This window comes from Ptychodera flava, chromosome 17 (genome assembly GCF_041260155.1).
Source record: "Ptychodera flava strain L36383 chromosome 17, AS_Pfla_20210202, whole genome shotgun sequence".
Taxonomy (NCBI): domain Eukaryota; kingdom Metazoa; phylum Hemichordata; class Enteropneusta; family Ptychoderidae; genus Ptychodera; species Ptychodera flava.
In genome coordinates, this window is record NC_091944.1 from 21,935,877 (window position 1) to 22,050,040 (window position 114,164).

Below are 114,164 nucleotides of genomic sequence, written 5' to 3' on the forward strand. Positions count from 1 at the left end.
TAAACAGTTTAGCTTTAAAGGATAAAATTAAAAACCGTGCATGGTGGTAAACAGTAATATCCGACACGGCCTCTAGGCCTGACAATGTTATAGATTCATTGTCATTGGCGGTGACGAGGCACAAAGCTGTCATGGATACCCGGCAAGAGAAGATAAAGCTCAAAATAGACTCCTTCGGTTGTCACGTCGCCTATCATTTTCGCTGCATATTTAAGCTTACACAGTTTTGGAAAAACAAGGAAAATGGTCTCATGTGTTCCTTGTAATGACGTTTGAAAACATGGTTAACCCCTGGTACACTGTTCTTGCAGACCTGCGAACTGTCACTTGATGTTACCGGCATATGCTGCTTGTTCCTTTTTCACAGGAAGCAGTGAGAATGTCATTCCGTCGTTGAACATTTCCATTGCCAAAGGAGACGTTTGTCAGAAGAGTACCGCGTAATTTTATATCCGACACGGATACACGCCAAGTATGACCATGTTGCAAAGGCCTACGCTTTTGTTCGAACGCATTGGATCCTTAAAACGACTCATAATCGGGTGTTTCTAGATAATTATTAAAATTGTAACTCTGTTTATTCTGATGTATTTACAGAGTGTTGAAACGGCCATTACGAATAAAGAGTGTTTCGACATTTTACATTATTTATTTTTTTCCTGTCGGGAGGTTCATCATTCGTCATATTCGTGCCCATCCGACGAAACAACGGACTCTTTACAGAAAGACGACCAAATGCTATTGGCGAATACAGCACCAAAAGGACATTGCGCATTAAACGGTGCCATAAGCTTAACCCTTTGTGCGCCAAAGTCAATATTTGCCGCCTGTCAATTTTTGTTCAGATTTTCAATTTTTGTTCAGATTTTTGCCAAAATTTTGATAAGAAAATGTAGCCGATGATATGTGATGTCCGTTTGGTCCAAAATTATCACAAAAATTACAGAAAAATTCATAAGAATTTATAAAATGTTACGCTAAAATTTTGGTTGGAAAAATTACAGCTCCCCAAGGATTACGTACGTTTCATCTCTGTGAAGTGTTATGCGTAACTTTGCTCCGGAAGAGGTAAGTTTACTTTCGCTTGCGAAGTGACACCTTTGACCTAAATATGTAGTGAGAACAAGCACCATATAAATAATAATAATAATAATAACAAGGCAGTATTGCTGAAGGCAATGAGTACTTGGGCCGTGATAGAGTAATTTTGAGGACAATATATACTACTATTCAAACATGGTCTTGAATTTCCTCCTGTCAATTAGGCATTTAATTAACTGGTTATTAAACGAAGCAATGGCATGACAACGGCAAAATATGTCTAGCAACTTTTGTGGAGTTTGAGGCAGGGGTTCTTTATTTATAGTGGAAATTGCTTAAACTCCTTAAATATTCAAATTACAGCAAATTTCTTTTGTTCTCGATGGTAGATGTCTAATAAATATTAGTATGTGCACAAATAACATGGTGTTTGTTTAACTATATTTTGGTGGAGATTTCAGAATCCGATCGTGACCACCCCCTCACAAAGTCTAATGGTGCGTCCCTAAGTGAATTGTTCTGGCATTGGGAAGCAAACTCAACATTACAGGATTTTATTAGAGCCAGTTAGAGGGCCCTGAGAGGTAACTGCAAAATATTCATTATCTATACAAGTTGAATAGTTGTTTGAATGGAATTGTCAGTGAAACATGGTTAATTTGCCATTCTATATGAACAATGAGAGGAACTGAAAAACACAAATAATTGGCTTTTAAGGTTATTTTTATTACAATAAGCAAAATGTCACCACAACAGACACTGCATTTTTACAATTGGTAGACTTGCTTTGTTTAACACTGCAGGATTACCGATTAATATACTGTCAAGAAAATGGCCGAGTTAGCACTAATTTGGTGTATCCAGACGCAGATTCTGAAGTGATTGCATGCATGTATGCAAGCAGTTGTAAAACGATTCACTGACAATGATATAGTCCCCACTTGTAATAGGAGTTAGTCTTGATGGGGCAGGGAAATGTGGTCATTAAGAAGTATCACTGAAGTGTACATGTTGAGATCTATGGGCACGTAGGTCTGTGTTGTTGTTCCCAATTTGAAAACATCAGGCATGTCTAAGTTCTGGTTCTAAATCGGGAAAAAAGATCAGACCTCTAGCTGTATTGGCCAGCCAAGAAATACATATGTGCATAATAAATGAGGTACAAGATGTGACATATTAGGGTCTAATATCTTATCAAAATTGAAGGGTATAGAACTTGTGGTTACTGAGTTATGCATATATATGTATAATCAAGGTCAAAGGTCATCAACACTGGACAAAATGCTTGATATGCGTTTAGCATATTTATGTATATTGACGTATATGGAACACAATACTAATTGCATATGCAGCGTATATATTTTTGTATATGGAACATTTCAATACGTTGATATGCGTATCGTATTTCTATGAAGATCATGAGTATACGTACGGTAATGCAGATCTTTGCACACTAAGTGTACACTGTAGTTTTGCATTTTATTAGCATACGTACTGTATACTTAATGTATTTAACACATGTACAGAATCAGTATTTGTGTATATATTGTTGTATATCAAGCATTTTGCCAAGTGCAAGGTCACGTGACATTTTGAAAAAAACATTGTATTGCTAATTAATCCCTATATGCCAAAAATCAGACTTCTAGCTCTATTCGCTTGCCCAGAATTAGATATGTGCATAATTAATGAGGTGAAGCGTGTGTTGGCATAAGGTCTCCCATCCTACTAAATATAAAGAACATAGCACTTGTGGTTACTTATTCATTGGCATAAACGTATATTTAAGGTAAAAGGTCATCGAGGTCACATGACATTTTGTCAAAAATTTCTACCCTATAGTTATCCCTATATACCAAAAATCGGACATCCAGCTCTATTGGCTTGCTCAGAATTAGATATGCGCATAATTACTGAGGTATAATATATGGTGTCATAAGGTGTCCCATCATACCAAATATGAAGGGTGTAGCACTTGTGGTTACTGAGTTGTGGACAAATATATATATTTGAGGTCAAAGGTCATTGAGGTCACGTGACATTTTGTCAAAATAATTGTATTGCTAAGTTATTCCTATATACCAAAAATCAGACCTCTAGCTCTATTGGCTCGCTCAAAATTGATATGTGCATAATTAATGAGGTACAATATGTGGTGTCATAAGGTGTCCCATCATACCAAATATGAAAGGTTTAGCACTTGTGGTTACTGAGTTATGGACAATAATGTATATTTGAGGTCAAAGGTCACCAAGGTCACATGATATTTTGTCAAAATGTCTGAGATATCTGCGTGAACCGATGGACTCACTGATGGACTCACGGACGGATATGACCCAATCTATAAGCCCCCTGGACTTTATCCGTGGGGACAAAAAACTGTGTCACTGCATCCTTTAGGCAATATGAATACGATGAGAAACTAAATTTTTATTTTTCTGGCCTTATACATGGGAATCTATGGAGAACTGCCTTATACATGGGAGTCTATGGAGGTTTAAACTAAAAAGTCCTCTAACACGGCCAAATTCGATCGCATTGTGAAACAAATCGACGCGCATCTGTATGGGGTTGGGTACTATTCTTGTGCAAAGTTTGAAAGAAATTGACCAGGGCATGTCTGAGATATCTGCGTGAACGGACGGACGGACGGACGGACTGACATGACCAAACCTATAACTCCCCCAGGACTTCGTCCGTGGGCACTAAAAACAACGCAACAGTTATTACAGCTACACCGGCGGTAGGTTCATATCCAGATCCCCGTACGGTCTGTCGCCGTCGCTTGAAAACAATCTCATAAACCTGGCCATATGGGCAATTGTGTATGGGCAGCTAGTTGCTGCGAATCCGTAGCCTCTGCCACTCGGGTAGTATAGCTTGGTCACTGGAGTGGTAGGCCCCACTCCCAGCAGAACACGTCAAGGAGTGGCAGGGCTCGATTTCGCAGCAAGGCAGCTGCATGCTTGACTTCCCGGAGAAGGCGAGCTGTCACGTTCAAGCTCAGGATTATTTGTCGATCAAATTTCAGTAAATTTACCTTACCTAGATGAAATTTTGTCTATAGGGTGAAATTTTGCCGAAGTTTGACAAAATTACATCGATTTTTAGGTTCATATCCGACATTTTTGAGTTTTGAGTGCAGACAGAAATAAGTTTTGAGGCAACATGGCTGCGACCCCATGTTGACCCCTAGCCCTGCGTACGATGCTATGTGCTACAGCTAACCACGGTCTACCAGGCGCCAAATGTAAAATAATTATTTTACACATTAGAAGAACATATTCATACGAAAGGGTGTATTTGCATGCATTTATCATAAAAAACTACTATAGCATAAGTATAAATAAATCAATACAGACATAAGTAAATACATATATGAGTGAAAAAACATACATATATGTGAACCAATTCACACAAGACCTATGAAGACAGACATATACATACATACGTGCATACGTACGTGCATACATACATACATACATACATACGTACGTGCATACATACATACATACATACATACATACATACATACATACATACATACATACATACATACATACATACATACATACATACATACATTCATACATACATACATACATGCACTCACGCACGCACGCACATACATACATACATACATACATACATACATACATACATACATACATACATACATACATACATACATACACAAGCCCATATGCACTCATGCACGCACGCACGCACATACATACATACATACATACATAGCCCATATGCACTCATGCACGCACGCACGCACATACACACAAACCCACACACTCATATACATACATACATACATACATACATACATACATACATACATACATATACATACATACATACATATATACATACATACATATACACACATACAGGATCGAAAAGTTTACATGAGGGGAACGAAGTACGCATGCGTATATCCACTCGCACACACACACACTGCTACTCGGAAAAGTTTACATGAGGGGGAACGAAATACGCATGCGTATATCTACTCGCACACACACACACACACACTGCTCTGAAAAGTTTACATGAGGGGGAACGAAATACGCATGCGTATATCTACTCGCAAACACACACACTGATCCACTGATCCACGCCGCCCTGGAAGATATCCTATAATGCATTGCTGTAAGCCCAACGCCTAAACCGGAAATAGGCTCATTTGGCGTCAAGACACCAAGGCGAGCGGACCGGCCTCGCTCATCCAATCTTGCCGCATATGGCAAGCAATTGCGATAATGACGAATGCTTTATTTCCAAAAATCAGTAAATGACATGCTTTATCCATCCGTACTTCAGTGAGACACGTTCCCCAGTCAGTAAATGACAATGGGGCCGGGTACCCCAGGCCTCCCACAAGTATCAGAGTGTTCACAGCCCCGTGGATAGCTGTGATATCGCAGCGGTACTCGTGGCGAACGCGATCGAGTCATTGGGGTCATCGCCACAGGGACTGTGGCGATGACCCCAAACCAATGACCCGAGCGCGTTCGACACGCCACAAGTACCGCTGCGATATCACAGCTACCCCGTGGATTGTTGTAGCGAAGCCAGCAGTTTTTCTCACAGAAACAAGTTGCATAATGTACTCAGTAAAACGTTGTCAGGTACATGTAACATGAAAACTGACTGAGTCGAAGTGACTAAGGCACCGGGATTGATTTGACCACAAACAACGACAAGAGGGTGTGAATTACTTGGGTCGAAACGGACAGGGGTCGAGGTGACCTGCTGCCCCGGTCCTCAACTGCAGGCCTGACGGCCTGGCTATGTTTACATAAGGCGTCCACATTTTAGAAAATCACTAAAAGTAGGCAGAAAGAAAGCCCCCATTACGTGAAAACGCTAGGGGTCGATAGGGGTCGGATGACAGTTTGACACATTTCGTACCATTAAGAGTCGAATGATACTACATTGACCGGGTTGACCGTATGACTTTCATCAAAAAACGTCCGGGGAAAAGTGAATACATTTGATGTTTGACCAAACTTTACAAAGCATCAATTTTTCGATCAAAAAATTCACGCGTAGAACTAATGAAAATTCGTAAAAAAATACCACTGCCTTGTACATCAGGCACTAAAATGTCGTAGGCGTGAAAATGAGTTTATTAGAAAATACACAGTGGCTCTTAATATTAGTTTGAAAATTCCAGTTCTCCGTACTCCGTTGCTGTCTAGTTCCAGTGGGCATACTTGGCATTCCAGACATTCATTCCCTGCTGAGTGGAGCTACGTACGATCCTGAGTAAAGTAAGCAGAGAGTTTAGAGAGCAGAGAGTTTAGCAGTAAAGCTGTTGCTTTAGTTCCAGTAAGCTGTTGCTGTAGTTCCTGTTGAATGCTGTATTTAACCATTAAAGAATATAAGCCGAATGGCAGAGAGCTGTAATACACGACTCCCAGTGTTTTATTGGCTGGGTTGGGCCGTTAACCCCAGCAGAACTTCGCCGGCATGGCAGGTACCATTAAGTCAGAAACCCTTACGGGGCCTCTAAGCAGTGTAGTATTACTCAGGCCGGCTACCACTTTACCACTGTGTAAAGCCCTGTACGAACCCGACTCACGACACAAAGGCAAGAAAGAGAAATAGTGTCGCACATCTTTGTCATCGTCACTAGCCTTCGACGCCGCGAGGAGTGAGCTCCCCGGTGTGGCACTTCCGGGCCTGCAGATCGTCGCGTCAGTGTGTGTATCTCAGAGAGAGTAGCAATGTGTGTGTTGTGTTTGTTGTGTGTGTGTTGTGTAAGTGTGTGTGTGCGAGTGGATATACGCATGCGTACTTCGTTCCCCCTCATGTAAACTTTTCAGAGCAGTGTGTGTGCGAGTAGATATACGCATGCGTATTTCGTTCCCCTCATGTAAATTTTTCCGAGTAGCAGTGTGTGTGTGTGTGTGAGTGTGTGTGTGTGTGCGACTGGATATACGCATGCGTACTTCGTTCCCCTCATGTAAACTTTTCGATCCTGTATGTGTGTATATGTATGTATGTATGTATGGTATGTATGTATGTATGTATGTATGTATGTATGTATGTATGTATGTGCGTGCGTGCGTGCGTGCGTGAGTGCATGCATGCATGTATGTATGTATGTATGTATGTATGTATGTATGTATGTATGTATGTATGTATGTATGCACGTACGTATGCACGTATGCACGTACGTATGCACGTATGTATGTGCGTGCGTGAGTGCATGTATGTATGTATGTATGTATGTATGTATGTATGTATGTATGTATGTATGAATGTATGTATGTATGTATGTATGTATGTATGTATGTATGTATGTATGTATGTATGTATGCACGTACGTATGTATGTATGTATGCACGTACGTATGCACGTATGTATGTATGTGTCTGTCTTCATGTCTTGTGTGAATTGGTTCACATATATGTATGTTTTTTCACTCATATATGTATTTACTTATGTCTGTATTGATTTATTTATACTTATGCTATAGTAGTTTATTTTATTGATAAATGCATGCAAATACACCCTTTTCGTATGAATATGTTCTTCTAACGTGTAAAATAATTATTTTACATTTGGCGCCTGGTAACGGTCCCTAGCGAGAGAGTTGCCGACATCGACGGTTATTTACGAGAAGTGAATAAAAGACTGTCATTTTTGGAAGCGATCGAGTAGCTGAGGTAGGCTGGGATACGACTTGGGCCCAAGAACGCTGAATTTCGGCAGTAATTTGGCTTTTTACGTCAAGTCCCAAAATGGATTTGAAGTCACCGACCCTACGTACGGGTCTTTGCAGGGCTGTGGTGAGCGGGGCGATTAGCTGTAGCGGAACACACAGCATCGTACGCAGGGCTAGTTGACCCCAAGTGAAAATGTGTTCGCGATCAAATCTTCCTATATTTTTTTCAGAATTTTCGACAAAATCATTGCTTCTTAAATCTTTTGTAAATATAAATACTAAAATAAAAATGCGATGTGCCATGTCTCCAGATTTCTAAAATATCGTTCGTTGACCGTTCGACGGAATACTCATTTCGCAAACTTGTGACACAGTTGAAATTCAATACTGACCGCCAAATAATCTTAATGAGACGAGATCCAAATTATCCAACCATTCGCGTTAGAGTTCAGCTTGCTTAGAGTATCATAACATTCTTCGGCCTTCGTTTAGATCGACCCTAATTCTCCAATTTAGGAAATAAATACACAAGCTACCTGACAAAACTTCGTGCACCATCCAGGACCAAACGCACTACAAATCTGTCTTGACGTCACATCTCCTTACATGGTAATCGGCATACCGTATTTTTTAGCAAAGGAGACACAGAATACGTCGGAGTATTCAGTTTCAAAACGTATTACACTGTGTGATGTTGTCAAAAAAAGGTAAAGATACTGCAGTGGTATAAATTACAAAACACAAAAGTTTTAATCAGTTTATTTTGGACTGGCTTTACCCAACATTTCATATTGTTTCTTATGTCAGATTTGACCACGTGCTTACTGGCGACCCCTTAACATGCAAATTTTGTGTCAAATGGTGTGTTCTCCTGAAAAAACAAACGTACGATTTCTAAATGAAGGAGGCGAAATTTGCCCTCAAATCTCGAACCACCCCATATGGGGTGTACCTAGCTATTTTGAACGAGCTTCTCGAATCTGCAGCTCTATTTCGAAATGATGGTCTGGTTTTCTCAGCTCAAGGATAAGTGTTCTCCATCGCTGTGGGCATTACTATTCTCAACTGGGGGTACAGTTTCTAGTCGTAATGTTTTTCATCGTGTCCGGGATATAAAACCTCTCCTTTTCACAATTTTACTTTGATTAACACTAGTCCACATCTTGTCAGCGATTAAACATGTTTCAAGTTGAAATGTTAAATTCTGGTCTCGAGCCCTCTTGTTCGACCAAACTGAAATTACCCCTCCCACTTTGGCTCGTCCAGTGGGTGTAGCAAGGGTCGTGCCATCGCCTAGGAAACGGAGGGTGCATTATTGTTGCATTTCGATGCACATTTTGATTATATTCAGAAGATTTTGTGGCAAAAACTCAGATAGAGAAGCATTAATATTCACATCTCACTTATTCAAGACTGGCTGAGAGCAGCACTTCCATTCAGTTAACATCATTACGCCATTTATTATGCCAAGAAAGATGAAGCCAAGACATTTTGCCCTCCCTGGTCTCAGCCAGAAATGGTTATACCTTACAGTTTTTTCCCACGGAATGAAAACAAATGTACTTGGGCTGAGGCCCAAGTACAATAATAATAATAATAACAAGGCAGTATTGCTGAAGGCAATGAGTACTTGGGCCGTGATAGAGTAATTTTGAGGACAGTATATACTACTATTCAAATATGGTCTTGAATTTCCTCCTGTCAATTAGGCATTTGATTAACTGGTTATTAAACGAAGCAATGGCATGACAACGGCAAAATATGTCTAGCAACTTTTGTGGAGTGTGAGGCAGGGGTTCTTTATTTATAGTGGAAATTGCTTAAACTCCTTAAATATTCAAATTACAGCAAATTTCTTTTGTTCTCGATGGTAGATGTACTGAGTTGTGGACAAATATGTATATTTGAGGTCAAAGGTCATTGAGGTCACGTAACGTTTTGTCAAACAAATTATATTGCTAAGTTATCCCTATATACCAAAAATCAGACCTCCAGCTCTATTGGCTCGCTCAAAATAAGATATGTGCATAATTAATGGAGTACAATATGTGGCATCATAAGGTGTCCCATCATACCAAATATGAAAGGTTTAGCACTTGTGGTTACTGAGTTATGGACAATAATGTATATTTGAGGTCAAAGGTCACCAAGGTCACATGATATTTTGTCAAAATGTCTGAGATATCTGCGTGAACCGATGGACTCACTGATGGACTCACGGACGGATATGACCCAATCTATAAGCCCCCTGGACTTTATCCGTGGGGACAAAAAACTGTGTCACTGCATCCTTTAGGCAATATGAATACGATGAGAAACTAAATTTTTATTTTTCTTGGCCTTATACATGGGACATTGGGAGTCTATGGAGGTGTAAACTAAAAAGTCCTCTAACACGGCCAAATTCGATCGCATTGTGAAACAAATCGACGTGCATCTGTATGGGGTTGGGTACTATTCTTGTGCAAAGTTTGAAAGACATTGACCAGGGCATGTCTGAGATATCTGCGTGAACGGACGGACGGACGGCCGACGGACTGACATGACCAAACCTATAACTCCAGGACTTCGTCCGTGGGCACTAAAAACAACGCAACAGTTATTACAGCTACACTGGCGGTAGGTTCATATCCAGAGCCCCGTACGGTCTGCCGCCGTCGCTTGAAAACAATCTCATAAACCTGGCCATATGGGCAACTGTATGTGCAGCTAGCTGGATGCTTGACTTCCCGGAGAAGGCGAGCTGTCACGTTCAAGCTCAGGATTATTTGTCGATCAAATTTCAGTAAATTTACCTTACCTGGATGAAATTTTGTCTATAGGCTGAAATTTCGCCGAAGTTTGACAAAATTGCATCGATTTTTCAGGTTCATATCCGACATTTTTGAGTTTTGAGTGCAGACAGAAATAAGTTTTGAGGCAACATGGCTGCGACCCCATGTTGACCCCTAGCCCTGCGTACGATGCTATGTGCTACAGCTAACACACAGCATCGTACGCAGGGCTAGCGAGAGAGTTGCCGACATCGACGGTTATTTACGAGAAGTGAATAAAAGACTGTCGTTTTTGGAAGCGATCGAGTAGCTGAGGTAGGGTGGGATACGACTTGGGCCCAAGAACGCTGAATTTCGGCAGTAATTTGGCTTTTACGTCAAGTCCCAAAATGGATTTGAAGTCACCGACCCTACGTACGGGTCTTTGCAGGGCTGTGGTGAGCGGGGCGATTAGCTGTAGCGGAACACACAGCATCGTACGCAGGGCTAGTTGACCCCAAGTGAAAATGTGTTCGCGATCAAATCTTCCTATATTTTTTTCAGAATTTTCGACAAAATCATTGCTTCTTAAATCTTTTGTAAAATATAAAATACTAAAATAAAAATGCGATGTGCCATGTCTCCAGATTTCTAAAATATCGTTCGTTGACCGTTCGACAGAATACTCATTTCGCAAACTTGTGACGCAGTTGAAATTCAATACTGACCGCTACATAATCTTAATGAGACGAGATCATTCTAGACATCCTCCAAATTATCCAACCATTCGCGTTAGAGTTCAGCTCGCTTAGAGTATCATAACATTCTTCGGCCTTCGTTTAGATCGACCCTAATCTCTCCCATTTAGGAAATAAATACACAAGCCACCTTGACAAAACTTCGTGCACCATCCAGGACCAAACGCACTGCAAATCTGTCTTGACGTCATCATCTCCTTACATGGTAATCGGCATACCGTTTTTTTTAGCAAAGGAGACACAGAATACGTCGGAGTATTCAGTTTCAAAACGTATTACATTGTGTGATGTTGTCAAAAAAAGGTAATGTTACTGCAGTGGTATAAATTACAAAACACAAAAGTTCAAATCAGTTTATTTTGGACTGGCTTTACCCAACATTTCATATTGTTTCTTATGCCAGATTTGACCACGTGCTTACTGGCGACCCCTTTACATGCAAATTTTGTGTCAAATGGTGTGTTCTCTGGAAAAATAAACGTACGATTTCTATATGAAGGAGGCGAAATTTGCCCTCAAAACTCGAAACCACCCCTTTATGGGGTGTACCTAGCTATTTTGAACGAGCTTCTCGAATCTGCAGCTCTATTTCGAAATGATGGTCTGGTTTTCTCAGCTCAAGGATAAGTGTTCTCCATCGCTGTGGGCATTACTATTCTTAACTGGGGGTACAGTTTCCAGTCGTAATGTTTTTCATTGTGTCCGGGATATAAAACCTTTCCTTTTCACTCTTTCACTTTGATTAAGACTAGTCCACATCTTGTCAGCGATTAAACATGTTTCAAGTTTAAATGTTAAATTCTGGTCTCGAGCCCTCCTGTTCAACCAAACTGAAATTACCCCTCCCACTTTGGCTCGTCCAGTGGGTGTAGCAAGGGTCGTGCCATCGCCTAGGAAACGGAGGGTGCATTAATTGTTGCATTTCGATGCACATTTTGATTATATTCAGAAGATTTTGTGGCAAAAACCCAGATAGAGAAGCATTAATATTCACATCTCACTTATTCAAGACTGGCTGAGAGCAGCACTTCCATTCAGTTAACATCATTACGCCATTTATTATGCCAAGAAAGATGAAGCCAAGACATTTTGCCCTCCCTGGTCTCAGCCAGAAATGGTTATACCTTACAGAGTTTTTTCCCACGGAATGAAAACAAATGTACTTGGGCTGAGGCCCAAGTACAATAATAATATATTTCTATAAAAACGCCTTTCATGTAAAAAAACATCTCAAGGCACCTTACACTGCAGTTATAAAAATAGAGTAAAAGAATACAGTTTATATCACAAAAAAAGTAACTCTCTATAAAAAGGTAAGTTTTTAAATGAGACTTAAAAACATTACAATTATCAAAACATCGGACTATAGACAGCAGCCTGTTCTACACCACATACAGAAAATGACCTATTTCCGTAAAAGACAGAGTTAGCGATGGGCTGAAAATGACCTATTTCCGTATAACAGACATGCATAAATAAAATACAATTACATTAAGCATTATGTACGAAAATAGAAAAAATTGTCACAGAGAAATTGGATATTCTTTGTTTAGAATAACAATCACTCGAAGGATCGTATATTTCACGCATGTCTGGAAGAATTCATGTGACTCACATCAGAATCACGATTTCGTACGCGTGACGAGGTTGTCCGATGAGGGAATGATCAAAGTCACGTGACTTGGTCGATTCAAAACCTCACATTCCGTGAAGCATTCATTGTTACCTCACGAGCAAGAGCGTCTTACACGTTTGACTGCAAATATCTTCCTGTGTGTTTATCTTTCAAACTTCTCGATTTTGTGCAAGTACTTGGCAGCACTGCGCATCATACTGCGGGTGACATTGAAAATGACACATGGAAGATCTGCGCAAGAAAGTACGAGCGAATCCCTTTCCCCTTGAATTTTGAGCGTCAAAAAGAACAATTTTCACCGACCAGAAAAAGAAGAACTGGGGCAAAGTACACAAAGTTTGATGCACTTTTTTGATAATAGATTATTCAAGGATTATAATCTGCATCAGTTGTTGCTGTGGGACTCTCATACAAATTACTCAAAACTCAAATTGATATTTTAATCAGCAATCTTCTTTGAAATATAATAGGCCAAATAACGTAATTTTTAATTTAGCCGACGCACGTGAATAAAATGTTAAATTTAATCATTTTTGTAACTTTATCCCAAACAATGAAGGTTTTTACATTAGGAATGAGTCATCGCCGCTCGAAATGATGTAGAGAATGTGTGTTTTGTAATAATATACTGTGGATTATTTTAATTATTCAATGAATGAATGTCACAAGAAGCTATTTCCAATTCAATGTCGTGTCAACACTTCAGTGTATGCTCAATATCCTTGGCGTTGTACGCTAGTTGACATAAGACAACCAACAAATGACACAAGAAATGTTGAATCTCCACATGAAAAATTAACACATCATACATAGCTTTTGCTGATTGTGCTACTGGTGAGCTACCATCAATAATCTGCTACATAAACACATAGATACATAGATACATATAACACGATTGGAATTAATTTGGGATAATTGGATGGTGAACTAATGTCGGTGTAATCTGCAAATGTACGCTCATCTGCGTTTCTTTTTAAGTTATACACCTGTTTTTTATGAGTAATTTGTAATACTGCAACATTCAGCCATAGGGCACCCAACACTTTTTAGAAATTTGAAAAACATGAAGACCCAATTATTCCAAATTAGTTCCAATCGTGTTATATATAGATACACAGATAGATAGATAGATAGATAGATACAGTATATAGATACATATATAGATAGATAGATAGATAGATAGATAGATAGATAGATAGATAGATAGATAGACAGACAGATACATACATATATAAACATATACGAGGCCATGATCATCAAATGGTCTTGATCACCACCTGCTCAGCCATCATCACCATTATCAACATTATTATCAACATCATCATCAACATCATCGTCATCATTATCATCATCACCATCACAATTCTAATCATCCCCTGTTTTGACTTGGTAAATAAAAATGATTGATTTACAAAGTACCGGAAACGAAGGTGGTGGACTCTATCAATTTATTTATCAGTCTGTAAGAGTCATTTAATCAAGAAGGCAATGAATATTTCCAGTTGTTTCATCCCAACTCAAGGCTATTCGATCGGCAATAAGATACCATTTTGAAGCAGGCACTTGCGTCTGATTACACCAATCTTGTAAAATTTCGTCAATGCTTGGTAAGATTCCTCCGACAAAAAATATCGCTTATCAGAGGAATTAAATTAATCTACTTTTGAGTCTGATCGGCACTTGTCTGCATAGTTTACATGTTTGAATTACGCGGAATTGATTACGCGGAAACATGATAAATTATTGCTCTGCCGTGGATGAACAATCGGTTTTAAATATTTAGCCTTTAAGATATGATGCGCCTCGCAGACAGATATTCGGACTCTAAATTTTTTACAATTCTTTTTTTATCTACCTCTTTTGGAGGCTAATTTTAAAGCTTTTGAAGTAAATGACAAATTTACCGTCTTAATTCGACATTTGAAAATGTTATTTTCCCCCATAGAGTTAGCACAGGGATGGCGGCCATTTTGAATTTCAAGCATCGGTAAACGGCTGACTCGCAGCGTGTTTGCAAGGTTATATCTGATTGGTCGATTGTCACTATTCACAGCAACGTAGGGAGTTTATTTGTATTATTTAATTGTAACGGTAAGATTCTGCCAACCAATTGGATAACAGCTTCGAAATCGCTGCAAGTCGGCCCTCGGTAAATGTTAGGTTATTTGTATCTCTATCTAGTATCAAACTTTGCACGGTGACCTCTGATTTTTATTCTCGATTTGGTAGGAGAATAGGTGAAAGTTTCATTTCGGAGGAAAGTTTGAGCAAAAGTTTAAGTCTTTCACTTTCGAGGCGCATACCACCTAAAATTAAACTTTCGTCCCTTATCAACCGCATACGCGGTGTGAAAGCTGAGTGTTTGTTGTGAGTACCGTCTACACGTGCATTTGGAAATGAAATCTATTAAAGGGCCAGTAATGCTAACTTTAGATGATCTTTTCATCGTTTTTATTTTGTATATCAATTGCAACTTTTTTTCTACTCCCAAAAGTGTTGAAACACCCACTAAAAATTTCATTTCAAATTTTGAATGAAAATTGAATTTTTTGCAAAGGATTACATCAGTCTAATGACTCCAATTTGGCTATGTGTCTGATCGGAATCCACTTTACTTTTCTTTCCTTCTCCGCCGATGGGAATAATTACCATGCAAGCGGAATGTGACCCAGGGACATCCTTCCCCAAAGCGCGAACATCTGATTATATCGAGGAAAATTAAAATTCAGCGCGCGTGTTGTTGTGAAAGAGTCGACAACCTTCCGGACAGCTACCTTTAGCATCGATTGATTTCGACTCCGGTAGCCTCAGGATATACAGACCGACTGATTGAATTTTCTTCGAGACGTTCGTGTCGATAATGGTTTTCTGTCAACAATTCGGGCGCGTCGACAGAAGGACGTTGTCGATGGTACATCCATTCTCAATCAGATGAAATTTTATATCATGGCACGAAGCACGCACAGTTTCCTTGCATTTCATAAAGGTTATTACTTGTCCAGCGGCAAGGCTTGTTAAGTTGCCAATTTACACTAAGGCCATATGGAATTTATCCTTGACTCTCGGATTATCACAAGACCAATACTATCACAGGTTCACGATAGCTGCCCTGATGAACTTCCACAGATCGTCACCTTCGAATAGTGGCTGCTGTTTGCTAGAAGGACATAAAAACACCTAAAGTTGCTTCAACTTTAAATCGCAATTCTCAAGATGTGTTTAACCTACCTCTTTCTCTTAGCTGAAAAACAGAGAGAGAGAGAGAGAGAGAGAGAGAGAGAGAGAGAGAGAGAGAGAGAGAGAGAGAGACAGACAGACAGACAGACAGACAGACAGACAGACAGACAGACAGAAAACACTTGAATTTCTACTCTATCACACATTCCATTACATTGACTCTCGCCATCGTAGTCAGGTGGACAAGTTCATATTACTGCTGCTGTCCTCTGCTAAAAGTATACGTTGCTTTCAAGAATAATGCTAAGTTTTTGATATTATCAATGCAAAGAACAAATGTGCTGATCTCCTTTTGTTGGCTTGTTAATACGAAATATACCTTTTTTAGGTTCAGGCGCTTTCGAGGAGGGAGTCGCCATGCGGACATGTTGACTAAGTTCATGACCGAATATTAACCCTTTGAGCGCCAAAGTCAATTTTTGTCACCTTCACAAAATATATACCCCAGTCAATTTTTTTTCAGATTTTTGCTATAATTTTGCTAAAATATTGTAGCCAATGAAATATGGTATCCATTTGGTCCAAAATTACCAAATAAATTACAGAAAACTTTATGAAAATTTGAAAAATGTTGCACATTAATTTTGATGGGAAAAATTACAGCGCTCAAAAGGTTAGATAAAATGTTTTGTATAGACTCACGGCTCGGGAAAAACCTGTTTCATCAAAAACGACGCTGTGTTACCGAGCCGAAGTTTGTGAAGGAGAGACTGGCGCCAAACTCTCAAAAAGGCGCGCGAAAGTGGCTTCTCAGGATTGAAGTAATCTCCGTAACGATTTTTCTCTCGTGGCGCTTTCTGCCGCACTGACTGTAAATTCGACACTCTGCCCACAAACTTTGGAAAAAATGATGTTTGTGTGATACAATACAACTGCCTTCAAGTCATTTGTTGAAAAAATCGATTTCCGAGACTCAACGTTTGATTACTAGTGATTATCTAGAGCTATGATGGAGTTACGAAAATTGACCTAGTGACCCAATTATAAACTGATACCGCAGCAATATTGTATATATGTAACATCAACAGCATATATATTCTTCTTTAATATAGAATTTGTCAAAAAGAAACAAATTATTGATATCTATACACCATGAGTTATCATAAATTAATCAAAATAATAATCAATATTTGACGTACATTCATATCAAAATTATGATCATTGTTTGTAAACCTTCCTGTATTTGACAATCTACATATAACTATATTTGCGGGGCTTAAACTTGATTGTCATTATCATGTCATCAAACGGACTCTATTTTTACGGTCTAATTCAGTATTAACGATGTAAGGTCTAATTCAATATTAACATGTTTTTTTCAATAATCTCTACTGTTTATGCCAAATGTAATTGTAAGCGTGCCGTGTACAGAGCGATCAGTCATCGAAAATGAAATAAATATAGATCGTAATATTCTATAGATGAGACTGTTTTGAGAAAAGCTTCTGGCTCCGGTAACACTATAATACAAGATTTGAATTAAAGATGTCCCGGCACAAGACTTCAAAACTCGTTTATTTGAGCTCAATGTATTATATGCGGCTAAAAATGCAATGCTTGAATGATGGCGATGAGCAACATCCGCGCTGTTTGACCTACTAACCTAATTTGGTGTGAGGTCGCGCCATCCTCTTCTTTCCGTGTTAAGTTAGCAGCTGTTTACTGATAGTGTAATCATGTGATTGTTTTTCATTGTGTAATAAGTTAATAAAGCTCACAAGAAAAACTTCTGAAATATATTACTTTCATGTATGTAAGCATGTATGTATGTATGTATGTATGTATGTATGTATGTATGTATGTATGTATGTATGTATGTATGTATGTATGTATGTATGTATGTATGTGTGTATGGTGTCTGTCTGTCTGTCTGTCTGTCTGTCTGTCTGTATGTATGTATGTATCTATCTATCTATTTATCTATCTATTTATCTATCTATCTATGAGTGTATGTGTGTATCTATGTACGTACGTATCTATGTTGTATTAAATTAAGGATGGATGGATGTACAAATGTATGTATGTGTTTGTCTTCTTTCTATATATTTTATTGAATATATCAATTTGGAAATGGAAATGGAATATGCTACATTATGAAGTACAGTAGAAACAAGGTTACTGAGTCAGTGTGGTGAACGCAAACTTCTTTTCTAGTTATACCCACAACTAGTAAGTACCTCAAACAAAATACCAAAACCTTTAAATCTTATTAATTCCAGAGTGCAATTTGCTTCGGATGTCTTATTCTGTCCAATGCTATTCTGGATTTGCAGTATTTAATGTGCATCACCGTATGACATTTGCGTGAAACTTACTGACAGCATCGCTAGAAAGATGCATTTTCGTGACAAGCTCTCGCCAAGGCTCAGATGTGAAATTCCCCGCCGTATTAGTGTTCCGCAGACTCTTGCCTAGTTTGAACCTGTGATTGTCGGACAGTCAGCATGACTTGGTTAAAATTCGGTTTCTTTTTTATACGCTTTTATGAGACAAAGAACTTTGTACAGCTCAGAGGGGAGCGTCGAGATATTAGAGTAAGGAGAAAATGGATGTGATCAGGCATGAACGTATTAAAGGATAGTCTCGTCGATTGGTCTGTATGTGTATGTGTGTTGACTTTGACACGGCAAAAAAGTAACGAGCGCGTCATTCAAATAAAAGAGATCTCTGCTGATCGGCAGCGGCTCGGAAGGTCGTGTCTGATTGGTTAATTTTAATTATTACAGCAACTTTGGGATCCGAAACTAAAGCTGATCGTCTGTTGCGAAATGATTGGATAATAAGAATGGTAGTCAGCCAATCAATAGGCTATAATCTTCCGAGACGCTGCACATTGCCCCAAGATATAAATCGAATATAAAATGTGTGCTAGTGGTGGTTTTATCTTTTAGAAGTTAAATTAGGCTTTACATGCATTCTTCACGGCAGTTTTTGGCTTCAATCGTTCCAGAATTGTGTGATTGCCAGCGGGCCAGATAGAAGCGCTGATCTGATACCGCTATAATCTCGAAATCAGTAATCAAGAAAATCATTTGACATGGAGAGACAATTTTACAAAATCTGTCACGCATGCGTGATCTCTCGGAAGATAGTTACTTTTCTATCGATATGAAAGTCACTGCAACACATAGCAGTGGTACGCGGAAAAGTTGGAGTACCGGTACACACAACCCATTTTGAGAAAGTCGTTGTTTGAATCCAAATACTGGTATTGTATAAATCATACAATAAAGAGGACAAGTCTTTCGGGATTTTTGCGACCTTGACATAGTTTTTGAATGAAGCGACTCTCAAATTTCGGCTACGTCAATAGGAGAATCGAACATAGTTCGATCACGTGGTTTTGTTACAATATTGATTGGAGGGGGTTATATTCTCAGACGGTTGGTTGTGAGAGAGTATCTGTAGGTCGCAACGGGAGACGTAGTGATGGTGGGGCGCATCGCCTAAGCCACAAGACCATGACCTACTTTACTGGAATATCGAATGCATTGAGATCTTAGCGGAGAAATTCCTCGTTATGCCTACAACAATCGTAAAGTCATTTGTATGTGTCATCTTGAAGGTGTGGACAGCATGGGCATAAATAGATCAATGAGCCATCGATGCGTAAGAAATGATGCCATGTATACAGGGCAAAAGGCGCCGCTGGGCGGTGGCGATACTTCAACGTACGTGGGAACCTGGAGCTACGATTTGCAATTAAATGAAATGAACAACGTGCTATTAAAATATAGCCACAGATATTCGACAGGATCGGAAGCCTGTGTGCATAATATAATTGACATGTTAGATTTGAGATTGCGGTCGGCGTATAATTATTCAAAAAATCATTGGCTCGACAGTGAAAAGATAGGCACTTAAACCTAGCCAAGCCTTCAATACCCTCTGTTTGGAACTGCTCTCCTTCTTTGCCTTCAAAATTTGTTCCTCCAGCTCAGAAAGTTATTTTCACCAACGGTAGAAGTGGTCACACATTGACGCCGGCGCTATCTCGGCGATTCGTAAAATTCGATCTTACATCCTGCATTTCGCCCTCTGTTGTTTGACGCCGGCGCTATCTTGGCGATTCGTAACATTCGATCTTACATCCTGCATTTCGCCTTCTGTTGTTCAGCGGGCTTTGTTCAGAACGACTCTTTACATATTCGCATTGCTACCAGTTTCGTTATTGTACGATGATTTGTCCAGTCTTTGCGGTGAATAGAGTCCGTTGGCGGAGAGACAACACGTGACCCCCGTCAAAAAATTAGCACTAACAAATTCGAAGCGCTGCAAAAAGCAAGGGACATGTGCAATGTACAGTTATTTTAGAACGGTAAATATAAGCGAGAACATAGAGTGAGTGCCCTTCGGCGATAGTGATGGGAAAGCGCGAGCCACGGATGTCATGATAGCGGTGAATGAACGCACTACTTCAGCAATGCGTTATTGTTTTCGTCTTATGAATTTCCCTTGCCTTGCCTTGCAAGCTTGATAATGGCATCATGCAGTGACACCCAACCTGCACTTCCCATTTCAGTTATAGGAGAGGATGTGAACAGCGGGCAGTGTGAAATATTTGTACTCTTTTTTCATTTAGCCAGTTAAACTTTGTCACATAGATGTATATTTTTGAGTTTTTAACTTCAAAAATCGCTGTGACCTCTTCGATACGACGTTCTATGTAACACATGGAATATAGCTAAGGTGTTCCGAAATCGTATAGATATTATTGGACAAACCGTTATTTTGCTTTTATGCTTACTGGCTGTAGGACTGAAGCCACGCCTTTGCAAACTTCATATGGCTGTAAACCACAACTGTGTCGCCTGGGGACAGGTATTCGTACACATATTTTCACAATATTCTTTATTTTAGAGCTTATGGAGTAGATAAATTTTCACTGGCTCAGTTTTGTGAAAATCGGCAATTCCATTTTCCCTCATACAGTTAAAACAGGGATGGCTGCCATTGTGGATTTCTAATCATCGGTAAATATTGGGTAATTTGTTTCTCTAGTACCAAAATTTACACGGTGTCACCCCCACCCGATTTTTATTCTTACACTTTCGAAAGAGAATGGTTGATAGTTTGCTTGAGAAAGGTTTGAGCAAAAGTTTGTCTTTCATTTTCGAAGCGCGAAGTATATCAGAAGATATATATAATATACTATATCAGAAGATTTAGTCTGATTCCGAACAAACTCATCGCCATATCCCACTCAACTTGACAAGCTTCTATGTAACATTAATGATGTTTACGGAAGGTGAAAGTGCCAATTTCTTACGTCGGACTGAGACGACGCAAAGCGAGACCTTGACACAGTCCGTCGACGTCGGTGACTGTGTATAAAGGTCAGTCTGCCCAAAGTGCCGCGATAATATTGCACGGCCCAATCAATAATTTTGAATAACAAACATCGTATCGAGGTAAGAAGGATGGCTTCGATAATAAAATTAGAACGTAAAACAAGGAGAAATGGCAGGTTTAAAGCCTATACAATACTTTCATCAAAGGAAACCCGGTATCCGTAACCCTCAGGGAGATCATTGCCAGTTTTAAAGCCTGCGTGATTCCTAAATGCATTGTTTCAAGAAATTGATGCACAAAGAGTTATGGTCCTATCATAGTGACAAAGATTTTACGATGATGAAAGCTTTTTGTCAAAAAATAAATCAATCGGCTTGTTAATATCAGCCAGTCCCACACTGTTAGGGAATTCTACACACTTAATGCTTGTCTGTGTATATGACATACATACAGACAGACAGACAGACATACATACATACACGTATACATACACACATAGATACATAGATATTACATACACACACACACACACACACACACACACACACATACATATATATATATATATATATATATATATATATATATATATATGCATGCATGCATACATACAATTTTATGTACATTACAGAGACACAAGAAATGAAAACTGTTTTCATTTTGCATTATTCAAAACACAGTTTTTTATTTAATAATAGTTTAGATACTAGGTGACATTAACTTTTACTATTGCACGAGACAGAACCATGAGGCAGCGATAAAAAGGGAAAAAACACGATAGCCTGTACATTCACTGTTAAGAACTGTCTTTAAAGCTAAAACGTGGTGCGTCAGCTCAACCAATCAAGAGATAAAAACTTTTGTTTTTATGCAAATCACTTCTGAACCGACACACTGCTTGCCTCTCTTCGGTACAATGTCTAAAAATAGGAAGTTACAATTTCATCGGGAGACACAAATAACTGAATTCTACTTTTGTGTGATCAAATATTCTGCATTTTTTTTCAAATTGTTTTCAAGTTCATTTTTAGAAAGAAACATAATTGTGAATTTCAGACATCCCTTTCGGATGGTGGCAGACTGTAAGTACTGCATTCTTTTGTCAGAAGTTCAAATCGAATTTCATCACACTCTCCTTGAAGCTGCCCAACTAATTACAGTGTGTAATCAGCGCTAGAGGTCAATGTCGAGAAAAAACGCTTACACTTCAAAACATATGCCTGTGAACAAATTATTTCCAGTGCAATTCTTTAAAAGTTTAGTAAAACCCCCTCAAAAAATCGCGAGATACAGACACAGACGAAATTCACTCACCTTGACTTAGATGTAGCAAAGTTTTTGTTAAGTTGGTTACAATGCATAACATTGAACAATCACCAACTTTTGTTTAGGTTTATATTACTATTGAGGGCCGGGCCACTAGGTCTTGACAGGGGTCGGTCAGAAAGACGACATGCAACTTCGTTTTATGGTTCTGAAGTTTGAAATATTTCCAAACACTTATCTTCAAATAAGAAAGGCATAAATTTGTCCGTGCTTCCCATAATGCCATCACATCTTGTTGTATTTTGTGGGAAAGCAGCAAGCATGCAAATATTTTTTTTTGGAATTCTCACCCTGAAAATTTTGCCTTTTCATGCTGTCCCCCCTTCAAGATCTAATGGGCAGTCCCTGAACGGCAGCTAATACATATAGGCTGCAGCCAGCGGGCTCTTCCTATACTCCAGCTTTTGAACTACTGTAGTGGTAAAGATACTGTAATATGGACATAATATACGACTGTATCTCACGAGCAAAAATACACAACGTTTGCCAAAATATATAACAATTACTACAATAAAATATTATACAATATCACAATTATTTCTTTGCAAAAAAGTAAATGAAAAAATAGTTATTTTTTTGAACTCTGACCACTGATCGAAAGATTAAAAATTTCTATAATAAACTTTGTATTTTTGAGGATTTTCTAAAATTGCTTTCATACAGCAGATCTACTGTGGTCATACGTCACTTGGCGTCAGACAACTGGGTCACAAGTAAGAGCGGTGCTGCCATGGCAACCACTCCCCGTCCTTGCTCGGAGGCGTTTCTAGGGTGACAGGCCAAAATGCACGGGCGGAGTCATTTTTGTGACATTTAATTAGTGCTACATCTATGAAAACTTATCAGACTCCGTCACTATTGTTACCATGGAAATTGCAATATGTGCTGGGGCATCCTACTCAGGGGTGGGGTGGGCACATGGTTTGTTTGTTTTTTATCCCCTTGTAATTGTTTCTTCACATCAAGAGGATTACCATGACAACAAAGGTCTCTGCACTAATGCCAGTAGATAGAGACTGGTATGTGACACAAACAGTTTCAGTGAAGGGACCCAGGACCTAAACCCACATGTTGGCATGCTTATACCTTGCAAGTTGGCTGATGAAAACGACTGAATTGTCGTCATCCGATTGGCAACACGGCTTCCCATTTTTGTACTTTGATGGCGACCGTGGGGAAAAAGTGTTCAAAAATTAGACGCACTAATCAAAGTAGCTCCAAAACAAAAGCAATAATAAGGGAAGACCCATTTAGATAAACCTGCTCCAATATTACAAATACCTACAAGTGGAAGCTTGAAGCCCTGCATCAACAATGAGAAGAAACTAGACTGCTTGTCATGTTGTAGAATTTGTTGCATCTTTCCCCATACGATAGCACAACTCAGTTTGTATGCAGATATACCGAACAATAGGCATGCATCATCATGTTGTATACCTTACACACTTGACTCACATATATCAAATGAATCCATCAGGTCTATTTCCAGAGTGTTGAGCAACAAAGATCATTGTCAATTGATGATCACACCTCACCTCTCATGCCCCTACCCCCTCCCCTCCCCCCCAAAAAAGTTAGCATGTCGGATACATGATACTGGCCAGTCAATTTGCTGGTTGAAATTAAGCTAATTTGATGCTCAGAATGCTAACACTCCTTTCTATATTACATCGAATCAGCTGTCCCACATGCTTCGGGGTGGGGGTGGGGGGTAGGGGTGGGGAGGGGGAACAGGAGGTCAGATTTTCTTGTCACCTGAAATGCCATGACTCTTTCCACAGCTTTGCTATCTTGGCTCTAGGATTAAAACATCTATTGCGTACGGGTGCCCATAAGTGCCATATAAAATGAACTGTAATAATGTGATCGCACTTCTAGTGTCGGTTTTTGTCTGAATGTGAAATCAGCTGCCATTTCAAAATCAAAACGGTCAAATTACAAAGTTTCTTGTCTGTTTAGATTTCCCTGTCTACATGAAAATATACCTAAACCTTTTGACTCTGCGATCGACAACCCATTCACCATCAAAGTTTGGTTACAGTTCTTTCGTTTCATGAGATAAGGTCATACATCGACATGGTGGGAAACAACGTAACAAAGAGTTGATTTTAAGAACCACTGTAACCCCTGGTGAATTTAATTTTTGTAACCTGTTCACCCCAAAAATTCCCTGTGAACAGGTCCACGCTCGCCATTGATGACAAGGGGTGTGGGCCAAACCATGGGGGTGAAAGGGATGTCAGATGTATCGAACAAGCAAATGTGAGGAAGCCACCGGTTATTCACACCCGTATCTAAGTGCGTTGGCTCAATGTTGAAAATTCTGGAGAACAGGACCATACCAACTTGACGGTTAATGTCTTGAAATTCTCTTCACTCCCGTCAAACGCCCTTCTCTGTCTGTGTGTCTATCACTACTAATGAAAATGATCTTTTCTATTCATTTTTGGAATTGTTCTTTGAAATATTCCATTTTTTCAACCAATTCAAGAGGCGCTGCAAAAGAGGGCCAGAAATTTATGTTTGTGTTGATACAAATACCACAAATAAACCCGCCAAAAAATTTGCAAAGTCTTGATACCAACAACACAATCTCACCTGACAACTCACAAGAGAGGTCAGAGGTCAGAGGTTAATGGAACAAAACAAAACCACTCAATCATAAAAGATGCCTTTCACAAATTTACATCTGCTTTCTTGACAACAGAGAGTAGATTAAGCTAAAACTCTCTGCTCCAAAAATCGTACCTGTGCAGCTTTATACAAATACAATATTGAGGAAACAGTCACGTGGACGCTCGCGTTTGTCCATGCTCTAGCAGTACAAGTTTTCAAAAGTCTATTGTGTATTCAATATTGAGCTACACGAAAAAACAATCCAGGGAAAGTGTCATTGTTCAAAAAAAAAACACAAGAAGAACAAGCCCAGTGAGCAATATTTCATTTTCAAAAAAATGTCACAAAAACTCAGAATCTTGCTCCCCCAACAAGGGTTCACAGGTACACTTTAACACTTTGCCCACACAATTTTGGTAAAACCCTATCGTTTTCTATTGCACAGCTGGGCCTCTCTACTTAGAAATAGGGGTGGAAGGGTTGGAAAAAAGCCAACATTGTACAAGAAGCATTCATTTTCCCCCTGGTAAAAGTCAACAGTATCAAAGGAACTCTTCAAGATACTTGAACCACCTTGAACGACCTCTGACCCTAAACACATAAAAGTACAAAGGTCACCGTTTCACAAGAGGTAAAAGGGTTGAGCAAACACAGGTAGAGTTTTACCAAGCAAGATTCATTTTTTAGATACTTATAAGAATGGTGAGACTGAGGTTGAGAAAATCCCATAAACCACATATACTTATTCTTTTTTACATTTGCAGTTTCTCAGGTGAGCAGGTTTTTTTTACTTTTTCGGAACATGCACTATTCAATAGACATTCTCCATTTTTTTTCCACATACATTTACATTACACCATCACAAAGCAGCAAAGTGCCGAAAACAAAAACCCATACACATGAAGACTATGAAATACAAAAGACAGATGACAGGCAAGGTCTGTCATGCAAAAATCGTATCACACCAATTCCGAATATACAATCATACCACAATAGTTTTCTAAGTAGTTAGTCGACAAAAGATTGAGAAATAGTGTTAAAGCAATAGATGAATATATGACATATTGACCTTACCATCACACAAGAAGTGGACTTCTTTTCATTTTGAGATGAAAAAGAAACACAAAAGTTGAGAGGAAGAAGATATATAAACTCCCCCTGGGTTCTCATGGTCCCATCTAGGACTCCGCTTGTGTACCTTTCATAGATACTGTAGTTAAGGCCACTAATGCTTTGGATGTTTTGTTTTTTTTGAGATTCAGATTCAGGTTGAAATACTGAATCCGCAACATAAAACTGCTCAGAATTTGTACAGCAATAATACTGATTGATTTGATTGAGTGTTCCCCTATGGGAGCAGAAAGTGATTAGAAATTTGATACGGAAACATGGCATGCTTCCTGATTGTTTGCGTCAAAATCTCATCCTTTACAAACTTGCTTGTTTATGAAATTGTTTTAATGAATTTCTTGTCGTGTGAATTCAGAATCTTTCCTCTCTAACTTTTGCAGATATATTCTTTAAAACTTCGGATTTGGTGAAATCAATGCTAGCGTAGTTGCTTTCCCCTTTCTCATCACTGTCTGACGCAACCCTGAGTGGCAAGCATGGCGATCTTGGAGATCGCGGCGAGCGGCTCTGGCCATTTTCGTCAGGCTCCTCGCTTGGACCAAGATCTACAGCGATATAGTTCAGTTTGGGTTCAGCAGCTGCGGCTGACTCTGACGCCGGATGCTGCAATGCCCGACGCTGTGGCTCGGGACTGGGTTTTGCCACAGCGCCCGCCATGGGAAACTGCAAGTTAAGATAATCACTGCCTACTGTTGCTGACTTCTGCGGCACAGCTTCCTCCCTCTCAGCTTTCTGTGATTTCAGTTGAGGCAGCAATCCCTGACTTGGACTAGCTGCTTTACCGGGCTGACTGCCCGGAACTTTATGCCTCGGAACGTCTTTGGTTCCTAGCTCTACGTTCATATATTCCTGGTATTGTGTAATTTTCTTGTCAGTTTTTGGCATTCTGGGAGATAGGCTTGGGGAGATTTTTGGTGAAACCTTTGGTGATTTCCTGTGCTTGACATCAGGTAGGGTAATATTCACATAAGACCTGTCATCAGGTGGAAGATGAAGTCTTTGTGGACGCGGAGAAGTGCTTCCACTCATGGGTGGGCTCTGAACTCTGCTCATGTCCATCTCAGCGTAATCGCCAGCGTTCTGATTTTTCTTCGAAAGGTTTATGTTTACATATTCATGTTCTGTACCCACTGTCTGAGGTATTTTTTGACCAAGGCTAGGTTTATTGTCTGATTTCTGCTGCCCTTGACCTTCGTAACTCATAGGCATGTACGTGTCAATGGCAGCTTTGGCAGTCTGTTGTGAAGTGCCGGTCGGGTACACTACTTTCGGTTTGACCTCCGTACTGGCGCTACCTGGCGTCGTTTTCAGCGCAGTTGACAACGGTTCTCCGCCTCCGCTTCCTGGCGTAAAACTCATGTAAGAGTCTACCTCCACTGAGCTTGTCTGTGTCACTGCTTGCGTGTCTGAAACATGGCCAAGAAAAGATTCACATTAAACAAAACAGCATATTGGGCCTGGACGATTTAAACACATGACTGTTCGAATATTTTTGGCTCAAAACATTAAGTTTGCCCAAGCTATAAAAATATTGAAGTCTGAAATGACATTCAGCAAAACAATTTGGATTCCTATTGGATTCCTATAGCCCTCACCCCCTCCCACTTATCACAAGGTTCATCCCTTAGTGTGTGTACTACCCTTGAGTGCTTACATTATCAGTACGTCTATTACTTTACTGATCAAAGTTCAGAACCACATGCGGTGTAGGAAAGGGACAAATGATCTTTGGACTGCAGTTACAACTGGACTGACATATGGAAGTTGATTAAAATGTTAGTGGGTGTAGATTAAAGGGACAAAATCGGCCATTTTTCATGAATTTTGTTTGATACGAGATACTACTTATATTGTTTGACATGTTTGAAGATACCGAATGAATGGGTGACCATGCGTATATTCGACCCCGGTTTTAGATATGATACATGAAACCTTAGCGAAAATGAATTAACGCTCACGACTATTAATCCAATGTCGCGGTGGTTTCATTTAATTTGTCTAAAACCCGGGTCGAATATATACATGGTCACCCCTTCATTCAGTATCTTTCAACATGTCCAACAATATACATAGTATCTTGCATCAAACAAAATTCATGAAAAATGGCCGACTTTGTCCCTTTAAAGACAAAGTGAGGCTCATTGAGAATCTAAAACTCTTGTACTACAGAACTAATAAATCTGCGAGAAATATGTGAATTTTCGTACTTCGATCTCTGAAGTCTGACCTTCACATGTGATGTTCCAATCCACATCACTGACAAGATATGATAGAATCCGACTTCAAATTCAAGAAGAACTCTTGAATTTGGGATTTACACTTTGCGGGGAAAAAAATCATCTGCAGTAAAAGGAATGGTATCCTTGACCCAAAAGAATTCTGACGGATCACGACTGAAGGAGAGAAATGATCATTACTGATAGGCCTTGCTTCGGAAACCACGAACAGGAGAGTATCAGCACTTACTAACACAGCACATTCAGGTAGCATACACAATTTCACATTATGTCCCACATAGATGGCTATCTTGTCGGGTCTATCATAAAGACCTAGATTAGACGAGACCGTACCCACCTACACACAGATTATGAATTTGGTCCAACACATCAGCCTGACATATTAAAAACCATCTAATCACAAGATCTCTCAGATTTTCGCAATTTTGAGTGCCTCAGTTTCACTCCACGCACACCCTATTTTGCAAATGTCAAAATTATTATTTTTAATATAAATTCCCCTGACTTTTTCCTCAGTAATGTACGTGATATTTATGAGAATAAATGAGCATTTTTTGGCTGTAAGTATCTTTCGAGGAAACAAAAAGGCGCGGATAGTTTTCTGAAAAATATACTTAATTTTGCTGGGACTGAATGGCAGGATTAGCCCTGGGCTGTAGATCAATTGGAACTTGATTACTGTCATATTACATGTCCTTTTTTTTTTTGAAGGATGAGATTTTCCTGTCTTTTGTCCTCAAATCCAACACAGTCGGAGACTGGAGAAATTGAAACCTACACAAAGAATTATCCGAGCATGATAACACACCTACTCAGCAAGCCATATGATGGCTACATGACGTGCAAACTATATTGGAACACACTGCTTGTGGACTATTTCTATCTGCAAATACAGATCTAAGAAATCATAATAGAATTTATCCAGTCTGCCAAGAAATGAAGGTGGAATTTTTCTGGTTGGCTACATGTATGAACTCATTTTTAAGTCTGTGGAGCACATGAAGTTTTCAACATTGAAAAAAAAATTATTTTTCGCTCACAGTGTTAAACATCTGTACGGCAGCCATTTTGAATTTCAAGTACCGATAACTTGTAGGTAATCAAAGTCACAATCCAAAAGTCTTTATAATGATCCCTGCTTTCAATTCTCAATCTGAGAATATTTTAAAGTTACAGGAACTAGAGTTTAAGGAAAAGTTTTAATTTTTTCTGTCTTGAGACACGTAACTAATACCTCACAATAATCGTGTTCAGAAATCCCAAACAAAAAAATTTAGCATTTATTTGATCCTGAGAACAAACAGAAACATAAAATCCTTTAAAAAGACAGGACTTGGACAGGAAATGAGTTAAGAACATTACTATCACAAATATTTTTCAGGATATTACACTCAATGATGCTGATAATTTATAGACTTTCAAGAGTTTTTCAACAATTTTCCAGGCCTTATGGAATAAAATATTTTCACAGTAACATGGTCAACACATTGTGGATAACTCCAGTTATCACACAAATATCTCCCAGCGACTAATATTTTATGACAGAGTTGATATTTTCACAAAACATAGATGGCAATCGAGTTTGAAGAAATTGCCAGGCATTGTTTAATGTTTCATGACTTTTTGAAAACCAACCAGAGTTTAAAATTTACTCACTGCTAGTTTGTCGTCAGCAGAAACAATACCCGAGCTGGATGCTTGGCATTTCAATAAAATGTATGAGAACGACATCATTGACTTACAGGGCAAAAACACTACAAAACTATAAAAATTTACAGCTAAGTGTCGATTTAGGTACAGGATGTCTAGATGGTTTGTCTCTGTGGGACCTTGTAGATTAATGCTTTTCAACTTGAGGTATTACAATCAGCAAGGCTGAACTTGTGGTAGACAGCAAAATTGCAGTCTCACTGCTCCAATCACAGTTATTTGCATGCATATGCTTGTATTTTTTTATCTATCTGAAAAAGACACTCTTTTGCTGTACTCCCACAATCATGTATTAAGCTCTTTTTACTCATCTTATATTGTTTTCTTACAAAGAACATGAACCATGTATGGAGCTAAATATGGGCCGAATCGCATGTGTAAAGACTTACAAGATAAAAGAAAATTGTTACACAGACCAAGTCTGGTTTGGTTTGGCCTGTTGAACAGGTGTTTTTTTATCTCTTGACTAAAATAAAAACTCTGTGACCAGTTACCTGTTTTTGGAACAGCACCTGTGACTGGGGCCATGTCCATATAACCTTCATCGCTGTTTCTTTTCGCTTTGTCTACTTTGCTTGACGCTTCTTTCTGATTGGCCGGTGAATCTTTGTTCTGAGTAGCTGTTGGGCTCATCGACATGTACGAGTCAAGTTCACCTGGGAACACAGAGATTCAAGATGAGATCACATACACTGATTCCCACCAGAGTCGAGGAGGAAAGTAGAGGGCGCCCTCAGGGTCTGTAAAATCAGCCTTTTGTTTATCATTCCACTTTGACACACAATGTAGCACCTATGTCTCAGGGAGATACACTGTAGTTATGAACTAATGTGACTCTGATATCAAATTTAGAAAGAAACCTAATCAAAACAGTATAGGTTCTAACTTTCTTTTACATAAAAGGCCAAATTAAATTTATTTTTGGCGACTAGACAAACTAAAAATTAACGTTGCACTCAATAATGGATGTGTAATTATGAGAATTCTGCTTCGTTATAGCCATTATGTAAACCGAGGTTTACTATTGCTTTTTGCAACCATTTGCTTACTAAAGGCATACATTTCTCAAATTTATCAATAACTATGGACCACCACACTAACAAAGTTAAAAGACCAGTAGCTGTACCATTTGATGATTTTTTCACCAGTTTTGTTTTTTTAATCTTCAACTACAGTTTCTTGTTCTACTCCCCAAAGCATGTTGATATACACAGTATTCAGCTTGTCAACTCACCCTGTACATGTGTAAACTGCATCGTTATTGTTGACAAGTGAATTCTAGTATAGAATTGAATTCAAATGTAAAGAATAATATTGCATTTTACGTGTATGGACGCAGTGTTGATGAACTAAATAGCTGGTATTTCAACATGCTTTAGTGAGAAGAACAAGAACTAGCAATTGACGTGAAAAACAAAAATAGTGAAAAAAGGCATCAAACATTACAGTTACTGGACTTTAATTTTGATAAAATGACCAAAAGATACAAGCCACACTTACTTAATGACGGTGTGTTGGCTGGTGACATGTTGACGTAACTTTCATTCACTGGTCTTGCTTTGGCATTTCTCACCATTTCCATGTAGCCTTCAGTGGAAACAACTTTAGGAATAGCTTGGCCTGGACACCAACAGTTCATGGGGGTTTGTGAAAAAAAAACACAGAAAAATACAATAATTATTATAAGATCTGATACTTAAACTGTAGCCAAATCAAAACAGTATAGGTTTTAACTTTCTTTTGGTAAGAGCTCTGCTTGTGTGTTTTTTATATTTTGTTGTCAAATGAAAGATGACGTCAAGCTCTACACACATTTATAACTTCATGTCCTGTGCCATCCAGAAGGTCAATACATCCCTCTTTTTCTTTTCTTTCTCAACTTCCTAAACCTATTTATTCTTACACTTGTTGCCATGGATATCTGTTTTGACTCTTCAACCTATAATTAATTCACACATTGATTTGTGTTCCCCAAGACCATAACAGTACAGTGAAATTTGTCTAAACCGAACCCTGTCTACACCGAACCCTGTCTAAACTGAAAACCTGTCTAAACTGAACCCTTTTCCATGTCCCATTCCACCAATAGAACTCTATGTTAAAAGGACCTCTATAAACCAAACACCTCTCCAAACCATACCATTTTCTCAGTCTCTGTAGGGTTTGGTTTCGACAGACTTTACTTTTATAATCATAGAAATCACAGATACAAAGTCAAAAAGAGGCTATATACTGATAACATCTTCCCCATCATCAATTAGTCATGTTGAAAGGAAATACTGCCCTCTAGAGGTCATAGTGTTGTCATTACTAATTAAGCTGTGAATGAAGTACTGTGCACTCCAGTAACCAAGGTGTAAACTAAATATGCTATGTTGATTCAAAAAAACTAAACTGTAAGTATTACATTTAACCATCATATACATATATAAATTGCATTCTTATATTTCAATGCACAAAAATAGAACATAATTCCTACACCAAAACAGAGCGGACAATTCTTCAGTAATACTTCATTTGCTTCATTGGTACTCACAAGTACAGCAATACATTAATGAATATATTATATTGGGACAGTAACTGTTTAACCCCCTTTGGGTATAAAATCAAGTACGCTACCAGAAAGTCTGGTCAGGAAGGGCTAAATTCATCATTTTTTGATACAGAAACGAGTAAATTTTCTTCTTCTTTTTCTTTCTGAGTTGTCTTGCACCATAGAGTAGCAGCCTAATTGCAAAACCAATGCTTCTTGTACAACATGTATCACATAACAGTCAATGAATGAATTCTATATTCAAGGTTAAATTCATTCATTGACTTTTACACCTGACATTACACAACATATAGGCCTTGTTGATCAAGTTTAACACTGGGCATTTTTGTATAAACTTGCTAGCAGAGTAAGCTAAAACACAGACAGAATAAACATTCTCAGCAAAGGGGGATTTTCTGCAAGGAATCTTCCACTGGTATGGCGCCCCCTATCAATAACAAACTGGACAGGCAAAATACCACAGCAGATGCATAACCAAGCCTCTGACCAACAAACCCTTTCCATTGATTGGGGAATTTCTGGAAACTTCTTTTGTGTCAGCCCTATCCAAGTACATGTAAAATGTGAAATTTGTTTTTCCATCACAGAGAACTGTTCAGAGTCAGATGGGCGTCTAGTTTAGCTTAGAGGGCCTGCTTTGCAGCAACTATGACATCAGAAAGTGCACAGAGAGGTAGCTGAACTACTGTTTAATTCCAAGAGCGGATGGAGTACTACCAGGGGGATTAATTAATGCCACTGAAAAGTCCAAGGAGGGCCTTTTGAATAATTGCAGACCTTAGTGATTTAGAACATCGGTCAGACAGCCCTCATTATCGCTAATTGTGTGATTTAACGCCTGCGGCATAAATTACAGTACCACTGCGGCAACCTCATCGGTGATAATGACAATGAAACTACATAAGCCTTTTCAGTGAAAACATTACCTGATAAGATACTACCGGTATCGGTAATCTGAAGGTATATATCTAAAGAATTCATGGAGAAAATTTCAAACCGTCGGCTCTCTCTCTAAAAAATTTTAGCAAAGAAATGATTAGCAATTGGCCACACCCAGAATTCAAATGGACAACGGTACAAATAAATCCCCACACACAAACATGCAAAGAAGTACATGCATTTCCATAGCCGTGTGTGCACATGGGTTTGTTTGTACCGCCAATCATGTGATCTCTTGGGTGTATTGAAACACCAGGTGCCCTGTTTATTCCGGAGTAGAACCATTGACCAGAATTCATGAACAAAACAAGTTGTATGAAATTTCATAAAAACAGGGGATAATCTCTTACCTAAACGATAATATGTAGAAAAGATTTGGAAAGGTTTGTTTATAACCCTTTGAGTGCTGTAATTTTCTCCGATCAAAATTTCAGTACAACATTTTACCAATTTTTATGAATTTTTCTCTGATTTTTCTGATAATTTTGGACCAAAGGAACATCAAATTTCATTGGCTAGAGCTTTTCATCAAAATTTTGGCAAAAATTTGAAAAAAATTTACTGGGGTATATTTTAAGGTGACAGAAATTGAATTTGGCGCTCAAAGGCTTAATGTCCTTTTCTAAAATGAAGTTGTGTCAGCATATGTCAGGTATTTACATAGTGGTTTACATGTATGGGATAAAAATATTCATGGGGACCATTCTAATATAGCAGTTTCCCCTGTAATTACTTTCTCAGAAACTGTAAACTATAACTGTAAACTGTAAATTGTAGGATGTTTTAATACAAAAGATTGAATAGAAAATATTTGATATGGGCTGTATCATCTCAAATCACAAATACTCTCTCACAGAATATCATACAGTCTCACTCAAAGATACAACTCTGCTTACTTCTGGATTATAAAACATGTATAATTTCTTAAAGAAGGGGGGCGGGGATACCCTTAAACATCTTATCCTAATTACCAAGATTGAATATTCCCTTATCTTCACTCACAAGTTTTCTGGCAGAATGATGCCTACATCATGTACAGTAAAACCTTCCCAATTATGCTGTTATAAATTCATCAAAATCTGCAAAATTTGTAGAGATTTCCTTCTGACATGAATCTAGTATATTAAAAGGAATGACAAACCATGAGAAAGCCGGTCTTCATCAAGTTCACACATTAACCCTTTCACCACCATGGTTTGGCCCAAACCCATTGTTATCAATGGTGAGTGTGGACCTGTTTACAGGGAAGTGGGGATGAACAGGTTAAATACTCAATAGCAGCGCCAAAGACCATAGAATTTGCATGGACATGGGTTTCATGTGATAATCACATGATCATCATGTGATCCTCTGTACTCATCCTTTACAGATACAGGGACATAAGCTGTCCAAAGATGCAGCCTAAATTTGCAGCCCCCATTAATTACCAGCGCTTTCACCAACGCCTCCACAAACTCTACTGTACAAAATGAATCTTGCATACAACACCGCTATGAATCCCGGAAATGCGGTCATTCTCCCCTCCTGAGGTCACATCTTACTTCTAGGAGATGAGACAACCAGGAAAGGGATAAGTCCGGCCAATGAACTACTTCTACAGAGGTACTAGACATAACTTGGAGCTATTCTTTACACACAGCTGAAAAGTCACAGCGGCAAGACTAGCCTCGATCCTTATCTCACGGATAATCATGTCTGGTGGATATATTGAATTCTTAAAAATGCCAATATTTAAATTTTGGGTCAGGTTGTCTTCGACTCCTCGCTGTGGGAATTACATTGAATATAAATAATTTACTGATAGCATAAATCTTATCTCAGAGCTTGAGTCTAAGTTATATCTGTTGTTATCTTTTTTGAAGTTTTGACCAGTGGCTGTCTACATTTTTCCTGATTCCAAAGGATCCTGATAGCGGGGTAATATTTTACCGATGAAGAAATTCATCTGAGGTATATTGGACTACATGTACCAGAAATTGTAGTCTGCTCATTTCAATCCCATTGACAGTTCTCGACAAATGAAAGTTTCGTAACTTTGAACTCCTGAAGTCAGAAAAGAGAAAACGTTTGCAGATCAAATGCATCAACTTTCTACAGTCTCCTTCATTACACATTTTTTTCAACTTTCTGAGTCAAGAATCATGAGTTTACTTCTTAAATTGTTTATCATATAATGTCAAAATCATGTTCTTCATTTTTTAATATATGGTATTGCTTTGATCATTATATTGAGAACCCTCCGTTAGAAAAGAAAATATACTCATGTCTAGGTGTCAATATACTCATACTCAGCGCATGTTGTTCAATAAAGGGAGTGTTTTTGCTGTTGCGGTAGAGTGAAAGTAAACATAACAAGCCTTCCCAACTCATTATGCATACTGAAAAGTTCTTCCTATTTCATTCCAGTGGCCATGTCAGAGAAAACAGACTGGTAAAGGCCTCAGAGAAGAAACAAGTTCACTTTACATGCTTAACTGTGGAACATCAAGTGATAAATTTCATCACAGAAACTAATATTACAGACTGTGTATTTTAATTCAGGCCACTCAGTGCACTTCATTTTCCCCGGCACACTTTGTAAAAGATGTTGGTTATAAGAGTTATCATAGAGTTATAAGAACATGGATGAGGGCCAGGCGAGTTAACACAGTCACGACTGGTGGCTTTAACCTGTGCAACCCTAATTCTGCATTATCAGGTCCACAATCACAATGGTTCTACTCCGGAATAAAAAGGACGCGATGCGTACGCCGTTCTACATACTCAGTACGCCCAAATAATCACGTGATGCCGGTACAAACAAACCCACATGTGTAGTGAACGCGTATGGAAATACACGTACGTCTGTGCGCGTTTGCGCACATGGCTTTGTTTGTACCGTGGTCGATTCGAATTCCGGGTTTGGCCTATTGACGACAATGGTTTGGGCTAAACCATGTTGGGAAAAGGGTTAACAATGTGCATACACTGCTTAAAAAGACACATTTTCTCCTTATGACTTTTTTACTCAGGTTAAAAATGATACTTGGTCCACACAAACATTCAAAGACAATAATCATATTTGCATTCCTTTTTTTCGTCTTCTTACCTTGCGACACAGCTGATGGGGACATTGGCATATAGTCATCCCCAGACTCTGTGCTCTCCTCTCGGATCGGTGTTCGACTTGGAGAATCAGGTGTTGACACTCTGCCGTACCTGAACACAAGTACCGTAAACAAGTTAATTTTCTCCTCAAAAATTAGATGTGGTCAAATTAAGGTAGAATGCACCTCGGGGACAGGTATTCAGATTCTTAAATTTTTACCATTCTTTTCTGATCAAACCCTTGTGGGGGCTCATTTTAACCCTTTCACCCCCAGTTCCCTGTGTACAGGTCCAACTTTACCATAGAAAACAATGGATTTGGGACAAACCATGGTGGTGAAAGGGTTGAAGCTTGAAGATGGAAAATGTTTCACCATCTTACTTTTTCAAAAATTGACAATTGCATTTTTTCCCATAGTGTTAACACAGGGATGGCGGCCATTTTTACTTTCAAACATTGGTAAATTTTTTGGTAATTTGTTGATCTCATACTGAACTTTGCACAGTGACCCCTGTTTTGTATTCTGCCTTTGGCAAAAGCATGGTTGAAAGTTTCATTGAGGAAAATTTGAGCAAAGGTTTAAGTCTTTCACTTTGGAGGCACCTGCTACCTTAATATAATTTTAATGGTAGGTCTAATACAGCACTACTTGGCTTAAATAACTACGTCAAAACTTGTACTTGTGATTGGACTAGAAAGAAGAACAATGTAGACTCCTTTCCCACCTGTGGAAGTGTTGATCAGCCGGACTGGATCCGTATTCCTCTGGAGTTCTGTTCCCTTCCACTGACATGCCTTTGACAGTGCTGAGATGGCGGAAGAAGTGTTCATCCGGAAAACTTGAACTCTGCTGGGGACTCTCACTGCAAGATAAAAAGCAAAAAATTCCAAACAGAATTAGAGAAAAATTTCAAAAAAAGGTGTAAAATGAGCAACACAAAATCGGACAGAAAGATTGACACAAAACTCAGATTGAATTCAAAGAAAAAACTTAGGAACTTTAGAGGGATGTGACATATATCGCAACCAAGCTATGACAAAAACCGTCACGGAAAATATTTTTTGTGGTTGCAAATCAATATACTTTACAAATGTTGTCTTCATCTTAAAAAGTGACGAATTATCCTTTAAGACAGACAAAATGTCTGACATAAAAAGTGTCACCAGTGTTACGTTACAGAGCCATTCACTGGTAAAACAAGATTATCCTATTTTTCTTGAAAATATTCAGTTGCACTGATACAGCAGAAACAGAAGACAAGGAGCCAACCTCTCAGATTAAATTTACCTGATTCTGAGTTTACAAAAAATTGAAAAAAATACAAATGCAGATTAGAAATGTTTAATACTTTCTTCCTGCAGCCTACTGTAATTCATCTGCAATTTTACAATACAATACAATATAATCTTTATTGTCCCAATTTGGCCAATTACAAACTGGAAATGTTCCTACACCAGAAGATTAAGTGGCATGTGACACAGAAGAAAGAGTGTAAAAAGTCGCGCAAGAAGATCATTTAGCCATCTTTATTTGCATGGCAAATGGTTGAATTCATATTTACAAGAGTACAAGAAGACTCAAATGACTAATTCTTTTGTTTTTATGTTTTTCAATGTAAAACACTGATTTAGATCTCGTAAAAAAAGAGCTTGTTGAACCAAATACAAATACAAATTTTTTGACTCACACCACGATTGAAAATACTTTGATTTGAAAAAAAAAAAACACGCTCATCATTTAGCGTTTCAATTCACACATCCACACATGTGAGAGGAAATGCACATTACTTAAAAGCAAGTGTACAATCAACGCCAGTGACTTCAGTATGTATATGGACATGTGCATCAATGCGCGTACTCAAAATAAAAGCTATCTTGACAGGAAAACAGGGCTATGAGGCGTGTCATGGAGTTTACAATACGTGATGACTGCATATTAAAGAAGGCAATTGTGTATATTTATGTGCTGCTTGTCATGAAAAAAAGACCTAATTTTTTTTTTTATTCAAAATTTTTACAGTGACTCATTTCTATAGACCTCGCCTGAAACAACAATTTCATACTGATTCTCAAGATGTTTACGCCTCCTGCCTAAGATTACGCGATGAGCATGAGATCCAATTTATTGAGATGTGTGCTACAAAATGTGGACAAAAACAAAAGTCAAATCTATAATAATGATGATAATTTCTGACCAAAATACGCACACATTTTAAGTAAATTATCCAATTTCCTTTATCCATAAACATTGAACATTTAGTCCACTGTGAATTCATTAATACAGAATGCATAATCATCTATATCCTGATATGTCTGTTTTTCCTCTGAGTGGGGGTACAGATAACAGCTAGACCTCCTGCGGTCTGATAGCAAGGCAAGTTGACACGAAAACATTTTACAACAAATTACCATGTTCAAGGTTTTACATTCCCCAGCAAAGATACACTTGGGGTTTATATCACATTAACATCAGTAACCCATCAACAGTAAACAATATGCAGTTGACAACATTAACATTTTGGGGGGTTTTTTGTCTGTAATCTTGATTGAGAAGTTGCTAACAATTTGTTTCTTTACAATTTCTGCAAAGCTTGAATCCAAAAAATGTACCCTTCTGTACTTTGGAGCAGACCACTTTCACTGCTTGTAACAGAAGGCAATGTTTTAGCAGGGTATAAAGATGTTTTGTTTGTCCATCTAAAGAGGAAAGTTACCTCACAAAATTAGCTTTTCTACCTAAAGAAAGAGTTAATGCTTCGGACAAATGGGCAAATAAAGCTTCTATGATGTCTCTCGCTATGACAATGAAAGGTTATAAACACATAAGAAAAGGGCCATTTACTCGACCGTTCACCTTTCAATTGTATCTATTTTTCTCTCATGCAACTAGTAAACATCCCTTTTCCACTTCATCGTGTTGCAACAAAATCAAGGAGGATGACATCATAGTGCCTACCAACCAATGACATGGCCACATCCTTCAACAAATCCTTTGATTGGCTGGCAGCAAAATTAGGACATCATCAAGCATGACAACAATGACAACACCAGAGACAGTTAGTGAAAGACATCAGAGAGAAGGGCAGTGAATGACATCCATCATTGTGACAGACAACCAATGACAATCCTTGTTACATGCTGCCAATGACAATCACTGCTGCATACAGCCAATGAAAATCGCTGTTGCAGACAGCTGATGAAAATCACTGTTGCATGCAGCCAATGAAAATCACTGTTGCAGACAGCCAATGACAATCACTGCTGCATACAGCCAATGAAAATCGCTGTTGCAGACAGCTGATGAAAATCACTGTTGCATGCAGCCAATGAAAATCACTGTTGCAGACAGCCAATGACAATCACTGTGCCTTGGAGTGTATAGAATCACTGTTCTCTGTAAGCAAATTAAATCACAGTATACCCAAGCAATCGACATCACAAATTAGGCCACCAGCCAATTATACACCTAGTAGAACTGCCAATCACAGCAACAGGACATCTTAGAAAAGCTATCATCAAAACACTAAAATTTAGAGACAGTGACAAACCTATCTGCTTGAAGCACTGAAATTTGAAAGTTGCTTAGAATTTTCAACAAGGCTGATGATGGCATCAAACTATATAATTATGTGGAAATTACTGAAACACAGCATGGTAAATTGTGCTTCAATTAGAAATTATTTTCCATCTTTTAGCATTTATGAAGCTGTTGGATGTTCCTAGATCCTGGACGAATATATTCATTATAAAACCAAGCATGAGGTTTATAATCTTTGACTTGCATATTGTTCATCAATGTTGATGGGTTACCGTGTGAACAGCCTAAGTAAAACTTACAGTATGGTTGCTTTTTCAAAAAAATCCCCACAAATACTTGCGTTTAATATAAGAGTGAAATTATGTAAGTAAGAATGCGGTAAGCATTCATAATAAAATAAATTACATAAAGTATTGCTGAAACACTCAAGATTTCCAGAGCTTTTATTGAAATTCAGGCACACTTTAACTATCATGATTTGAAGAAGAATATTTACACGATTAAAAAACAGAATGGAATAATGTCAGTTCAGCCAGTAGCCATATTGAGTTTCTGTGTCAGGGATTTTAAAGATTTTACTCCCTTGAAAGGAAATTACAAAATACCAAATAAAAATAAAACAAATATTGGTCAAAAACTATATGCTGATACAAAAAATCTCCACTTCAAATTGGTCCGATCACTGTAGATCTATTTCCGACCAGTGAGTTCTTGTCCCTTAGAAATTTGACCTTTAGAGGCTGGGTTGGTCAGACTTGTCGTCTCCTCAAAAATCAAGATGGCTTTATGATGTGAAAAGTGAAGCTATCAGTCTGAAAGCACACTGCAGTTGATGCAAATTAGTATGGAAAAAAAATGGTGTCAAAGTTTTGAATCCGCACACTGATCAGAAAACAAGACATCCCGTATCGAAATTTTGAATCCACAAACAGATCAGAAAAAAAGACATCCCATGTACATTAATCTTTGATGTCGTGACTTTTCTTATCATAGTTTTTAAACTGAATTTTCCATCATGTAAAAGATTCTCGGTCAGGAATTTCATACGAAACGCATTCCCGAGCAACATTGTTTTCTTGAGTCCTAATTTGCATAAAGCTACCATCTGCATCTGTCTTGAATATGAAATACAGTTATTACATTCAAAGGCCAGATTTTTCCAATGAAATCTCAGAATCCTACTCGTTGAAGATACAGCAGATAATAATTCCCTTTTAGTTTTTATATTCTATGGTACTGCTACACGGTCAAGTATCATAGTCTGTATTTCCCTGACTAAAACTGTCACTGTTGATGAGTTCAACAATTCTATGCAATCCTTGGTATAAGGAAACCCCCTCCCCCCCAAAAAACAGAAAGAGAGAGAGTGGGACAAAACTTTGACACCATGGGCAAACAGCAAAAGCACAGATACTGGAAAGCGGTCTACCTCTAAGGTTAGTGAGTTAGAGGGTCACAACACTGCAACACTGCCACTCTCTTGCCATGATTGGTTCTTCAAGGAACCATGTGATGAGTGGTCCCTCTAGCTACCTATAAATTACATCTCACCTTAGAGGACTGTTTGAAACGGGTGGAGAGTGTGACATGGGCTGAGATACAGACCGTGATATGATGGTGTGAGGGCGCAGTCTGCCGGTGTTCGGGCTGGTCCTCTGCTGGCTTCCAATCGTTCTTGATCTTGACTTGCTGGGGCTGCCAAGAGAACAGAAAAAACAACACAAGAATTTAGACTACATATCACATATCAGCAAAAGCAAGTTCTGGCAGATTTTATCCATGGTGCAACAGAAACTGCAACTCAGCTGTGTAAACACCATCAAGTCGAACAAATCACTTTCCAAAAAGCTGCGAGAGAAAGAAAGCAACAAGAAGACTCTAAAATGCATAAAAGATATTCTTTTAACAATCAAGTTTGTTACAGGAGATCAATATCAAATACTATTGCAGCAAAAGAAAAAAAATTATTCTTTCTTTGCAGATATTCTGCTTCACTAGATTAAAGAATATGGAGAAATATAAAGAGGTATGTTAGCTGTTTCGAGAAGCAGGGATTTTGTTAGTATAATGCAAATGGATCTGCTGCAAAATAAGTCTGGTTTTTTAAAACTTAAATTTTCATTCCGCTAACAGAATCTTGATGCGATACTCGCATCCAACGAGTATCAACTACAGGAAACTGACTAATTGACAGCTTGTCAGCACTTCCCTGTCCCTTCAACAATTAATAATTTAAAACAACACTAAAGAACATGAGCAAAGTAATTTGGCCAGGCTAAGGCCCATTATCATACACACACACAAACGCCAAACATTTTTTTTGGCCACATCGTATATATTCACAAACACAACAAACATATATATTTTCTAGATATAAGTACTTACTACATGATAATATGCATGTATGCATGCAATGAGAATGTTAAACATTTTAAAATATTGTTGGTATTGTTATTGAGTTGCAATTAATATTCCACAACAATTTTCTGAGGGATGTATTACTAAAATGACTTTAACTGGAACTAGTACGTAGTTGACTTGCAATTTTTCAAGAGCCATTGAAAGTGAAAATGTTAACTGATTCACTTGCATGAAATATTGGTTGCCATTGACAACAGCCTTCTATCACCATTGGGGGAGATTTACAAGCTTTAGGTCAAAGGTGAAAGGTTAAAGGTAAACAGGGTAAAGGCAACAGCCAACAGGAGTTCATTGTAGTGATATATTCACTTCCAGGTCTGCTTTAGCCTGTTCACCCCCATGCCCTGTAAACAGGTCCACACTCATCATTGATAACAATGGGTTTGGGCCAAACCATGGTGGTGAAAGGGTTAACCTGGGTTTAACTACTTTGTCTCACACTTGGTGAGTTCTGCCATTTCTAGCTCCACTGAGAGACCATGGGTAATTACCGGTAAAACATACACATGACAAACAAAACTCATCGAATTTTATCTCCAACCCCTTCCCTTTCAAAACATAAGTTGGGATGTACTTTGCAGAAGATGATCAAATCGACCTAAACCCCCTCTCCCCTGAATGGAATGAGTTTTTTTTGTCATGTACATGTTGTAATTATCCATACATGCCCCTTTCATACATCCAACTACAATCTATGCGTGAAGTGGATTATACCAAATCCTTTACATAAGGGGGTGTTAATGTTTGGCATGCATACATTTTTGAGGGTGGCTGATGAGGGGATGGAGTCTACGGAATGTTCTCGTAACTACATCAAGCGTTACATATATGGGGCATACTACTTCGTTACATTAAATATTATGGAATTATATTGATGATCGAAATGAAATGGATGCAAATAACAACAGAACATCACAAACATCCAGATCAGCAACTGATCTATAAAAACACAACTGTTGGTTCAACATTGTAAACCAACTGGAAAGGAAACGACAAAACCAGAACACTGCACTCAAAACAGTACTATGAAAAGCTAAGAAAATATCTCTCATTAATTTTTGATTGTGCTTATTATAGAATGACTTTATATATAACGAGTTAAGAAAAAAAATTTATTGAGGATTTTAACACATTCAAGGAAGAAATAAACTACAAACAATGCCAAAATAAAACATGGCTTATATCAATAGTGGTTGGAAGGAGAGATCACACCATGACCAGTTGACTGCGTGCCATAGGTCATGTGATGGTCATGTGATGGTCATGTGGCTAAAAATGTAACAAACCTGTCTGGATGACTGCTGCGGAAATGTTTGTCACCCTCGCTGCTTGTCCTTGGTCGAAATCTATTCCCCAGTTTGAAAATACTGGATGAAAAGGAAGGAGGGATATTAAGATCCAGTCGTTAGGCATGCCGAGGATGTACTCAGGGCAGACCAAGTTGTGCTGCCTAGCAACTGTTGCTGCTAGGCAACACAGACCCACGTGATGCAGATGAAAAATCATGCAAATCAAACCACATCATTCTCCAACTCATGTTTATCATAGAACAGCGTTTACTACGACAAAAGCATGCAAGCATAGGGATGGTGACAATATTGGTGAAACGAAAGGGGTGGGAAAGAGAAAACGGTTAAAACCGTTGGATGTTAGTGGATTTTATTGATTAGTGTGAATAAAGTACAGCTTCATGTTGCCTAGCAACGATTCACAGAAACTGTTATGAACTTCATGTGTAGTAGTGAACAGAAAGCGGTAACTTTTCCCCATTTAGTTGAACTTGACTTGGTAGGACAATGAACGTAAAGCGAAAAAAAACATAGATTAAAAGAAAATGACTTTTAGAGGGAGTTTGGAACTTTAAATTTAAGAAAACAAAGTAATTTGGAATAACAGATAATGCTGAAATGAATAAGTCTGATGCAGCAATCAGAATTGCAAAATAAACCAACATAACTCGTATGACATAATCACCTTGAAGCGGCCATCTTGGCGCGGATTTGACCTTCACCTTCACTGCACGTCCGGGGCCTTAAGATTCCCGAGAACAAATTCCGGGGTAAACTGTTACAACTAGGTTTGTTACTATTGATGGTTAAGAGTGCAAAGAGTGCGGAATATCCAAGGAAAAGCAGATGACATCAGGGGAAAAATGAATTGACAAGAGTGCGATGGCCAATTATTGTGAGGTTATATATTAGAATGAAAGTTGTGAAGTGTAAATAGGATGGGATTCACATTTGAAGTGATAAATGTCACAAAAAATAGATGAGATCGTATAAACCGATTTCAATTGGTGTTAATAAATGTTACTCAATGCAGATAAGTGTGAGTCAATGAATCAATGGGTCAGGTAGTGTTCGTCAGGACGCAAACGATATCAAATAGAACATTTAGGTGTGAGGAAGCATAATTTTCAAGGCAATTTAGCGGTTTTAGGATGTATGGTACAAAAAATTGGAAAAAGAGAGGGAGAGAGAGAGATATATAGTTAATGGTGACAGATGAAGAAGATAGAGCTACTTTTCATGACATTAACAATGCTGCCATATAGCACCAACAGACAAAGCAAAACATGAACAAATACAACAAGAGAGGCATGCAGTCACAATGCCGTCTAACTAAACTACTGTATTTGCCTAACTCAGCTGACTTTGGAAGTTAGACTAATAAATGTTTCACTGGCATTTAATGAGATTAATGATGTTCACGTCAAAACTGTTTGAAATGAAATTTGGCAAACAATATGCGATTTGAGAGTCTAATTCAATTCAGATGCAAACTGCAAACGCACTTTACATGGGCAGAAGAAAAGATTTGAAAGTTCACGATGGGCCTGGAACAAACTACTAATAAATTTTGTTGCAAATTATGGTTTAACATTAATATTAAAATTTAGATTTTTCTTCCAATTAGAAATCACACTTTAAAAATGTAATTCCGCCGATGAAAGAAGCTAATATCATAATTACTTGTTTGTCGCTCATTCATTGGTAAATCTTTACAGATTCTACCGATCAAAACGCAACTTGTTAGCCATCTCGTGACAATTACATAATGTTAGGTGACAAACATGATTGAAGTAATATTTGTGTGAAAATTCTTTCGATCTTATCAGATATATCAACCCCAGCATGTTTCATTTCTTCATCTTTTCATTCTTTCTGAATGTGTCAAAATTACCACATTTCCATCTCTTGATGTATTTACGACAGCAGTCCGGGAGACGCACAGACACATACAGCCAAAGCATGACTACGATCACATAATAACATGCACATACATGTACAAAGTTATGACATACTGGATGACACTACAAACACAGAATAACATCCTTTGAACTTATGAATATGAGAAAACACAGTTTAGATAAAAACAACCTGATTATCGGACAACAGAACAATGATAACAAACGGCATTGAATAGAATATGTAATCCGGGGATCAGAAATATTTTAACAAAATGAGTACCATTTGCTATGTGAAACATACATAAAAACATGACAGTATCATGTGATGTGGCGTGTTGAAGCTTTATACTTATCAGAACAATTACAAACACCTTATACTACTGTTACACAAATTATCATGAAAATCTGTACAGTATTATGTGATGCAGGAATTCTGCCCATGTACCCCAGCACCAATATCGTGTGTTGTTTTGACTGAGCGAGAGACATGACAAACAGCCAATGACATGCCGCAAAGAGTGGTGTTAGAATGTGGAAGAATTGTGCAGCCTACAGTGTTTTGAGAGAACAACAGATGAATATCGCCATATTTCACTCAACAAGTGCTACACAACATACATTACAACTGTACTCTGAGACAACACACAAAATTGAAAGTTGTATAACCTCCCATCAATTCAGTGAATTAAAGCAGTATGTTCCTCAAAATCGAAAAATATAAAATTTTTGCCAAAACTTTCCTCAGTGAAATATTTAACCATTTTCTTTCAGAGTCAAGAATAAAATTGGGGGTCACTGTGCAAATTTTGGTACTACAGAAACAAATTACTTTAAATTTACTGATATTTGAAATTCAAAATGGCTGCCATCCCTGTGTTAACTCTATTGGGAAAAATTCAATTTTCAATTTTTTAAAAACTAAGCTGGTAAACCTTTTGCTTCTCAGTATGCTTCAAAATGAGCCCCCACAAAGCGGTAGACTAAAAATCATGTATTATAAAAGCTTGATGGTCCGAATATTTGTCCTCGAGACACATTCTACTTCAAAGCACATACATATACTGCTTGCATAGACGACATGACCAACACATAAAGGGCACAACAGACACCACTGAGGTGTGCATCTTGCGAAACAATGAATACACGTATGTGTGTGATTCCGGCACAGGGAGGCATGAGCATGGAAGCATTTTGTACGTAACATTAGAAACAGCACTTATTGTCGACATACAAATACAACATTTAAGGTTATGTGTTCAGAGGGTAATCAAAATTAGCCAAGGTGCGGAAAGTCAGGGGTGTAGTAAGTCATATTAGATATACAGTCACCTTCCTTTGTTTTGGAGATACAGCAGGGATCTCAAGTTTTTTTAAAGGTAGTAACAATATCTGTTTTAGTTCGCGCCTTTAAAGTCAAACACTTATAAAACTTTTGTTCAAACTTTCCTCAAGCAAACTTTCAAACACTGTCTTTCAAAATCAAGAATGAAAATCAGAGATCACCATAAAAATTTTGAAAATTTTGGTACTAGAGAAACAAATTACTCAATATTAACCAATATTTAAATCAAAATGGCCGCTATCCCTGTGCTATGAATATCAGGGAAAATAAAATTTGCCAAGTTTCACTAAAGTAAGCCAAGTGAAAACTTAAATTACTCCATAAGCTTCAAAATGAATCCCAACAACTGGTAGGTCTAACCGATACTGTAAAAGTTTAAGAGTCCAAATATCTGGCCAAAGGCACATTCCACCTTATGTATTACTGCAAATTTTTTATGCAATTTCTTGGAAAGGTTTTGGTGTGTTAAAGTTTGTCTTCTTTTCTGCTTTCTGTACAATGATCACTTGTATCCTAATCATTACTAATATTGGTCTCAAAAAACAGAATAGCTTTCCTCTGTTATCAATGACAGCATTCCATACAAAACTGTATATGCTACCTTTGAACTTTGAACTTTGACACCATCCACAGAAACACAAGTTGAATGCCTTCCTGGTTACATACCTCACCCTATTTTAACAGCAAGCATAAAAACAGAGAAAGATGTGATTTTCACCATATTTTGCCTGAAGATGCTTATGGGAGATGTAGGATGTACTACTGCCCTCTTTGGCATGAGATATAAGAATTATTGCCCTGGGCCCTCTATTTGATATATTATCCTGTCTTAATTGGCAACAGAAATCATCTTATTAAGAGCATCTATGACCTAAACTGGAAGACAATGCAGCCGGCAGTCAATATATGTTCATGTCTGTCATAAAAACTCGAAAGATTCCCTGAGTCATTATAATTTTGCATGATATCATACTGTCTGGCAATTTATAATGATTCAGAGAATTAGCAAACCTCAGAAAAGTTAGTTTTTTAAACTCCTCATTAAATTCTTACACAGTTACACGTTTTTCATGTAGCAATGTAATGTATGTACAGGTGGGTTACTTTTCTAAATAAGAGCCACGAATCTAGTAATTAATGAAGACAGATCGTTAAAAATATTTCTCCTCACGACTAAAGGAATTGCCACAAAATTTATGGTTTAGTCATGCTCGTTCATTGTATCAAAGTTAATTACATCAGCGCTGCCGTTTCATGACACTTTTATCGCCCAGGGTGACAGAAAATTTATTATTCTAACTAGCCAGTGAGTTCGTAATTTGATCATGTCATGTGTCATGGTGTGTTTTACGCACTGTGTTTGTTGTAGATGAGCGTGACTCATTAAACCAACACCACTAGGCTGATCTGGTTCAGGAATATGAAGGTTGCAAACAAACATTATCAAAACTGATGGAACTTGTCTCTCACATTTGACAAATGATTTGTCGAGAAATGATTAAAAAGGCTTCTCCTGTGTTGGTTGCTGCATTGTCTTAAAAGTATCACAGGGTATGTTTGGCACAACAACTTTTATCCTGAGGCTGAAGCAGTGCAATGTGGGTAATAAAATGATATCCCACATTCCGTAGTGTGCAATGTAGCAATCAGAGGAAAGTTCAATCACTTGCAATTTAAACTAGCTTGCTGAAGACAATCCTCATGAGGGTGTAAACGCAGAGTTTGACTGTTAAAAACTTTCAAAGAAGGGTTTACGAAAGTCTGAAATCTGCAATCATTGCGAGTTCACACTTCCACCTGGTACCCATCCACTGCAGTGTCTCACCACAATCTGCCAAAACTTTCTTATCAGTGAGCAGGTCATGACCTCTGACCTTAAAAGGGACTAGGTCATGTGACTCTTTTCCACCAATCATAAATGCACTTGACACTGTTTTGCATAATACTATGACATTGTGCAAAAACTCCAGCCTACCCAATGAACAGCGTGCCGTATTACTGACTGGTTGGTTGGGAGTTTGTGTAATGTGAATCACTAACACATTATGTGAATTATGATCAGAGCATCTATGTCAATACGCATATCATTGGTACAATAACAATAAGTCTGCGTGTCAGTCAAATTTACACCACACATTCTGGGCAAATCTAGTGATATTGGTTAAAATTGCTCAAATATCCCACGATAGGAGTCAAATATCCCACTATAGGAGTCAAATACCCCACTATAGGAGTCAAATATCCTACTATAGGAGTCAAATATCCCGCTATAGGAGTCAAATATCCCGCTATAGGAGTCAAATATCCCGCTATAGGAGTCAAATATCCCGCTATAGGAGTCAAATATCCCGCTATAGGAGTCAAATATCCCACTATAGGAGTCAAATATCCCGCTATAGGAGTCAAATATCCCACTATAGGGGTCAAATATCCCGCTATAGGGGTCAAATATCCCGCTATAGGAGTCAAATATCCCACTATAGGAGAAAAGACTAGATTTCTTGACACATTATTGCACTTCTTCCCCTTCCTGATTCCCTCCCCTTTGTGCTGGCTACCAAGACTTGTACATACTTCATTCAGTGTCTTTGGATTTATATTTTACAGAGATTACGGACATGGTATGGTGACGACAAAAAACATGAGTGGAAGAAAAAGTGCATCTAACAATAATGAATGAAGCCAACAACTTTTGCACATAGTTTTCTTGCTATGGTCGCCTTTTTTTGAGCTTAAGCCGCATAAATCATGCCAGATTTCATACATACGTGCTAAAGAAATAAACAAGTTTTGCAAATATGTATCGAAGCTAAGAAGGGAAAAATCAGCTCTTACAGAGCGATGGTTATTATGAACACTTATTGACTGCAACATCTTTTATACTTGCAAGCCTGTGCAGAACATGCATTCCTGACAACAACTACAACAGCAAGTCCGACAATGCGCTCACCTTCCTGGGCTTCGGTCACCTCTGACCTCCTCTCCCCGTCCTAACGTCCGTGAATGCGCCGGCATGCTGTCGCACCTCGTTCGACTCAGACGGCTTGCCATAGAGGGCATGCTTCCAGGAGTTCCTGGCCGCCTAGGTACTGAAATTGGGTTGGTCAGTTCGGGGTTTGATGCACCGGTACTGCGACTGCGAGGGCGCATGTCATCATCTAAATGGCTCATGTTCCTCATGGCACTGGAAAGAGAAAGTGAGAACAAGCATATTTTTTCCTTTAGAAAGTGTCATTTTACAGGCTGTAGGGCATGTCCTTGTTCAGTCTTGGGAAAATTTGAGCAAAATCACAGTGACGCGAAATTAAAAAACTTGGAGACAAAAATAACTCGTTTTATTTCCGAAACCATAAGAAGAGTGAAACATCGTGCGTAGGTTGTTAGTTGTAATTGTACACGAGTAAGGGTGACAACAAGAGAGGAAATAGGAGAGCGCCCTGAGGCCAAAACATACTGTACAAAACATGACAATAAGACTGGTTTTTCATAAGATAGGGAATATTGTGTTGCAGTCACGTTGGTTTAATAATGTCAAGGTAATTTGCCGGTCAATTTTCTCATCACATGACTGTGTGGGAGGGTGCAATTTTACAAATTATGGAACCGGTACTATGAGATGAAATTTTTTTTTTGAATAATTTCTCACAGTTGTATGAATTTATTTTGACAAAAAAATGCCAAATATAAGAGCATTCAGAATGTAGGGAAAAAATACACAGGTTGGATATTTCAGGGGGAATTTCCATAGACCGCAAGCTACTTATTCTAAACATTTTTAGCATGCTGAAACATTGGTTGAAATACTGAACGCCTTGCTTTACACACAGTGGCCACCAGTAACTCTCAAATACATTTCGCAGTTAATGAAAAACAGCACAAAGATCACAGGCTATGATCACTTAGGATAGCACTCTGCAGACACAACGTACTGCATAAAAATCTACAAGAACTTTATTTACGCTTTTATAAACTCAACGTAAAAAGGTCAGTGTGGCTAAACTATTAATATGATTTGCTATTAGGTACGGTGAACCCCCTGGCACTGTACTGTTATACATGAACAAGAAATATGCTACTTCTGAGAAGTGAACTGTGAAGTCGGACAAAGCACTTTAAGATTCGGGCAGAGAGGTTATTCACATTAGCTAGAGTGTTGCATGCCACACTGTGACTTTTGACTGTGATATTTTTGGTCATTTTTTTCAAAGATGACAGAATATTTTCTGTTTTTTAGGCAAAATGATTCTACACTTCGGTCACAACAAAGCATCTGATGCGCACAAAAACTACGAATGTATTGAAAAGGCCAGTAGCTGTCACCTTTGATGATCTTTTTTTCATTTTTTAAATTTTGTATATCAATTGCAAGTTCTTGTTCTTCTCCCTACGTATGTTGAAACACCCATGATTTGAACTATTAACACAACATCTATGTGTGTCAAATGCACTGTTATTGTTTACATTTGAATTCTAGTCCGGACCAGAATTCAATTGTCAACAATAACAATGCAGTTTACAGATGTACAGGCTGAGTTGACAAGCTCAATATTGTGTATCTCAACGTGCTTTGGAGAGTACAACAAGAAAATGTAGCTGACGGTAAAAAAACAAAAATACTGAAAAAATCATCAAAAGTTACAATTACTGCAGCCGGCCCTTTCAATCTGTTATATACTTGAGTGTACTTGCAATGTTCAACTAGAAATAATCGGCACTTTATCCAGAATGCAATAGTGTTAGGGACTGATCCCCAATGCTACAGTTTGAAGGAAGATTTTAAATTGTCACGAGGGTTTTGAAATCTGTGACTTTCCATCCTAAGTACAAACCTTCCCTTTGATGTTCCTTGAGTTTAACAATGTTTGCCACCATGAAAGTTAATATACAGCCCAATGCCAGTCTTCAAAACTATTCAATATTGTTTTACATGGGCAACATACGTTGGATAGGGGCTTCTTGTGAAGTTCAAATAAAATTAAGGTGCGTGCCAATTGATAAATGCCCTTTTAATTTTCAAAAGGGATGTTTAGCGTGATTGCAAAATGATTCTATGGAGTGATTGATAAAACCTGATGAACCAGTCTGCCATTAACCCTTTGAGTGCTGTAATTTTTCCCATCAAAATTTTAGAGCAACAATTTAACAATTTTTATGAATTTTTCAGTAAATTTTTTGATTATTTTGGACCAACCGGACCTCACATTTCATTGGCTACAGGTTGTCATCAAAATTTTGGCAAAAATCTGAAAAAAATTTGCTTGAGTGCATTTTATAAAGGCGACAAAAGTTGACTAAATTGGCACTCAAAGGGTTAATCAGACAAGTATGTATACTCCCTTCATGGCACTTATCATTGTACTGATATCGTATGGATTTCTTACTTGAGTATAGACTCATGCATGTTCTGCGCGATGATGGTATCCTCGACCAACATCCACAGCTCGCCAGCCCCTGTCACCGCCGAGCGACCGACTTCCATGAAGAAATAACAATCTGAATGTCCACAGCGTCGTATGCTACTCAACTGTAATGAAAAAACAAGCTCTGTCAATTACATTAAGTCAAAAATATTAACTTTTTTTACATGCTTCAAAATTTATATTTCTTAACTTTTGATTCTACTGACAACCAAATCGTTTAAGTTGGAAACACAACTCTAAACATAAACAGAAGCTGTTACAGCCAAACTCTTTCTAAATTTGAAAAAACTCTTAGAAAAAACAATGACTGATACACACTAATTTCTTGGAACATGGACTGTTTATGATGTAAAATCCATTTACACACTGACTCTGCGTTTAAATTTAGTTTATGGCTCAAACCCACATAAAATTCTACTTCCGGAAGGTAGTTTATAGTTACCAAGAGGAAGGCCAAAAATATTACACATATGCTCTTTATCTTAGGTCCCTTACTCGAATGATATGGAGACATGATTTTCTTGGTAGTCTTTTTTTATTTATTTTTGAGCACACATGATATCAACTACCGACCTGAAAATACTATCAACAGGAATGTTCTATGCGAGCAGAGGTAATTCTGATACAGAGCTTGGTGACGACGAAAAGTTCACTGTCAAAAAAATGCACAGTGGGTTCATGTGATCCTATAGATATTTACATGGCTCATGTATGTTGTGCAGAGTGCACTGTCTTTTCTTTTTTACATCTTTTTTATCAATGGACATGTAACAAGGGCTGACATGCCTAGAGGGGATCAACACAAATGGAGATGAGAGACAAAACCCTTTTCTCTTTTTACTGCAAAAGATGTGGTGGACTGGAATCTCTAATGAGGGGTATGTCAACTGCTTCCTGCAGGAAAACCCTGACCTCATGTTTATGGAGCTGTCAGGGAGACTAACCGACAGTCGCTGTCCAAGGTTCTGTAAATATTTTGAATTTTTTTCTAAATTTTATTATCTGACCGACTGATGAGGTCACAAGAAAAAGTTTACTCTGCCCCGATTTTAACACCAGGTACGCATGCATATGCAATAACGTTGGATTCTCTTGTTGACAGTGAATGAAGCAAAAAAATGCCAGACAAGGACCTTACGTGCTCTCATACCAGAATACACAGATCATCTGGGTATGTTTTCACTTTACAATTTCTTCCACACGAGCGCACCCTGCCAATCTCAGGCACAATTCTTTGAGCAGGAATCGAGTCTTTTTATACACTGATATGCACTAACATCTTATGACAATCTTCAAGCAGGAAGTACGCACCTTTAAACTAATCTATCTGTTGAATCCTATTTTTGACCAATGCACAGCATCTCAATTGTTAGTGAAAAGTCAACTACCATCTCATTTTTTCAAAGATACTGACAAACTGAAAAGAAAACAGGCCTGAAAAGGGCAGCGCAAATGTCAAATTAAAATCTCACCGGAAAAACCATATCTTCGTTTTCCACGTTCATCTTGACAAGGTTTAGTGTTGTCGACGTCAGGCATAACCTGTAAGATCCTGTCAGGTTTTTACTGCTTCCCAGTCCCCGGGCTTTGAGACTTACTTGCCAGACATGTTCTGAACAAAGAAAACAAAAAATACTGATTAATTCGTCATCACACTTTGTTTTTTCATCGATCCTCACCCACTCTTCACTCTTCCCAGCATGATTCTAAGTGTAGCAATCAAGAGTTACCGCTGAAAACATGTATAGTTGACACGACATATGCAATGGTTATTTGGTGTAGGCCCGAGCTGATATCTAGTTTGAGTAAATTACCGGCACAAATTCACTCCTGTCAGGGAAGCAACAGGACAGTTCACAAATGTAAGGTAACTACACATTTTGCAGCAACTGCACACTATGAGTATGAAAAATACGTATCACACCTGTGAAAATGTACATACAACATATTCAACAGTTTGAAATTATGGGCTATTAAAACTTAAATACTTGTTTCTGCACACACTCTGCACATCTTCCGGGTGCTTCATATATCAAGGTTATTTAACAAATTATCTTACTTTGAAATTTCAAGCAATAGTGAGACATTGCAAAGTACATACTATTCGTATAACAAACAAAGAAATATTATATCTCAGAAAGAATATTTAACCCGTTCTCCCCCAAATCCAGGTAAACAGGTCCAATATCACCATTGATAACAATGGATTTGGGCCAAACCATGGTGGTGAAAGGGTTAACCTTTCTTGTTACTATTAAAGTTTTCTGCTTAAAACAGGATATGTAATTAGTATTCATCTATGCAAAGTGCATGTATATGCAAATTAGCAGTCACTATGGTGACTAATTATGGAAATAAAGGTATGCCTTGGATTGTGCACCATGCACATACACTTCTGGAGCAGCCTGTATATGTAATTTGAATATTATGATGTATGTATCCAGACCACAATGAAATCACAACGGTATCTAACAAAAGCTGCTAACCTTTTTTGCTCTATTACAAGACAAGTAGAGCACACAGCTCCACACTGTCAGACTCTGGGGGACCAGCTCAGACAGGCAACTGCAGTTGATAAATCGAACCACTGCTAAAACACTTTGACGTGATCACTCATTTTAACACTTGGGATTAGTTGATTCACGTGAGGAAATTTTGATGAAAACGGGGGAAACGATTCATTCACCTATCACTTCCAACACAAATCGACGCGAACCGAAACTACAATCCAGAGATTCGATTACAAATATATACCCTAAAAGCATCTGACACACATAGCTGTATGCATGTAGATACAGGTATCTTTAATAAACCGTACATGTACAAAATTTGGCATAAAACTACCATTATAGTATGTCATTTTGAATTGTAAAACTGGCCTATACATGTATAGGCAGTACATTCAAGAAATGGCATTTCATTCTTCCGGCGTAATTGTGTGTTTCATTTTGCACAGTAGGAAAAGCATTTAATTAATTCTATATGTTATTTATCCCTTTAATACTCACCACTCGTTGTATCTCATTGTAAGTTTAATATCTCATAGAAAGGGAAAGAAAAGTAAGTTTCGAAAAGAGGAATTTATGGGAACAAAATCAAATGTATGGTCAGTTAACTGGAAAACGATTAACAGTTAGGTAACAGCGCTTGAAAAAATTGATGGTTGTCGAAAAAATCTTCTTTTGAAGAAATTACACAACATTGCGATCGCAAAGAGACACATAATATTACATACACAGATTGAGAAGATTGACGAGGACCAGTGGTTTGGCAACTGCTAAGTCCCCTGATACGCTCTTAAAACTACAACATCCCCAAAACTGCACAAGGTCGAGGACAGAAACATGTATGGCTAAAGGTCCTTGATTTATGTTATGGAATGTCTTCTGCTTTAAGGTAGTACACATCTTGAAAATGAAAGACTTCAACTTTTGCTTAAAGTTCCCATAAAGAAACTATAAACTGTTCCCTTTTGAAATTAAGAATAAAAATCTTGGTCTCTGGGTAAAATTTGGAACTACAGAAACAAATTATGAAAAATTTACCACACTTGAAATCTTAAATGGCCGCCATCCATTTGTTACTATATGGGAAGAAAGAAAACTTTCAATTTTCACAAAAAGTAGCTGGTGAAAAGATAACATACTGCATGAGCCTCAAAATGAGCCTCAACGAGTGACAGACCAAAACAGTATTGTAAAAGTTTTAAAGTATTCTACCTTAATTCTGTCAGAGGAACCTAAGCTCAACAAATACGGAACTTTACTTTTCCTGTTTAGTTCGAACTTACACGATAAAAGACCATTTTTGTTTTGAATTGTCAATTCTTCTCATTCTCAAATAGAAGGAGTTGAAAGACTGAGGTTCCAAAAGTGATTAAAATCATGATTGATAAACATGATTGAAATGACTCTTATTCTAGATGTAAGAAATTCATTGCCGAACAAAATTTTTACTTTGTTCTATAGTATTTAGAGAAAATTCCTCAAAATTTGACCCAGTCAGAGTGAAGTTAAATTTTTTTGAAATGATGAAAACAGGAGAAAAAAAGAAGCCAGAAAATCGGACAATTTTCATAAATTTGCATCAATTTACACTTCTTTCTCACCCAACTTATGAATGCTTGTCATGCTAAAAAGTGAACCCAACCGATATTTTAACTGTTGGTTGACAAATTAATAGAAATTAAGTGAATCTTCGCAAAACCATGTGACTATTTTTATCAAACCAATGAGTAAAGTTCAGAAAAAATGATATTCACAAAAAATCCTTGACTTGGCTTTTAAAGTAAAAATAGCATCAAGACATCAGAATTTTATGGATGCACAAACACAAAAAAAAGGTTTAACTTGGGAATTGAAGAATTATAAACAGAGCTGAAGGCGACGACATTGAAAAACAAATTTCAAAAGAAACTACAGCGACTGCATGCTGACCATGGCTATCCAAGTACATTGAAGAACATTACTCCTTTGGAATAAGCCGGAATATGTGGCTTCACTTTAATTGAAAGTCACGGAAAGCACACTATGATGACTGCAGGTGTGCAGTTAAATTAGATTTAATTTTTCACTATATTGCCAGAAGATAGTCCTGTCGTCTGGAGTTAATGAACCACACATCAAAACACCACATCCGCTCCCATGTGTACAGAGATAATTTAGACGGTGACATTCATTTGATCATCTGCTATTTTGATCTCCATCAGACCCAACGAGAGATACAAAAGCTTTCAAAAACAAAACAAAATAGAACTTCCTGACTTAAATTGATTTGATTTTTCAAATTTTAATGTATAATTTCATTTTTTGTTATAACTCTGAGGGATTTTGAAGAAATCCAAGGAAATGATAACGGGCAAGACAGCAAGATAGAAATCACAACATAAATGCAGATTTGTCACTTAAGCATTTTGCATGTGACATACACTTGTAGCTGAGATGAATTTGCAAATATTTTGTCTTTTTTTTGCACCTGTTTTTTATGTTCGTGATTGGCCAAGCGAACAAGAGAATTGTCATAGTGTTCTGTCACAACATGGTATGTAACAAAGTGTTAATTTTACAACTTCTGTATAAGTCGCAATTTCCAATTTCCATCAAAAATTCAAGATAGATATATATTTATGTCCATGTATCACTGACAGAAGAGTACACATCACTTCGGATATAGGCCCAGTCACACGTATCAAGAACAGGATGTGACTATGTGACGGCACCAACAACAAGGAACACTAGGGAATGCGTATTCTGTTCCCTGCAAACTGTACATGGATGAAGCATCTTAATATCAAAACTGATAACAGCAGCATTTCGCACTGCCATGATCAAGACACTAACATGCTTTGAGAATATTGCCACTGAGTTTCAGTTTGTGTACTCAAACACTGGTATCAGTTTCACACTTAAGACGTTTGGTTTTAAACATCTCCGCTTTTTCTCATAGTGTTGCTGATCTTCAAGAACCTTAAATACAACTTTTGCAATGACGTTGAAGGTCAAATAATGACAAGACATTTCGTATTCAAACTTCCGCTATACTATCCTACTGTATTGAAATAATGGGATTTACATGTATCTCTATTTCAAAACACTGTGTGATAATTTTTTTTGCTGTATCTGATACATGTACATCTGAAAACTTTTTTAAATCTTAGAAGTTATAATCTCATCTGAGTACAAGATCTCGCCAAATTCTCAAGATACATAATCACCGTGCATTATTCCTAAAAATTCTAATCCACCTGTTGCATCTCTTTGGTTTTATTAACAACGCGGTCTGGTGTTGTTTTGAAAGTTTTTTGATAGATCCTTGTTTCAATAAAAAAAATTTTCAGTATTTTTTGTTCTGGAAAGAAGAAATTGCACATAGATTTTGATAGAAGCAGCAGCAAAACAGCAAAAAAAGAAAAAGGAAAGAACATAAAATATTTACCGGTTATTTTACATCAAACGATTTACCTGTGAACAAATGGTAACAGATACAGGCAGCTGAAATGCAACATCGAACACCGCAAAATGGAAATAATTATTTTCTGCAAATATCCTCTGTACAAAGCACGTTAAAATTGGGTGAGGCCCAATAGGCTTGAATGTCAAAAACAGTTTTGAATATTTGAACGCACAATAGGGAATTTGACAGCTAGAATTACACGCCTATAGAAATATAACTAACACAATCCGTGATATTTTTTGTTAATTTCTCAGATAGGACAAAATAATGATAGGCCTATCCTATTGCATGCTGTTGTAGGAAATCCTTGAAAAGATCAGTGTGTACGGTCAGGACCTGTGCACATCTGATGTGCCATCAATTTCCTTGGTAAACAAAGTATTGGGCAGATAGGCCTGGGTTGACCTCTCACCTACAAAGCAGACTCGGCATATAAACTCTTCCATTGTGGACTAAATCGATCCTTGTGAAATCTGCTGAGGATTTATATTCTGTCGTGGATCAGACTTTAAGGTAAGGCATGGCCGCATAGGAAGATTGTGTTAAATACCATGATACTCTTTCAGAATTGTTCGGTTGTCATTCATAAATTTCATCAGCACACAAATTTCATCAGCACACGTAAACAATGACTGAAGACAACAGTGATCTGTCGTCAGCATTACATAACAACTACCAAAACAGGACAACCCATCCCTGATGTATTTTTTTTTTTCAAAGTCATTTCCAAGTTGAGATTGTGTCATGGTAAGCATCAGGGACTGAGCCCTGTGAGGGCAATACCTTTGTTTTGGAAATAAACCTGAGGCTCCCTGAGTATAGAGTCTGTGCTGTACGCAGCGTTGACGTTACTTATGTACTCCCTGTCTTCAGGGATCACCAGTGAGATGTCGCAGGACCACACACTTGTCGTTCGCGACTTGGCACTCACGGGACGTGACAGCAACGCCTGCGGGTAGCTGGCCCGGCGGTATTCCAGGTACTGCTCCAACACCGGGGACTGGGTCGGCATTTCAGGCTGTGAGTGCGGACGCCGGGACTGGGATCCAGCCCTGGATTTTCTCCTGATTTTGGACAACTTTTTCCACAGACTTTGCGTACACATGCCGCTGTCCTGGTGCAAAGAGGTATGACTACTCACGCAACTCTCCTGAATAGCTAATATCCATGTTTCATTTTGGAAAAAAATACAAATTTGACATCATGCTGTCAATGACTTGTTTTTCTCCTGAAAACACAACCCCTGTGCACAGCAACATTCTTGTTCAGCTGGCTGACTGTCACGACTGATTAGGGATTGAGAGAGATAGAAAGAGCATAGTCTGATAGATCTGGTTGTGATAACAATGTTTAGCCTCGCATCTCTGTTACACAGTAACCAACTAGGAATGCACTTCAGCGCACACACACAACACACACCACCACCTACACTGTCCCTCATCATCACTGGCAGCAACCACCTGCTTGAGTTTCCCAATATCTTTCCGTAAATCTTTCAAATCTTTCCACATCAGCTTTTTCAATCTCTCGCCTCATTTTCATGCCACAATAACAGAACATTGCTTGAAATGCTCTCTTTTTTCTAGATTTTGAAACTGTTTTACAGGCTTCAAGCAGCCTATACACTATGACTGAGAAAGCAATTTCTTCCCAATAGCTTGTCAAATATTTTATTGACACAGATTTTGAAAGCATTTAATTAGGTGTGGATGCCCTTTGACCTTTGCAATACCTATTTAATATGGCCTTTATTGTTTTCAAAGGACCAAGCAGACCTACGAACTGGCATTAAAATGGAGATGAAAATGTCAAATTCGATTTATACAAATACTTTTTCTCTGCTGTTGTTTCAACCCATGGCTAGTATCCTAGTACACGGGGAGATGAATTTAATTGCCAGATGTACCTAGTGTCTGTATAGTTTATTTACATTCTTTCCCACTTGGTTGTCTCCTTGCATATTTTTCCATATCCTTGTAATGGAGTAAATGGCTATTTGTAAACATTGTTCGTCTTTTTGTTGTTGTTGTTGTTGTTTTTTGTATCAGAACAAAAGTTATTTCATCAGTTGTCAGACGTCTCCTTGCGCCTCACTGACAGGTGTTTGATAAACTAATTTCTAAAATAATAGCATTGGAAATAATATCTTCACAATATACACATCTGCCGGCAAAGAGAAAACAAAGCTACTGACAATTATAGTTATCAAAAGAATAAAATTCATCTAAAAATCACTTTTACCATAAAAATATAACTCTCATAATATTCGACGACAGTGACTTTTCTTTCCGATAAACCAGGATTTTAAAACTCTGGAAATAGTCAATGGAAACAGAAAGCAATGATTACAAAAAAGTTGCAAATTAAAAATACGTATTTTTGCGAGGTATAAAATAATAAAGTAACATAAAGACCTTTCATTTTATGGTGGTTAACTTAAAAGTACTACAAAATCATAGGACTCATAAATTTGCTCAAACTTTTCTAAACGTAACTTCAAATCATTCCCTTTCCAAATCGAGAATAAAATCACCTGGGATAATTTGGTAAGAGAGAAATAAATTACCAAATATTTCCTCTCGAGCGAAATTCAAAATGGCCACCATCCCAGTGTCAATGCTATGGGGAAAATTAAATTTTTGATTTTGGGAAAATTAAATTTTCGATTTTCAAAAAGACAAATCTATGAACAGTTTATTTACTCTACAAGCATTAAAATGAGCCAACACAAGATGTAGAATAGGAAACTCTTGTGAAAATTTGAGTCTGAGAATATTTATCCTACTTTAGCCTCAGTCTCAATGTCATTCAAAAGAGAGATTCCGACAACATATTATTCATCCTTATTTACTGTCGTCTTATGCCATTCTTTGTTTTTCATCTCATCAAAACTGACAAGAAGATCATTTTTTAGGAATTTATTTGACATAGCCTTAATTTAATTCCTTGCGATCTTTGACCTGTGTTTCCATGGCTACTAAAAGGTTGGGGAAATTTTGGTACATTTCACATCACCGTGCACTTTTAGGTCTTTTAACCTCGAAAGGAAGTGTCTTTACGGATCTAAAGAAGTGTGCGTGATGGTGCAAGTGACTGTACAATTACTTGAACATTATTCTCAAGACGCTACAATGACAAAATGAGAAAGCAGTTTTGAGAAATAACTAAAAGTTGGTCAAATAAAAATTTCTGAACAATTTCTTCATCAAGGGGCTTTAAAAGTCGTCTGTACTTACAGGATATGCATATTCATCATGGTATTTTTATCTATTTTTGTCTTTTTTAGAAATTTTCTTGTACCAAAGAGAAAAATTTGAAGTTAGGTAACAGTGTAACTGTCAAACTTACACTTCACACCACATTAAACATCAAATTTGGTCCCATAAACATTAAATTTGGCAATCCCCATACATAAAAATACCATACAATACTCACTATATTTGGGCAATGACATCACTTTTTGCAAGCCACTTTTTCATCGGAGCTGGAACAAGATCTTTCTAATTTTACATCCATAGCTTTCTCTTTAGACTTTATTTTCATTGCTGTTGTTATTACTGTATTTTTACATTTATTTTAAGTTCTCATTTTATCTGAGGAAACCCCTGAATGCTATCACAACCCCTTTCACCCCTGTATACCTGTAGATGGATTCACCCATCCTATTGACAACAAGTCATCGTTGATGACACAGTCCCCACTTGTTAATGGGTACTTTGATTACATGTCCTCAGAGAGGATAGAGTCCTCTTCATTAATTAGGTCTGTGATAAAAATACTTTGATACAGATGGCGCTCAATGGCCAAGAATGAGTTCCATGGTGATGAAAACATAAAACCAATGTAGGCCACCATCCTAAAGTTCAGAAAATGAGTCAACTAGGAATTAATCAACAGGATGTTGCAAAACATTTTGCATACAATTCTAACACTTGACAGATTATCACTGGTACCATATTTGAGACATGCCCAAGTTTTGGCTAAGGACAGGAAACAATTGTAACAAAATGGCTGCCATGCAGCCATATTGGATCATATCATGAAACAAATTGACATACATATGTATGACATAGGTTAATGTCCTTGTACCAACTTTGAATAAAATCGGTTGAGATATGCCTGAGAGTATTATGGCTCTGTACATGAAAAATCGTAACAAAATGGCCGCAAGGCAGCCATATTGGATCGTATCACATAACAAATTGACATGCATATGTATGACATTAGTCCAGTGTTCTCCCCAGAAATTTCTGAAACTGGATTGGCTAATTTGCATAACAATAACTATGTAAATTGTATGTTAATTATACAATACAAAAGTCACTCCATAGCATCAGAAAAAATCCCACAATAGGTAAAGTAAGATCTTTCATACACTTTAAGCATTTCATATATTACATCCATATTTTCATTCAAAGTCTTCCAGTTCTTTCTAGATTAACATTCAAAATCAGACGTTTTATGTGATCCTCTGTTACTACCGGTACATGTTTGTCTCTACTAGCCAGATTGCTATGCTAAAACCATGGACGTCTTTTTTAAACGTCCATGGCAAAACGGTTACACGGACAAGTTCATAGGGGACTGAATCACGGTCCCGGGGACCGTGACTGAATATTGCACTTACAATTCAGAGTCAGAGGAACATGCCTGCAGAGAAATATGTTGACTTTAAAACTCAATTCATAATAAAGAGAAGCCCGAAATATTGATAACAGGTATTTTCAAGAACAAGATTTGAAATTGCATCGACTTCTACTTCGACAAACGTACGAAACTTTGACAACTGCGTAGCGTCGGCTGCGGCCATGCATTGTGTGGAACACACTTGAACACACGCGACCTTTGAACCTATACTGTATACCCTAACCGTACGTACATAGCTGCTGTATTCAGGTGCAGGTGATCACACGAATGATTATTTTAGCTCATGTAGTTCCTTTTTATTTCATTTCATGGTGCCTTGAATATTGTAAAACGGGTCATGGGTTCTGAAACTGGATCCAGTGCAACTGTTTCATAAAGTCAATCGAACAAATCCATGCAAGTTACGAATGCGTGACACGAGGTGACACACATGGCTTCAACGTCATGTTGACGTACTGCTACACAGATCTCGAAATGGCTGACTCGGGGACACGATCTGAACACGCGGCAGTGCCATACATTTTTGCATCTGATTTTTGTCTCAATCAATCGTATGATTTCAGCCACTTCTGATCGAAATCACTTTTCCTGACCTTCAGATTCTTACCAGTGCAAGACATTGGTGGCAACGGCAGTTCAACCAGTTGCCTATAGTATATAGATGCTTTGACCATCGAACTACCTCCATGCTTTGACTGAGTGCCCGCTGGCAAAGATGCAACACCGAGCCTTTCGTTGAGTATACTCCATGTCCGTTGTATAAAATGGCCGTTATCTGTACGATCGGCAGCGTAACACATTTCATGCTTTTTGAATTTAAGTTTCATCTGTCTTAGCCGATGTTCATTTGCAATACGGCCGGCCTATTTATTCTCCTCACAGACAAGCGGACAAGCGCGACTTTGGGTGCTTTGCACCCGATAACCCTGCCTCAGTGCCTCATTGTGTGTAAAACACCTAAAGCATCGACATGAAAGGAGAAAAGTCTAACCATTTCACACATTTTGGCGATGGAATAAACCTTTTAATCATCTGGCACGTCATGTTATCGCCACATTAGAACCGTTTCACACTTGATACGCTTGCTGAAATAAAAGTGACAAAATCGCCGCCGAGAAACAATAGGTCTTCAGCCACATTTAAAGAGAATCAGCGGACGTGAAACAGGGTCGGCATGAAAAATAAAGGATCGGGCGAAAAAATAAAGGATCGGGCGAAAAAAATAAAGGATCGGGGCCGATCCTGTTAAACGGCCTAGGGAGAACACTGCATTAGTCAATCTCCTTGTACCAACTTTGAATAAAATCGGTTGAAACATATCTGAGTTATGGCTCTGTACATGAAAACATCGTAATAAAATGGCTGCCTAGCGGCCATATTGGATCGTATCACATAACAAATTGACGTATATATCTATGACATAGGTCAAAGTCCTTGTACCAACTTTGAATAAAATCGGTTGAAACATGTCTGAGTTATGGCTCTGTATATGAACAAATTGTAATAAAATGGCCACACAGCAGCCATATTGGATCGTATCACAAAACAAATTGTCGTGCATATCTATGACATTGGTCAATGTCCTTGTACCACTTTGAATAAAATCGGTTAAAACATGTCTGAATTATGGCTCTGTATATGAAAAAATTGTAATAAAATGGCCGTCTGGCGGCCATATTGGATCGTATCACAAAACAAATTGACGTGCATATCTATGACATTGGTCATTGTCCTTGTACCAACTTTGAATAAAATCGGCTGAAACATGTCTGAGTTATGGCTCTGTACATGAAAAAATCGTAATAAAATGGCCACCTGGAGGCCATATTGGATCGTATCACAAAACAAATTGACGTGCATATCTATGACATTGGTCAATGTCCTTGTAGCAAGTTTGAATAAAATCGGTTGAAACATGTCTGAGTTATGGCTCTGTACATGAAAAAATCGTAATAAAATGGCCGCCTGGCGGCCATATTGGATCGTATCACAAAACAAATCGACGTGCATATCTATGACATTGGTCAATGTCCTTGTACCAACGTTGAATAAAATCGGTTGAATCATGTCTGAGTTATGGCTCTGTACATGAAAAAATCGTAATAAAATGGCCGTCTGGCGGCCATATTGGATCGTATCACAAAACAAATCGACGTGCATCTGTATGACATATGTAGTAATCCTTGTACCAAGTTTGAATGAAATCGCTTCTTGCATCTCTGAGATATCTGCGTGAACGGACGGACGCACGCACACACGCACGCACGCACGGACGCACGCACGGACGCACGCACGGACATGACCAAACCTATAAGTTCCTCCGGACAGTGTCCGTGGGGACTAATAAGCAAGGCTATACTAAAATCTGGTGCTAAAATGCCTCACAAGCATTGAGTTAGTGAAGCCACACACATACAAAACATGCCTTTGAAAAATGTACACTCTCTGGGCATAATGTATGCATATCTGTTGGAGAAGTGATCCCTAGTATGTATAACAATTGTAAGTAATGAGATTTTTTTGGGGTTCAGAAATGGCATTTTAATATGATATGTAAACAAGGTATTTATCCATTGTTGCGTCACGCTTGTTATTGCCTCACTCGATGCTGATGATACATCTCATAATCTGTGAAATTGTTTTTGAAAAACAAAAAACATGTACGCTGTTAGTTTTAAATACAGCATTCGTGACCACCAGATGTTAAAGGCACGACAGCTTAGTATGCAAAGTGTGTTTAATGAGTAGACAGTAGTTTCAGCGTGCTCATCCAGATATGATAAGTCATTACCAATGGCGCATATTCATGTACCTCAGACTGAACACCACATAATTCATTTCTTTTTCAACACCGCTTGCGCTGGTATCATTGCAAATGGAAGCAAACCCGATATCTTTAGCCCACTGACTGTAAAATGGGTGGTGCATTGTTGAGATGGCCCCTTTGAAACTGCATGCATGCCTTGGTCCACCATTTTCCTGGAATTTCAAGGCATAAACACTTCCGAGAATTTGACACTGTGGTATCTGGGATTGGTATGAGAACTTGGCTGTGCAGTTGACTGCATTATTACTGGTATACATACTATCAAACTTTCGGAAAATCCTGGTGTTACTTAAAAACTCATCTGGTTGATCCATGAAATGGGAGAAACAGATAGACGGAGAGGGGTTGAATACAGTGGAGATATTGGACTGCAGCCTGACATGTTTTTACTCCTTTTGTCCATAATGATGTATTTACATGCACTGAACATGAGTATAGAAAAAAAACTTTACAAGACTAACTGTAACATATGCTTACTAAAATTTAATTTTGTGATAAATACTGTACAACACACAACTATTGACTCCATGGTCGATTATCTCGTTTGGAGTCTGTCACGACTTTAATTTCCTTTCAGTTTGAGGAAGAAATGTCAAGTATCTACTCGACATCGGTTATGTCTCACACTTCACTGCTCTTTTAAAGTTTAACAATTTTAACAGAAAAGCGATGACACTCTGTACTCCATTAACCTTCATGAAAGTGCCCAATGTTTTATACTTTGACAAATTGTAATTTTAAATAGCATTTACATATTTTATTTATTTTTTTGTGGTGCATTTGTATGCATGTATGTATGTATGTATGTATGTATGTATGTATGTATGTATGTATATATCTATGTATGTATCTATTTATGTATGTATGTATGTATATATGTATGTATGCATGTATGAGTGTGTGTGTGTGTGTGTGCATCTATATACATATCTACATATCTATTTAATGGCCAGATATTATTTATCTATTTATTTATTTCATTTATTTTGTATTTATGGGCATATTATTTACTTTTACTTGAAGTAATTTGTGTTATTATTCATATATCTATTTATGTATCTATGTTCATGAATACATGATGTATGCAAGTATGTCTACAAAATATATGTATTTGTATGTTTATTAATTTATTTCTTACTTATCTATATCCTTATATATTTATAAATTTATTTGATATTAATTACATAAACTCATACTTTTTTTCAATTTCTTTTTTCAATTTTTTCCATTCCTGCTTCTCTTTACAAGTTAACGTCAAATCAAATCTCTGAAAATAAAATGGATTTGTAGGCAAAGTGGCTGAAGAACAGCATCATTTTGATACACCATAGACTTCATGAAATGTTCTACTAATTTTTTTTCCAAAAATAGCTTCTCCAGATACAGACAGTCACTAGTACTTTCCAGTAACTGCAACTTGTTTGTTGACTTTGCGACGGCAATATGTCAGAAATTTCAAAAGCAGATCCAGTCATAAATACACAGCAGACGCATTAACGTAAATACGTATTCATTGCAGGTTGCTAAAAATAAAGCCAGAAATGACAAATGAAACGGAAATGAGTCACAATGTAACGGAAATATTATCCATCAAAAAAAAGGTTATGGTGGTACAAAGGAAACAAAAATAGACCAAAAATAAGCATGAAATATTATTGTAATAGAGAGATGAGGGTTGATTGTTTTCCTTTTCACATGAGCTGGCACATTACACACGAAGCTAATGATATGACTTTATTGTACAATTGGGAAGCAAATATCACAGTACGTGTTCATTGAAACTATTTTGCAGTTAATGCGGTCAAAAGCACCTTTACTTTATTCCACCTGTGCACTACGCCATACTTTATATAGCACATTGATATTGTGGTTCGCCAGACAGCTATTGATATTGTGTTCGCCAGACAGCTATTTTACCTCAAACTTTTAGCTTCAGGGGTTTTTGCTATAATACTTGCAGTACATATACACACTGTAAACATTAATTGTTCTTTTTTTACTAAAGATTATTAATCTTGCTGATAGATGAAACTGTTAGGACTCTGAACGATAAAGTTCTGCCGTGTCGTTTTTTTCGCTTCTTTACGTTTTCAGTAAATTGACAAACATTAGTTATGGTGGTATTCTCACTTCAATATCAGGCTTTTGCCTCTTCAACAGATAAATATTGAGAACAAAAGTGACGTCATTACAAAGAATGTATGACATTATCTCATCCCTGAAATGTACCGAGGGATAAAACGCCACCTGTGAAGGTACTGTTTCAAAAGTTTCTTTCCTTTATAAGAGCAAAGATTTTAACCTATGCACCCCCAATTCCAAGTGAACAGATCCACGATCGACATAGATAACAATGCGTTTGGATCAAACCATGGTGGTGAATGGGTTTTACAGGAGACTACTATTCAATAAAACCCACCCCTGCAGATAGACAATAAATGTCACTTGCGAGAACCAACTCACTGATTCTTAGTGGCGATGACAGCGCCATCATGGAACGGAAAGAGATAATATATCTCATTGATTGTAAAAGCAAACAAAAATATACAAAAGATATAGGTATGTGTATATGCACTTTTCTCTTTTGGAGTTCAATGTGAAGTTTCATAGATCAGACTGCATCATTACGGTCTACAAGGCTGTATAAAGAAAAAGCTGGGGCAAATATTAAATAAAAGAGAAGCGAAGCGAAGCACCCAGGGTTTGTACTCTGCGTCAACTCAATGGTATGTGAGAACTATGAAACACTGGGTAGTGGCCACTCTTTCAGACAAACAACATAGTTTTACCCACAAAAGAAAGAGAAAAAACTCGACATAGTATGAGCGATAAACCAATAGGGACTGAGGCAGTGTGCTCAGCTCACAGGAAAAAATGTATTGCCTGCAGCAGCATCAGCAATTCCACTCAGCAAGCTGTGTATTTTTGTCTAGACGCAAACTACCCTGGCGACAAAACATCGCAATACAGGAGGGGATTGTATTTCAGCAGTTTTTTAGCGATAAAAACTGTAAACTTCAGCAAACAACATTGGTCAGATCCTTATCAGACGGTTTAAATGGCGTTATGTTTTCATGTCTGATCACATGACTGATTTCAAGACACCTTTGCTCTCTTCTTGCTGGTCTTTCATCTGATTGATAAGCTTTGAGTTTCAAAATAAGCACTCTTTTGGCCCTGTCGTTAACACTGACAAACACACACTTCAAAGAATTATGATGGCTCTAATGAGTCTGTGAACTTCTTCATTTCAAAATGTGGACTATAGGATCAATATACATGCATCGAGGGAGGGTGAGAGCTATGGTGTGTGTGAATGCAAGAGAAAAAGAGAGCAAAAGTTTATAGTGAGCAAGAGAGAGTGCCTCAAAGAGAGAGAGAGAGAGAGACAGAGAGACAGAGAGAGACAGAGAGAGGGAATGAAGCCTGTGATAGAAAGACAGAGCCAAGAGCCATGTAGACACAGACTCATGTAGACTGAGAGAGTATGAAGACAGGTGACAATTATGAATCTGAGTTAATTTTCTTGTATACAGACAAGTGTAAGTGTGCGCAAATACAGCATGGCATAACTGCATCTAACAAACCAACTGATCATTGCAACAATTCTGACTCATGAAACATACTCTGTAACTTTATGATCGGTCATTTTTTGCTCATGATCATTTCAGTCGATGATTACATCTTGAATTGTGTGTCGGTTAGGCATCTTAAGGAGGTCCATGTCCTGATCACAACTGGCAAATCAAATTTACAGTTACATGTACACTCACAGCCATTGAATGTTAAACCATCCACAAGTCTTAAAGACTCCTGTTATTTTCATTTGCGAGTTACTAGATTTGTTACACCCTTTTGAGCACTCACCGATATAAATATATTAGAGCAAAAAAAGTTTAAATCTGTTCTTAGCTGAAAATACCAAACTCTACTACAAAATACAGAAATTTTCACTCAATGGTTGTGCAAACGAAATCAAACCTAATTTCATCAGTGATTTCAAGCAGTTCTTCTGCAGACAACCGTAAGAATTCAGACCTCTATTAATATGTGTATTGTCGATCTGTTTGATCTCGTAACAGTCCTGTATTCCGCATATTTCAAATCGCTGAGCAGTGGGATTGTTTTCAGTTGCCGTGTTCAGCATATTCATGAAGACAGAGGGGGTAGGGGGGAGGGCTGGATGCTTATAGGCTATCACTATCAATCCATACCCAAGTGTACACATAAACAGTGTAATCTATAAATCATAATAATGTACCTGCATATTACACGTAAAACGAACTGGTATGAACCAGTTGACGGCACATTATCAAACATACACAAAAATGTTAACCTCTCACGAGAAGTAGGACTTCATGGCGAGAGGTACAAGCTTTCTCATCAAATCTATAAAGGTTACGAGTACAATGGAAAATATGCATGCATTCATTGAAGGAAATGTTGAACTTGTACAAATTGTGGACAACTTTAACCCGGTTACCACTTGTTGAGTATCCTGCTTTGCAGGCACTGAGCAACATCAAAACCATTAGCAATTTCTCATCTTCTTGTACCTTATTGCTATAAACACTATTGGCAGCAACATGGCCGAATGTCTTTGACCAGTTTTGCTGTAAAACCTTGACCTAGCGATGCACTTTGGGCACTTCTGGATGTGTTTTAAACTGTTCACCCTAATTTCCTGTATACTGGTCAACATTCACTACTGACAACAATGAGTTTGGGTTAAACCATGGTGGCAAAAGGGGGTCAAAGAGTTTCATGGTCCTTGTGACCACTTTGATTAGTTTCATCACAAAAAAGATGGTTACCTAGACATTTCTATGTGTATGACGTTGCTTTTACCTTTCATTCAAAAGAAAAATACTGACCTAGCGGTATTTGTGTCAAGTATAATTGCTTATGAGAACAAGCCCCTGGACCATACAATGAACCTTGCTGAGATCTGACAAACAACAAGATGTTGAAGTGACCCGCTTTTTTTTTGTTTGAGAGTGTGAGATGTTGAACGGAGATTCTATGCGATACTGGGCTAATCTGACACACTTCCCAAGGGTTTCTCAGAAGCAGTGCATTCTGGGAGCTAAGACACTGATGCCCTCAAGACAAGGAATTTGTATCAGACACTTGAGAACAAACGTAGACTTCCCTTGTCAACCAAAACGATTGCAAAAACATCATTTTTTTAATTTGAAAATAAAATTAAGTCATGGCAGCGATGCTAAGCTAGACGGCTTACAGCAGTGCGCACAAAATAAAAAGGTTATTCTTGGACGCAATCCAACATGCTTGAGAAGGTACTCACAAACAATAATTTTCATTGTATGCGTTTAATACTCTCCCATGGATAGCACAAAAAATGTGAAATTTCTCACTTGCTTTGGAGAGAACCATATATTCCTTGTCAACGTGCCAACCTTGTTATGAATGTCGGACAATATTGCATGCCCTGTGTTGAGTATATTGTATGCTTTCTCAAAGACTGATGTCAATCATTTATAGACACTTTTCACTATGCCTATTCAGGGGCCTGTTCTCTGAGCGTTTCTCTTCTGTTTGCAATGTAAAATGTTGTTTTTCTCTGAATCAAAAATTTTGCACATAGCAAATACAAGGCAAAAGATTCTCTCTGGTTCCTTTCAAAATCCGTTTTATGGGGTTGTTTAATTCTTCAGACTCTGATTAAATCGTTTTATTAGGTTTCCATTCAGTCAAGATGCACGGACAAGCAGGAAAAAAATACAGTTGATCTAGTTTTAATCTTCTCAACTTGCAGACAGCTATCAACTCTGAGCATATGCCTGGCAGCTTCACATATTGTCAGAATTACTTATCCGAGACGCATGTCAACCTTTCAACGATTTGCCTCCGATCACTTCAGGGCAATCAAACAAACAAGTGAAACAAACAAGGGCTCTCACGTCAGGCCGCCTCTCCATCGAGGAAAATCTTTTAAGAAAACGCTAAAAATGGAAAGAATTGACTTCCGTAGTAGGATGACATGATACATTTCAATATTCTGAAAGTAATCCATTACAGACAACTTCAAAAACATACAATGCTGAGCTACCAAAGCTGACAAGACAATATCAGATCATTGGAATATGAACTATATTGGAAACATTGCAACTACCACATACACAGAACCCTTCAGTCCCCTAATATAATATTATATATATATATATATATATATATATATATATATATATATTGTGTTAAGTTTTATACATTCATATGTATATACATTTATATAAATACTATACTATATAATTAGATATTGTACATAGACATGCATATATACACAATATACATGTACACATAGACTTAAACACATACACACGCACTCACACACATATATATACTTCTAGTGCAGATCTCAAGTTATGTCGGCTAAAATAACTCATAAGAGGAATTCACCGAGCATGATCATCAGCGCACTATACAGTGTTCATTAGTGTTACAGACAGTCTGACAACTTGTACTGTATGCAACCGTGAATACGATGAAAATTATGAAAATTACCCTAATCGTTCATGAAGGAGCTATCGAGCTTCAACTAGCTGACACCTACCGAATGCTGGCTGAAGCGGCAATCCCTCCCTAGATCCCGACTGGTGTAACTTCAGCATGGCCATAAGCCACTTCTCTTGCTCTTCGTCGGACTCCGCCAGGACAGAGAAGCACTCATCTCTGGTGTACAGCGCCACCGTGTACTTCTGTTTAGAGTCTGTCTTTTTGTTGATATTGAAACAGGTACTGAGAACGATGCACCTCTTAGGGGCGCAATTCGTGCGAAACTTTTTCTCATTGTCATAATACTCCAATCGAGCTGGACCAGACTTTGTCTGAGAGCGAAGAACAAAATACTTCTTCTTCATTGTCTGAAACAAAAAGAGGTGAACATCATTGTTATGTCATCGTTTGATGAAACAGATATTTTAAGTACAAGATCTGGAAATAACAAATTTTTACAATTCCTTCTCTTGACAAAGAGCGGTAGAAAAATTACTTAAAGGCCACGGACTTGATCCCCAGGATCAAGTTTGTTCTAGTCTGTAATATAAACGATTATGGAGTGTCATAGTGTTTTGTTATCAATTGAAATTGTAATCTTGTAAGTAAATTTCCTTGCAAGACAATCTGACACCGATACAGGCCTTTAAGTTTTGTATGCAAGTGTGGTAATTTACCGTTTTCAGTCCTGAAATTGATTATTTCAGCGGTCTAGTCCACAATTCTGTACATGAATAACGAACTGTTTGCATAGCGTTGTAACAGTAACACCATATTCTATTCTGACACCCATGCAAACTTTTGTTAAGTTTAATGCAGCACAGCTTTGGTCAATTTCACCCCTATCTCTTTGTGGAGAGGTCCATCTTTGCCACAGAAAACAATTTAGATCGGGTCAAACCATGCTGGTGAAAGGGTTAAGCATAAACACTACTATGGGTGAAATTTAATTTACTATTTCCCCAAGGAATGGATGCAATTTTATTATTTAACTGTGAGTAACACTAGCGTATGCATGAACAGAGGGGGCTCAGTCTAAAAGAGAGAGTCCGGCAGATCTACAGCTTCAGCGCAACTTCTCAACTGAATTGCTTGCGGTGAAAAGAGTCTGTGCTTCAATCATGTTGCAAAAAAAAATGTGACAAGCACTGATTGCTTGTCCACGGGGAACGGAGTATGTGTGTTAAGATATACTATGAACACCTGAAATGTCTCGGAGATATTTTGTGTCTTTGGCATGCTTGACATACATAGCAAAGTGAAAAAATTTCAAACACAGGATTTCAACGTCTGAATGCAGTGCCTGTGAGTCAGGTGTTGTACCAGTATCTATTGTACCTTAACTTAAAGGATATCATTCTGCTGATTTTCAAAAGAACATGAAAACTGAATCCACATAATGGCATACAAGATATTTTGCTGGGGCGCTGCATGCGGTCGATAAACTACCCAGATTTTTCCTCTCTTTTTTTTCTGTTCTATGGAGGCCATCATGACCTTTATTCCAATTTTCTTGTCTCTTTTGTTGTCGCCGCGGCAATCAAAAAGAAACCAACAAAACATCGCATCTTATTTGAGGTTGATTCCGCTTGGAAGGCAGGTAATTTTCTTAAAAGTCACATCTGGTTGGAAAAGCTATTTCAATTCAGAATGCTGTCTAGACGTAACTTCTGCCTTACCTCCCTGATATTTGATAGAACTCTTTTCAGAGTGCCTTTTTGAATTTCAAAAACCCCAAAAACTTCTTTGTGTGCTTTGATATCAATACATTGAAAGATTTCAAAGAATTGTTATTTTTAACAATTTTATGTTGCCAACATCCGTAACTTTACTGCTATGAACAACAGTTATCTCATTTTTAATGTAAATACATTGTAAGATTTCAAAAAAATTTTATTGCCAAAGTCTTAACATCTATAATAATGAAAAATAATGATTATCTTATTTTTATCAACTTCAAACTTTTCACTATCACAGTCTACTGTACTTCCCTGTTTTCGATGTTTCCCCGTTATATTTAAGAGTTCAGATCTGAGTCATGACATGTTGAAGATATGTGTAGTAAACACATTTCAAGGTACCCTGGGATTTTCAAGATGGCAGTCATGTGACTACCTTGTGATTGGTTGTTTATATCCACCACTGGTTGGTGGAAGTTTTTAGGTGGAAATTTGCATAACAATAGCTGAGTATATCTTCTGCATTAATAACAAAGACATACAACAACATATGTAAGCAGGCAGCATACGGGGCAGTGCTGTAGACAATTTGAAAACTAGAACAAGATGAAGAAGACCCTTGTATGACTAAGATATAGTACAGTGTCTCTCCCCCAGCCCCCCACCCCCACCCCTCCCCGCCATTACAGCCTAGGTGAAGACAAAAGAAATCATTAACATAACAAGTACTTTCATTGTCATGCAAATTTCCAGAGAGAACACTAACCCCATCCTATATTATCAAAGACATGTTTACAGCTCTGTGAATAAATAGATATCAATTTCAGTTATTCCCAAAATAAGCCCGAAGGCGAGTTGAGAAAACTGCCCTTGTTTAATCGTACCCCCTGAATGAATCAATAACTACGGCAAAGTAAACATTATGATGCAAAAAGCCAGAACATTCCCAGACAATGGAATGTTTCGAAGTAAAAATACCTTATGCAGGAGTGTTTTGCCAGTTCACTATAGAGGGAGAGCTGGTCTACATTTTCAATGAATTCTTAGGAAGTTGCATGAGAAAGCAGCATGATCATCAATATAATAGTTGTACCACACCAACTTCTATCTATCAAATGTATCGATCATGAAATCGAACGTGCTCACTCAGACTTCAGATTTTTCTAAAATCGATGGAAACCAGATGACACTCGGTGCAGAAGATAGGCTTTAAACTGCCTCTGTTGTTTTGATTTTGCATGAAAAATTTATCAAGGCACCGATGATTTTTATAATTAATATATTCGTAAAATGTTTTTTGGTCTGGGTCCATGTACTTGTACAATAGCGTAATCTTTCTTGAAATATGAATACGATGGGTGGAAGTATGACAGGCTCTTGTATAGATTTCCATATGTCATATTGGTTCAAGTAGGACAAGACGAAAATGTTTAAAAAGCAGTATACATTTTAGCTATCTGTGCTCAATATCCTATATAGATTTCTAATCCGTGCTATAGAAGATATCTCTGACCATATCTCAAATTTGATAAAAAATATTTGTTTCTCTTGATTTGGCAAAAGCTATTGCTGATTTCATAACAAACATCCCAATTCAGACTATCACATTTCCACAAAATTTGATGATTTTACAAATAGATATTTTAATACGTTGTCCAGGTGTAATTCTGATTGCCTGTGAAAAAAGACTGTAGTATTTGTAGTGAATTCTACGATATATACACATTTCATGTTAGACCCAGACTGAAATTAAACATGATGTTAGATAACGATCAATTATGCAAAATTATGGATCATTATATGACACAGACTGAGAAAAACAAGTTCCCTTAGGAAGGCAAAACTTATGAAGGCTCCCTAGCTTTGTTGATCTTATCATGCCTATTGGAGGCAGCTGCTCAGCATTGCAAGAAATCGTAGATGTTTGTAAAAGTGGGTCTTTTTTCTGATAATGAAAGCAACATGCCTGTTAAATAATGCTTTAGTACGATTGTTTGTCCGTTTACATGTTTGTGTTTGCTGTTTGCTTTTTGACAATTTAAAGAATGACTACTTTTTTGGAATGGTATTTGTTTACAGCTTCAAAACTTTCAACATGAAAACAAAACATGCAGAGACAGGATTCCATTTGATTGTTGAAGACAGCAAGTCTGAACGGAAACCCCTGATTGCAAATGACCCCGAGACGCCTTATACTAGATTGTCAGCTATTAAACGTGAACAAAAAATAGGCCCCACCTCCTCAAAAGACACCAAATTTTTCTCTGCTTTGAAACAGACATGACCCTTTGTGAACATGTGCGGTTAGAATGTGTTTGGTCACAGGAAACAAACATGGAAAAAAATCAATACCTGTTCATGCATTCAATTTTTGCCAATATTTCCTTCTAACGTAGATTTCCTAGGCTGTTACCTGGCAACCAAGACACTTTGTCATATTAAAGCTGGTACAACAGATATATTCAATTTTCTTAAAGGCATGCCGTATTGAGTTTTTTCACTCCACACTGCCGAGTTGTATGGCTTCTTTCACATCCTTTCATAAAAGTTTAAACAGAGTAGTTTTTCTTGAACATTAGATTTTGCAGAGGATATTTTTTTTTCTTGAACACTAGATGTCTGTTGTGCCATGGATCTGCACATATGCTAATTGCACACTGATCTCATATATCTCAGGCAACACACGGCTGTATGTTTGTTTTCGCCCCGAGTTTGCTGTACTCCTTGTTCGTGTGCAGACACAGAATGTAGGACAAAGTCAGGTAAGGGGTCATCTCAACATCCTTGATCAAAAAATCCACCTTGCAGTTTTTAAGCCCTTACAGTCTTGTCTTGAAGATCATGAGCTTGCACATTTTTTTTCTTAATAAGGACATTTTTTTTCAGAAACTATGAAGACAGCTGTGTATTGCAACTCCTTGCTCATTGAGAACCCGAGAAAGCCGATACTTATTTTTTTTTTCCTTCTTTATTATTAATTCAATCATCCAAAAGGCGAATGCCCATTTACAAGAAGAGAAACCGACTACCCATTACCCAATGGAGCAATGAGTAAAGTGCCGTGCTCAAGGGCAGAACACCATACAGTGTACGTGAATCTAGAACTCACAGTCCACGGTTAATGAGTCTGTCACTCTGGACTTACTTGGTCTCGAACTCACCATCCTCCAATAGTGAGTTCAGTACCTTAACCACTACCCTACCCAACAGTGCCTCCGTACTGGGTATATGTATCTATGTATATGTGTTTGATCTGCAGGTTTGTGAATTTTTGCTCATGTCAAACATCATTATACAAAACTTTACAAGTGGCTTCGAGTGTCTCTTTTTAACAGATTCTTCTGAATTAATGTGGACGACAAATGTTCACAACTGAGTTTAAGTTATCATTTTATTCAGTTATTGGCTGTAGCATGCACGCGACTGAGTTCAACATTGCATAAAGCGCCCTCACTGCCCTATAGCATTCATTGCTATACAGAAATAGATACAAATCCTTGATTAACTCATCATAAGTAACTACTGGTGAAATAAAAGGTAACATTGCTATCAGACAGTGACAACTTACGTGTAATTATCTCTTTAACTTTTTTGGTGTATGGCGGATTTGGACGACTAAAAAACGATGGGCAGCGATACTGAACATATAGAGAATTGATTAAGACTTTTCCCGGTCACAATAAAAGTGGCATTTAAATGTGGCCATATAATTCTATTCAAAGCTCACCACGCAATGACAATGTTGTCATGAGAACTTGTGTAAAATGAAGTCATATTTAATATTTTGCTTTGCGGTAATTGCTGAACAAAATTTTTACTTTTCTGTACAATTTTTAGAGACGTTTTGTCTGTCAAAATGAAATGACATCTTTGAAAGTCCAAGAAACACACAGTGTTGGTACATGAATCCTCAATCATTGTCCCCATTTACCTTATTTTATATGTGCCTTTTATGATAATTAGCAAAGTGGTGGATGATTTTTGAATCAACCAATCACAGAATGCTATATATCTTCACTATATGGAAAACCTTAAAGATTGACCTATAAGAGGACACTTTACATGTTCACATATTTTCTCAGTGTCGTTGGAGCAATCATTTTGCAGCCATTGCTCGGCTTGTACAACTGTACATGTACATATCACAGGAATAAGAACAGTACAGAACAATATAAAAAGTGAAAATATTAATTGTATCTGTCAGTTTAACAGTTATCTATTAAATCTTTATGGTCCCACAATTATTATAACAGTGGAATATTAAGGATTGTATGTGTAATTATGCAACATTTACACACGCCCATTTCCCATCTCATGAATATTCAATAATCCCAGCGTATCGAAATTCCCCAGGTTATACCGTTATATTGCTTTATCCTGTCTGCTTTTCCATGTCTATAACAACTCTGTGCTTCCTTGGATTATTTTCCCCACGCACAATTTCCGTGGAAATAATAATGCTCTTAAGATACTGTGTCACGAGCAGCAGTAACTTGATATTGAAATTTACAAAGCTCAAGTTTTCATATTGCACGCCTACGGAAATATATGGCAACAGGTGTCTTCATAGATATAGAGTTTTAAAAAAAATGTTAAATAGGTGGTAATCTGTAAGTGATAGGCAGCTGGATACGGGAGGGGATGGGAGGGTATGGGAGGGAGTAAGTATATGCCCCTTCACGGGAAAGCAAACTTTATATGGAAATTACCTAAGCTAACTGTATGAACAGCCTGTTGGTTTGTCAACTGTCTGGCTTAAAATGAACATACCAAAAACATGGAGATTCTCTTGACAGAGGTTTGAGACGACCCTTGCAGATGGATTGCTACGCAATGAGCTTCAGTGTAAAAACAGTGTGATTAGAATATGTCTGAACGACTTTTGACAGACGCTCTAATTCTTCTCAGTTACACCGTCAATACACTCTCTCCCTTGATAAAACCAGTTTTTTTGTTTTTTGGTTTTTTTTTTTTTTTTGCACATCCAAAACAAAGCACCACACTCACATAGGAAACCTTGATAAGCCTATACCTACAGTACACCAGTAGTTCTGGGTACGTCTGTGCACTTTCTTTGTCGTATATTTTCAAACAAAACTTGTTGGCACGCAACTACTGGCATGACATTCCCATACCCTTTATACACCTGTCAGAACTTGCTTCTCTGGTGCTTTCAATCATGCACACCTTTCCCCTTCCACCCAATGACGTGTACTCGTTCGGCATTCCATCAACATGGTCACAAGCCAGGGTTACGGTATATCAAAGTTTTGAGGACAACACAATCAAATCTATCAAGTCTGTAACATAGAAAAATGTCTGGTTAATCATTCCTGAGACTTTCAAAGACAGAATTGGGTAGATGAAAAGAATATTTGGCACCTTATATGACAGAATGTTGTTCCCAAAATTTTGTTTTTTAATACTAAAAATTCACTTGTTTGTTTTAACAAACAGAAATGAGATTGTCAAAAAATTGTGATATGGGGTATAAACACAAGTTGTTGGGCCAAAATACTTGTGTATATGTTCTTAAGAAAGTAAGAAAACTGCAAATTGTCATAATTCTGATCTTGTACTTCAATATTTTATTGCACAGCAATATCAACAGTTGGAAAACTCTAAAAGGTGCTAATTCAAAGATAAAGGTTTGGTTTTCATGAATAAAGGTAACTCGAGCCTCGAAAGGGAATGTTGTTCTGCCATTTTGCTCGCACTTCCCTTTTGGAAAATTTCAATAAATTGTCTTTCATGATAAAAGAATAAAAATCTGGTTTTACCATGTAAATTTTGGGATAGGATATGCTAATCATCCAACATTTACGGATATCTGAAATTCAAAATGGTTGCTATTAACCCCTTCAAAGCTGTAATTTTTCCCATCAAAATTTTCGTGCAACATTTCACCAACTATGAATTGTTGTGTAATTTTTTGATAATTTTGGATCAAATTTCATTGGCTACAGATTTTTTATCAAAGTTTTCGCAAAAAATAGAAAAAAACTGACTGGGGTAAAGTGACGAAAATTTACTTTGATGTTCAAAGGATTACACCCGGTTTTATTCAAATTTTTAGATTTTTAGGAAACAAGACAAAAAACTTTAATTTCACACTTAACAGCCAGAAAAATAGAACTCAAAAATAAAATACAAATTTCTAAGTCCGAAAAAATGTCCTTAGTCTGCATTTGCCCTTTGAAGGAAAAGTTCAAAAAAAATTTGTGCAAATTTTGAAATCTTATCATAAAGTTATGGATTAACATTTCAAACCACGACATGTGTACGTGTGCACAATAAAGATCTTTTAGAGCAAGAGACCAATAAAGGAATAAAATTGTCTCATGTTCCTCTATTTTTTGACACTCTAATAAATCATGAATCGAGATATGTAGAAGAAAAAAACATCCAGATTTTGAGCGCACTTTGTTTCTGATCATATTTTGGAATGAAAAACAAGACAAAGAAATCAGTTCCTCATTTCTGCGTTGATGATATTTTCAGACGACGGAGAGGAAATTTTGGAGTGGTGCCAGTGTTTTCATTCAGATTCAAAACATGTTTTATCCTCATTCATGTCTAGGTCTGTCATTTAAAGCATTCACTCAAGGACGCAGTTGTAAAATCCCCCATTGTCGAGGCTTTAGACCTTGAAATGTGACCATGATATTACTTAATTAAAAGGTACGCTCCCTCCGATGGAAGTGTTTATGGTTGTCCAATAACCATTGATTTGGATAATCCCCATCTGTTGGAACACGTCCACACATGTTAATTGACATGGCCTTGTATACTTTCACTGTCCAATTGTCTTGTGTCCCATCAATGTAGTTCTGATGCTCTCCGGTTTACCACTTTTCCAAACCAGAATGCAACAGCTACAGTACAGTACCAGTTGTATACCCTAACAAAGTATACAGGGTATTCTCGAATCTCACTAGAATTATCATGTCCCCATAACACCCTCAATTGGACTCGAACAAACCTGTCCTGAGAATTGAGGATATCTTGAACATGAATTTCAAATAAACAGCCCATCAAATTATTATGGTTTAAACATCACGGACCGTGACGGTCAAACTTCCTAATGAAGGCTACAAGGCACGTTCTTACTGTAAAGATTCAACACAAACTTGAAATTTTTGCCGAAAACTAATTCTTAATTGATTATAAAACAATGCACGAATAAAGTATAAATATAGCGCGACACAAGTAATTGCAGATCTTCTTTATCTGATTACTTTTGGTCACTTGCATCGTTCTCTCATATACATCATTACATGAAGCTACTGTAGGTGCTGGGGTTTGAAGTGTTTCTCATCAAAGATGTCATTCTAGTTTAAAGACTGAACTTCAATCTAAAGATTATGTTTTTCACTTCTTTACGGATTCAATTGCTCACAGAAACATAAAAAATACAGATAAACGACAACAGAAAGGACTTGCTCCACTCGTGTATTCTTTGGCTTAAGCATGATCCTATATGTAAGTTTTGCCAGAGCAGAAGGAAAAGACAGATCAGTGTAAACATTATGTGGTATAGACTCTCCACAGTCGCTGTGCCTTGTTTTGTGCGCGCCCACGATGGGACTGCATTCGAAGGCTACGCGCTGCCAGACACAGCGACTGTCGGTTTTTGCAAGTATATGAATATTTATAAGGGTAGTGACCTCAAAAGAAACACCTACATGTATCTAACTGGGCGGAGAGAACCTATATACACTATGGTTTTATTTTTCATTTTTAATTTTATTTGGCTATGGTACTTGTCATTTTTTATTTGATTATTTGATGCGTGGAGTTCTGTAAAGTACCCGGATCAGGCAGAAATCCGACTGGTCACTTGCAAAAACGTCAAGACCCTGGGATTCGCGTCGCGTCTCTGAAGGGCGCGCATGTTCCAACAGCATGAACAAGGAAGAACGCGAATCGCAGGGTCTCTGCCAGACTATATGTGGTACAGCATGACACTAAGCATATCCCTTCAGGGCAATGGATAAGTTAAAGAACACACATGACAAATGAAACTCACTCAAATTATTTTTAGAGAGTTAGGAAAATAGCTCTATTTTCATCATACACCACAAATTCGCACAGATTATACACGCCATGGTTTTGTCTTGGAAACATGTATATTAATTACGTTGTACTCGCTCACCGTTCAGATTTTGTTTTGAAATATTTGGGTTTTGCAAAAATTCATCCAATTTATAAATGCTAATGTTCTGTCTTGGAAAATACCAATCTTATGTTGTACTAAATCACTGTACAAATTTCATTTTGATCTACTTGGGTTGGTTTTTTTCAAAACTTTGTTCGATTGTTTAAATTTCAAAGATCTTGTTTCAGTACTTAATTATGCTTTGGGGGAAATTAAAATCATAGTTTTGTAATTGAATTTTTACACTTTAGAACTTTGGTTACGAAAGGGGGAGGGGGTTTGAGCTAGGTCAGATAACACAAGTTTTAACTCCTAACAGTCCGTCAAGAAGAAGTTGATCAAAAACCAGAAAACAAAATTTCAAAATGGGAAGAGGAACACATCTTCTTGAGGTGTTTTTATCTGTGCCTCTGCGTCAACTTCCACATTTTCTATTGGAAGTGCTGCAAAACTTCCTTTTAAAATGCACGAAGCTAACCAATTTATCAATTATATGAGTGCAAAACATCCTTCATGAAGAGAAACTGAACTGCGTCAATAGTGCACAGGGAACTCATGTGACCACAAAACAACTTCAAATTTTGTGTACACTGCTTTATTGGCAGTGTGGAAATCCCAAACATTCTTCTTGATAACTAAAACCACTACGGTGTTTATAAGTATAAATCTGTCAAGGAATTTTTTCACAAATGACATAAACTATAAAGTAAAATTGTACACAATGTACAGCACATACTACATAACTTTTCTTGGTGGGCAAGTGATCATAATTATCATAAAATTTGATCAAGCTTTTAGACGCCATGATCGGGCAATCAAGGATCATTATGTATTCACGTATCTATATGTTACAATTATAAAAAAATAAATCGTTTTTGCCCTTAAAACAGGACACAGCACAGACTGGGCAAATAATAGCACATTTAACTACAGACATCCAAAATTAGGGTCTACGATTTGACATTTGCTTGCGAGGTTGTTTGGGATTACAGTCACAGATACATGACACTATAAACTGATATTAAACCCAGTCCCTCATTACTTGTAAGTCCATCATAAATGTTTCCGTTTTATCTATACATTTATTATTTCACGAGTCTTTTCTGATATAAAATTGGGTTACATACTGCACATGACTGTAACAAACTGATGTAAAAAATAAAATGTATATGCATTTATGAAAATTTTTGAAAAATTGCATTTTTTGTGATCATATCTAGTTTACATGACATTTCCTGAAACCCTTATACCCACTCAAATCAAACGAATGGTTACAGTACTTCGAAACCCAGGTCGAAACCCTGTCAACTGTAGGGCACAGTCAAATATATCTTAATTTTCCAATCCATAGAGACCAAAACATCCCTTACATAACATTTGGAGTTAATGCGAGATCTGGCAGTAGAAAATTTGAAATTGGAAGTACGGCATTCCAACGCAGCTACTCACAATCAGTGCACATACACGTAAACAAGCCATTTTACTGGGAGACAAAGAGTGCTGGGAGAGTATGACAAGTACGTTGAATTAATATGAAAACTTTGTTTTGCATCGATGGATTGACAATCTGCCAGGAATGCCACCGGAATGAGCAAGATTATTTGCATACAAACGGCGGCCGAGTTCTTGATCTATTTGAGTTTGTTTTTGTATTTCTGGCCGATATCCATACATGCTATCGTCACCAGGACACTGACCAGGCAGCCAATCTCAGAAAATCAGGTTTCTTTTTGTCCATACATTCCAGTCATGTCAGAGCCTTTACAATTGCATGACCAAAATTTCTTACAACATACAGTTGTACTTTTTTGAAAAAAGATCAATTTCTCTCATCTGAACAGAAATCCTTCAGAGATCGAACTCAAATAATATTTTATGAAAACAACTGTCAATACGTGCATTTACATAAAGAGTTGTCTTCGACTTGAATACAAAAATTTGGTAGAGTCAGTTAGGAACTCTAAAATTCATTGACAAGGTTTTTTGTCCCATAATGCATAATCATGTTATTCTAGATGACAAATAAAACAGAATCACCATGAAGATGATAAATTAAGGTAGTATGCGCCTCAAAAGTGAACTTTCGCTCAAACTTTCCTCAAGGAATTTTTGAACCATTCTCTTTCAAAATCAAAAATAAAAATCGGAGCCGCCATGCCAATTTTGGCACTAGAGAAACAAACGACCAAAGATTACTGATATTTGAAGTCAAAATGGCCACCATCCCTGTGTTAACTCTTTGGAGAAAAATAAAATTTTCGATTTTCAAAAATTAAGAGGGTGGAAAGTTACACCAAAGTTCAAAATGAGCCCCCACAAGTTCTAGATCAGAGAAGAATTGTGAAAGTTTGAGAGTCTGAATATCTGTCCCCGAGGCACAACCTACCTTAAAGACATTGAATCATAGCTGTGTCACTGTGCACCTACAAATGACAGCTTGGCTATTCCTCTCTCTGTCTTGCCAACAGACTCTTTCATAAGCATATTCGCTGAATGATTTGGTTGGTCATTGGTCCGTTGTTAGTGTCAATTACCCAGATTCATAACAAGAGGACAAGGAAGCCTCTATAGAGATCTCTTCCTTCAAATGAGCCGATTAATTTCTTTGAGACCGGAAAAGACCAGAAAAGACCGGGAGTCCTGACTAAGCAAACAATCACGCCTTTCTATGCTAGCTGCAAAAGCCACGTTCCCTTTTCATTGGCAGGACCAACGAAAAATTTTTTTTCACAACTTTCAAAATGCCATAGGGTCACTTCATTGGAATATCGCTCTATGTTGTACCACGTTGACCTACAATTTGTCAAAATAAGGCGCTGCCCTCAAACACTCAAGTTCTTTAGCACTTTCATCAATTCTCGTTTCAAAGCAATAAACGGGGTGTAAGTTATTTCACTTCATTCTTCATGCAACACGATGTACAAGTACTTTTAAAGGGAAGTTGAATATAGTTTAAATTTGTGTTTACACAAAAGCTTGTCTCTCTCTCTCTCTCTCTCTCTCTAAATATATATATATATATATATATATATATACACACACACACACATATGTAATAGATGAATATATCTATATAAACACATGTAATAGATAAAGATATTTTATATGAGCTGGTACAACCATTTTGATTTTTTAATTTCAAATGTGTATTGTCTTCACAACTTTGTAAAATCATTCATGGCATAACACTCTGATAAAATATGTTTATCTCATACTGTGTTCTTTCCAGATGGATGCCTCAGCAGACTTCATCATCTCCCTGTGCATTCTATCATACTCAAGGCACTCTAGCCGTCAATAAAGTAATAGATACAAAGCCGGCGAAGACCCTGGGTGTTGACTTGGATTGATTTTCCCAGATGCTCTGGGCCTGACCAGCTGAGGCAGAGGGTCAATGACCTGCGCAGTGCCGATGTACCTCTTTTGGTCACTCGTTCCAGAGGGGTTAAGTTGACACATCATTTGCACTCCACTGACGAAGGGGCATAATTTATTATGCACCTGAAGTGCAGCCACAACCCAGGATTTTTTTCCGGTTGGAAACATTCAAGGAATGTTTTTTGGGGGGCAGAGAAGCTTGTTGCTCGGTTGCTATAGCTACAGCAGGTAAAACAGCACTGGCTGTGGGCTAGCACTTGTGTATGGAGGGCCTGTTGTACCAAAACGTGCTAGTATATCAAACTACCAATTTATGTGAATCGATGTAATTGTCATGTTTATCTTAGACTGGCAAGCTTTTTCAACTAGTGAAGCAATTAGAAAGCTAAATACGTCTACTGGCAGGGAGCATGTAAACAGAAATACCAAAGCCATTTTTTTTTGACTAGTTTTGCTTTGTTTTGTTTATCTCAAATGGAAAATTTTAAATTTTCATATGAGCAGTCTATGTTTTTGTTGTGTCATATAACATGAAATTTTGAAGTTTAAGACTCTGATTTGTTTGATTCTTTGGAGCCTGCACAAAAAAAGAGAGCCTTCGCCACGACAATACTGAACCTTTGCTCATGCAATACAACATCAAATGTTTCTTTGAATTTGCTAAATGATTTTACACTTAAATTGCAGCCAGGTATATTTTGAAAGGAACGTTGCGCAACTCTGTAGTGCACTGTGTAAAATAGCTGGAAATTTTCTGTTATACTTTTTGACGAACAATTTTGCATAACTAGAGACGTTATTAATTCAACTTCTATCACTTCTTTTCAGGACAGAAATGACTGTTGAGCTCTGCAGATTAATATTTGGGGAATAAAATGAACATTTGATGGAGGACATGAAAGTATGTCTACAATATACACCACACAAAAAAACACAGTGAGCACTCTCGTACTTTCACTTTCTGTGACTACATGTCTGCATGCCTGAGGTATGGGTGCCCAAGCTGATATGTTGCATTGTTTAGCTTCTCCCTTGCCGTGAATTCAGTTGAACATTCTCTGCCCAAGACATGACACAGCCCAGTTGTTTTCTATGGTGGCGACAGCTACACTTCAAGTGAAAACACTGGCGATTGAAGACGCCCTTGGGAACAACAAGTAGAAAGGGAGTTCTCAACTAAGGGTCAGGATAATTTTATTCAGCCAGTAAGTTTCGGCTCGGCCTATCAGGAAGATGACCTGATCTCAGAGGTGCCATTGAGGACAGTTCACTTCATGCACAGTGACGTTGGGATGGGATAGTTGCGTTTAAAATTTAATTTTTTTCCACTTTGATGATATTGCAGCACGTGCCAGTGGGCACTCAGACGGCCAGTAGGAGCTTCTGAAGAACACTTGGTTACATCCTCCATCTGGGAGCGATCAGTGCTTGTCTAACGGTGCCTTTAACATTGAAGACATATAATATACTCCCTAAGATAATATTAAATTTTACTCTTGCTGCAAATGGTCCCAGTATTGTGCAGTTTTCACACCAAGCTTTATATTAAGGGTTATGGAGAAATTATCTCTAGTTGGCTGACATATACAGTAGAAGTTGGGGGTGACAAAAACAGGTTTTTTCAATTTGTAAAATACATCTTCGATTCCTGCAGATTACAATAGACACAATAATTCCCCAGATATCTGTACACATGAGAAAATGAAAGGCGTCTTCAGGAAGCCCGGGAGGAGACTGTGCATCTCACATTTTCAAATTGATGAAGACAGGATCTTCAGCGTTTTAATCATCCCGCTGACTTTGCGATTCAATCGACCGATGAGGTACGTGTCCCAATACGCTATTTCTTGACATGTCTGCGAGTGATGAACAATGATTACTTTTTTTTTTTTGGCCATGCTCTCAGCGTGTTGCCCTAGAAATAGCTGTACCTGTGAGTTCACGCATAACAAGACAGTATGTAGGAGCAGAAAACTGAAAATCGCTGACAGGCAAACTCAAAAAAATCCTACGCAACTTTTCTACTGAGGACATATTCAGGATTGGCAAAATCATCCACTATAGACATATATCTTTAAGAGACGAGAGAAATTATGTTCAATTTGTAATTTTTACTTGTTGGCTGGGAAAGTCTGTCCTCAATGGAAGGATGTCTGTAACAGAGAGATGTCTGAAATGATGGCTTTCCCGGAATTTTAAATAACTTGAAAAGCAAACACTTAAATAATCACATTAACCACTTTCCCTGCCTCTTTTCCCTACATACGCTAGAACTGACATGTAAACTAGTGTTGCGTAAACCACACACTGAGGACACGTAGGTTTGAAGGTGTGCTGGGACAGAAACTCTGAGTTTCAGATTTTATCAATTCTATTCTCATCTACAACATGTGGGGGCTCATTTTAAAGCTCATGAGGAAAGAAAAGTTTCCACTGTCTTAGTTTTTCGAAAATTCAAAACTTAATTTTTCCCTATAGAGTTAACATAGGGACGGCAGCCATTTTGAATTTGAAATATCGGTAAATCTTATATAATTTGTCTCTCTAGTACTAAATTTTGCATGGTGACCCCTGATTTTTATTCTTGCTTTGGTAAGAGAATGGTCGAAAATTTAATTGAGGAAAGTTTTAGCGAAAGTTTAAGTCTTTCACTTTCAAGGGCCATATTACCTTAAGCAGCAAAGATCGACATGAGTGTTCATGTAAGTCAAGGCCTAGTAGTCAACGTGTCCTGCTCCACTGTCTATGGTGCCATATGATCTGCACTTTTATCCTTTTCTCATCCTTACATACCACTATATTTGCCCATCCAATACATATGGTATAAGAGAGATTTTAAAGCGCAGTGGTCATCGCGCTACGCATCCTCCTGAGGGGGTCCCCCTCTGTTGTAAACAAATCCAAGAACGCCGCACATGTTACGGGTTGATTGTAATGTTTGCGATGTTGCCGCTTGTTAAAATGGCGGCTGATCTGTCACAAGCATACCAACTAACCAAATGTAACACGCAATAAAAGGTCAATTAATCTAAGTTAAATATCTGCTGAATATTGAACAATAATTGCACGCTGGATTGAGATCACATTTGCTCATGATTTTCTTGAATCAGTTGAATGGGGCTCGGCTACTGTTATCGCTCGAGCTATAGAGCTAGACGTACGCATGTACGCATGTATACGCCAACAGACTATCAACGACCGGGCTCTAGTTTTCGACATCGCTAGCAAGGACGAGAGCTTTCATTTCAAGAGGCTCGACAGGACTACAAAGACAACAACCCAAACTACAGAAATCTACAGCTCGCAGGGCAATGCCCGCTGCAGCAAGAAGCATCTCTGCATCTGTTCCGTTCCGTGGTCTGTATGAACATCCGTGTCAAACCGGGTATATGGCGCGCTACACTCGGCTGTGGAGAATCCAACTCAACTACAAAGTTTACCCCGTTTGGGGTGCAAACGAGAATTCCGAGTACAGGTATCAAGTCAAGCGAAGTACCTTTCATAGGTCTTCTTGTTATGTTGGGGTTATCTCACTTGAAAGAGGATTCAGACCTACCCGCAATCAGGAGGTACAACAACGAAGTTTGCCCAGCACCGGTAGGCCTACACCAGCTAGCGGTTGGATCACTGCCATGACCGTGCACAGGACCGGGGCACAGGATCTCTCGATACGTCTATGCACGGTGTAGCCGTGCAATTTCCTGCCAAATGCCGCGAAAACCCGCTCGTTTTGTCTATTGTTTCCTGTCATTTTACTATTTCTTACCACGTAATAGTAGGAGAAGTAAGACATGGTGATCAACAGTTGGTTGTGGGCCAAGTCGTAGCGGGCCGGTACGTTGTGGGACCGGATTCTCTATATCCGTGTACGTCAACGTGGTGACGGTCTCCCAACAACATCTCCCGTGTCCTGCTCTGGCTTGCCGATCATGGTCTTGAGTGTAATTTTGTGTTAGGCATTGTGCTTGTTGCTGGTCTACATATATCGGCAATGTTGATCATTTTAGTTATGTATTTTCACTGTACTGTACATAGCATTGTGTACAACCAGCGTGATCGCGCGCGATCAAACCTTTTTGTCCACTGTGTCTGCGTGCAGTAAACTCAGCGACATAATGTGCTGAGTGTAGTGTCCCAATGTTCGTAGCTCTACATGAGTTAATAGATAGAAATACACCACTGAAGTTCGTTTCCGATCTTATTATTTTACTATTGCATGATGTTGAGTCTTACAAAGGCCTTAACAAAGTGGGGGACTGCTCCCATCTCACTCCTATTGAAGTTGAGAAGACTTATGTTTACAAAAATGTATGTTTATCAACAAAAAAATCACGCACGCGCAGCGCGACGACCACTGCGCTTTAAGAGTTGAACTGCAGCAGAGTAAACAATTTTATTTTTTTTTAATATTTCTTTTCAGGCAAACTTACCACCAGTAAAATATATAAATATCATCCACTACAATTTTTCACCTTGAAAATATGAATGTTTAATTTTATGATGTTGTTTTGTCTGTAGCATCTTTTTTTGGCCTTGGATAAAAAAAAAGGTACATCTTTGTACTGAGAGTGTAACAATAGCTGATTTGCATACATGATGCTAGCATAACAATGTCTGATTTGCATACATGCATATTAACATAACAATACCTGATTTGCATACGTGCATGTTGTCAGCCAAAGTTTAAACTCAGACAACTGAGAAGGATTGAATGTGGTAAATGGGGAAAAGTAATATGACCAAATTCAGCTCTTTTTCACAAAATAATTACTTGTTGTTGTTTTTGTTAAGAAAAATGTCTAAAATTAAATATGTATACCATTAAAGCCATCCACAAATTTTCTCAGTTCTGTAAGTATTTTCCAAGCATCTTATTGCTAGTTCTTTAATAATTACAAAATTTGCATTTTAGTGTTAGAAAAACCTGTCTTTCAGCCATATTGGATTGTTCTGCAAAACTAAGTGCAATACATTGTCAGAATATATATGTGTATGTAAACTTTGAAAGAAGTCGGGCAATGTTTAAAAAAATGAGGCTACCAAGATGGAAAGTCAAAATAAAAAGCAGAATTAATCAACTTAATACACTGAAATGCAAATATATCAATACAATTTTAATTTTAATTATCATTTTAATTTGCAATACTTATTTTAAATAATTTGATAATGACTCTTGAAAACAAGATGTTACATTTACTTGCAAAGGATGAAAAGACAATAATGTTATATTTTCTTAAAGTTGATCTAACAGATTGTCCTAGTTATTTCTTATAGGTACTGACAATATGGAAGTATTCACATTTGTTGGTTATATTATTTACACTTTTCTTTCTCTCAATCCTTTGCAATGCTCTCCTTGGCAAACACAGACTTATCGGCATGGGGCTGTAACAGATTGCTTTAAATTATGAAGACGACTCAAAAACTCAAAATGACAGGCTTTTGGATGAGTGTGAAGAATTCTGCAAAGGAGCTGGTTAACCATGATTTGGTGACAAAAGACTGCTGGCAGATATCTTTGCTCACTCACTAAAACTACTGGAACGCCCCAGGGCGATACAGTAATTTTGTTTTCGACAATTTACAGTATCATGACATGGGTGTCTAAATCTAACGTGATGATAATTTTCTGACATCAAAGTTCATCCATACTTTTTTTTCAAATTACACTTTTCACCCCTACTTCAAAGTGGACCGGTCCAATCACATGCTGTATAAAGCAATCGGAATTAAACCAAAACAGGTGGCGAAAAGGTGTGCTTTCAAAATTCTAATACTTTCTCTCCATCCACCCACATACCCCCTGCTTCAATAAGCTTTTCACAGCGTTCATTAACCTGTACATTTGTGTTTTATTTGATGGCTGTACAGTTTGATTCTGACCATATTGTTGTGGGGGGGGAGAAAAACGTGCGTGTGATTGTTTTTTTACTCATGTAAATACGTGTACATGTACATGCAACCATGAACTAAATTTACACACGTGTCGTGACTTTCCATCCAAGAATACATAATTTATTTGGCGACTTCCGAAATTATTTCTGCAACATCTAAATTTATTCAAATAACGCCTGTCTGTCGGTAAACCCTGTGTACAAGAGGTTTTTGACCTTTCTAATAAACTTTTTGTGATAATGAGATGCTAATAATTTGCTTAACTGTCCATGAACAAAAGGCCTACATGTGTACAGGTGTTGTTTCTATAATAATTCCTATTGAAATAGTATGAACTTCATGCAAATATGAAACGTAAAATTTTGAAGTTCAAGCTTTGTTCAAGGAAAATTCAACAAGTACGGTATGTGGATACGTGTAACTGCTACTGTTTGTGAAACAGCAGCATAACCGTTCCTGTTCTTTCTTTCAGGCTATCGAGGTCACATTACGACTAGATAAAACTATGAAGAGCAAAAAGCTAGACGTATTTGTAATTTTTAATCATTAATTTCGTTTGGACAGTCTGCGGATTGTCTCCCTCACCTCTGTTCAAAATTTTACTTCAAAATAGCACGAAAAATACGGGCAGGTGGAAGACTTCCGTTCAAACTACACGTCAAATGATATCTGGAATCTGATACAGCAATATCATCTTCAACATCCCTGTAGTCTGCCAGAACATTGTGACACTTTTGTGTTATCCGTCTGTCGATGTGACTCAAATGCATGATATTTTTTTTAATCTTACACAAACGCTTAAAGAAGGGGACTGGATTATTAGTCAATATTGATTCTGTTTGATACAGAAATTTGATAATAGTTTACAGCGATCATTTTTTCTTCATCAGCATTTTCCTTGAATACAGTGAAGTTTCAATTTGTCATCAAAATATATATTTTACATTAAACGTCTCAAGTTTTAAGGTGATTTTGGATAAAATTTCACGTATAAAATGACAGGCGGATCTATGTTTCCGGACACTGACTGTATTGGTTGCTCTTCATGCTGGCCTACACGGGGAAGTCATGCAGTACAATGTGTGGGTCTCTTCTCTTCCATTCATTCGAGGATCAGCCCTGAATACTCCGCCGTCATTTCTTGTTTGCATTGACTCAAAACAACAAAACCGACGACTGAAAAGAACAGGGGGGACATTGACTCCATGCCTGGGGATCATACGTACTTTTTTATCACCTTCTTTTTTTTAAAATAAGAAACAGAGAACGGCTACCTCTCACATGATCCTCGTTTTTATCGTTCACCAAACTCCGTGTGAACGTGATAAGAAGTACAGGCCACCAAACGTCATGCAACCTGATGGCATTCTCACAGGAACTGTGACACATATGTGATTATGTCCCACAATAACAACCAGTGCCCCAAAACAAGGAGTCGGCTACAAAATTTACAATTCTTCACTCACATGGTACACACTGAATTTCCATCTGAACGTATCACAGGATTATGGTTTGCGGTCATTCTCAATGAAAGCCATGAATTATTTCATACCGATGTGATGAAAATTTAAAAAACAAGGTGGACAGAACTTAACTTAACTTAACACCATTCTCGATAATCATAGCATAGAGTGTTATTCACATTACCATTGCAGATTTCTACCATCTGTCATTTCAACATATGTGAAAACTGTTATTTTCCTTCACGGATGTGTGTGTTATTCCACAACAATTATTTTACACATTACCGTATCGTGGCATTACCTTCTGTTTTGGAAAGTTATTTTTGTGACAGATCAAGCAATTAGGGAATTATAACAAAATTAACAAAAACACGTAACAAAAGAAGCGAGTTCCGAATTGCTTTCTTAATTGCTCCGATTATTTTGGTCATGCTTGTCAGAGCTTTATCACTGACATTTGGTTTGCGATAAATAGGAATATTACAATTGAAATCGGAAAAAAACCAACAATCTCAACTAAAAATCTGATGGAAAAAAAACAAAGAACAACAATCAGGGTAAAGCAGTCACGTTATGAGCAATAACAACGTATTCTCTTCATTTGCTTGCAGACGTGACAATTTTTTTTATATTTTTCCCCCCAATACTGCAGAGTGATTCGAACACATGTGGTGACACCGCAAAGCATGATGGGAGTGTCCTTGACACCAAGTGTAAACGTGACCATTGTAAAGTGAGCGAATGACTTTGTATTTTAATTTATGGACTCATCTGACGAATGATCATTGGCTACTACTACATAAGCTGTGAAACAAAGTCATGCTTTGCAATGAGTCATGACGAAATCCACTGTGATCAGTTGTGCGGAGAAAAATATCTCAATACCATGTTTCCCTTTCAGTGTAATCCACACTAAAATGAATTCAGTAACACGCACAAAACTATTCCGAATATATTCTCGTACTTTTTTTCCCCAAATGTTTTGTGATGAGCATCACAATTCCAGACCAGAAGACCAATAAAGATTTCAGAAATTTACTGCTCCGAAAATTCTATACGGTCCATATCATATACATTTAAATTTTAGAAAAATTCCAAAAAAAAACAAAACAGAGGCAGTTATGAGAGAAATCTAATGATATCCAAATTTCAAATAGCAAAAACATCGCCCTCGTAATATCACCTGATGGCGAGCTACGATACAGGTTTAATTAGAAAGAATATGCACTTGACTTCAATTAGCGATTTAAAGCCAGAACAGATTGCCTATTGTTGATCAGGGCCGATTATTCAAATTACACTAATTATTATCATGGTGCCATAATATCGTGTAAAGTTCATCTTCTTGTTTTCAAAATGTACATTATATAGATTTCATTTTGACAACATTTTTATCATACATACACGTATTGACCTTTTCAACAGAATAAGATATATTATAATGAAAAACGAAAAAAGTGCAACTTGTTAAACCTTCGTGAATGAATTACAAGTTTTATCAGAAATGACCGAAAACTTCGCATGGACTCACGACAATTACTCAGTAAGTACCAGCGCACAGAGAAAGATGGAAGTATCATGTATATTTCTTAGAACTATTCCGAGAAATATTGTCAGTTCTTGTTTTAGTTTCACTTTAAAATGTTTATGCCCATACTAGCAATTTTGAAATCACATGTATCTAAAAATAATGAATCACAAATTACATTTCAATATAGGAAAAAACAATAACTCAGAGAAATAGAGAAATTTGCCGGTGATAAAATTCATTACTATGACAAGATCATTTCACTTTCTGAATAAACTCTACTTTTAACCCTTTAACCACCATGGTTTGGCCTGAACCTATTGTTATCAACAGTGAGTGTGGACCTGTCAACAAAAAATTGGGGATGAACAGGTTAAATTTGTTCCTCTTTAAGATGCGCTGCCCAAACTCAAAACAAATTTGTGGAAACCACACTTTCCTTTCTGGTCATTATCTATAGTTTTCATCTTTGGCGTGTTGGTACCTTAATTAAAGATGCAAATACATTCTTGCAGTTACAGGCTGCTTCAGCATGACAGACAGACTGCAAGTGAACAGCATCGACACAAGACGTCTCGGCACAAAAGCCCGACTTAAGTTTAGCCTGAAGGTGAATGGGGGAGTTGACGCAGTCACCAGTAACAAAAGACCAATGGCGCTGAACCGAAAGAGAATAGAAATCTACATGTGTATTAGTTAGATGCTAAGATTTTTTGGTATGCTAGCTGCAACTCTGGGGGAAAGAACATGTTTCCATCGACAATAGCTGAGTCAGAAAATGGCTAATTATGTAATTTTATCCTATCATAATTCACATTCCAGTATGACTTCTGTTTTCGTAACTGTGTTGATGTCACATCTGTTATCTTTATGACTGTCATCATTACTTGAGGGCGTCGTCAACATTTCTTTTGACATTTAATTAAACAGCGCAGCAAAAAATTAGAATTTTTTTTCAAAATAGCAATCATCACTTGTTTGTGATTATTTTTTCATTCAAACGACACGATGGTGCAGATCATCGGCCACCCACACTTTTAAATACAGACATCCGTTACTAATCTGATGTGCCCACTTTAAGCAATCACTTTTAATGCGATGCGTGGTCCGCCAACTTAACCCCTATCACCCCTAAATCCAATGTAATAATCCGTTTTTGTTTTCCTGCCATAACTAGTGGCTGACACCACTTTGCACCACTGGGGGTAGAGGGTGAACGGTTGAATTTGATATTACATGAATGGAAACTACCACTGCCTTTTTAGGTTCCGGTTTCCACCCAACTGCGTTCCCACCCTACCGGATTTTTTTCAGAGAAGAAAGCACACAGAAGACAGCAACGCTAGCCTTTTAAAAATCAAGATTTATACAAACATTGTGATCAGGAGCTGAATGAAAGTTGAGCATTTTTTTACTTCTGATGTAGTCCCACTGATATGGAGAATTATCACGTAGGTGTTTGTATCAAAAATGGGGGAAATAATAAAATGAATTTATGAAAAAATCCACTAAAACATCCTAATATGAGCAATGCTATATTGACATAATTTCTGGAAACCTCATTTATTTCACACTCGCTTGTACTTTGCGCTTTTCACGCTACTTTCAAAATACCTTGTACACTGTCCCTCAGTCCAGTTCCATTAAATATTACCCTGCAAATTTCAAACTGTTGTATAAACGAGCCTTACTTCTCAAAAGGCCTGTGTTTCAAGACCTAATATGTCTGTACAAGGAAAATTAGCTTATACAGGTAAAACATAACGAGTAAATTTATATAAATTTTTTAAGCTGTGAAACGCTCTGTCATCGACGCAGCTGCTACAAAAATGAAGAACAAGAGCATAAAATTGATTCAGAAATGCAGAAACACCATCGGTAACTAAGACAGCATTAATTTTTTGATGATATCATACCTGATGGGTTGTTTTTCATCATACTTATTTTTCAAGAATCTAGCTGCAGTAGTCTTCCCATTAAAGCGGAATACCAGAAAGTCAATACTTGTACCAGAGATTTTCTTCAAAACAAGTCGATAGTTTATAAATAATTCCGAAATTGAAATGACAATGAATTTACTGTTTATCATTTCTTGATGTGTTTATTTAGAATTGGGAAAATATGTTTCTTTTTCGCCTCTTTGGTTTAATTTTAGAAAATTGTATACTGGTAGTTTCCACCAACAAGGACAAATTCTACACAGTGCCTTAACGACTGATCCACACAATAAGTTGTTTATGTCAAGAAATACTTGGATCTGTCTGGGCAATAAAAGAAAATGAATAAAAGAACTACCTGGGTTCGTCTTTACAGTCGAAAGGAACGTATCCCTGCCCCCCCCTTAAAAAGAGCAAAACCTTTATATCACCAACAATTTTTGTCACGCCATGAATAAGTCATGCGACAGATAACAGCTACTGAGGTATTTAGTAGATATTCTGAGGGACGGGATATCGATGGCGGCCAATTCAAAGATGGTCGGACTTTTTTCAAAGTGTTGTCAAAGCATCTTAATGTTCGCTGTGGAATTTTTTCCATTCACCTTAAAAAAAAAGTCATTACACACATTTGGATGTTTCCTATCTCACGTTTTACAAAAATATTTAGCTTTTTTTGAATTCTGTTTTCATAACGGATATTTTGCCTTAGATTTCCTCATTGACTAACAAAAGTGTAAACGATTTCAAAACGCGACAGTTGAATTATTCCCTGCGATTTACACCACAAGACGATTTACTGCAATAGACAAAACCAATGATATTTCAAGAAAAACAAACAAACAAACAAAAACATAACACCGGCTGAATACAGATCGAAAAGTTCATCTTAGTTGGCAGGGTTTCCTTCACGAAAAAATGCCAACAGCGAGATCACACAGGGGGGGTTTAATGGCTCTCTTAAATTTTACTATTTCCTAAAGCGCACAAATATGGGAATTAATATGTCTGTCTGGCTATAGTGTACTGATTCTGAATCCCGTCACAATGTGGACAATGAATCAGGAACAAAAGTTTTAATGTGGGAGGGTCAAATAAACATCTTTTTTCCTACGTAGGGGTATATTCTTTGATATTCATTCATACAGCACATCACAGAGATATCCATGCTCTGCCGTCGGAAAGCCTGACGGATAAATGCCAAGAGCTAATGTTGAAATCAGTGTGTATACAGACCAAGTATTAATGCGAAAAATACAGCAATTGCTGAAAGTGACGTTCTAATAAGATAAGTGGTAGATTTCACAGCTAGTTCAATAACTTCACTTAATTGGTTTCCTTTGACATAATGATATGCATGAAGAGTTCAAAACTTCATGTGATCAAACAAGATGTATGCATATGCATTTCTATACACATCGAATGGCATCATCTTCGCATTTTTTGCCGAGTCCTTTCCTCCCCGACAAACACTCTATTAGTGTTTTTACTGGTAAAAAATCCGCAAACCGAAAACAAAATATTATGTTACCATTTACAGTAAACAATATTTTTCTTAGCAGCTCTTCCATGGGAAAATTGGTCTTGCTGCATCCCCCGACACAGCGTGACATACGAAATCAACGCCTAGCAGAAATTAATGAAATCGACACTTATGCGGCTGTGAAATTGATCACTTGAACCCCCCAAAAAAGTCACCATTTGTTCAACATGTACTGTATGTCTAACACCTCTGGAGGGCTTTGTTGTTTTTGTAACGATTTCTGAGTCAAAGCACCTTCATGTCAGTCATCGACAAAATATCATACAGCCTTGTTATGAAATTAAATAAAGCCTTTAAAAGATTCAATAATTTTCACAACGATCTCAGGACCTTTGCCAACCATAAATGAACTGAACTCTCCCTAGTATTGGTTAATTTTGCTGACAAATCTCGCCATTACTTCAAGTTTGTTTCTATTCTGTGAAAAAATCTAACTAAAATCAACAAAATGGGATAAATTGTTAATTTTTTTTTACTTTCACATGAATTAGTAAAACACATTCAAATATTGAATTTCTCTGATTCTCAACTTATTCAGTCATTTTCTATTAAATTTTCACTTGAACCCGGCAACGATTTTAACTCCTTGTCTCTGACAGTATCTATGACAGATATATGCCAAGACCCTCCAAACACGACAATCATCCTTGTGTCAGCCTTGTTGTAAAAAAAAAGTGATACCTCCCGTAGAGAAATGTTTACAGGATTTCAAATTGTGTGATTCATGTTGGTGAGCCAGATGGTCGCAAACTCCGTAATAAGCTTCATCCACTGTAAAAAGTTATCCCACCTGTTTCAGATCTATGCATACCTTCTCTCATCCCTATTTCAACAACATCCATCGACAAGAAATGTTGTATTTATCTTTAAAAAGATAAAAAAAGAACAGTCAAATTAACCTTCACCACACAAAATATGCACTGTGTATTAATATTAATTGTACATTATGTAACAACTTATTGTTTTTTATCAATTTGATTAGTGCCTCCGAAAGCACTTGTAACAGTTAAGTGTGGATCACTAGATAAATAATGTTGTTCGATTCGCACCATTCCTCAAAATATATGTGATTAACTGTCAAATAAATGGTTGATCATTGACATCGCCCCTCCATCAATCTCTCTCATTTGTCTTACATTTAATTGATAAAATTTGACGAAAACATACTGGTACGTTTGTTTGTATGGATCACTGATACTTTCCTCTACCACGTTCATCAGTCAAATTAAGAAAAAATCCGGACTCAAGACTGGGCTATTTACACATTATCATCTTTCACATACAACAGAGGTTTGTTAATATAACGTGCGTTATTTAATTTACTGCTATAAACGTCCTGTAAAAGTTACAAAACGTTATCAAACATGGAATATATATTTTCGTGTTGCTGATTGTAATAACTTGCATCTATCTATATTTGAGATCTTCATCATGCAAAACAAACGTTTTCCCGTGCAAAGTTGTGACACAAAAACCTGTGTCACAATATTGTCATTACTATATTGATTAAATCTTTAAAAAATAACGGGTAGTTGCGAGGGTTAACTGTTTGTCTTGGAGTGGATGCGTGTTCACAACTATTCTGAGAGGGCCGTGTGACAAGGCTTATCGTTTGTGACTGTGCCTACCAGTTTATTCCCGATGATAAACAAATGTAAACACGGATCGCTCTAGATATATCCTCGGTAGGATTCATCAGCGCTGCCGCAAACCCTGAATGCTCTCGTCTCGTTCGGTCGTCATTACGGGTCACTTTTGAGCCCGGCGGAAACAAAAACAACACTTCTGAATTAGCTTTTATCGGGCCGGAGAACAAAGCTGAACGAGAGGACAAACATTCAGGGTCGCTGACACGAGTGATAGATCGACCGGGGTCGAAGCTGGTATGTAATTGTCAATTCGCCGTCACACAGAACACGGCGTACGGTACAGCCTTGTTCTGTGTTTGTTTTTGCCGCGTTTTCGTATCTTTCTATGCTAAGTGTTTACCTTGACTTTCCGAAGGTATCCCTTCAGCTGGATGTCCTTTTCGGCGCACTTCTCCTCCTGCTGTGCAGGCTGGTGGTGAGGGGTTTCATCGTCTTCTCGGCTGCCAGTCATGATTGCTGCTCCCCCTACTTCGATAGCTGACATGGCGGGGAGCAAATTCCCATAAGTCCCGATCTCTCGGTTACTGGGCCTTCTCAACAGCGATTTTCAGCTCCTTCACAGGGGCTAACTAGTCCTAGTTTTCGCTCTGTAACCTTGGAAACAATCAGTAGTTGGTAGCAACGGCGCGATCTTTTGCTACATTTTACTTACATAGTACATACAGCTGCTCCAGATATGTTGTTGTTTTCGTCATTACGTCCGAATGGTGAAGTCATACACGCTGATGCCCCCACTGTTTCTTCTACGGTGAATTTTCACTGAAGATGCATCTCTGTTTCGGCTTACCAGAGAACAGTCAGTAGAGGGTATCGAATAGTACTTATTTGTAGCTACCGATGGGCAAAAACCTGTCCGATTACAGGACGGCGATGCAGAACGCGTAGCGAAAACAACATGCAGCGGACAACCCAGTCCATGCAAAGTTACAGATAAACAGTTCAGTGCAGTAGGGCTATGTCACGTTGACCTCCGATCCTGTATCCGATCGAAACACGGGCTTCTTTCTCTGTGTCTTCAATAAGCCTGGACTTCAACTACTGCCTTTTTTCAAGGCTGTATCGGGGGAAAAACGGTCAACGATCGATGTGGTCCGTGCATGATAACACAAACTGCCTGCTCAACAAACGGCTATGTAAGTTCACTACCATACTAGCTAGGTCACGTGGGGCGTGGTTTCAACATACAATATGAAACAAACAACTTGTACGCATGTGCAGTGCTCCACTTAGAGCAGCCGGCACTGAAGACAGCTCAGCGAAGGACACGAAGGCGGGGAGACAACGAATTTATTAGTCCGGCTGCAGGATTTTCTTGCGTGTCACGACAATTAAAATTAAAGTTCAATGAAAACGCTAAAATGGGGGAATTGCCAACGTGTGAGATGACTCATGCGCACCCACACCGTTTTAAATATCTTTAATAACAGAGGCGATAGACGCGATATGATGTTATGAATTATCAATTTATAAATTCGTGCGGAGATTCGCGTGACCAAATAAGTTCAGTCAGTAAATGCTTTGAATAGTTTCACAATTATTATCTCAATAGATCTGATTTGATAGTTGCGTCGTAACATTCATCACACTTTTATAGTTTTATCGAGTTTAATTTCATTTCCACTCTCTTTTTAAATATTTTTTTTTCATAATTCTATCAAGTCTACTTACATGTAGTAGGCCTATATATGTGTGAGTAAGAAAAAACAATGCCTGATATGCTTAGATTTGGATGGCATGGAAACTGTATTTTTTTCAAGACTGCGTTAAGTCGTAAAGAGCTGTTATCTTAGCTATTGCTTCGCGCTTATTAACAAAATACCCTCTAACTTCCGTCCGCGCCACAACTCTGGCTGAACGCGCGGTCGTGTTCACACGGCACTGAGCGCGTCCCGAGTGTTCATTGGCCCGCTATCCCGTCGTAGTGAAGCGGAGCCTCCGTTCGCCCTCTCAGGCTCCTCCCACATAGTAGTTGCCGCGTGCGCGGGGACCTGCACGTTTTGGGAACGGAAGTTTTTGCCTTGGACTTGCAAACGCTGGCCTCGAAACTACTATCCTTGACCCTGGAAAGCTCGCATTCGTAAGCAGCAGACGGGTCGGGTCTGCCTTCATAAAATTTGGTACTAGCCATCCGCGCGCCCGGGATTCAGTTTGCATGTGGAGGGACTGTTGTTGGGCATTACAACGCAATTTTGGCAGGGATATAGGAATGATATCTTTCTCAACTTTTAAATTGTTCCCAAGCTTTCCTGTCTACTGTATGCCAAATATAATCATAACAGGCTTATTGAACACAACAAAGCTGCTCGCAGAATAAAACTCTTCGTAAGCGATTTCTTGGCCGGGGGGGGGGGGGCTATTTTTGTGTGTATTGGCTAGGCGGGGGAAAGATGGGTTAGCAGGCGGTGCGGTGGGAAGTTGTGGCGCATTAGTGCGTTCTACTCCCCAGCAGGCAACTTGAAGAATCCCAAAGGAGTATGAATCGATCGGTTAAAAGAATTGTATGTCCACGGAGAACTGAAAGAAAAGGGCAATAGGGAGCTATTTGGTGGGCTGAGAGGAAGCGGGGAGACTTCCTGGCGAGGAGTTGGGAGAGAGAGGAAATTTTCAAATCGAAACGGGGGAGTAGTTACGAGTTTTCATTTCCCTCGCAAAATTTTTATTTTGTTCAAAATACATGAGAATAGTATATTTTTATATAAAAACAGCTGTAGCCATTATAATTTCTCTAATGAATCGACAGGGTTTTTTTTTCTCCTTGTCTGTGGTTTACTGCGCCTGAGAAAATCGTTTAATTCCAGGTAGGCCTAATATGAAATAAAAACAAAACAACTGAAAACGTCATCCCGTGACTATACATGAGCATGGCAAAAAATTGGCAGAGAGAATTCCAAAATGTGTCGCCATCATTACAGAATATAGATAAGCTTACAGCTTTCCCTAGGCTGGCGGAGACTTCCGACTTGTTTTCGTCGAGACACTGAACTTTTAATTGTGTCTAAAACAACTGTTATAGCTGTCTGAGATTATACGGACGAATGTTTCGTAACATTGTAAGTTTTGAGCTGTCAGTTGTGTTCCTCTGTATATACACATTTTCTTTCGGGAGTAAATGGTAAATACGGGTCGTCACAATACCACACATTTGCGTCGACCGTGGCTTTAAAGCTCTATTGGCTCTTATTGACGGCGATGGCCAGTGATGAAGCCGCGCAAACATCGACAGGAAAGCGCGCGGATTATTTTACTATGTAATATGTTTCATGACTCAGGTTTTTTTCTTTTTTTTCTGCTATGTAATTGGTATAAATTACCTTCATTCTATTTGACTGTTGTCCCTTATTAATGATTGTTCACTTATTATTGTCGTTCGTTTTATGAACTGTTACTCATTAATGTATTATGTGGATGATACAAACACACATTAAAGGGCCAGTAGCTGTAATTTCTGAGGTTTTTGTCACAATTCTTGCTTACAATGTCACCTGCAGTTTCTTGTTCTACGTCCCAAAGCATGTTGAGTTATACAGTATTCAGCTTGTCAACTCTGCCTGTACATGTTTAGACCGAGTTCTGGTCCGGACTCGAATTAAAATGTAAACAACAATAGTGCATTTTACCACAGTCTCTCTACCAGGCCGCCGAAGTGTGATTTTAATGTATAGACGATGTGTCGACAAAATGTTTCGACATTTCTTGGAAAGCAGAAGAACTCGCAATTAGCTCATAAAATATAGTGAAAAATCAGCAAAAGTTACTGTCCCCTTTCAACAAATATTATGTGCATACTTCGTTCTTTAAAGCTGAGAAGGCGCTTTGAATGGAAAGCGTTGTACGCGGAGCGGGTAGGTTTTCACGCAAAATGATGAAAAACAAACGCTGTGTTAAAGGTATTACAGATCAAAAAATGTTTTCTTCGCCCCGCCAAAGAAACACATTGGAAATTAAAACTAATGTATTTATGTACAATGTGTTTTATTTCTATGTTTGTTTGCGGGGTTTTTTACCTTCCTGGCGGGAGAACGGTAGAGGATTGAGGAAAAAATCGAGCACGGCAAATAATTTTATTTAAGGCGCCTGCAATTTTTATACATAACCATTATTTTTATTCAGTAGGTAAAATGTAGTTTCTTGTTCTACTCTCTGAACCATGCCGAGATGCCAGCCTGGTTTTCAATTTGACGACAAAATGATCATAAGTCACATTGTTGGTGTCTGAATTCTATTGCTGCCCACGAATTTGTGAGGGGGTCATACCATTGCAGATTCAAGAAATGCCTTGTGTTTGCAAGGCTTCGCTCATTTTCTATTTTAGTAAATATTTAGGATCGAAAAAAGCAAGTGTACTCATTTTCTCGTATAAATATTATGGGATATCGTCAAACGGTTCAGTTGACCCTTCAACAGCTAGATTTAGTGCGCCGCGCGCCGCCGTGTACTCCATTACAACACCCAAGGTCGTGTAGGCCTACAAGTAAGACAGGAGAGAGGGATCCACACATTTCGTAATGAGGGAATGGATTTTCTCATAGGGAGCTGAAGAGAAGCATAACTGTATCATTTTATTGCTTAAATCACTCTTCCCGTCAGGAATATTTGAAACTGACCAGATGTCCACATCGTGTTACCTGTTTACCAGGAAAATAGGGAATATATTCATACTGAAGACGAGACTGAAGTTTCATGTTACCGTTGTGAACTTAACAACCGTGCATGACTACCAACTACTTCCAAAGCCAAAGTCTTCACGATCACCTCATTATTTTGATGAGGTGTCCTTGTATGACATAACTCGTCTAGACTTCAACCCCTAATATATTCTGTATAGATTGTTGTACACACGTAAAACGGAGACGATGAACGGACAGTGGAATTGCGCCGAAGAAAACAAGACAAAACAATAGTCAGTAAAAAGTGCTTAATTAAGAGGCCTCCTTCACTGCACTTGTTAACAAATGTTTATAGTGTAAGTATTGCCGAAGGCGACAGCTCTGTAAAGATCCGAAGTTGTTCAACACCGTGTATACTGTCCAGGGTAACTTGACTAAACCAGTCAGCACGCCCCCCCCCCTCTCTCTCTCTCTCTCTCTCTCTCTCTCTCTCTCTCTCTCTCTCTCTCTCTCTCTCTCTCTCTCTCTCTCTCTTACGTGTGACGTGTCATTAGACGACAGTTGTGTGTCTTTTCATTCAACACCCCCTCTTACGCGTGAAATGGTTCCACCCTACAAAGGTTAAAGCCCTCAAGCGACGCGAAGGAAACTTTCACTCTCTGCCTATGCCAAGCTACACGTCTTTATTGAATCATGAATGCATGGTATGCACGCGGCATATACGACAAGGTCTCCCCAGGGCAGTCCGCATCAATAGCCTCGACAAATGTAAATTTCATAGGCGAGTTTCCCGCTCGTGTTGTTCCAAGTTCGGAGCTGTTATCACTTGTAAGCGCATGCGCTCGCAATTATAGGCTGCTTGCACACCATATTCTTGCAAACCGATTTAAAGGGATACAGTCGTCGGAACTGAACTCAAAGGTTGTATGGGACCCATACGACCAATGATAACACTGTATCCGAGGTATGATAGTGATTGATGAAAAGTTAAAACATGTCTGTCATAATCTACATCGTATAATTTAAATGTTGCAGCTATGATGATGAGATGCATCCAGATATCGTGCACACGAAATACATTGTTTGTAAACAAGAAACTCGCACAGGCGCAGTACCGATGACTGTTTCCCTTTAATAGGTAGCACACAAATACGAGCTCGCAGGGATGTATGTGTTGTAGTAAAGCTTGTGTAGTGAAAAAAGTGTGCTCGGTGGCAACAGTTACTCCGTCAGCCATAACAATATCACCGAATCGGACGTAAACACTGTCACTGATCCATTATGCACATCGAGTGATCAAAATCGTAACAACAACTGAAATTTATTGAGTTGCATTAATATTATATTAACTAATATCATATGTACAGACTCACTGTACATTTTTAGCACAATCTGCATAACCTTGAAATTCAGTTTCAGTTGAGAACAAGGTCGTTGGTGTTGCAGAACGCGCCTAGGGGACGGATATTCGAACTCTCAAACTTTTCCAATTCTTTTCTGATCTAACACTTGTGGGGATTCATTTTAAAGCTCTTGACGAAAGAAAACATTTAACCGGATTAGTTTTTCGAAATTCGAAAATTTCATTTTCCTCTATAGACTTAACACGGGGATAGCGGCCGTTTTGAATTTCAAATATCGGTAAATCTTGGGTTATTTGTTTCTCTAGTACCAAATTTTGCACGGTGACCCACGATTTTTATTCTTGATTTTGAAAGAGAATAGTTGAATGATTCCCTAAGGCAAATTTGAACAAAAGTTTAAGTCTTTCACTTTCGAGGTGCATACTACCTTAAACGTCATCGAATATCTGCGCCAAATGAAATTGACAAGTCATATAAAACGAAACAATTTATCAAGCCGGTTCTACAAGATTACGACCTTTGTCTTCAGCGTGTTGTTAAAGGGACAACAGCTTTAACTTTTGATAATCTGTTTCATAAGTTTTGTTCTAGAATACTTGTACATCTTTTGCTTCTTCTAAAGTATGCTAAAATACAAATTTAACATTGCCAATATAATCTGCTCCGCACAACATGCAATACTTCGCGGAGCTGAATCAGTATATACTTGATACGACAGCTTACCGATAGTTTGAAAATCAATTTTAAAAAAAGTCGAGTATGAAAAGACGATGGAAGTGTACTTCGCGATGAAAAAGTATGTGCGTTTCCGGTAGCTCGATCCGCAAGGATTTCAAACCCTGAGACCCTGTTTTTTTACATTTTCAAAATTACATACGATTTGGCGAAATTTTGCGGGGTTTTGTGGTTTGTCACGGCTCGTTAACAAACTCTAAACCGATTTAACCTATTTTATGTAAGCATTCTGCTCGGGAATAACCATGCCTCATTTTATTTTTCCTTTTGGCGTCAAAATGTTTCGGTGAGGGCGACCTTTCTCGGTGATATCGTGAGTATATGATGTAGTCAGCTTTTCGTTATCGGCAAGAGAAGTCTGAACGTAATTACTGCAGTTTGCCTACGGGCAACGTTGCTTTGCCATAGACATTCGTAGAAAAAAAAAACGTGTGCATGCTTATACAAGTTTCCTGATACTGTCGGGTCTTACACAAATAGTTTTTTTTTCCATGAAACAACTATAGAATCGTCTAGCTTGACACGCCTTCAACTATTTGCGTCTCTCACGATAGTTTTGTAGATTCAAGCCCGCGTTGAAGTGCGGCTTTTACACGTTCCTCTTTTTCGTCGGGCTATATTGACTCGGTTGTACTTAAAGTTGGCAGCTGCAGTAGCTAGCACAGGTAGCAGTATAAACTCTAACAATTTGTAGTAGTAGTTGTTGTAAGCGATTCGCTTCTGAGCTCGCGGTTGCCGAAAATCAAATCAGACAGAATAAACATCGCCAATTCGACCCGAATGCAACAGTACAACTATTGCCTGGATGTGACGTCTCACAGGCATCTCTTTGGAACATAGCGAACCCACTCTGGTCTTTCGATATTGTCAACTTGACGATCAAAAGACCCACAGAAGCTTTTGAATTTCAAGAGTTGTTTCAAGGAATAGAGAGGAAAACAACTTCGTGTTTGCCTTTTGGACAAGGTCACTAGGAGGTGAATGTGAAAGAATATTTGTCCCGGGCGACAGGAGACAAGCAAAGGACTGTTTGAAGCAAAGCTTTGAATGATGAAGAACTTGCACCGCTCGATTTGTGTTCATGTTTAGAACCTTGTTAAAGTTACCTCAAGTTGGCAATCGTGTTAATTTGCGCCCCACTTCTATTTCGCACAGGATGTTGACCTTCCTCGTCCACTGCACACGTGATCAAGTAACCATGCACATCTTCAGGGAGCGGAACCAAGTTAAGTTCCCCCTTTCTTCCCCGAAACCCTATTAAAAGCTGTCATTTTTTCCCTAGATAACCCCAGAGACCTGGTTTGACTTTGTCGGCGTCAGAGCGGAATAGCAAGTGAATTCTGTATAGTAAAAAGTGGGGGCAAATATGCTATTAAATGATTTTTTTTATAGCGGAGAAGCTTTAGATAGTATTTACTGTCGATTAAGTGAATAATTGATGACGACATAGAAATGTCCCTTGTTGCAAATCACGGCTAGCGACTCAGATTTGTAGTGAGTATGTGTTTCAAATCCGCACTTGTCACACGCGTCTCTCGGCTGAACTACTCCCAGGTGAACTAGATCAGTTGCGAATGAGTTCATAAGTTCACTTGCCTCGGGTTCACGTCAGTTTTGCGACAAACAAGAAAAGCAGGTCGTATTTTATTCGGTCAGCTACACTACAAGCTATGACACCCGCGTCCCAAATTAATTTCTCCGGGGCTACAAACAACATTCTTTATCGTTCCCAATCGACCCCCCCCCCCGCCCCATCATCATTACCCTGCTTGCACGAAGGATAGGCGAGCCCGGGGGAACGGGACGCATCCCCGATCTCTGGTCGATGTGTGAAGATGCCACTGTGTGTCGTACACATGAAAATCTCACCTTGACATTTTAATCCACAATATGTTATCCATGAAGGTGACAAAAATAGTAATTCCAACTTATTATTGACTCTCAAATATCATGTAATGAGGTTGCATACAACCACTCCAATCACGTGATATCAACGTAGTCCTGTCTCTATATCTCTCTATCGACCTCTTCCTCAATATCAATATATCTAAATCACACCACCCAATCTGCCGACTTTGTATACCAATCATATGACGACCATTTGTCTTTCAGTGTCATCTCTCTTGTCTTGTCTCTTGTCCGTCAGTTCATTCTCTCTCTCTCTCTCTCTCTCTCTCTCTCTCTCTCTCTCTCTCTCTCTCTCTCTCTCTCTCATGTGTACGTGTGTGTGCGTGTGTGTCTGTGTGTGCTTGACCGTTTGGATATTCTTCTACGGTCAGAGCCGTTCCCGTCTAACTCTGTCCATTTATAGAATTACCTAACCGGTCAAAAATTTGTACGCCATGTTACCAGTCGTTTGCTCACAACGTTATTACCTTGTAAAGGGTGTGTTTGCACAATCATGAGGACAGTGAGATGATGATGATGATGATGATGATGATGATGATGACGGTGATGATGATGATGATGATGATGATGATGTTGGTGCTGGTGCTGGTGCCTTTGTTGATGTTGTGGTCGAGTTGATAGGAGTTCGTACGAATTTATTGTTTGGGGTGCATGTGCGACGATCAATGGCAGTTGCGGCCACGATGACAAGGTTTGCGTTACTCTTGTCGGCGTTATTAAACATTGAAAATTCCAATTTCTTATATTCAGAACTACGCTAATTTGATGGAACTATGAGAAAAACACTACAAATAACAATCCTAGTAATATATAGTTCTGGCCAATGTCTTCACAATATTACTTTTTACCGTAAAGGGTCATAGATAAATTTACGTGTTGCGATAACTTCTGTATTAGATGTTCCATAGGTTGCTGTACGTGAAGTAATTATACAAAATTAACTCGCGCAGGATGTGAACTGTTCAGTTAGTTACATTGGTTGTTTGTTATGTCTACACTAATTTGCACTTTCTCAAGGTCTATGGGAACAGCTGGAGTCGAACGACCCGCTTGTTTTGCGACCACATCGGTTACTTCAAACCATTTGTGTGGGACAAGGCAGAATCTCTTTACGCATAACGTAGAGCTGTACATGCATGCCCAGCGGGCGGGTTTCTATCATGTTGACACACGATACCAGCACCATCATCGCTTCGAGATAATCACGCAGTGATGCTGCCCCGTAATATCTTTTCTTGTCGAGACAAAACGCATGAACGACACAGATACAGCGATATCCTTTTGTACATGTTGTTTGTGTCAGCACAGCGCAAACAGGGAACGGCCCGTATCTTTCAACCGCCGGAGGACAGCGCGCATGCCCGCGCACGCCGTACGTGTAACCTTGCGAGAACGTGACGTCTAGCTGTTTGTAACGGTGCGCGGGGAGGTCAGTGTCCTTACCGGCAAAAGAGTGTCTACGGTCAGATGCATTCAAGTCGGCTCTCCATATACATAAAAGAGGATTTCTGTGATAATTTAGGATTAAAGATTTATTTTCAGTGACAATGCATACTGAAAAAGTATTGAATTTTCTTACCTTGGCTTTCTTTTTTACGTTTTTAATGACAGAGTCGGAAACTTTACATAGGCGATAAACTTTGACAAGGTGTAATTACGCCATTACGAAAACCATGGACAGGAGCTAAGAAATACAGCATCTTTATTCCTTAATCCGAATTACATCTAGGATCTAGTTTTATAAATTTTAGCCAAATATGATGTGCACAGTTGCTGAAAGGACGTTTCATTTCCTCTTTGAGACCGTAAAAGACAACCATGGCAAAAACACCTATGGTTTGTTATCATTTTACTCACGGAAAATATTTGAAAACAGTGTTTCACTTTCACGTGTTTCAACGGAAATGATATATGTCCTGTCATTTTTGCTTTGTAATTCATGTGAATGTATCAATGTATAATGGAGTATCAGGGCATGTTACTTTCTCGTACAGAGTTCTCTTGGAGAAACACAGTCTAGCCAAGGACCAGATCTTCATCGTGCTTTTGTATATAGATTGCAGATTACACTGTGACTAGTTTAACTTTGCAAAACAGGCTTTCAACTCGCAAACACCCAGATATCTCTTATATACAGCTCTGAAGGACGCTGCGAAAGCCGCGACTGAGTGATGCAATTCGTGGCTTGTTCGATGCATTTTATGCCAATATGGATCTTACAATTTTAAAATCGAAAACACAGAGACTGACCCTCCCACCCTCTCCATCATCAAAATCAACAACAGGGTGACACTCCCCTCGCACCACACACACACACACACACACACACACACACACACACACACACACACACACACACACATAAATCAACCTCCCCCGGCCGAAGAAACTGACCAGTCCCTTTAGCACTGTCACATCTTCCAAGGCCAAGAAAAGCCCAGTGTGGGATTATCAAGTGGTGAATACCAACTTATTTTATACAACTCAATTGAGACGCGAGGATTCCGGGGCTCTTCCGTACTCCCGCGTCCCGAGCAACGCTACTAACGGCGACGTAAAAATGTATAATGTGCACTCTCCATTGAAAGTCAGAGAAAGTATTTCGATTGAAATACCAATACTGCTATAATTTTCTTATGAAATTGATAAATATACAATTTTTAGACATTACATATTGAAGATATGATCTACATAGGCCTACTTTTTAGCATATATATCAATTTCATAGGAAAGTAGCATGTACAATTTCGATCGCACTGGATATCCCCGCAGACCTAGCATGATGGAAAAAAGTACAAAGTGCGAAAACGAACAGAAGTTGCTAAAAAGACATCAGCTCGAGTGGAAATTAGAATGCTGATGACGTCATCAAAAACTGATCGTAGATATCAACCAAGATCTCATCAATGTCCCATAAGCAATCTGACATGTTTATCTAAAAATATTCCACAAAAATATTCTCCAATTACCACTTTCTTCAAACCGTTCACTTTCGTTGTACCTTAAAGGGAGGGTGTCGTTGAAACTGCGCGTGTGCGACTTTCTTGTTTACAAACGATGTATTTCATGCATGATATCTTGATGCATCACGTCAACATAGCTGCAACATTTAAATGTTACGATATTCATTGTTAATAAACACGTTTTTACTTTCATCATTCGCAAACGTACCCTACATACAGTGTTTACATCGGTCGTGGGGTCCCTGGCAACCTTTGAGCAAAGTTCCGACGACACCCGCCCTTTAAGTTACTTAGTATCTGTTAGTCGAATATCGATGACGATGATGTCTCATTTCGATGTTAGCGTCACTATTTTGAGCAAAAACTTAAAGTTTGCATTTTTTAATATCGAAATTACAAAGTTTTGCCTTGACATATCGACAAATGTCAAATTCTACCATAAAAATATTTCTACACAATCGATCGATATTATTCATCACATAAAGAAGTCACAGTATTATACATATCCTCGGTGGCATGGTCACCGATATCTTCAGAAAATTCGATTGTCTTTCACCTTTGGCGTTATTAGATGTACACTAGGTATAATATTTTTGAATTCTATTCAAGTTCACAACAAGACACGAGTCGTAATCTCCCTCACCTACTGGCCCTGTAATCGTTATAATCGTTAATCATACTCTCTCTCTCTCTCTCTCTCTCTCTCTCTCTCTCTCTCTCTCTCTCTCTCTCTCTCTCTCTCTCTCTCTCCGCGTTTTGACTACAATCGAAAGTCGATCCCATAGTGACAGATTTATCATTTTGCACTACTAGCACTCCTCTATCACTTCAGACCATCAAGTAATACGGCTACCAATCCCGTGGGCCCAAGTAAATCTGAATCAGAATCGGCTTTCAAAATGCTTAGAGTCTTAATCATTTCTGTGAATACACTACGGACTATTTTGACGAATTTCGCGGATCTGAAGATATCAGCACCGGCATGCAATCAAAGAATGGCTTCAAACGAGGTTATCTCGGACACAGACAGGGGAAAATCGGCCACGTTAGTGACTTCCTGGGCATACTGTATGTACGGAAAACATTCAATTTTGACGTTGTTTGAAACTATTTCGAAATGTCCAATTTGTCATCCAGATAGGTGACCCCTGAACAGCAACGGCAAAGATGCTGCCGTCCTTGCTCAGGCTGCGAGTCGCGTCTTCTACGCTTCGTTCTTGGAAACGTTTATGTTAATTGTAGGTCATGAAACAAATGTTTTCACCACCTTACTTGACAGTTGATAGCTTTTTGTGAACCAAAGGTTTATATTCACTACACGTGTGATCTCCGACGGCTGTTGATGCTGCAAGCTCTGAATGGTCGCCGACTCAAAGAAACGATTGGGATAATGCAATAGCACTACAGCAACCAGACTAGTCACCAGTTACAAAAAAATATTATCCTTACAGTTAAATCTTTCTACGCATCAGTGACCTATTTATCTCCCAAACCGAGGGAGGGAAGAATTAACTAGTACTCGCTGATCATTGAACTCAGCCAAGTCGACGAGTCTTTGGAGGGCGCCTGAGGACAGCGCCACCTACAGATACGCTGAAACTGCTGCTGCTTTCAGTACCGTACTGCATGCAGTGTTGAGGTCCCACTTGTGTGTACTGTGCGCATGACTGATTTTGAACACATTTATGTGCAGAGTGATAAATGTTTTAATTGGAACAAAAAAGTCTTGAACATGTAAATTCTAATTTCGTTTTCAGCGACAATCAGAGAGCGATAGATAGGGTTAAAAATCAACATTTTGTTTTCCTTCCTAGGTGTCTTACAAATGGTGCAATGGCGAGGTTTTTTATTTTATTTGATAAAACAAGCTTTGAGAGAAATGTCGGCATGAAGAACTTTGTATTCGATCAACCAGTTTATCGATATATCTACCTATCCGCGTGACAATAATTCCATTTTTCCTCTGCAGCTGATCTTATGAAATCACGACGATGTATAGAAAAAGTGTAATAACATATTGGCTTTTATATTGTTGGCTGATGTTCAAAGTATCCGCACCATAGTTTGCCCTGTCACGAATCTTGTTCAGTATCGTGTGATAAATAGTTATTGCACGAGCGATGGTGGTATCTCAGAGAGAGAGAGAGAGAGAGAGAGAGAGAGAGAGAGAGAGAGAGAGAGAGAGAGAGGAGAGGAGAGAGAGAGAGAGAGAGAGAGAGAGAGAGAGAGAGAGAGAGAGAGAGAGAGAGAGAGATTATTTTGCACTATCTATATCAATTATTTAGGCTAACTGTAATATTGTCAATGTCTAAAATTTTGTTGTCACTCAGATTTGGAAAAGTTTACGGAACAAATGTATTTGATGCACATACACATACAAATACATTCTGTTTTACGAATTCACACGTCGAGTTTGTGAGGGCGCTCTATAAGGTGAGATTGGAGTCTTTATAACGTTACGGTTTAAATCTATTGAAGTTTTGGTGAAGTTACATATTAAC

At 38.1% G+C, this 114,164-nt stretch overlaps 1 protein-coding gene across 19 annotated transcripts; it reads right to left on the minus strand.

Annotated features, from left to right (window-relative positions):
* Positions 1 to 22,054: 22,054 nt before the first annotated feature.
* On the minus strand, positions 22,055 to 101,284 carry LOC139115770 (insulin receptor substrate 1-like). Of its 19 annotated transcripts, none has more exons than XM_070678113.1 (13): positions 100,427 to 101,284; positions 72,915 to 73,224; positions 54,387 to 54,526; positions 52,876 to 53,018; positions 50,445 to 50,678; positions 44,937 to 44,993; positions 44,249 to 44,329; positions 42,147 to 42,230; positions 37,729 to 37,866; positions 37,004 to 37,113; positions 31,923 to 32,042; positions 30,917 to 31,078; positions 22,055 to 27,881 (listed from the first exon to the last, which is right to left on the minus strand). In XM_070678113.1, the coding sequence occupies exons 1-13, from the start codon at positions 100,568 to 100,570 to the stop codon at positions 26,827 to 26,829; spliced, it is 2,778 nt and encodes a 925-aa protein (XP_070534214.1). In that variant the 5' UTR covers positions 100,571 to 101,284; the 3' UTR covers positions 22,055 to 26,826. The 19 variants fall into 19 exon arrangements, with proteins under 19 accessions (XP_070534214.1, XP_070534212.1, XP_070534209.1 ...); XM_070678111.1 differs by having other exon boundaries at positions 42,147 to 42,236; XM_070678108.1 differs by having other exon boundaries at positions 42,093 to 42,236.
* Positions 101,285 to 114,164: the final 12,880 nt, after the last annotated feature.

What these genes read in the sequence shown, in the direction of transcription:
- LOC139115770 (XM_070678106.1), bottom strand. Translation starts at nt 100,570, where the DNA reads ATGTCAGCTATCGAAGTAGGGGGAGCAGCAATCATGACTGGCAGCCGA. An exon ending in GCCGCTTCAGCCAGCATTCG is followed by an intron (nt 54,527 to 72,914) that starts GTAGGTGTCAGC and finishes TTCTTTGTTCAG; the next exon opens with AACATGTCTGGCAAGTAAGT. An exon ending in CGCAGCAGTCATCCAGACAG is followed by an intron (nt 42,237 to 44,248) that starts GTTTGTTACATT and finishes TTCTCTTGGCAG; the next exon opens with CCCCAGCAAGTCAAGATCAA.